The 144,179-nt window shown below is 37.0% G+C and overlaps 3 protein-coding genes across 8 annotated transcripts in view; all 3 read right to left on the reverse strand.

Moving 5' to 3' along the window:
• Positions 1-52,760: 52,760 nt before the first annotated feature.
• Positions 52,761-62,110, reverse strand: LOC129268908 (gamma-butyrobetaine dioxygenase-like). The gene is made up of 7 exons (XM_054906374.2): positions 60,825-62,110; positions 59,402-59,624; positions 58,268-58,418; positions 56,618-56,729; positions 55,910-56,112; positions 55,185-55,351; positions 52,761-53,979 (listed from the first exon to the last, which is right to left on the reverse strand). Exons 1-7 carry the CDS (start codon positions 61,083-61,085, stop codon positions 53,756-53,758), a joined length of 1,341 nt encoding a protein of 446 aa, XP_054762349.2. The 5' UTR covers positions 61,086-62,110; the 3' UTR covers positions 52,761-53,755.
• Positions 62,111-75,054: 12,944 nt separating this feature from the next.
• LOC129268442 (mediator of RNA polymerase II transcription subunit 25-like) lies at positions 75,055-112,319 on the reverse strand. 5 transcript variants are annotated; one of them, XM_064104470.1, is made up of 15 exons: positions 112,121-112,319; positions 108,763-108,948; positions 107,304-107,534; positions 105,896-105,992; positions 99,881-100,071; positions 99,239-99,307; positions 98,445-98,588; positions 96,504-96,641; positions 94,166-94,279; positions 93,008-93,175; positions 92,075-92,119; positions 88,723-88,965; positions 85,766-85,867; positions 80,990-81,289; positions 75,055-79,961 (listed from the first exon to the last, which is right to left on the reverse strand). In XM_064104470.1, the coding sequence occupies exons 1-15, from the start codon at positions 112,295-112,297 to the stop codon at positions 79,731-79,733; spliced, it is 2,436 nt and encodes an 811-aa protein (XP_063960540.1). In that variant the 5' UTR covers positions 112,298-112,319; the 3' UTR covers positions 75,055-79,730. The 5 variants fall into 5 exon arrangements, with proteins under 5 accessions (XP_063960540.1, XP_063960541.1, XP_063960539.1 ...); XM_064104471.1 differs by having other exon boundaries at positions 81,044-81,289; positions 107,304-107,537; XM_064104469.1 differs by having other exon boundaries at positions 107,304-107,537.
• Positions 112,320-136,079: 23,760 nt separating this feature from the next.
• The window catches only part of LOC129268906 (mediator of RNA polymerase II transcription subunit 25-like), a 16,356-nt gene continuing 8,256 nt past the window's right edge, over positions 136,080-144,179 (reverse strand). The window contains exons 6-8 of one of the 2 annotated variants that reach the window (XM_054906371.2): positions 143,805-143,958; positions 141,601-141,693; positions 136,080-138,662 (exon numbers count right to left, since the gene is read on the reverse strand). In XM_054906371.2, the coding sequence (XP_054762346.1) occupies positions 138,571-138,662; positions 141,601-141,693; positions 143,805-143,958 (339 nt within the window). In that variant the 3' untranslated portion in view covers positions 136,080-138,570. The remainder of the gene's footprint in view (positions 138,663-141,600; positions 141,694-143,804; positions 143,959-144,179) is intronic. The other variant, XM_054906373.2, reaches the window with a different exon arrangement.

The following is a 144,179-nucleotide window of genomic DNA, read 5'->3' on the forward strand; positions in this document are numbered from 1 at the left end:
CCACCCTAAAATTAAAAACGATAACTAAGCCCACAGCTACATGTAGTTTTCTATGTAGCCAAACAAAAGTTAGCATTGACCACTGTCTTAATCTTATTTTGGCGTATGATATGTTGTTACCTTGGCAACACGATTTCTGATACAAACAAAAATATTCTCGCACATTTTCAACTCAAGACTGATGCGTGTGCCAAATTTCATGAGCTATGGTTGAAAAGAGATGAAGGAATTAAAACTACAAGATTTTCACCTTATTTTCGTTAAATAATATGTTGTTACCATGGCAACACGATTTTTGATACAGGCAAAAATATGTCTTAGACATCTTCAACTCAAGACTGATGTGTATGCCAAATTTTTTGGAGAATAGACCAGTTGAAAACTGATAAAGTAATTCAATCACAAGATTTTCATTTATTTTTGGTATTTTATTTGTTACCATGGCAACACAATTTTTTATATAGGCATAAAATATGTTTTGCACATTTTCACATCAAGACTAATGTTTGTGCCACATTTCATGAAAATTGGTTAAAAACTAGAGAAATAGTTGGAACAGCGATATTTATACATAATTTTTGCCATAATATACCGTTACCATGGCAACACATTTTCCGACACATGCAAAAATGTGTCTTGCACATCTTTTCCTCAAATCCAATGTGTGAGCCAACTTTCATGAGAATTGGTATAAAACTAATGAAGTATTTTAAACGGCAAAATTTGGGCCATAATATATTGTTACCATGGCAACACAATTTCTGAAAAAGAAAAAAAAGAAAAAAATCTTCCACCTCCTTACCTTAAGACTAATGTGTGTTCCAAATTTCATGAAAATCGGTTTAAAAAATGAGGTAGGAGCTCGAAATGCAATATAGGTATAAATTCTAAAATTTTGTTGGCTGAAATTGCCTTGAAACTACAACAATTAAGACAGCTCACAACTGTCTTAAAGTTAGGGCTAAATTCTTAGCCATGTTGTATTTATGAAATACAGAATCTGCAGTTTTAAGAAAAGTTACTTAGCCATTCATCCTATATCTGTCTTAGTTGCGCAAAACCTCTTAGCCAAATTCTTAGCCAATTCTTTATGGAATACGCGTTTTGGCTAAGAATTTTATCTTAGACAGAAAATAAGACAAAATGCTTAGATTTTTGACTTAAGCATGCTTATCTCGTTTATGGAATACAGGCCCTGGTGCTCATGTAAATTATCAGATTCTATTTTAGTATCATTCAGATCTCATTTATTATACCACATCAGGACCCTGTCCAGAAACATAATTCCGTTAAGTTTGTCTTGAATTTGCTTCTAGATTTCGTTTCTGTTTTAAGTCAATTGGTATTTTATGTGTAAATGCATACACGCATGTACGTAATCATCATAACTATGGTATATTTATTGGACAATTATTGATACGTCTTCCAGTTTTAAGAGTATATGGAATATTTATTTATTTGCTTTGATATGTTCATGAACACAGTAATGTACAGCAAAGTCTTAGAAAATTGAGAAAAATTTAGCGATTAAGCATTAACAATTAAGCAGAAAATGCTTGTAACATATCGAGCTTTATTAAATTATATTTCAAGAAAGAAAATTACAATTCGTTTGGTTTGGTTTGTGTAGCTTGATACAGCATTTCCCCACTCATTTAGGTCTATGTACCCCCAATCTTTGTCCAAAATGTTTTAAGGAGATTTTAGAGGGAAAAAAAATCGGACAAGTGGGTGAAATAGCAACAATATAGGACAAACGACAAAATAATTGATGAACTTTTAAAAGTTGTAAGTTTGGTAATTATTACACCCATGAAAACCTAAAATGGGGCGCATTGGTGATGTCAAGGTGATGCAAGGTAAATAATGTAAAATGCGTAAATGGCTAGATTTAGTTTTTCTGTTCAATTTTTTTTTACTTTCAAATCATACTTTCTTTAATGAAGACATTAAATAATATGATACCCGGTTAATATATAGATTACCGCCCAAGGGGAATATGAACTTAAGAGAATCTATGAATGTTATGATTCATCCAGTAAACTTGAAATATAAATCAGTTATGAATCTTTTACTGGAATTTTGTGAAAATTGTAAAGAAAAATTGTAAATGGTAAAAACTCACAATTCTCTGTGGTTGCTACCAACCACTGTTGGCTTCATTAGGCGAATGAAACATCAGCACGTCTTTCCAAGTGAAACTGCGTCCGGATCAGTAGACCGTAACGCCACTTGGTTCCCCCGGGGCAGGAAGTTAGTCACGTGAGAGACTGTCTTGAACTTTCCGTAAGAGAAAACCACGAATTATTTGCATTTTAATACTTGTGATACTTCATTGACCTCTCTTTTGTGAATCATGCTTTGTCCTATACGTTTTTTGAATCGGTATTTTACATTTTTGTTTTTATATATTTTATTTTTTATTTTGAGCTCGTGAATGTTATAATCGCGTACATGTACATTTCAACCATTAGCTGCGATATGTATAATGTTGGCCTATTGGAAAGTTGTCTCTACCACTTTTTATAATTTACTTACCATGTTGCCAATTTAAGTCTTAGGAAAGTTAATTAAAAAACAGCCATATAACTTTCTTATTGCTTGCCCGATTTCTTTCAAATTTTCAACGTTTTGTTTTACTTATTTTTCTCCTCTTTGACAAAGACAACATTTTATGAGCAAGGTTGGGTCCCCCTTTTACTTCGTGATGAGAAATTGACTAACTCCTTCCCAGCCTATCGTAATCATATAATATGGACATAGTAACTGGCACTATGCACAATTATAACCTGGACCAGTGGTGTTAAAGGCGGGGGACGAGGGTGGGGCAGGCGCAGTCTGCCTCCCCCCTTGCGAATTTCCCCGGGGGAAAAATAAGCGGCAAAATGAAAGAGAGAAAAGGGGAGAAAGAAACAATAGAAAATAATAAAAGATAAAGGTGAAGGAAAAAGAAAGGGTGCAAAGTGAGAGAAATATGGGAAGACAGATCAGAATAAAAGGGGAAACGGAACGAAAGAGGAATGGGAAGGGAAGAAGAGCATGTGAAAACATTCTGAACTACTAAGTAATGATGGATGGGGATTAATAAGGATGGCAGAATTGGAACATGAATGAATGAAAGAAATTGAAATGAAATTGGTAAAAAGAAACATGAAATGGAGATAGAATGGAATGAGAGAAAAGGGCTAAGAGAGAGGTTAAATCGCAAAATTGAGAAAAGAGCAAATGAAACATGTACTTAAGTACATCATTGGGCTACCGATGATCAAAAAGAGGAAAGAGCACGAAGAAAAAAGATGCCGAATTAATCTGTAAGAGGAACAAACGAAGTTAAAAAGGGGGAAATGACAGAAAACTGGAAACGGAGAAAGAAATCAATGAAGAGAGGGCAAGAGCGTAACATTCATTCCCTGTTTGCCGTAACACGATTCTTTTTCAATCAGTACTAACGGACCCGACACGAGAGGGCAATATTTGACAGTCATAACTTGTTCATGAATAAGTCTATGGTAATGACGATACAAAAGGTTCTATCCGATTGATGTAGCTCAATCAGTAAATCTATCCTGCAACCAAGTTCATGGATGCAGGTTCAATAGTCTCGCCTATAAAACTTTTCAGTTCATATTAAGTAAAAGGACAAGTCCACTCCAACAAAAAGTTGACTTGAATAAAAAGAGAAAAATCCAACAAGCAAAACACTGAAAATTTCATCGAAATCGGATGTAAAATGAAAAAGTTATGACATTTTAAAGTTTCGCTTGATTTTCACAAAACAGTAATATGCACATCCTGGTCGGTATGCAAATGAGGAGACCGATGATGTCATCCACTCACTATTTCTTTTGTATTTTATTATATGAAATATGAAATTTTCTAAATTTCTCCTCATTGACAAGTGAAACAATGATTTATTCCTCCCTGAACATGTAGAATTAGCATTGTTTAATACTACAGTGCGTATAAAAAAAACGGGACAGATTTGAAAAGTCTATAAAATTTTTGTTTCAAATTATGATGTCGATGTTTTGGTGTTAATAGGTGCTCTAAGGTCTTATCTTAGGAATGCAATTAAAAAAAAATATTTTTTGTTCATGCTTGAGTGAACACGGGACGTTTTTGTTGGGGATTCAAAAAGAGGCTTGCGCCAGAATTGCAGAATATGAGTAATATGATGATCAGACTTCTTGCTAATCAGGAGACTTCCTCTTGACCTTTTCATTATCTGTGCCACTAATTTTCGAATTATACTGTCAATTTTTTTTTACAAATTTATTTACTTGAATTATTTTGTTTTTTCATTTAAACTTCTCTTACCTTTTAATTTTCCTTCATAAGTAAGTGAGAAAAGAAGATTTGTTTGTTAACCCAAGCAAGAAGATTTGCATTATTAATTGGGAAAACTTGTGATTATTCAAATCCTTTTATTATATGAAACAAATTGAATGAAGGGATGCCCCGTCATTCCAAGCTTTCCTCAAATTCTTCCCTTTAAGTTTTAAGTTTAATCTTGTCAATATCAAATGAACATCCCTTTATTTTTTGTTTGATAGCAATTGTACTGCTTATTCTTTCCGATGACCATATTATATATTATTAGCTGAGATATTTAATTCATGTATATGTGAAGCGCATAGAGACTTCATGTATTATACGCTATAGAAAAGTAATTGTATTATTACAGAATTCAATGAAATAAACACAATGTTTTATAATAAAATTCAAAAGAACAAGTGGGGAAAAGACATTGATTTGCTCATTGAATATTCATGAAGACATACATGGAAATGTTTTACCAAATGCAAATCATGAAAGTAATATAACTTCGTTATTCCATGTCCGATTTTGATCAAATTTTCAGCGATGTGTTGGTCTGACTTTTCTTTATATGTTCGAATCATATTATTTTCAGCCTGGAGTACCCCTTTATAAGGAAATAAATTTCTCTGAATATACACACAATGTTCAATCCCAAATCGTTTCTCGGTCTATTACCCCCCCCCCCCTCTCCATGTCTATCTCTCTCTTTTTGTGTCCCTCTCTCTTTTCATCCCAATTCATCTCGTAAGTCCAGTTGAATGCATTTGAACACACTTCTTAAGCCGACTCTAAAGATCAAAATCAGGTCACATATTCTCATTTCTTATTAATGAACTTTTGATGCGATTGATATCATATCATTCTGCAATGTCCTCATGCATTTTTCAAAATTTTCTCATTTTATGAATACACTGACATTCCCAAGTCCCAGTATAAATGGAACAATCGAAATACGATATTATCCATTAACCAAAATAATTTATTGAAGAATTGACCTAGCTAGTGACTTCTCAAGGTATTTCACTGGGAAAAAAATTGAGTATATCAGATGTAACCTACAGTCATACACAGTCAGAAATATAGTTGGAAAGATATGTACCTTCCTCGTTTGATGATCGTCTAACTGCATGTACCCCATAATCTTCTTAAGAAATACAGATAATCATAAGAAAGACTCCTTCAAAGTCATCTTTCCTTGATCCTAGATTCAAGCTACAGTTGTGACGGAAAATAATTACTTGATGGCTATGCTGTTTGCGAGGATTGTTAGTGTTTCCCTGCAGAAAGGAAAGTTCCTTGGAGAACTGAAACTCGCACATGTTTAATACTCCTGTGCTGAAGAAGACGTCACTTGATCGGGAGGTAATGAGCAGTTACCGTATTACCATATTAAACCTACCTTTTCTTGCCAAAGCTGTTGAGAAAGTTGTCACGAGACCATGTAGTCTGCCTTCAAACATCTCCACAGTGTCTAGACAGCCCCCCCCCCCCCCCCTTAGGATATGCGATGACATATTGAGGCAGTTGACAAGAAAGCAGCCAAAACCGTCCTCTTAGATCTGTCAGCAGCAACTGACACGATAGACCATGACGTCCTTCTTCAGAGATTGCATGTAGAATTTAAAGTTCCCTTAGCATGGTCCCGCGTATCTCTACTGCAGACGGCAAATATGATGAATGGGACTTTGACAGAGGAGGCTATCTTGAAGTAGGCTACAGTGTTCCGAAAGGTTCCGTCCCCCAACCGTTACTCTTCACTAAGGAGCTTTCGATTGTCTGCGACTGCAACGTATTCCTAGTTCACCGGAAGTGGTGACACCGCTCGTTCAGTATCACGTTCGTACATTGATGAAAACAGTTTTGATTTAAGTCGACGTACCCGGCCGTACCAGGCCACAGCATATACCAGCGTGATAGCGAGCGGGCCCTGGGCCGATGCTCGGCCGGATAATCAGGCGTAGCATCACGCTACGAACCAGTTGGGCGACTGTGGGTGCAACATTTGCACTCTTACGCAAAAAACCGAAAAACACAGTTGTTTAGAAATAGAAAATCAATTACCTATCGGATATGTAGTGTCTGAAAACAGGACACACTAAATGTAATGGAAAAGCTGGTAACAAGCAGTAATTTGCAGTTTACCAGCCCTGCTGAATCAACGAAACTCGAATGTTGATGCGGCTTCATTCATTTTTGCTAAGCTTGGATGACGTCATCATGTACGAACTAGGGCTCGTTCGAGCACTACGACACCGAACGTCAAAACCCTCAAGTACGAGTCACAGATTTGGGCAGTGAACGAGAAGGCTCGTCAGAGATTACTTTGCGCATGCGCAGCGCTCCCAAAATTCCTTAATCTCGTACGACCACATGGCTCGTCACAGAAAACGAAAGGTCTCCACTCTTTACACTGCACCTCTTGGGAAACTGCTCGTCATTATGGATGATGATGCTGATGCTACTTGCCTGACAGAAATCCGGCAATGGTTGGTAATGAATTTTGTGAAGCTGATGATGACAAGACTATATTTTTGGCCATTTAATGACGCTGTTGTATATCGAATTGAACAGTAATTGATATATTATTCCGATCTCTCTTTTTCTCTCTACCTTTTCTGATTTTTTCTATCCCTCTCTCTCTCTCTCTCTATATATATATATATATACATGTATATACATTGTATCTCTCTCTCTCTTCCTATCTCTGTTTCTATCCTACTGCTCGATATCTTTGTTTGGATCTATTCATACCGCTTATTTTGACTAGTTCATTACATTGTTGTATACTATTGTATAAAAACAGTATCATAAGGTATTATTCCATCTCTCTTCCTCGATTCTCTCTCGTTTCTTTCTCTTGCTCTCTCTCTCTCTCTCACCTCTTATTCTCTTTATTTCTTTCCATCTCTCACTATCGCTCTCTCTCTCTAATCTATCTTACTGCTTACCACGTGTATGCATCTATCATTGTTTGAGCTTAAATAGATATTTAATGTTATTATCGTATAATACTGTAGGGCAATTCTATAAAATATGTACGTCCGATCCCCTATGTGTGGGATTTTCATGAAATTTCTGTCTCTGATTTCTTGTTCTTTTGACAGTCCGTGATGTTCTCAAAGGACCATGACTTGATCAGTTTAATATAAAGTGAAGTAAGACTTGAAAAAATTGGGGTCGGACGTACAAAAGGTTGATCATTTTATGGAATTGCCCTGTATCGAACAGTTAATGATAATGTATTATGATTGTAATTGATAATATACTGTATCATGTTATAATGTAAATTTAACCTGTCGGCCAACCTGATGGGTTGCCGGGCCTGGTTCTTATTATTTTTTTTATCTCTAATAAGTTTTATTCATTTTACTTATTTATTTTCATTTATTTATTTTTCCACATTCTGATAAAAATACAGGTACAATAGCATAAAGAAACACATTCAAAAATACATTCAAAAATACATTCAAACTTGATTACAAAAGGGTACATTTCAAATAGTGTAAATAACAGAAAGTGGTGGGATTAAACATAGGCCTCAAGACCTTTCAAAGGTCAATCCCTATAACACAAAAGATTTACCAAAACGAAACCGAGGGGGGGGGGAGGAACGGATAAGGCAAATTAATATGAGTTCAGAAGAAAATGTCTAAATGTTCGTTAAAAGTCGAAAGACTTGCAAGATTTCAGGCTACTGGGAAGGCTATTCCATATACTTGGTCCTGAATATTTAACGGTTGATCGAGAAAAATTATATTTGTAATTTGGTATATACAAGTTATCGTTCTGTCGCATATCATATACATATTTTTTCTTAATAAAAACAATTACCTAAATAGTTTGCCAAGGAGTTATGGACATATTTATACATAAATATACATGTAGAAAATTTGTGAATATCATAGATATTCAATAATTGTTTTCCTTTACACAAAGGATTTGAGTGAGTGTAGGGCTTTAGTCTGCTGGGCAAACCCTTCGCTCGAGTTAAGGGTCTGAATGTGCAGCCTACTCATGCCTTGTGTACTGAAGGCTCACAGCAAGTTTTGTATGTGCTAGTCTTTGCGTGGAGGCACACTTGTTGATCAAAGTTCCAATGAGGGTCTGTGCCTGCAGACTAGTAGGGCTTAGAGTTAGTAATTATCCGTATTGCACGCTTTTGAAGAACATAAATTCGATTTAAAAGATATTTTGCACAATTTCCCCATACAATGTTGCAATAAATATGATGAGGAAAGATCATAGAAAAATATAGTTTTAAAAGAATATGATTTGGTACAATTGCACTTACCCTACTGATTGCACCAATTGCCCTTGATATTTTACAACATATTTCATTTACGTGGTAATTCCAAATAAGATGATTATCTAAAGTTACTCCCAAAAATTTAGTGGTATTTACAACTGGAGTATTAGACCCATGATCAATTTTTATATAAATAGAATTAGTATCAATATGCTTATTCCTAGTGTGGAATATCACGCACGATGTTTTGTCAGTATTCAGTTTCAGCTTGTTAGCTAAAAACCACTGGCCTATCTTACACAATTCCCCTTTTAGTATTGCACAGACATTCTGTATATGATTTCCAGTTATAAAGAAATTACTATCATCACCGCATATAATACAGAATCTAATATATTACTAATAAAATGTAAGTCATTTATATTCATAATAAAAAGTAGAGGACCTAAAACAGATCCCTGAGGAACACCAATATCAATGTTTTGTATAGGGGATGAATCATTATTTAAATGTACATACTGTCTGCGACTGTAAAGATAATTTTTAAACCAATCTAAAGCAAGACCTCTGATACCATAATATTTCATTTTCTCTATAAGAATGTCATGATTTATACAATCAAAAGCTTTTGATAAGTCTAAGAAGATCCCAATGACAAATTGCTTATTTTCAAATGCATTCGCTATTTTGTCACAAAAATCAATTAATGCCATATAGGTAGAATAATTGGGTCTAAAACCAAACTGTTTTTTAGATATAATATTATTGTAAAAGCTACTAAAAGGTCAACAAAATGTTGTACTTGATGGGAATCGGACATTAAAAGATCAATGTTAAAATCACCTAAAGACATGATGTACTACGTCTTTTCTTCACCACATATGCAAAACAAGATTGTCCCACAAAATTTTCAAGTTGGCAGTGTGTCTGTCCCTCCTTCAGAGAATGCTTGTAATATGGGTGTCTTCGACCAGTGTATAGATGGACAACCATATTTCCAAGGTAAACCAAGCGACCTACTACCATGCAGCTACGATATAGCGGCTATATGAGATCGCTACTCACCCATTATGCAGCAGAAAACCTACATTGTAATTCAGTCCTTAAAGGACAAGTCCACCCCAACAAAAAGTTGATTTGAATAAAAAGAGAAAAATCAAACTAGCATAACACTGAAAACTTCATCAAAATCGGATGTAAAATAAGAAAGTTATGACATTTTAAAGTTTCGCTTAATTTCACAAAAATGTTATATGCACACCCCGGCTGGTATGCAAATGAAGAGACTATGACGTCATCCACTCACTATTTATTTTGTATTTCATTATATGAAATATTCTAATTTTCTCCTCACTGTCAAGTGATACAAAGATTAATTCCTCCCTGAACATGTGGAATTAGCATCGTTTAATACTATATGGTTCAGGCAAGTTGGTCCTTATTGTCGAATCTATAAAAAATGAAACATTGAATAATTCAAACAATAAAAAACAAAAGAAATAGTGAGTGATGGACATCATCGACTGACTCACCTAGTTATGCATATCATTGTTTTGTGAAAAAGAAGCGAAACTTTAAAATGTCATAACTTTCTTATTTTACATCCGATTTTAATGAAATTCTCGCACTATGCTAGTTTGATTTTTCTCTATTTATTCAAGTCAGCATTTTCCTGGGATGGACTTGACCTTTAATAACCTGTAGGATTGACTTCTGCAATAGTCTGCTGGCTGGTGTTCCTTCCAGTATACTAACATACTCCAGTGCGTGCAGAATGCCGCTGCTCGCCTGCTAATTGGTAGGAGGAAATAGTACCACATCACCCCTTTTATCACGGAGTTGCACTGGCTACCTATCAAGTACAGGATTGAATTCAAAATCAAAGTTTTGCTGACTTCAAGGCTGTCCATAGTTTAGCTCCAGGTTAAGTGATTTCCCTAATAGAACAACGCTGCCTACGTCTTGGCTTACGCTCATCTGGTACTGTCACTCTTCATGTACCCATCCCATCACACACCTAAAGGGATATGGAGACCGTGCTTTTCGTCTTTTGCTCCACGAAACTGGAACTCCCCCCCCCCCCCCCTTTTCACTCCGGGGAATTGACAACGTTGTACTCTTCAAACCGTCTCTCAAAACTTACTTATTTTAGCAGATGTGTAGTAATAAGCTTACTTGGATGAGCCTGCGCCTATGAATGTTTTAACTGAAATATGATGCAATATAAATGCTATGGACTATCATCATCAGCGTCAACGTACATTGTGAAACATTTAGTATGACCATATCCGTTGTATTTTTATTAAAAACGACATGTATATTACTAGTTCATGATCTAAACTATGAGATGTGGCGTACAGATGGGGGGGGGGGGGCGCTTGCTTTCCCCCATTTTCACGACCAAGAATAAAAACAGAGAAAAGGAATTTTCTACTTCTGAACGAGGGATTTATTCATAATTCATCACACACGTCATAATCAGTTGAATATCACAATACATTTAAAATTTTCTCCAGTTATCTCTTATCTGGCTTCTTCAATCTTTTCTTTGTAATTATTGTATTTTCCAATTTCTCTAACAAAAAGCAAAAGTATCATTTAAAACTTCTTCGGTCTAAACCATATCTATTTTTATTCAGCAACCATCCATAGATACATCAAAATGCGACTGTCATTGTTATATCCGTGTTCTAATCGACAAAGACTTTTATTCTACAAAAAGTATTCGTATGAAGTTTGACATTGAAAGTGTACATTACAATACTCTTAAGTAAATAACTAACTAAATCGTTCAAATCACATTCAACAAAAGCATGCACTTAATCGTCTTTAACATGGCAGTGTGAGCACATAATAATAATAGTAATAATAGTAACAATAATGATGATAATAACAATAATGATGATAATGATAATAATAATAATAGCTATTCTTTATACAGCGATTTTCCCATAACGGCTCAATGAGCTTTACAGCATATTAATGTTTATGATTCGGCACAATTACTGTGCTCCCAATTTTCCTCTTTCTTTGTGGAAAAAATCAAAATGATTAGAGCAGAAATTAACTCCCAAAATTCTATTCCTGATCCAAAGTTTGAGGATATAGAAGTTGAGGGAATTACTTTGTTTACTTCGTTTACTTTACACACACCATCAGAATTGCTCAAAGTGACTAGGTCATGTTCTAGTGCTACTTGCCGTTTTGATCCTATCCCAACTTGGCTCTTGAAAGATAACATTGATAATCTGCTTCCCTTACTTACAGATGTCGTCAATAGTTCACTAACTACTGGCGTTTTTCCTACAGGGGCTCACATTGCTATCATCAAACCATCCTTGAAAATGTCTACTTTAGATAAAAACAAGCTAAAAAAGCTATAGACCAATTTCAAATTTAAATTTTGTTGGTAAGCTCATTAAAAAGGTTGTTTGTAATCAAATAATCTAGCACATGGAATCCAACAGTTTACTTGATCCATTCCAGTCAGCATTCGGGCCCAAACACAGTGTAGAATCCGCTCTTGTTAAAGTAAAAAATTATATCATGTTTGCACTTCATTCTAACAAAGTTGTATTGATGGTCCTTTTGGACCTATCTGCTGCTTTTGATACTATAGATTATGATACTTTTTATCACGCTTGTCCAGTAGAATTGGAGTTAGATCCGCTGCTTTGACCTGGTTTAAGTCATATCTAAGTGGTTGGTCCTCTCAAGTTGAAATATCGGGTGAATTATCCAAACCCCAAATTTCTAACTTTGGACTACAAGGCCCGGTTATTGGTCCTGTAGGTTATTCAGTATATACACTTCCGGTGGGTGACATAGCAAGACATCATGCTATTAGTTATCATCTCTACGCAGATGATACTCAGTTATACATATATTTTGACCCTAAAACTGCAGGAGACCTCGAAAATGCCCTTGATAAATTACAGAGATGCATACTTCACATCAAACAGTGGATGACTGTAAAAAAATGTAAGCTGAACGACACAAAAACTGAATTTTTCATAGCTACCTCCCCACACAATTTGAAGAAATTGCCTGATATTCAACTTGAAATTGGTGATCTTCGTATTAATTCTTCAGAAAAAATTAAGAACCTAGGAGTATATTTTGATAAACATATGACTATGAATGATCATATTTCCACTGTTTGTTGTACTGTCACATATCATTTGAGGAACATAACTACAATTCGTAGGTTTATTGATCAAGCAACTGCTAACCATGCCATACGCTCCCTTATCCTTTCTCGTCTTGATTTCTGTAATGGTCTCTTCTTTCTTCAATACCAGTGGCTCACATCAATCGTCTCCAGCACCTCCAGAACTGGGCTGCCCGTCTTATTTTTTAAGTCCGCCGTGACACACCTCCTGGACCCCAGCCTGTTAAATACTTTACACTGGCTCCCTATTAGACAACGGATTGTTTTTAAGTTACTTCTCTTTGTATACAAACCACTCTATAACCTAGCCCCAAAATACTTGTCTGATTGTTTTGAAATTTATATCCCAGGTAGAAGAACTAGATCCTCTGAAGACCCACTTAAATTAACATATCCAACTAAAAGAAAACAGACCGGAGATAGAACATTCACCGTTGCATCCTCAATGGAATGGAGCAAACTCTCTCTCACAATAAGACAATCCCCAACAATTGAGTCCTTCAAATTGTGAGCGCTTTGGGCCATGTGGGAAAAGCGCGTTATAAATGTTGAGTATTATTAGCATTATTATATTAATACCCCGATCATTGGATTCATTTCAAAATCCCGCACGAGAAGTGCACAATTTCCACTCCATGTCTTATCCCTGCATTCCTTGTATTCATTGCAGCCCCATGATGGCGCTGGCAAATTCAAACATACAATAACTTTCGCATCATACCGGGTACCCAAATAGCACCTGGGTTGAGAGTGGCAAAGTGTGGATTAACGCCTTGCCAAAGTAACCTAGACCACTTCGGGATTCAAACACACGACCCTCTGTTTACAAGGCGAGAGCCAGAACAGCTCCACCACTGCTCTTCTACTTGTCGTCATCGTGAAAGTATTTTGAAAAGATTAAATAAAATGTGATAAAATTTGATTTTTGTAATAAGAATGTCGACATTTTTGCTCGCTCGCAACGGTTTATAAATTGGAACAAATTACAAGGACAGTCAGTGGTCTAGTATGTAAATTAAATCCAATAAGGATGGATTTCAAAAATGGAGTCTAAAATGGCTGCTGTAAGTTATAGATGGCTATGCTTTATTTAAATGAACATGGGAGATATGGATTTAGTGTCTACACTGATTTCAAGTGTCAAATAATACTTTTGGACGGGTTACAAGGACAGTTAGTTGTTCAGTAAGTCAAAATTCCAAGATGGCTTCCAAAAATGGAGCCTTGAACATGTTGAATGACTGCTGTTTATTACAAATGGATGTATGTAGATTATCTAAATTCCACCTGGGAGATATGGTTTTAGTGTGTACAATGTGGTTTCGAGGGTCAAATAATACTTTTGGATTAGTTTGAATTGTATGCAGTTGTCTATTTTTCCTAACACTCCAAACTGGCTTCCAAAATGGCATCTAAAATGACTTCCATGTCATAAAAGTGGTCATATTTCCATCTGTGAGAATCAACTTTGTTGTCTACACTATGGTTTGAAAGGTCAAATAATACATTTGAACAAGTTCCCTATGGTTCTATGAGTAGGTAACAGCTGCCATTTTTGATGCATTTTTTTTGTTTTACAAAAACATAATAACATTGTGATGCTCATTTACATGATGCAAAATCTTACTTAAAAATCAACCACATGCTATTCCTTAAACCTCTGATATATACATAAAATGCACTTTTTTATCTAAAAAAATTAGGCTATTTACCAATATTTTTCAACCTTAGTAATGAGCATGGATTCCAACTAAGTAAAACATATTTAAAGCGCTATTTTCAATTATTATTTGTTATTTCGTCATCATGCATTCTTTTGTTTAATGATGTATTTTTCTTTATTTATATTCAGTTAGTGGGTGTGGCCAAAATTATCGTAAAATAACCTTATATGGCCTTGAATTTTACATGTGTGACCGAAAGATCTTACAATTGTTTTCAGATTTTAATTACATGTTACATGAAATTAGCTTTGGTTTGATGCTAAACGTTCAGCATGTATACACATAGTTTGCATTTTTCGACGTACTTTTCAGCTTGAAAAGTAAACATGGCTTAAGCTTTAACTAAAAAAAGCTCAGTCAGACTGCAGATCCCTATGCTAAGCAAGACTTATCCTAATCCTCTAGTGGCTGAAGTCACCTCCGTGCAAAGTCTCGGGAATTGTTAGACTTTCTTTCTCAAATAATTTTATTTCTTTATATTCAAGTAAAATTGAATACTATTGCACCATAGGAAAGAATAAATGTTACTCCTCTATTATTCATTTATTCAAATTTAACATTTTGATACATAAGTGAACTAAAAAGAAGTCGCAAAACGGAATTTTCCCCTGGGTTTTCTCTTGCAAATTGTGCAAAGCTGTTTTTTAGCCCAAACACTATACAGTGCGTCCCAGAAAAAAAGAAACCGAGATTAAGCGATAATTTATCATAACTTAATCACAAATACAATAGACAACCCAGGTAACAATACAGCGTTGGACCAACGTTGGATCAACGTTGGGAAATTTTTTCCCAACGTTGCCTCAACGTTGGCAGGCAAACGTTGCATCATCGATAGAAGTGCACGCGCATACATCGTCAGACCAACAACATTTCCAACGTCAGTTCAACGTTGTCCAGCAACAATGTTCCAACGTTGTCTGGCAACGTTGATCCAATGTTGGCTAAATAGTCAAATACAACATTGCTACAATGTTGGTAAGCAACGTTGCATCATCGATAGAAGTGCACGTCCATACATCGTCAGACCAACAACATTTCCAACGTCAGTTCAACGTTGTCCACCATCAATGCTCCAACGTTGGTATAATGTCGGCTGAGTCATCAATAACAGCGTTGCTGCAACGTTGATGGGCAACGTTGAAGCAGCGATGGACGTACACGTGCATACATCGTCAGTCCAACTATGTTTACAACGTTGGTTCAACGCTGTCCAGCAACAATGCTCCAACATTGCTCCAACGTTATTCCAACGTATGGCAGTAATTAACAAAACATTAATTGGTTTCAAGGTGAAGTCCACCATTACAACTCTACACTCTAATCTTTAACATCATGTCTTATCCTATCCTAAAATCCTACATCCTAATCCTATTCCTATCATCCTACACCTATTCACTGAATCCTGTCATTGACTCCTATATATAGAGCAACTTTGCTATACTTGGCAGAATACAGTTGATATCATTTTCCACACTTAACCTTGAAAATTTCACTTAGCATAATATGTTTTGATTATAAATGATATGGTAATGGAGCCACATACTTTTCTGAAACTTTTCATGGTGGAAATATTGAATAAACATAAATACTTTAATTATTATAGCAATATTACCTAAAATTTTTGTCATTTACTGATGTAATGAATATTCATGAGTGCATAATCATTATGTCCAGATGAGGCAGGTATGGCAGCGTTGGTCCAATGTTGGTCCAACGTTGGGTGACATTGATCCAACGTTGGTCCAATGTTGGCGTAAACGTTGATTCAATGTTTGTCTAATATCGGTTAAATGTTATTGTAACGTTGATTCTTTGTTGGTCTAATTTTAAACAAATCCAACGATGCGCCATCTCCATCAAACAGTTTTCAACACTGTGCCATCATCATCTGTAACCTGTTCATGATTCTGTCAAAAAACATTACAACTATTATTACAGCTATTCATTTCTTTTCATTCTTTCTTTTACAAGTCTCTTCACATAATAAAGAGGAATCAAGAGAATTACGTGTGATATTTATTGAGGCCTTTGTAGCATTCAAACTTTTTTGACGTCCTCTTTTTCTCAAACAAGACTAATACCAAAAAAACATATGCATATGTAATAAGAATTAAGATGTATTACATTTTCTTGCGAGTTGCAATCTATGTTTCTGTCTACAACTGTTTAATGACTCGGTATGCAATGCCAATTGCAACGTCAGTAATCATCACAAAAAACTCACATGTGTAATTGCAGTCTCTCAGGAGGTCGCGTAACTTGGCCTCACTCAGAGTAACGTAGCTACTGCCTACTGTAACTAAAGAGCGCCTCTTTTTGATTAAGATAGAAGTCAACTGATATCTCAATATGCATGGCCATGGCCTAGTCTCGCTCATGCCATAACTCTTAAATGATATTTCAGCGTCAAGTGTAAGCATGCCTCACGTAGCAACTACAGGTTTAACTGCAGTTGGAAAACACTCGGTCCAGGCAGGACCGACCAGGTCAATTCAAGGCAGCGTACAATAAATAAGGCAGGAATGCCAGGTAGCAAGTCATTGGGTTATTTCACAAGTACGGTGTTGAGAACGCGAAATTGCTGAACTGAGCTCCAACACCAAGCGTAATATTATTTTTCATTGAAATGTATTAAAACTCTAATGATTTGCTCTCATCTTAAATGTAAAAGAAAATTTTATGGAGATGGTTCGTCGTGTTCGCCCCCTGTTCGTGAGCTACAGTTCATCAACACCAACACTGAACTTTAAATCACGATTCTCCCAATCGATCCCTGGGGGTCGGTGTCGCTGAATGGGGAAATTGCACGTAGATCATCAACACCTTGCAGCCGCTGTGCAGTGTTGGGTTCAGCAGATGACAATCAACACCAGCCTTCAACACAAACTGCCGGAAATACACAATATTTTCCTAGGTCAATCTCAACACCAGCCTGATTCAAGTACGGTGTTGTCACAACACCAACACCAGATTTCAACACTGTACTTGAAATTATTGAAATCACCCAATGACTGTTGTCTTGCCCTTGGTATCGCATACTCGTTTCCACTCACACGTATTGCGAGGTTAGTATTCGTCACTCACACAAGTATGAGGTATGTTATAATATATATACTGCATGAGCAGTGGCTGTTAAGTACTTACACGAAAATCCTAGCGTCGGACAGTATGCGCACAGAAGATGACTCCGGGATCTTTCGGAGGGGATCAACGGTTGCAGTTACCGATTATCTGCAAGTGCAAAGAAAATTCCACTGTAGATTGTAGGTCCTAAATATGCAGCTTATAAGTACTGTTCCAGATCACTAGATATTCAGGAATTTAATTGTCTATATCCAACCAGATTCTGCCAGATTCTTCAAGTTCAAAATTGAAGGAAGCAGACTACACAGAAGGAGTCCGACGTCGCGACTAATTCTGCGCTGCGCATCAGAATAGTATGGTATTTTTAAATAGGCACATTTTGATGCTTGTATTTCCTTCTTCAATTTCTTCTAGTTATGTGACGGTAGGCCTATATATATCTCGTACTTAGTGTGAGAGGCCTAGCCAGCTGCAAAGGACGAGGGCGTTTCTGGAAATTCTGGTCTTGAACTACATTTATTTTCTTGTTTTTCTCCTTTATTTTCTATATTAAAGGACAAGTCCACCCCAACAAAAAATTGATTTGAATAAGCAGAGAAAAATCAAACTAGCATAACACTGAAAATTTCATCAAAATCGGATGTGAAATAAGAAAGTTATGGCATTTTAAAGTTTCGCTTATTTTTCACAAAACAGTGATATGCACAACTCAGTGACATGCAAATGAGTCAGTCGATGATGTCTATCAACACTCACTATTTCTTTTGTTTTTTTATTATTTGAATTATAAAATATTTAATTTTTTACAGACTTGCATATAGGGACCGACTTGACTGAACCATAAAGTATTAAACAATGCTAATTCCTGACATGTTCAGGGAGGAATTAATCACTGTTTCACTTGACAATGAGGAGAAAATTAGAATATTTCATATCTCATATAATAAAATACAAAAGAAATAGTGAGTGGATGACATCATCAGTCTCCTCATTTGCATACCGACCAGGATATGCATATAACTGTTTTGTGAAATTAAGCGAAACTTTAAAATGTCATAACTTCATTATTTTACATCCGATTTTGATGAAATTTTCAGTTTTATGCCTGTTGGATTATTCTCTTTTTATTCAAATCAATTTTTGTTGGGGTGGACTTGTCCTTTAATCGACACATTTGCATCCCCCGGTGCATGCAGCCTCTCTATTCTACCCCATCTTTATTTTTGTTTTCCCCTTAGTTTTAGATCCTCTTTCCCTTCCCATTATTTTCCTTCTCTCTCGATTTCTTTTCCCCTTATTGCTAGGGGATACCAAGGGTGACAAGGATAGACAAGCAAACTTACTTGATCGACCCCCCCCCCCCCCTTGGCCCCATTGGAAATTATGCGAGTAGTCGTCTGTATATCAATTCTCCAATGAACCAGTTTCTCACGTTCTCAACACTGTGTATAATATGCCGGGATATTATGTTGACTGTCAAACAAATATCCAACAAACTATAGTTTCCAACATTGTGTCAATGTTAACTGTCAACAATTCTCCAATAAACTATTCCAATTACGCTGTCCACGTTGTGCCATTGTCCGTTGTTCAACAACTCTCCATCAAACTAGTTTCCAACTTTGTCAACGTTGTGCCATTGTCGACTGTCTAACAAATCTCTAAGAAAATAGTTTCCAACGTTGTTCCGTTGTCGGTTGTTCAGCAACTCTCCATCGCACTAGTTTCCGACGTAGTCAACGCTGTGCCTTTGTTGGCTGATGTTCAACAACTATCCAATCAAACACGTTTCCAACGTTGTGACGTTGTTGGCTGTCCAACAAATCTCCAACACACTAGTTTCCAATGTTGTGCCATTGTCTGTTGTTCAACAACTTTCCAACGTTGCCAACGTTGTGTCATCGTCGACTATCCTACTGATCTCCAACCTACCAGTTTCCAACGTTGTGCCAGTGTCAGTTGTTCAACAACTTTCCATCTAACTAGTTTCCAGCTTTATCAACGTTGTGTCATGGTCTACTATCTAACTAATCTCCAATCTACCAGTTTCCAACGTTGTGCCATCGTCGACTTTCCAACAAATCTCCATCGAACTAGTTTCTAGCTTTGACAATGTTGTGCCATAGTTGGTTGTTCAACAACTTTCCATCGAATTAGTTTCCAACGTTGCCAACCTTGTGTCATCGTCGACTATCCAACTAATCTCCAACCTACTAGTTTCCAACGTTTTGCCATTGTCGACCGTCCAACAAATCTCCAACAAACTAGTTTCCAACTTTGTCAACGTTGTATCATTGTCGGTTGATCAACAACTTTCCATTGAACTGGTTTCCAACGTTGCCAACGTTGTGTAATTGTTGGCTGTTCAGCAACTATCCAATTAAACATGTTTCCATCGTTGTGCCATTGTCGACTGTCCAACAACTCTCCAACTAACAAGTTTCCAACGTTGCCAACGTCGTGTCATTGTTGATTGTTCAACAACTTTCCAGCGAACTAGTTTCCAACTTTGCCAACGTTGTGCCTTTGCTGGCTGTTCAACAACTATCCAATCAAACGGGTCTCCAACGTTGTGACATTGTCGACTGTCCAACAACTCTCCAACTTACTAGTTTCCAACGTTGTGCCATTGTCGACCGTCCAACAAATCTCCAACAAACTAGTTTCCAACTTTGTCAACGTTGTGCCATTGTCGGTTGTTCAACAACATTCCAGCGAACTAGTTTCCAACGTTGCCAACGCTGTGCCTTTGCTGGTTGTTCAACAACTATCCAATCAAACGTTTTTCCAACGTTGTGACATTGTCGACCGTCCAACAACTCTCCAACTAACAAGTTTCCAACGTTGCCAACGTCGTGTCATTGTTGATTGTCCATCATCTTTCCATCAAACTAGTTTCCAACGTCGATTCAACGTTAATCCATCAAGTTTTTCCAACGTCCAACGACTTTCAAGTTTCCAACGTGGAGCCAACGTTGGCTTGTTACCTGGGAAATGACCTACCATTGTAAAGCTTAGAATCTCTTCTTTCATCTGAAATTACTTAAAATATTTCTCATTCACACATGAGTGAGCAAAAACAATTTGAACAAAGGATACAAAAAACTCATTTGGCGGGGGATATCTGAATTTCAAAAAGAAAATCACATGCCTAAAAAGTTCAATATCTGTTCTTTTATTTGATACCTCAATTACAGAAAATGGTCGAGAAATAACAAAGTTCTGGTTATTTGAAATAAGGCTTGAATTTCAATAATTTCATAAAATGAAGAAGTTCTGCAGACAAGCGTTCAAAACACGTTTATTTAATGAAATTATGGAAATACTAGCATTGTTTCGAGGGAACATAACTTTTTTTTACTTCTTGACCATTTTTTGTGATTAAGGTATCAAATAAAAGAGCAGATATTGAACTTTTTAGGCATGTGATTTTCTTTTTCAAATTCAGATATCCCCCGCCAAATAAGTTTTTGGTATCGTTTGTTCAAATTGTTTTGCTCACTCATGCGTGAATGAGGAATAATCTGAGTGATATCAGATGAAAGAGGAGATTCTAAGCTTCACATTGGTAGGTCATTTGTCTATTGTATTTGTGATTAAGTTATGATAAATCATCGCTTAATCTCGGTTCCGTTTTTTTCTGGGACGCACTGTATATTAATTAAAGCTAATTCTCTGTTCTTTCTCACAATGTCACTTTTGATATATATTATGGCACCATGGAAATGGGTCAAGATCCAGCTTTTACTATCAAGATGAAAGACGAGATTTCTGGTATCCAGAGTTCTGATTGTCTAGATAATGCTCCAAAATAACATGCGTGAAGAGATTACCACATATAATGAGTTGTGACCTTGGAGAGCCCCAGCATAAGATCGTTGAAATTTGGTTGTTGTGTGGTCTCTATGACCAATCAGAGCGCATTATTATTCTTTTCAAGCTGCGAAAATCTTGGCCTATGAAAGGGTGGACCTCTACACATTTACAACATATCTTTTTATACAACCTACATGTATATCATAGTAAAGCTTAGATCTTCAGCTTTATCATGATTTAAAAATTATTTGGGCTAAAACAGAAATAAATCTCCTGAAGGCTACAAGAACAAACTTGTCGAAACATCGAGTTTGGGTGGTCCTTTTCATGACCAACAATTGCCCAAGATAGATGTGATTCTACTGTAGCACATTTTACCTCAAAGTTTCACCCATGCAAAAAGTTCTTTAAAAAAATCAGACACATGGCATGAAATAATTATTCTTCTTCTTTATAAAGATACCATAAACATAAAATGTATGGTGGGCCATAAGGGCCAAAAATCAAAGACTGTGAAAATAAACAAACGAGTATAAAATTAAACAAAAGAGTCAGAAATAAACATCGTATAACCCAGAAATAAAGACTTTCACAAAATTAAATAAAACGTCCGAAATAAAGACAACTACATAATTTAATATAATTGCAGAATAATAGACATCCACAGAATTATTAATAAAAATGCAGAAATAAATTAGTCAACTTCAGAATTATAAGGATATCTACAGAATTATAGACAACTACAGAATTGAAAATAAAACTGCAGAAATAAAGACAACTAGATAATTAAAGTTAACTGAAGAAATAAAGACAACCCTAAAAACGTATAAACACAGAATTATATAACTACACCTGTTAAAAACCCCTATTTCCCCTTATTTTTGAAAATCGAATATCGAATATTAGTCCAACTTCAAACGCGTTTGAATATCGAACGTGAATATCAAACCAACTTCACAGTTTGAATATCGAATATCGAACATCCAACCAACTTCCTGCCGGTGTACGCCCCCTCTTGTCCTATCGTTGTCAGTTTGTTTCTGTATTTGATGTCGTTTCTGAGTTTTATCTCGTTTCTGTGTTTGATCTCGTTTCTGTGTTTGACGATAATTATAAGAGCGATCTCTTTTTTTACGGTAGACTTTATTCGAGTCGTTATTTCATTTCTGTGGTTATATAATTTTGTGTTTATACGTTTTTAGGGTTGTCTTTATTTCTTCAGTTAACTTTAATTCTGAAGTTGACAATTTATTTCTGCATTTTTATTAATAATTATGTGGATGTCTATGTAGTTGTCTTTATTTCGGACTCTTTATTTAATTTTGTGAAAGTCTTTATTTCTGGGTTATTTGATGTTAATTTCTGACTCTTTTGTTTAATTTTATACTTGTTTGTTTATTTTCACGATCATTGATTTTTGGCCCTTATGGCCCAACATAAAAATGTGATCAATATTTGGAGCAGTGATGGTCGAATGAAAAAATGTATTTTAGTCCGCACAAAGCTCATTAAATATGCAAACCTTTCTAGTCATGAATATCACATGGATAAAAGAAGCTTCATTTTGAGGACATGTCGACTGAATGAGTTTAGGAGTGCCAAAGTGGCATCAACCTGCACTGTAAAAAATGAAGTGCTAATTCAGCACTTACAGTGAGATCTGAGATCGAGCAGGCAGAAAATGTCATTATTTTGGTGTACAACGTCACGTGACTAGCATATGATACTTTCAGTGCCTAGACCCTTTCACGTTAAACAATTAATACAGTCCAAACAGGATCCAAATTATGCATTTAATGTTAATAGTAACAATGTTCTTGTCGTATAAATCTTTGCTTACTGATATTTATGATATAGCTATAGTTTGAGGAGGCCAATGTTTATGATTTCGAATCATTATCGCCTCGACTATCATTTCCAGCAGAAAAAATTCATTGTACCCTACTTTACGCTTATGCTGAAATGTTGATGAGTTCTACTGGACTACTGCGTTCGTTGATCCAAATAGTGGTTTAGCCTATGATTATTTGGCATACGTGTGCTGCGAGGTAAGGGCAATTGACGTCATGCATCTTTCCGTTTGTCATCTCTAAAAATGCACACACCTCAGTAGGAAAGTTGCTTGGTTCACCGGCATCCCAATCTGTAAGATAATAATAATAATCTACGACTGCTCAAAGCGCTTCACAATTATCATTACCCGGTCACTGGATTCATAGCATTTCAAGCAACCTGTTAGGCGCACACTTGCTAAACAAACCACAGACGGTTGTTTCCCACCGGTACCCAATTGGAACCAGGGTGAGAGTGGCAAAGTGTGGATTTACGCCTTGCCAATGGACGCTAGGCCATAGTAGGATTCGAACACACGACCCTCTGATTAGAAGGCGAGAGTCAGAACCACTTCACCACGGCGCTTCCATAAGACCATACAAGATTACTTTGTGTTTGTTTGCTACGACGTTTACCCCTTCACTGACCGTGTATAAGAAAATAATCCTCAATTTTTAATTTCATGCATGTTCCCACCCTTTACCCCTCCCCCCCCCCCCCTTCTTCCGATCGCTCTGCGACCTTTGTTACACATGTTAAAGGGATGGTCCGGGCTGAAAGTATTCATTGCTTAAAGGACAAGTCCACCCCAATAAAAACTTGATTTGAATAAAAATAGAAAAATTCAACTAGCATAACACTGAAAATTTCATCAAAATCGGATGTAAAATAAGAAAGTTATGACATTTTAAAGTTTTGCTTCATTTCACAAAACAGTTATATGCACATCTTGGTCGGTATGCAAATGAGGGAACTGATGACATCACTCACTCACTATTTATTTTGTATTTTATTATATGAAATGTGAAATATTTTGATTTTCTCGTCATTGTCATGTGAAATGAAGTTTCATTCCTCCCTGAACACGTGGAATTCCATTATTTTAACATTTTGTGCTTCAGGCAAGGAGGTCCAAATCATCAAATCCGTAAAAATTGAAATATTGTATAATTCAAACAATAAAAAACAAAAGAAATAGTGAGTGAGTGACATCATTGACTCTCTCATTTGGATGTAACTGGCTCGTTCATATAACTATTTTGTTAATAATAAGCGAAACTTTGAAATATCATAACTTTCTTATTTTACATCCGATTTTGATGAAATTTTCAGCATTGTGCTTGTCTGATTTTCCTCTATTTATTAAAATCAACATTTTTCTGAGGTAGACTTGACCTTTAATAGATAGAGTAGAATTTACTTAGCAAAATGCCGAAAATTTCATCAAAATCGGATAACAAATGATAAAGTTATTGAAGTTTAAAGTTTAGCAATATTTTGTGAAAACAGTCGTCATGAATATTCATTTTTTTTCATTATTTCATACTTGTGTGAATAATATGTCTCCCTTATAATGAAATAAGTTGCAGCAATAAATATCTAATGGACTAAATCAGCTGTCAATCCAATTTTTTTAGTTCTTGGAGGAAACAATTTGAATAAACCTAATTTCATATTATAAAATACAAAAGAACAAGTGGAGATGTGACATCATCAGTCCACCTAATGAATATTCATGATGACTGTTTTCACAAAATATTGCTAAACTTTAAAATTCACTAACTTTGTTATTTGTTATGCGATTTTGATGAAATTTTCGGCATTTTGCTCAGTGAATTCTACTCTATTTATTAAGCTATCAATATTTTCAGCCCGGACCATCCCTTTAATAACACTGACAAGTACTTGGATGAATTTCCCTGACAGGCTAACTTTTTGCGGTTTATTTTTCTTCGATTCCTACGATAGAGTGTACAGCTTTAATCGAGCGTCTGTGATCATGAGCCTCTATAAAGTATAAAAACTATAACTTATATATATAAAATATAAACTATAGTTCCTGTAGTATAGAAACTCTGAACACACCAAAGGATCAATGAATAGAACCATAGATATCTAAACAATAAGAAAATATTTGTCTATAAAAGCTTAGATAACGAAAAATAGCAAAACTTACTTCGGTAGTTACTTGTAGTCAAATGTCTGTCCTTGTAACAGAAAAATGTTCCATCAATTTTACGACAGTTCAACCACATCCGAGAAGCCTCCACGTACGATTCCAGCAGGTTGTACTCGGTGCTGTTCTCCACGAAGACCAAAGAGGGCTCCACCTGGTGTCCATTGCCCAAGGTCACAAAACCCATGTTGTTACAGAAATCAACCGCATCTTGCATCACCACTGAAGCGGATGGATCAACGATCTTGAAGCATTTCCTGGTCGCATATATCCATTCTGAAGGACATACTGGTAATAAGTGAAAAATTACGTTAATTTTGTGGCGATTGAATGATTACAAGTGGCGGAAATTATGGGAGCTATCTTGGAAATTTTGGATTTTGAACCAAAATATGTGCGTCTTTGAAAGTAGACCTATTAAAAAAAAAATCAGAACTCTGCGTTTTGATAAATATTTTTAATGTATTGTTATCTGTTTATGTTCCATATCATTATGCAAAGTGCCGTGAAACAATGTCTTTGTAAGAGCGCTATATAAAAATACATCATTATATTATGAATATGGCTCCATCACTGACCTTTCATGTCTTAATGTATAACCTAAAGGTAAATAACTTACTTGGATTCTCGCAATGTATTCCGGCATATTCTCCAATGCATGAACAGGTATGCCCGTCGAAAGTTTCCGTACACGTTCCTCCGTTGTTACACGGGTTCGAGTAACAATCTTCAAGACAAGAAGATATCGATCGCCGAAAGAGAAGGATTTTTGAAAAAATGGATAACGTTAGAATAAAATCTGAACATTCTTTCCTTCTAAACAGCATTTAATAACGATCTTCATTAATTTGGCCATAGTGTAGGCTTATACATTAGTCAATAACAGTACATGATTTTATAAAATGCATAGGACATTCATTAGCCTGAACCTTTCAATGTGGTTCAATCCGTCTCTGTCGATTTGTGTATGATGTCGTCATTGTGAATGTGTACACATGAGTACATAAGCCCCATCCTCAATAGATGTAAAAATACGTATAAAAATACTATTGAACCTGAGACGTAAACCATGTACGGTCATCGTTTTCCATACTCTCAATATGTCAATAGGCAGCAAATAGATAGTAAATGGTGCGAAAGTACTTTGGAAATATAGTACCCTTGCGTTCCTCATTTGGCATCTCGGAGCATTTTCACGAAACGACTTGCCAGACTTTTTTGTCCTACAAGTCCTGTTTAATCCTACAGTAACGATAATATCAGTTCTTCTCAGCCAATCGAAATCAACGAAAGTTATCAGATCTGACAATTTGTCCGACAAATAATTATGTTGATGCAACACGCCTCTGGATGGTTAGCTCTTAATTGTCGCACACAAAAACGTCCCCATAGTAATGTCGCAAGTTAATTGCCAATTCGTCTACTGCCAACTCGTCCACTCACCAAATAGTCAACTTTCATTTAGTCTAATGCCATCCATCAACATTCCCAGGGCCCTCTTGTAAATCAGTTTACGTAACTGAAGGGGCTACCCTGGTAAAAGAAAACTGAAACAAATAAATAAATAATAAACATTTCCTCTAACATCCCTTTGGTCCAATAAACATTTGGTCCGATCATCACTTCGTCTAATCACCGTTTCGTCTCGTAACCAGTTGGTCTAATATCCATTTCATTTTCATTCATTTTGCACAATTAACACCTAGTCCATTTGGACCAAATGGTTTATGGACTAAATGGCTATTGCACTCAGGCACGGATCCAGGGGGTGGCACAGGGGGCACGTGCCCCCCCCCCCCTTTAAATTAACAATTTGTAATGTAAAAAAAGCCATGAAAACAGAAGTGTGTCCCCTTTTTTGAAAGTGAAGACTTTTTTTTTTTTGCTTGCCAAATCTTTCAGGTACGAAATATCGTTTATTTGTAGTCAAATTTGTTTCCTTCGAAAAATTTCCCCCCCCCCCCCTTTGGAAAATCCTGAATCCGCCCCTGATTGGAATAACTGGTTGACGAAATTGTGATTGAACGAAATGGCAATTAGACCGTGTGGATAGTGGACGAACTGATGGTGTAGACCAAATGATAGTAGACGAGTTGGCAATTGGACGAATTGGCATAAGACGAATTGGAAATAAAACCATGTCGCATATGGAAATGGGAGTTCCCGCTCTCAACCGTTTACTTTGTTCTTCTTTCCACAGCGATTTATCAAATTATTTTAATCAAATTTTTGGAAATAAGATTTAAAACAGCAGTAATTTGAGAAATATTTCAGATTCTCTAAAATAACCCCCCCCCCCCAATAAAAAACAAAGGGTTGTATACTTGATGCATCATTTTTGTTTATGTAAGCATTTTGGACCATTTTGGGGGAAAGAGCAGTACATAAATAATATGCCTAAGGAGCTGTTTCTTTTGCCGTAAACATTTTGGCATGATCCATGATTAGTATGTAGGCCTACACATGCGTACATTTGGGGTTTGAAATGTGCGTTGTGTTAAATGTTGGTGGGCGTTGGCTGTTGTAAGAGGGTTGTGTGGTTGCCATAGCGTACACTGCAAAAACTCTGGTGTTGATTTAACACCAGCCCGGAATCTATATATGTCCACACCAGAGAAGTGTTAAACAACACCAGTTTTGTTTTGGTCGAACACCAGATAGGAGTTTTTACAATACCAATTAGTATAAGAACAGCATCCGTTTGATTCCATACTGGTGTTGTTTCAATACATCTCTGGTGTGGACATATATAGATTCCGGGCTGGTGTTAAATCAACACCGGAGTTTTTGCACTGTATCTGCCACACACGGCATACAAGCAAGTACACAAATGAAGTTGAAACAGGTTAGGATAAATCGCAGATACAGACGGAGAAGGCGGAGGAAGGCAAAGAGGACAAAGAAAAATAATATATTGCAGTCACACCGTGGAAACCTAACCCAGACCTAGGCCTCGTTGCATAAAAGGTAATTTGCCATCCAATGGTAACTACCATGGTAACGCTGACCAACTGCCAATCAAAATCAAGGATTTCATGCAAGTCACCACTGGATGCTAAAGTTAAAGGGATCGTCCGGGATGGAAATATTTACATCTCAATAAATAGAATAGAATTCACAGAGCAAAATGCTGAAAAATTATCAAAATCGGATAACAAATAACAAAGTTATTTAATTTTAAAGAATTGCATTATTCCGGTGAAACAGTTCTAGGCATTTCTTTATGAATATTCATTAGATAGGCTGATGATGTCTTATCCCCACTTGTTCTTTTGTACTTTATTATGTGAAATTAGGTTTATTCAATCTTTTCTACCAAGCACTAAAACAACTGGATTGACAACTTAATAAGTTCATTAGTTATTTATTGCCGCACCTTATTTCATCATAATAGAGGAACATCATTTTCACATATATGAAATAATAAAACATTTTTTTATTTCATGTAATAACATAGGAAAAAATGAAAGTGGGGATGTGAAATCATCAGCCAACCTAATGAATATTCATGATGATGTGCATATAACTGTTCTCACAAAATATTGATAAACCTTAAAATTCAATAACTTCGTTATTTGTTATCCAATTCTGATAAAATTTTCAGCATTTTACTTTATTTATTTCGATAGGATTATTTTCAGCCCGGACCATTCCTTTAACATGATGGAAGCTTTTATGAAACGGGGCCCTAATCCATGATATTGATGTTTTTTTCGAATTTTATCACGGCAGCCGAGTTTCCTGTTTCGCTGGCTTGATCATTACAAAAACATACCTGGGTGTGCGCAGTAGAGTTTTATTTTGTCCCTTGCTTCTTTTGGCACCATGGCGTCATAATCAGGATGGTCACGTGTTAAATACTTTGGAACGAACTGCATCAATCTCCCTGTACGCGTGGACATCGTGTACGGGCACGCACTTTGAGGTATGGATTCGCACGTGCCTCCACCCAATACACCTATAACATCAATCATAGCGAGTGAAAGATTAAGGCAGAGCCAGATAACAAGAAGTTATTTCAGTGGAGGAATGGATTAGTGGAAGAAAAGATAAGAACATAACGAATGAAGAAAAAGATGTAAAGAGCAAGAACAAACTATTAAAAAAAAAAGAATATGAAGAAGATACGAGAAAGATACAAAAATACGAACAAGATGAAGAGTCGAGAAAATTCCTTGTATATTTCAAGTTTAAATGTCTTTTGAAATAGAAATGCGATAAATGAATATTCAAACCTGTCATTTCTTACTAGAGTTTTTGTCATTTCATTTGAATAAAAATACTCTAATTTAATGGTTTCTGAGAATATATTCTCAGATTGTCCTTTCTACCTGTATTCTAATATGTGTTAGTAGTAGCTTAGTTCAACCTTCCAGTTACAAATAAAAGACAATGAAATCCTTTGATCAAGTTTTCTATGAAAATGAAAGAATGGGATAAGGGAAAGTTCGAAATTAGAGTAAACAAGGAAAAAGTTATGAGCAAACTCAATATCACCAATGCTTAAGATTTTTCCATTGAAAATGCAACCAAGATTTATGTTATCACAGAGGTACAACTCTTCCATTTCAACACTGAAAATAAACCCTGGACCATCTATTTTTACTCATTCTTATTACATCACTTACTCTTTGACCGTGATACATTTTATGCAACCCTATAACATGTCATCCTATGAAAAAAGGACACCTGATGTGTGCATTGACTTGACAAAAGTGGTAATTCAAGTCAAATTTACAGAAAGGTAATTGCATAATCAGTGTGACATCACATGTGTTAGCCACATTGCCAATGGAAGGATTTCTACATTAGTAACTATTTTCATAGTAACTATTTTTATAGTTAGTCCTGACTCCTCAAGCAACCCAAAACACTTCTGGAGGTTTATTAACAGCCGACATTGTGACAATTCTGGAGTAGCTCCCTTGAAGTCCATGGGTGGAATTACATATTCTGACAGTGGCTTCAAAGCAAACATCCTTAACGATCAGTTTGCTTCTGCCTTCACTTGTAATGAAGACCAAGACAACATCAAGGACAAGGGAATTTGTTATCCATCAGTGAGCAAGATCGAGGTCACACGTTTTGGAGTATACAAGCTTCTCTCTGAACTGGATGTTCACAAGGCAACGGGTCCTGACCTTATACCTACTAGGCTTTTAAAGGCATTGGCCTTGGAACTTACAATAATCTTTACGTTGCTTTACCAAACCTCGCTTGGCCAAAGCAAGGAATCTTCCTTGATGACTGGTGAGTAGCTAATGTAACGCCCATCTTCAAGAAAGGTGAAAAGAACAGACCAGGCAACTATAGACACAATTCTCTAACATCTGTTTCATGTAAGGTACTTGATCACATCTTGCTCAGGCTGGGAAGTCAACGACCATGTGCCCAGCTTCACCATCCAGGTCATAACTCCTACAAAACCTAGCATGAAAGACAAACCTAGGCCTAGAGTCCCCGCGGCTGCTCAATGGCAACAGAGTGGCAGGGGTGCTAAGAATCCACCGGAGGTTTTGTTGCCATCCCTACAGGTACCCGAGAATACGTCAGCATCAAGATCAACAGCAGCAACAATGAAATGAAATGCAACCCTTTTTGCCAAAGACGTCGACGCCGCTCAAATGCCTGAAACGGGACCCTTTTCGACGCTTTTTCTGGACGCGGGTGCGTAGCAGGTCATGTGGAGAGTGACCCCCCCCCCCCCCTCGGGGTTAGCCTCTTCAAACAAGAGGTACAGAGCATCCTGCTTCGCTAAGACAGGAGCCTGTTTTTTTAGCTGCACTTAGTAAGTTTTACAATATTTGAAAATGGCACTGTACATACTCCACACCAGACCTGCCAAATATAGTACGACACATGCATTTGTTTCCTGTCACCTAGATTACTGTAACTCAATATTTTCCAAACTCCCTCACACATACCTTGTTCCACCTCAACGGGTTCAAAACTCTGCTGCTAGATTAGTCTTTCTCAGTAGGAAATCCGAGCACATAACTCCAATTCTGCGTTTTCTTCATTGGTTCCCCATACATCACCGTATCTCTTTCAAAGTTCTCCTCCTCACCTACAATATTCTCAATGGCCAAGCCCCAAAATATCTTACAGATATCATTTCCTTACGCTCTAGTACCTCCTCAAGACGTCTTCGTTCATCGTCTACGATGCAGTTGACTCCTGGACCTCGAACCTCTACAAAGTATGGTGACCGCGCTTCAATTTTTTGGAGGATATTTCGTCCGCGAAAAGATTTGACAAGCAAAAAAAAAAGGTCTTCAACCACAAATAAAGGATTTCTCACCATAAAAAAATTTGACAAGCCAAAAATCAGGTTCAAAAGAGGGGGGAGATTCCTTACCAGAAAAAAAAATGACAAGCAAAAAAAAAATAAGGTCATCAGGTTAAAAAGAGGTGGGACACATCTGTTTTTATTGCATTTTTACATTACAAATTATCAATTTGGCTTCTCAAAAGGGGGGCACGTCCCCTGTATCAGTTGTGACTCGTCAGGGGGGCAGGGATACGTTCCCTGCATGAGTTGCGACTTGTCAGGGGGCAGTCTGCCCCCCTGCCCCCCCCCCCCCCTTAGGTACGCTAGTGTTGCCAATGTATGCTGTTACAGGTTACACTATTTTTCATTTTCATGAATTATTTGAAACCAATAGATTATTACCTTTGGTTTGTTGGATGAAGACGAATACCACCAGTACTTTCAGCTTCATATTCTGTTTGAATAGAATATAAAATAGACGATTGGATATTTAAAAATGACTCAAACCAAACCAAAGTCAAATACACATGCTTGGGAGGTTAAAGCTAAATAGTTGCAGAAACTGATTAATTAGAATAGATGTTGTACTTATTCATTCATAATTATTTAATTGCAATCTGAATTGAATCACTGCTACTCGAAAATTTGTATTCTTGCTTCCAAAGTTTTGCACACATTTTGATACATTTGGCCATATCAGACATATCTGGGGTGTTATTTGCGAATTAGTACGTATGCTTATAATACAGTTTGTCATATAGCTTGCTTTCTTTATAAATGTTGCTAAGCAATTGGTCATGGTGGTGTTGGAGTTGGTATATGCTTCTATGTTGTGCTGAGATAAACTGGGCAGAGTTTAAAGTCAACGATTTACACAACAATACAAAACATAGATTTTTAAAAAAATATGCAAAACATAAAGATAAAAGGTGTTGTCCCGTCGGATGGTCGTTGAAGGACCAACACGGACCACCACGAACTTCCAAGGATGCATAAGGCGCCAACACCGATCTCTCCCCGGATCTCCGGGGTGGTCCGGGGTCTATACGTGACTGGGGCTTCCAGGACCCGACCTATACAAAATGTGAAGTGTTAATGGACCGTCACATTGGGCGGGTCGCGATAATTGATAGACCAACGAAATAGAATGTCACCGTTCTAGTCATGGCAACTATGATATCAAAATTGATGAAAGGATGCGCAACAGTGGATTGAGTTTAATTAGAAATCGGTAATTGCAATAACGAGATGATTTGTGTGTGTGCTACCATTATGGTCATTATGGGTATTTATCAAATGTTACTGCTATCTGCCATTGAATTTGTTCAAAATCTATATTCGTAAATGAAAACAATTTAGTGAATATATATTTTGCTTTCCTTTAGGTATTAAAGATAATGAAAATAATTCGAATTCAGTGTTTCATCGAAAATACACATAATGTAGAATTGGTAATTCATACAAAATAAAAATAAAATATTGCCGACAATATACCGTTGAAATAAAAGATATTTACTGACTTCACCAACCAAACCTTATTTCTCTATTTCGAGCCTGTTGCATAATAAAACTTTGTTATTTTTTCCAGAGTTTTTGATGACAAAAGTTTTATGCAACGGGCCCTGGTAAGGATTAATTACATGAAATGCGTCTGCGCCGTTAAGAAATTACGACCGCCAAGCTAAAGCCGGAGTAATAATATCCACGTCCTTCGAAAGCGCAAAGACATAATTATATAGTCATAATGTAATATTCGCTCTACATGAACTGCGTATTATCATAATTATTATTAATAATCGATGCAGTGGACAATTTAACAAATTAAAAAGAGCTGTGAGCATGACGTATTGCTAATATTTTATTAATGAATGTTGTAGAACGCATATACATACATACAGGACGGCAGAGCGAAGTTGAAAGTAGGGGCGGCACAGGGAAATAGGGCACTTTCCATTTCGAAAGGGACACTATCTTAAAACAAAGAAAAAAATATTTTCTACTCAACTCACATGACTTATAAAACTTAAGGCCCATAATATTATTCTTACAATTTCTTTTTCCTTCATAAGAAGTAACATATAAAAATTAGATTATGGTTATCTTAGAACATTAAAAGACTGAACATTTTGAACGAACTAGAAAAAAGGAGCACACTGTTAAAAAAACAGAAGATTTCACATAACAAACATATTTTACAGGAATAAATAACCAAATCATTATGTAAATAGCTATAATAGGAAAGATTTTCTGCAATTTTTCTACAATTTTACAGAACAGGTCTGTTTTTAAAAAGGGGGAAAAGGTTTTATTACAATAAATGTGTAAGGTTTCATACACCAGTTACAAATTTTCTGTAATTTTACACAAATTACACAGTTCAGTAAAATTATAGGTGCTCTCGAGACTCTGCTGCAGGAATTTCTTTTTGTTATTAGAATTATTCTAACAGTGCACTTATCAAAAGAAAATTAGGTCATTTAGAGGTTAAAAGGGGTGAATTTAATTATTAAAAGAAAAAGAAGTAGCAGAAGGACGCAAAACGCTAAAGAAAGAAACCGGGTGCTCAGAGAGTGTTTATTAAGGACAACTTACCTAAAATAAAAAAAAAACAGGCATATATGAGAAGGCAAACGGGCACATAAAATGGGTCCTTCTCAGGTGAAAGGGGCACAGAACACCTCCGTGAGCATGGTGAGGGGCACTTTTCGTGGGTAAAAGGAGCACTGTTACGAGAAAGGGCACAAAAAAGAAGGCAGAGGGAAACTTGCTCACGGCATAAAACGGGTCCTTCTTTATAGGTAAGGGCACAGAATGCGTTCGCGAGGGGGCATTGTTCTTTCGTAAAAAGGGCATTGATTCGAGAAAATGCTTTTACAAGAAGGCAAGGGGGCACTTACTAACATATAAAACGGGTCCTTCTCAAGTGAAAGAGGTACTGTAGCAGTACACGTTTGTGATTGTGCATTTTTTCTTGCGTAAAAGCCCCCCCCCCCCCCCCCATTGACAATGCAAACTTATTTTCCTTCATTTGTTAAGTATAATATTCCATTAATTTATGATGCTTCACTTTTTAAAATAATGATATTAATTTATTTTTTGTTACGGTACAACTATCAGTTTTACACTTATATGCAGTGATTTTGTCCTCAAATGTATCATACATGACACACTCACCTTGCTGATTTAATTCTAATTTTATAGAATTTTGCCTCTTTTCAACTCAACTCTATTTCGTTTCTTTTTTCACATTGTAATAACAGATAAAAAGACGATAACAATAATTATAATGTATCTTATTTTTATATTGTAAATACCTCTTACTTGAATCTAATTTGTTTCACATCTTCCACATGATCTTTCTTGCTTCCATTGCTTCAATGTTGGTTTCTTTTTGGATATACAGTGCGTCCCAGAAAAAACGAAACCGAGATTTAGCGATGATTTATCATAACTTAATCACAAATAAAATAGACAAATGACCTACCAATGTAAAGCTTAGAATCTCCTCTTTCATCTGATATTACCTAGATTATTTCCGCTTCACGCATGAGTGAGCAAAACAATTTGAAGAGGGGATACCAAAAAGTCATTTGGCGGGGGTATCTGAATTTCAAAAAGAAAATCACAAATCTTAAAAGTTCAATATCTGCTCTTTAATTTGATACCTCAATTACAGAAAATGGTCAAGAAATAACAAAGTTCTGGTTATTTGAAATAAGGCTTGAATTTCCATAATTTTATTAAATAAACTGTTTTCACCGGTTTCCCACAGAAGCTATCGCATGGTTAACAAAAGACTCAATGCATGGCTGATCGTCAATAAAACGGAGTGCCGAGTGAGTTTGAACGCTAGCCTGTAAAACTTCTTCATTTTATGAAATTTATTGAAATTCAAGCCTTATTTCAAATAACCAGAACTTTGTTATTTCTTGACCATTTTCTGTAATTGAGGTATTAAATTAAAGAGCAGATATTGAACTTTTGAAAAATGTGGTTTTCCTTTTGAAAGCCAGATACAACCCGCCAAATGACTTTTTGGTATCCCCTCTTCAAATTGTTTTTGCTCACTCATGCGTGAAGCAGAAATAATCTAAGTAATATCAAATGAAAGAGGAGATTCTAAGCTTTACATTGGTAGGTCATTTGTATATTTTATTTGTGATTAAGTTATGATAAATCATCGCTAAATCTCGGTTTCGTTTTTTCTGGGACGCACTGTACATATATCTAAACATGTCTAAATGCGTCTTTATAACATATAAATCCATGTATTTTTATCATGTCAATGTTTATAATGATGATTGTAAACTATGAACCGGTAATAGGAAAACCTTTGATAAGAAATAGTGTCTCTTTGGCTATTTCTGGCCATCGGTCGATGGGTCTTTCAATTTTCTTATATTTGTAATTTCTTGTATCCTTTCTGCTAGAAAACAAAATAAATATAAATAAAGAAATTAACAAATAAATGAATGTCAAGATGTGTAGGCCTATTGCAAAGAAAAAGAATACACGGTGGCTGGGGTGATTTAGCAATAGGAACCTTGAAATAATGTTAAAGGTAATCCAATTTTCCAGATCTAGGCAGTAAGTTGAGAAAAGTAGCCCCCGAAAATAAAAATGTAGTTTCTTGCCTTAATCTCACACCCATCCACCCACACACTCAAACGGTTCATTATAGCCACACACGCATATCTCGAATACTGCATCATTATAGGCACAAACATACACACACCTCATACACACACACTCATACCCATTCCCCAAATCACCTATTTAAACACCCACATTCAGATAACTCATCAGTGCGCATTCTTCATTGGAAAATTTGTATTGTATTATTGTTTTGTTTTGTCGTTTGTTTCCTGCCACACATATAAAAATAATGTTATTTTGAACGCAATATTAAAAAATCTCTCTGGATTTATTTTTCACTATTTATTGAGTGTGATGTGAGACCGGATATGCCGTGTTTGAAAAGATGATCTTAAGTGATAATACTTTCTTTAATCTAACCAATACGATGATTAAGAGTCTCAAATTTTAAAACTGTAATTTTCCATCATGAGTTACTTTAGGGCAATTCAATAAAATGATAAACTTTTTTGTACGTTCGACCCCCATTTTCCCAAGCCTTACTTCGCTTCATAAACTGACCAAAGTCATGGCCCTTTGAGAACATTACAGACTGTCAAAAGAACAAAAAATAAGAGACAGAATATTTCATGAAGGTCTCACCCATAAGGGGTCGGACGTTCATATTTTATGGAATTACCCTTCGGTTGGTTATAGCATAGGCGAATCAAGGGGGGCCCGAAGGCCCTTCGGCGGAGCAAAAAATAAAGAAAAAGGGGGAAAGAAAGGGGGAAAAGAAAAAAAAGGGGAAAGGGAGGAGGAAAAAATAGGAGAAATAAGAGGAGGAAGACGAGTCAATAAAATAAGGTGAGGGAAAGACTTGGAAAAAACAAAAGAAAAATATTTCATGACAATATATATCAAATTTTTGCTCGCATTGCCTCTTTCGTTGAGATACATATCTTGTTCAATAAACTGATATGGAGCTTAAAATATAAATTTTTGAAGTCAATATACAAAACATATTTCAGCTAGGACATCGGGCTTCCATTATTTTGTTGATTAACAAAATTCATTTTGAAAAAAATGTTCTGTATAATGTCCGTTTTATGGTCTGAATGTCAATATTGTCCCCTCGCACTGCGCGACTGCATTATTCGATTTGCCTTATTGGTTTCGTGTATTCCATAAAGTTTTCAAATTATTCCCTTTTCTTTTTAGGTCTGATTGTCAAAACGTATCAACTAGCGCTGCGCGCTCGCACTTTGATTGGTAAGTTATGTACTGTATACCTCTATATTAATTCTATAACAAACTACTTAATTACCCTTTTCATGACAGTTTATACAAATTTTCGGCTCGTGATTTGCGCTTGCATTAATTAAAAAGGTTTGAGGAAAGTCCATCAAAGAATAAAAAAGTTATTAGAAAATTGTAATCATTTTATTTGTGACGTCACATGCGAGCAGCATTCCTACATAACGAATGGTAAAAAATAAATGAAATGTCATTTTCTCAGAAAACTGAAAATGTTTTTTACTGTACCTTTTGTATATCATTTTTCACATCCGATTATGAAAAGAAAACACAAACGATTCAAAGGAACCATTAGAAAATGAAATTCATGCATTTTATATTATATTACAAAATATAGTGGCAGCTTCTCTTTTAGTATGACGTCACAAATCCAAAATTTAAATTCTAATAACTTTCTTAATATTTAACGGATTTTCCTCGAACCTTCACCATTATTTTCCATTATTTTTTATGTTATTTTCTTTAGAGTGAACTTCCTCTTTAACCAAACAATTGCTGCGAGCGCAAAGCACGGGCTGAATATTTTGATTCCGACCAGAAAACTGGACATTCCAAGCACTTTTTGTACGAATAATATATGTATATAACTGAGCGGTAGCGCGAGATAAAACTTTGTGTTTGCAGTGACTCATTAATATAATACATTTCTCACTAATCAGATATAGCAAGCGCAAAGCACAAGCTTAAAAGATATATATATTTGGACCTGAAAATTCGATTATTACCATAAAGAGGATGGATATATTAACCAAACAATTAATGCGAGCGCAAAGCGCGAGCTAAAAATTGTGATTTCCGATTAGAAAACTTGACATTCATGCGTGAATGACATGCGTATATCAAAAATCATACGAGCGCGAGCCGATACTTTTAAGTAAATGTTCTGAAAAAAGACATGTTAATTATCCGTTTGCATTGACTCATGATCACTAATCAAATAGAGCGAGCGCGAACTAAAAAATTGGGATATGTTAACTTAAAAACTAAAAAAAATTTACACGTTTTTACGTTAAAACGAACTCAATTTCTGCATCTGTCATTGAACAAGCTGTGTATCTCCAAGAAAACACAATGCGAGCATGAAGCGCGAGGTGAAAATTCTGGTATAGTACGGACTCGAAAGGGAAATTTGAAGCACTGTCCAATATGAAGGAAAACTGTGGAGATAATATTGATCTCCCTATATATATGTGTATATATAGATAATATTGATCTCCCTTTATATATATATATACATGTATATATATATATATATATAGTAAAGAAATGGATGGCGTAGCATAAATCAAGGTTCCCCAGAGCTATCTACCCTTTGGAATATTTAAATAAAAAGAGTTGCCAAAGCTGTTGTACATGTATAACTTTACACATTTAGATATATATATATATATATATATATATATATATGTATATATTATGCAAGCGCGAAGAGCGAGCTGACAACTTTAAATAAATAACTAATTAAAACTTAAAAGTTTCACATTTTTATATATAAAGAACAAACTCAATTGCGACATATGCAATTTAATAATCTGTATATCTTAATGTGATATTCTGAGGGAAATTTAAGCACTGTCCAACATGAAGGCAAAATGTGGAGAGGATAATGGATCACACAAGATATAAAGATGCAAGCACGAAGTGCCAGGTAAGTTTACAGTGACCTTTAAACAAGACATTTGAAGTAGTGTAGCCTTGAACAGGATGGGTATTTAAATAAAAAATATATTACTGTTTGATGGTAGCGCAGAGCGCAAGCTGATTTTTCCGATACTAAGGACTTTTGGCAATAAAAAATCATTGGATTCTCAATGAAACAATGCGAGCTGAAATTTTTCTTGTATCAAGACCTGACAGGACAATTGGACATTCCAAGAACGGTGTTTTTTGAATAAAGATAAAGATATATGTATCTCAATTAACAGTTATTACGAGTGCGAATGGCAAGCTGATTTTTTTTATCTAGACTTTAAAAAGTCAACACTCTTTAGCATTTCTTGTAATGGTGAAAACGACGGGTATCATGCTCAACCAATTTTGATATTCCGACTTGATAAAAACTGGACGTTGTGAAACGTTTTCAAAAGGCATAAAGAACAAACTGTGTCAATAGACAATACGAGCGCATAGCGCGAGCTGATAATTTACCTATATATATATATATATATATATATATATATATATATATACACTATAAAAAAATATTGGGTAAAATTTTAACCAGCACGAGGGTAATTGTGTGTCCAATCAATTTTGGGCAGTATGTTACCCAATGCGGGAAGCATATTGTCCAGTAAGGTTATAAATAATCAGCAATTACTTTAGAATGGGCAAAATTTTCATCATACTGGATAAATAAAAATGCCCAAAAAGAACTGCCCAATGTTGGTTGGACACATAATTACCCTCACGGAGCATTTTTACCCAATATTTTAGTTTACATGTATACTGACCATCGAGGGAAACTTTAAAGCGCTGTCCAACACATAACAATTTTGTAAAGATGATATTGATCTCATCAAATGAATGATGCGGACGCGAAGCCAGAGCCGATTTTTTTTTTTTTTTTTGCGATTTAGAACTACAACCGAGCCGTTTAATCACTGTCGGTATAAAGGGGGATTTACTTTTTTGCGATTTAGTCCTAAAATCTGGAAATTCTGCTCACTGTCGGTAGATGAAGCCGTTTGGACATGACTGAGTGACCCGACAGTTTATCATTTTTCTGACAGGTGTGGATTTTACTAAATAAATTATGCGAACGCGAAGCGCGAGCTGAAATTATTTGGCGATTTAGACCTACAACCGGGCCATTTTAATCATTGTCGGTACAAAGCGCGTGTTTACTTTTTGTGATTTAGTCCTAAAATTGGGAAATTCTGATCACTGTCGGTAGATCATGTAGATGAAGCCGTTGCAGCCCTGTGCGACCACCAGTCCCTGTCCCCCCCCCCCCCCCATTCCCCTTAGCGACGGCCCTGCCTGCCGAGTTCGTGCGGGAGTTACCATGAACAGAAACAGAATAACTTGTAATTTTATATAAATAATGAAAATTGTTATATTGTATAATAGTAATTATATACAAATAGAATGCGAATTTTAAGCAAATAATCGTTTTTATAACAAATGTTTGGTTTAACATAATTTTTGTACAAACGTCGTCTCATGCAAACATAAACCTGATGAAAACGGTTAAGAGAAACTGATCAAAAGAGTACAAAAGGAATACACACATTACTGTCGTTTGTAACAGGGTTTGCGCGCAATTACCTTTTTTCATGGTCTATCCCCCCCCCCCCCAACACACACACACACACACGCCCACACACACACACACGTTCCAAACAGTTTCGCGTTAACTGTGTAAAACCACCTATAACTCACCAACAATTGTATGAAACAGCCCTCTTGGTCGTTTGTCCTACGCGTCTTTCTATAACTCGTGCACCACCAGGAGCCACCCAATATTGTATGAAACACCCCAAAAAACCGAGAAGTTCTAAAAGACCGTCTCATTGAGCCTGTCGTGACTCGGATAATTGATGATCCAACGAAATAGAATGATGTCCTTGAAGTCATGGAAAGTATGATATTAAAGTGGATGTAAGAATGCGCACCGGTGCATAGAGTTTCATTAGAAATTGGTAATCGCAATAACGAGATGCCTTTTTCTAACATATGGGTATTTATCAAATGCATTTAGCAATTTCACTGTCGGTGATCAAATATCATTTACCAATTTCATTGCTGCATTCAGCCATGAAATTTTGTCATAACCTATCATTTAGTAAATGAAACAATTTGGTGCATAAATATTTTGTTTTCCTCTTAGTATCAATGAATCCAGTAATAATCTTAAACGACTTTTCTGTTCATTCTGTAGACCAGTTATTGAATATGGAATACCTGTCTGGCTTCGTCACCGAAAAAAAAAATCACCTATCATCATTTGAATCTTTGGAATCCAATGCGCTTCATATGATTTTGTTTTTCTTATGAACAGGCAAATGCACGTTCTTACTCTGAAAGATTACAAAAGCTTGATCTTTCTCCACATTGCAATCGGTTACTTATTTGCATCTTCAGTCTCTTCCGATTTATGATGTAACTGCCCACTTCTTGCCAAGTCCAAGAGCTTGCAAAATAAAGGGTCTCTTTTTTGTTCACGAATTCTCAAGAAGTAATGCCCTGAAGTTATCATGTTTTCACGCTTTCCCAAGACTATGGTATTCAACAGGGGCGGCGGAGCGAGGTTGAAGGGGGGGGGGGGGGCGCACGGGGAAAAAGGGCACTTTTTATTTCGAAAAGGACACTATCTTAAAACAAAGAATAACAATTTCTTATCTACCCCACTCACATGAATCATGAAGCTTAAGGCAAATAGAATTATTCTTACAATTTGTTTTCCTTCATAAGTAGTAACAAAAAAAAAAAAAAATATGGTTTTCTTAGAACACTAACGGACCGAACATTTTTAGCAAACTGAATGCTTCCATTGTTTCAATGTTGGTTTCTTTTTAGATATACATGTATATCTAAATGCGTTTTGATTAGATTTAAATTTATCTATTTTTATTAATCTTAATGTTTATAATGATGTTTGTAAACTATCGACCGGTGATAGCAGAACCTTTAAAGGCTATCCCTGGCCTTTTCTTGTATTTTTGATTTCCTGTATTCCTTCTGCCAGAAACAATATAGAATAGAATAAAGAATAAATAAATTAGTAAGTATGTAAATGAAAAAAAATGATATGTTGGCCCATTGCAAGGAAAAATTACACGGTGGCTGGGGGCGATTTAACGGCCGAAACGATCAATAGAGTGTTTAAAAAAAAGGGGGGCCCCTGCAAATCCCCATTCATTACAATTGGTAATCCAATGTTTCAGATCTTGGCAGTAAGTTGTGAAAATAAGCCCCAGAAAATATTAATATAATATTTACCTGGTGTATTGTAATGATCTTCCTGAAAATGTAGGACTGTTAATTTTGTTTCCCTTTATTTTTTTTCTTTTAAACCAGTACTGGTCTTCTTTATTCGAATAAAAATATACACACATATATATGTACACAAAACAAAAGTTTTACAAGTTATTCAGTATTAAATTCCATTTGCTCATATTCATATACAAATTTTCCTTTCGTTTACCTTTCTCATTATTATATCTTTTTCCCAGAACATATATGAACATAATTTTCAAATCATAAAACTTCATCTTTTTCATTGTAACTAATGTTATCTTGTAACATTTGTAAATAGAATATAATGCATAATTCAACATTAAATTAATTAATTTTCCTTTTTCTTTTCTTAGACCGTAAACAATATGCTGAGGCTTCAAACGAAAATTTTGAATTAGACATCTTCTTATGAGTGCTTCGACGTATTTCCAAAACTTATCAACCTCTGTACACAACCAAAACAAATGTAATAAATCACTCAACTTATTGCACTCACTACAAATATTTGTGTTTCTTAAATTCCATTTTTTTAAGTTACAGAGAGTAGGTAATAAATTAAACATAAAATTTGTTTCCCTTTAAAGTTCAGTTATTTACAGTTCCAACATTGGTATTTAGTTCAGCTTTGTTTACATTCTTGATGCTTCTGTTGTCATCCATTTCCATTTGACTTTCAACCTGCTTCTCTAGTGATTCCTTTCCTATTCAGATGTGTTCATTCATTATATTCCTACATCTGCTTCTTATGTTCAACATTTTTATCATGTAATCATCCGAACATCTTATTCATCCATCCACTATCTCTTATTGGTTATTTCTATGAATTAGACTCTTCCACTTTTTAGTTGGTGCCTCTATTCATTTAATTTTGATTGGTTGACTCTACTTGATTTGAATATATGTAAATTAGTATGTGATCCCAAGATTTAATGAGGCAAAGTAGCCCAGAAATTAAATCAGTGCGCTACCAAACTTCATCTAGTTCTTCTCCTGAGTTCTTCTTCATATATGTTTGTTTCGTATGATGTGTGATTGAGCTTCTGTTCCTTCTTCAGTTAATCATTATTTTATTCTCCTCTAAACTGTATTATTTTCAACCCCACACTCGATGAAGTCTGGTAGTACCAGCAAATAAATATTTTCCACACTGAACTTATTGTGATTGCTTTATTACGATTTTTCGTAAAATAAACACACTTTTGCTTGATTCGATCGTCACAGATTTTGTTGTTGATTCCGTCTACTGATTAAAACGTTCATATCTTCATTTTCATATTTAAATGAGGAATTTTAGCAAAAATTATACGCTATTGTAATCATTTCAAGGGAGGCTGAGCCAAAAATTTGGTAGGGCTTACCATGCACAAAGAAGCACACAATCGAGGTAATTCTGTACGTTTTATGTACACGTTTTTTTCTTTTTATAGAAAAATGGGTGTGTATGTGGAAGGGGAGGGGTAGAATCTCCCCCCACCTTTGAACCTTTGAAGAAGTACTCTCCCAAAAAGCGTACACGCTGTCCTGGAGAGGGTTGTGCTGTGTCAGGTGCTGCCAGTGCTTCAGGTGATGTGGTGATCCTGTGGTGGTATTCTTGGTGCACTATATACAGTGTGCTAGGTGCAGTGTGCGGGTGGTGCGTGTGTGTCCCTCTTACAGCATCTTAAGGGGAGGGGAAGGCAACATTTGCTGAATGATAGGCAATGTTGCTCCCCAGAAGCCAGCTATAGAGGTCGAAGTTACAGCAGCGTTTGGGAGAGTATTCCAAATACGGATGGTTCTTGGGAACATACTGTACATGTAGCAGTTCACTCTACAAAAAGGCTGGGTGTACTTGAGCTGATGTCCAGTGTGTTGTTAACGTTGTGGACGAGAACTGCTGCTTAACTTAATCTGATGTGGCATGTTGATGTAAACATAATTGTGATTGATTTTGTAGAACATCTCACATTGGCTAAGAAGGCGTCTGTGTTGGAAAGTATCCCAGTGAAGAGTTGACAACATCGATGTTACACTGGATTCTCTGCTATAGTCATGAAGGACAAACATAGCACCCTGACGCTGAATGTTCTCAATAATGTTTACATCTTTCTGTATGTGAGGATTCCATGCACATGAAGCATACTCAAGTTGAGGTCTGACAAGCTGCTTGTACGCAATGTCTCTCACTTTCAGGTCACATTTACCCAATGCTCGACGTATGATTCCAAGAGTACGAGCAGCTTTGGAGGATATCTTCTGTGCATGGGAGTTCCAACTCAGGTTGTCTGTGATGGTCACACCGAGGTATTTACAGGAGGTTGCCGTTGGAACAGGTTGGTCACTGATGGTAAAGTTGCAAGCCAAGGGTTGCCGTTTCAATGAGATACACATGCGGGCACACTTCTTGACATTGAAGGACATATCCCACAGTTTTGCCCAATCTGATAATGTTGAAAGATCTCGCTGGAGAATTGCGTGGTCAGCTCTTGTCTTGACCTTGCGATACAGCACACAGTCATCAGCAAAGAGTCTGATTGGTGATGAGATGCATTCACAGATGTCATTGATGTACAACAGGAATAACACAGGCCCGAGTACTGAGCCTTGCGGCACCCACCGCTTCTAGCGACCCTGGTTTATAATGATGGAATACAGGTGCACCTCTTTACCCATGCATTTATAGGCGCAATCGCTCTCGCACATACCCACACGCGCAGCTCACACTTTTAATTTTGCAAACCCACCCCAATCTCACACCCATCCACCCAGACGGCGCTTTATATAGTCACACACGGCCACACACACATATCTCGAATATTGCATCATGTAGGCACACACACCCTCCCACACACACACACCCACTCTCACACACATGCACATCCGTATTCTCACTCACGCACGCACCTCATATACTCATTCTCATTCCCTTGTTACACATCCACATTAACACTCGAATAACTCATGAGAGTAGTTATGGGAGAGACCTCATACCTAATTGACCTTTGACCTTTGACCTTTGACCGCATGACCTTTGACCCCAACTTCCGGTCACTGTTGACCCCGTGACCCCACCTTCCGGTCAATCATGACCTTTGACCTTTGGGTACGCGGTAAACAGGAAATTGGATAATGGAGCGCGGGAAGCGATTTTAATTGGATAATGGAGCGCGGGACGCGATTTTAATTGGATAATGACTCCGCGTGGGGACGCGATTTTAATTGGATAATGACTCCGCGTGGGGACGCCATCTTAATTGGATAATGGCCAGCCACAACGTCACCATGAATCGGTATTACGACACAGTTACGCAACCACGGCCGTGATGTCATATCCCAGGGAATTACCCTTTACCCGGTATTGCACCACCGTGGCGTCATCACCGCGTATGGGTGACCTTTGGTCGACCTCATAACACGATGCAGCGACGTTGCACGGGCATATGATACGATGCACAAAAAACATTTATACATGCAGTTTCCTATCGAAAAAAGGATCTTTCTCCGCCTTCCAGCGGATATGTCAATCGCCACGCATGACGTCACCGGCTACGTAAGCACCGTGATGTCATCCCAGGGAATTACCCTTTACCCGGTATTGCACCACCGTGGCGCAATCGTCACGTATAGGATACGATGCACGAAACAGACGTATGATTTCTACACAGTTTCCTATTGAAAAAATTATCTTTCTCCGCCTACCAGCAGGTATGTCAAGTGCCTCGCGGTTCACGAATCGATCGCCCCATGCACGACCAACGCCCGTCATTGAACTTGGGATATCCTATTCAAGGTGAAAGCCGGCTCTCTCTGTCTCTTATTACAACAATTATTGGTAATCCAACATGTGATTATAATCATGACATCTCAAGCTCTACTCATTCCAGACTTTCCCCCATCAAAACTCTCTGACTTTTCCATACCGTTTTGTACATACTTTTCATTTAACTCACATGACCTGCACGGCTCTCTGACCCGCAAAAGTATGTATATTGAAACCCGTAGACGACTCCTTTCAATCAACTTCATTCATCCGCAGTACAGATGGTGATAACATGAAACACTATACAGTCAAGGATGATTCTTTATTATTACTATCATTTATTCTATTCCATTTCAATGTAGATAGGTTCAATTAGTGTATAAACAGCAGATTTTGATACAAAGGTAAAAATAATGTAAGATATGTTCTCAAATTACGTTGTCACAACAAAATAATTAACTGTTCATTGTTAATATTAAAGTGAAGTTCTCGTTTTTTTCTTTTCCTTCGCTTAACTTATTGGATTGTAACACATGTCTATGGATGGCATTCAGAAAATATGAACACAATGAAGTTCAAACTGTCATTTATGCCCGCATTTATGTTGACGGCGTTTTCTTGGATTATTCGACAAGCTGATGTTTGTGCCTTTAGTTGTAGGTTCCATCTTCACCCTCCGTTTCTTCTCCACCATCATCATTATCGTCATCGTCACCTTGATACTGGAATAAACCATCGAATTGTGAACCATGCCTGGCTAACACTCTCTGTACGGCTTTCCGGAATTCCATGCCATTCTCTAATCTTTCCGTGAGATCGGACACGATTTCACGATTGATGTCAGCGTCTTCGAGGTACACGTTCTGCTGCAAGAACTGAGAGTACAGATCGAAAAAGATGCGTTTGACTGCCCACATTAGTTTCACGTGAGCCTTTGCTTTAGCGTCTTCTTCTTCCATTCCTTCTGAGATGTATTTCTGATATTTTTCGTCTCTCAAGTCCTTGGTGGCCGTCATGGCTTGCTCTAACCATCCTCGATAAGCGAGGTTGTCTTCAGTTTCTTCCATGTTTGCTGTCATTGACGATTCGTGTCCATCGCTTTCTGATACGCTCGTTTCGGAATCACCGTTGGATTCTTCAACTCTTTGCATTTGAGAGGATGGGTCGGATTCTTCATCTTCACTCGTTTCTTCTCCAGTATCATGCTCAATTTGTTCATGCCTCTGCATGTTATATTTCCTACTAAAAGTTTTATCGCATCGTGAACAAGCGTAACGGTTGGACATATCCAATATATTCATGCTGACTCGATGATTATTTGTTGGGAAATGAAGAAAATTAACGTTCAAACTTGTAATTATACGTAATCATGAAACGCGCGCGAAGGTACTTTGATTCTTACGGATTTTTACGCATTCTTACGGATTCTTACTCATTCTTACTCATTCTTACGGATGTTTACTCATTCTTACTCATTCTTACTCATTCTTACGGATTTTTTACGGATTCTTACGGATGTTTACGGATTCTTACGGATGTTTACGGATTCTTACGGATTCTTACTCATTCTTACGGATTCTTACTCATTCTTACGGATTCTTACGGATTCTTACTCATTCTTACGGATTCTTACGGATGTTTACGGATTCTTACGGATTCTTACGGATTCTTACGGATTCTTAGGGATGTTTACGGATCCTTACGGATCCACGTTGGAATGACCCATGCTGCATGGGTCATTCTAGCGTGGATGAACATATTTTCCTTGAGATTATTTGGAATGACCCATGCTGCATGGGTCATTCTAGCGTGGATGAACATATTTTCCTTGAGATTATATGAAAGCATTGATTAATCCGTAAAAATCCGTAAGAATCCGTAAACATCCGTAAGAATGAGTAAGAATCCGTAAGAATCCGTAAGAATGAGTAAGAATCCGTAAGAATGAGTAAGAATCCGTAAGAATCCGTAAACATCCGTAAGAATCCGTAAACATCCGTAAGAATCCGTAAACATCCGTAAGAATCCGTAAAAAATCCGTAAGAATGAGTAAGAATGAGTAAGAATGAGTAAACATCCGTAAGAATGAGTAAGAATGAGTAAGAATCCGTAAGAATGCGTAAAAATCCGTAAGAATCAAAGTACCTTCGCGCGCGTTTCATGATTACGTATAATTACAAGTTTGAACGTTAATTTTCTTCATTTCCCAACAAATAATCATCGAGTCAGCATGAATATATTGGATATGTCCAACCGTTACGCTTGTTCACGATGCGATAAAACTTTTAGTAGGAAATATAACATGCAGAGGCATGAACAAATTGAGCATGATACTGGAGAAGAAACGAGTGAAGATGAAGAATCCGACCCATCCTCTCAAATGCAAAGAGTTGAAGAATCCAACGGTGATTCCGAAACGAGCGTATCAGAAAGCGATGGACACGAATCGTCAATGACAGCAAACATGGAAGAAACTGAAGACAACCTCGCTTATCGAGGATGGTTAGAGCAAGCCATGACGGCCACCAAGGACTTGAGAGACGAAAAATATCAGAAATACATCTCAGAAGGAATGGAAGAAGAAGACGCTAAAGCAAAGGCTCACGTGAAACTAATGTGGGCAGTCAAACGCATCTTTTTCGATCTGTACTCTCAGTTCTTGCAGCAGAACGTGTACCTCGAAGACGCTGACATCAATCGTGAAATCGTGTCCGATCTCACGGAAAGATTAGAGAATGGCATGGAATTCCGGAAAGCCGTACAGAGAGTGTTAGCCAGGCATGGTTCACAATTCGATGGTTTATTCCAGTATCAAGGTGACGATGACGATAATGATGATGGTGGAGAAGAAACGGAGGGTGAAGATGGAACCTACAACTAAAGGCACAAACATCAGCTTGTCGAATAATCCAAGAAAACGCCGTCAACATAAATGCGGGCATAAATGACAGTTTGAACTTCATTGTGTTCATATTTTCTGAATGCCATCCATAGACATGTGTTACAATCCAATAAGTTAAGCGAAGGAAAAGAAAAAAACGAGAACTTCACTTTAATATTAACAATGAACAGTTAATTATTTTGTTGTGACAACGTAATTTGAGAACATATCTTACATTATTTTTACCTTTGTATCAAAATCTGCTGTTTATACACTAATTGAACCTATCTACATTGAAATGGAATAGAATAAATGATAGTAATAATAAAGAATCATCCTTGACTGTATAGTGTTTCATGTTATCACCATCTGTACTGCGGATGAATGAAGTTGATTGAAAGGAGTCGTCTACGGGTTTCAATATACATACTTTTGCGGGTCAGAGAGCCGTGCAGGTCATGTGAGTTAAATGAAAAGTATGTACAAAACGGTATGGAAAAGTCAGAGAGTTTTGATGGGGGAAAGTCTGGAATGAGTAGAGCTTGAGATGTCATGATTATAATCACATGTTGGATTACCAATAATTGTTGTAATAAGAGACAGAGAGAGCCGGCTTTCACCTTGAATAGGATATCCCAAGTTCAATGACGGGCGTTGGTCGTGCATGGGGCGATCGATTCGTGAACCGCGAGGCACTTGACATACCTGCTGGTAGGCGGAGAAAGATAATTTTTTCAATAGGAAACTGTGTAGAAATCATACGTCTGTTTCGTGCATCGTATCCTATACGTGACGATTGCGCCACGGTGGTGCAATACCGGGTAAAGGGTAATTCCCTGGGATGACATCACGGTGCTTACGTAGCCGGTGACGTCATGCGTGGCGATTGACATATCCGCTGGAAGGCGGAGAAAGATCCTTTTTTCGATAGGAAACTGCATGTATAAATGTTTTTTGTGCATCGTATCATATGCCCGTGCAACGTCGCTGCATCGTGTTATGAGGTCGACCAAAGGTCACCCATACGCGGTGATGACGCCACGGTGGTGCAATACCGGGTAAAGGGTAATTCCCTGGGATATGACATCACGGCCGTGGTTGCGTAACTGTGTCGTAATACCGATTCATGGTGACGTTGTGGCTGGCCATTATCCAATTAAGATGGCGTCCCCACGCGGAGTCATTATCCAATTAAAATCGCGTCCCCACGCGGAGTCATTATCCAATTAAAATCGCGTCCCGCGCTCCATTATCCAATTAAAATCGCTTCCCGCGCTCCATTATCCAATTTCCTGTTTACCGCGTACCCAAAGGTCAAAGGTCATGATTGACCGGAAGGTGGGGTCACGGGGTCAACAGTGACCGGAAGTTGGGGTCAAAGGTCATGCGGTCAAAGGTCAAAGGTCAATTAGGTATGAGGTCTCTCCCATAACTACTCATGAGTGTGTATGCTTCATTGAAGAATTTGCATCGTCTTATTACCTATTCATCATTATAAAAATGCTCGAATTACCAATTTTCATGCCTTAATGTGAACACATTTCGCGTACTCATTAGGCTTATTAGATTAATAAAAAAAGATAACATTTTCATGAACTGTTTCTAATAACTGAATTATCCCTTTTTTCCTTTTAGGATGGAATATCGACAAGTTTCATCTCGCTAAGGGAATAGGAAGATAATCATCGTTTTCATATGATGACACAATGTCCTTAGACAGCTGTTCCTGTCCGGGGTCAAAATGATATAAAAAAAAATCAGCTCTCGCTTCGAGCTTACATCATTTATTAATAGCTAGTGAGATCCAAATCCATTTCACAATTTTCTTACAGTGGTTGACTCCTTTTCAGATCGGAACATAAAAAAAATTCTGCTCGCGCCCCGCAATCGTATCATTAATGTAGGAAGATACCGAATTACTCACCCTTTTCATGATTCAGAAAACATGAATAGATTGTCCCATTTTTAGGACTGAAATCTATTTTTCCCCGCTCGCATCAATTGTTTAGTTATATACTTACCCGTTCATGATTACAAAAAGTGCTAAGAATGCCATTTTTTAAGTCGGAATGTTTTCATGGGTAACTACAAACAGTCCTTAACAGGTCCCTTTAAGATCAGGCCAGAACATATATTAAAACTTTCTGCTCGCGCTCGCACTATTCATATAAGGCTTATGAAATCATTGCATATTTATGTTGTTTTCTATCAAGAATAATAAAGCTAAAAAGAGACTTTAGGACTACCCCTTAAAAGAAACAAAAATCAACTTTGAGTTGCAGATCGGGGAAAACATGGGTGCAAATTGATCGTCCCTCCCCCCTAACGGCGAAGGATGGATCCGCCCCTGGTTTTAGATCATGTACTTTCCGGTTTTGGTAACTATTCCCTGTTAGTCTGCATTGCTTGAACAAGTAATGTCTCCATATCCTGTACTGTCTTTTACAAATAGCGATCCGGTGTAGAAAATGCATACTCTCCTTGGAATTCCTTAATGTTATTTGGTCAATAAATCGATTCAAAAGAAAGTACGAATTCTAAATGAAAATGAGCAGTAAGTACGCTTATGGCTGTCAATAGGAATGAAAATGCCGTTGTGAACGACTTGTCTTCAATGGGAGTAATGAGAAAATTTCTAGCATTAGTCTTTATAATATAGTGCAAGTATAATGCACCAGGTAAAAGTGCAATGCAGTACATTTTCAATCTAGACTGAATATTTGCCCTCCGATGTAGATTATTCAAAACCACAAAAAAACTGTTGATATTGGTTTGGTTTAATGACATTCAAAGAATATACGGGTACGGTGGCTCATCTGGGAACCAATGTAAAACAGAATCCATTCTTAAAAAATTGAAATTTTCTCATTTTCTCTAGATTGATATTGTCCTTCGATTGTGGAGTGACGTATTCAACAAGCATGATGGGTTTTAAAAATCAAAACCACAGTAATGACTTGTGTTGATAGAAAGCAAACAATAATGGTTTGAATGTAGAACATGATCAGTTTGAGTACATTCAAAATCTGGAATATAGTTGACTAAAATTGTTCTTCTAACGTTGAATATTGGGGGCATAGAGTGCGGATTATTGAAAACTGCAGTACGATAAATATGGAAAGCGACATATTCAATTCTTTGCAGATGCAGTTATGATAGTTTATCTACAGTGTCTCCCACAAATAGAACATCCGTCATTATTACAATCATTGAATGTGTGTCAATCATATTATTTTTTTTACAATAAACATGATAAAGGGGAATCCAACCTTGGACATAGAATGTTGTGTGAGAGGAGAGATATGAGTAAACGAAATTGTTCTTCATCATCATTAGCAGCAGCAGCAGCAAAATAAGAATGAGACGAAGAAAGAGAAAGAAAAAAAAAAAAAAAAAAAAGACAGAAATAAAGAAAGAAAAAGAAAGAAGGAACGAACGAAAGAAAGATAGATAGAATAAGAAGAAAAGGAAGAAGACGGATGAGAAGGAGGAGGGGGGAATAAATGCTTTACACTGAGGGGCCCAAAACACACATGTGCATCATTTAAACCTAGAATGAATTGATGGAAACGACCTAATTGGTTTTAGAAAGAAATAATCAGCCTTTAGTCAAGAAAGATAATGCACACATGTTTCTTGAACTCTTTTCAACAAAAACCTACATTTATTCATCTCCATGCATAAACATGACAAAGTACACTAATTACAATTTCAAAGATTTATCAATATTGAGCTGTACTCAAATAATGAGGATCGTGCCCCACTCTCTCAAAAATTTGATAAATGGCCCCCCCCAAAAAAAAAAATAAAATAAAATAAAATAAAGTGTAGAAAGAGAGCATAAAGACAGATGCAATGTTTCTGGGCAAGTTCCTTAAACTGCGGGTGAACAGGGCATTAAGATCAGGCACCAGTCCCCGTAGATAGATATTTTTTAAGTGCTGTTTGATGTAATTTCCATTATTGGTATTATTAGGTATTCATTGTAAAGCGCTTTGATCATATTTTTGGTAAAGCGCTATATAAGTACCTGTTATGTTATCTAATGTTGTAGCATCGAAAATAAAAATACCAATAATACATCAAGCATTATCCGAGTTAGTAAATGTACTTCTAAAGGAACAAAGGTTAGCATTAACATTAAGATATCTATTCATATTGATGAGGGCCGTTTTCTGTTCTCCATGACCCCAACATGGGTCCATATAAGGTAATTACTACAGTCGACCTAATGAAGCTTGCATTTCGCGCTCAATTATCATGATTATTCAGTAAATCCGAGATTCTCTCGTCATCCTTGCCCAATACACTTTTTATTTCCCTAAACTCGTTCTACCACTCAATGTGTTGATGCATGTCGGTTTCAGCGAGCTTGCCAGAGCTACTAACTAGTTTAATGACTGTTGGTTGACTTAAAGACATCGTCTATAATTTTCATAAACTTTTTTTGTATTGTTCATTGGGCGGTATCTGCTCTCATAGTGTGATAAAATCGGTATATATTTCGATATGTATATTGAGTGGTGATGAATAAACAAATTCATATCACATTATAAGTAGAGATGCGATTATGCCGTGTACAGTTCAATAAATATTTTGAAACCACATTTCATATTTTGTTTATATAAAATAATCGGTTATCTTGGAAGGCCATTGTTCTGTTCGCCATTCGGCTTACGAATTGATTGTATACTTTTCTCTTTCTTTTTATTATCCAAATTCATTTTCACTTTTCGCATCCGGGTATCGAAGCTGTCCCAGTTGAAGTAACCTGTCTCCAGATGAACTGTAGAGGGCTTCGTGTTATGGTATTCCTCTCTGCCATGAAGCACCCTATGGTTGTGTATTAGGAACATGTCACCTATAGGGGAAAATGGAAGAGAAATTATCAGAATCATGTATGCATCCTTCCTTACTTTAAAATCATCATAACAACCAAAGAATTTAAGAATCATCCCATTCACCCGTAGCCCCAGAAAACGAAATACACAAACAATATATTATCAAACGGATCAATTACAAGGTCCAAGACTGAAACGACATTATTACTGGATGAATTTAAACCAAGAGTTAACCATTTTGAGTAACTTTGAAGATGGAAGGAGCATTGTCAGAATACATTGTTGGCTTTTGAATGAAACCGTGAAGCAATACTCTAGAACTACAAAGTTTGAATATAATTCTGCACCAATATTATTTGTTTTAATCGTTGTTGAAAAAAACATTTACGTGAAATCAATTTTTGGTGAATATAAATGCCCATGTTATGGGCGAAAGATAAAGATATTTCCTTTGTCGGCTGTAGATGAGTTTTGAACAATGACATGCCGCCATGCCTCAGCTGGATCAATGTACTGTATCTAAGCAATAGCTTGGATCCAGCATTTTTCGGCATCACCAATTTTTCCAAAGGGCAGATAGTTCTGGGGAACCTTGATTTAAGCTACGCCTACCACTGTTCTCTTTTTTCATTTCTTTCACAACATATTAAGATACAAGAGTTGCCAAAGCTGTTGTACATGTATGATTCCTCACATTTGTATAATTTCTCCCATTCATGTATTCTAAGCAATAGCATTGATTCAGCAGAGGCATGGCGTCTTTTCATTTTTTAAAACTCACCTACACCCGACAAAGGAAATTCAATTGGTGGTGGTGTCGAAAATCTGTTTATCTGACGGTCGCCAGAGCCACTAACTCGTCTCTGTGGCCTAGTGGTTAAGGCACCGGCGTTCAAAGCCGGGGGCCCGGGTTCGATTCCCGGCAGAGACATGTTTTCGGCATCACCAATTTTTTTCCAAAGGCTTGATAGCTCTGGGTAACCTTGATTTAAGTTGCGCCTACCATTGTTCTCTCCATTCATTATATAATATACTGTATATATTTACGCACGATAATTTCCGAGAAAAACATTTAAAAAACCCCAAAAAATAGCACAAAGTAGCAACTGACCATATTCTCTGTGTTCTTGGGATGATAGAATCTTTGTCTATGATCGAGAAAGGTATATTCGTGTTTTCATAATGGATGTTTATCATGACTAAAGGTTACATATTGGTGAATTACCTGGCTTGAGATTGTGAGTGTATACATGATCCTTGCGGTATAAAGTATCATACAGCGCCCTCAACGCCCGGTACGCATCCCCTACTTGTTCGACCGGAAGTCTCATGACAGACGTCCTCCAGAAATCACAGAGTGTCAGCTTTGTAACCTCACCTTCATCGTTGAGTCTAAAGATATTGGGAAAAGGGGGTGATTTAGGTTGTGAATTTTATGGACTAATTTGCTCCCAGTAGATGCATGTATTTTCAATAGCTAATACTAGGCCTATATCTGTTAGGTTTATCTGAACGAGGATCGATGCCCAAGAAAGAAAAAAAGAAGGAGGTGGGAGTGTCATTATGCATTGCGCGAGAATCAGTAGATAAGTAGATAAATAAAAGTTAGATGTTGTTTGAAGGTTTGCATGGTGGCATGTACAATCGGTGATGTGGTTTTACGGTACACCATGTGGAGTGTTATAGAAACAGTGGAAAGAAGAAGAAAAGGAATTGGATAGGCGAGAAAGTGGAGATTTGAGAGTAGAGTATTCAAATAAAAGTTAGAGAATTAGATAGATAGATTGATAGATTAATAGAATGAAAAATATCCAAAACTGGATTCAGATGGATAGACAAAGTATTTACTAGTATTCTAAAGAAAAGTATCATGAGTTTGTAACAAATAACGGAATGGAAGGCCGCTGAAGACTAACCACACACAGGATTTGTAAAAGGTGGGTCACTTACTTGATAGGTGCACTGACGCTGTGGTGGTAATGCTTGTCACTGACAACCCAGCCTTTAACACGTCCCTCCCAGCAGGGTTTAGTGAGAAGGTGAAACGCCTTGGGATCTGATTTCCTGATATCTTCAGCCGCCTTGTAACCATCTACAAAGAAATAGCCACCACCCTCTCCATCGATCTGAGTAACACATTGCACAGCTACAACCTGTATAGAGGTAGAAAAGAAAATAGAAATGGTAACTGATAAAGCGCATACCGTGGCAAGTCGTATAGTAAAAACACCCTTCGCGAAACAATTTCCCCGCGCAGAAACACCATTACACAATTGGGCGTCTTTTGCGCACGTGTGGTGTTGCGTTCGTTCTAGCACCGACGAAATAAAAACGATTTTTCGATATCGAGAAATGAATCCCTACTATATCAAAAAAATCTTATCCTAGATTTAAAAGCGATTTGGAAAAAAAATGTTTTATGATGATACAAAATGGGAATCCTTGATATCTAAAATTGAATGAATGATGCCCATAAAGACTTGCCATATAAACGTTGGCATACGATTTTCCAGATTTAATAATCCAATTATACGTCACCACGAATTGATTTGTGTGAAATATGGCTCGTTTTAAAAGGAAATTAATCCGGATATCTCTTGCGAACCAGTAGAGCATAATCCCCTTTTTTAATAAGCGTCACCTATATATATTACTTACCCCTTGTGGATCATCAATAAAGGAAAAATCTGAGTGCAGCGGTCGGAATTCCAATCCATATGAAGGATGGCCGAAAGCCCATTCGCTCTTACCGTAGATTTGTGATGTCGTCCTAGTCAAAGTGGTGGAAGAAATAGAATCGAAATAAAGAGGGATCGTATAAGTCAGGACCCTTTTTCTCTTTACAATAGACTTGATGCATAACATTTTTCGATACTTGTGTAATAAGCGAGATATGACAGAATCATGGTCAAACATATAAATAAAAAAAAATCATAACAAAATGGTTAATTTACAACGTTAACTCGGGTCGAAATAACTAAATAGGATGTCCGGGTCGTCTCGCTGGAAAAAAAGTATGTAGGCCTACCTATGTAGAAATGAATTAATGGAAACTCACGGTATATGACAAAAACTTACACTGCTTTAACTCTGTATGAATGTGATGAGTTATCTTTTTAGCCAGTTTAGTTTGCATAACCATGTCAAATTGTGAAATGCCTGCAATTAAAAACCTTAATACTGGGAAAATTAAAATTATGAGGTTGCACAACATGGGCGTGGGGGAATATTTCTAAATAATCGCGGTGATATCCCCTTACTATTCCTTTTTTCTCAGTTTTGGAAACGCATTGTAGTGATGGGGTGGGAGGGAACAAAGCCGCCCATACATTTTAATTTCTATTCTTTTTCTCCGTTGGTGTTGATGACGGGGGGGGGGGGGGTGGCGGCGCGCGCAAGCCGTTTAAATACACGCCAATGCATCTTGTACGCAACAGTAACAAGCACATCCTCGCCTTTACGCAAATAAGGAACCTAATGATGTCAGACACCGAATCACTATTTATATTTTTATTTTATTATAATAATAATATAGGGTATTTATATTGCGCACATATCCACCTTGTTAGGTGCTCAAGGCGCTCCTATATTACCCGGCTAAGCTAGGCGTTCATTTATTATTCATTTATTGTCTTTTATTGCAGTATGTAACATCAAACATTTCAATTTTACAAGCTTTGATGATAAACAAGCTCTCCATCGATACACAATAGACTGAATGATAATGACTCAACACGTTCTGTTACTGCTCAAACCAATGTCCTTGAAGGGAAAAATATAGACATGGCTATTACATTAAACAACTGATCACTTTAAAAACATATTGAAAAGATATAGTGAGCGTGTTTTAATATCCTCTTTCTTATTTGCATACCAACAAGGATGTCCAAAATTGCTCTTTTTGAATACACAAATGAATGAATAAGTGAAATATTGTAAGTGTTTCCTTTCTTTAAATCTCATATGTTAGAATATATATATTTGTTTTAATTTTCATTTGTTTTTCTGTATAGCTTATTTTTATTGGATCATGGGAGTAATCCCTATGACTACAATTACCTCTGTACAACACCGTCAAGAGTAGAACGGGATGGGTGGAAGTGGTGGTGGGTAAAAAGGACCCATGCCCCTTCCGTAAGTTGTACCAAACATTTAACCTTAGATGAAAAGTGTCTTCTCTCTTTGTAACCACGCTCCATACTGGAAGGAATGTGGGAGATCCTGGCAACTTATGAACATTTTCCCTTTTTTTATTTTTCTTGTTAAAACAAATACATTTTTTTTCAAAGAGCGTATGTGTATCCTTACTTGGTGTATGACGTCCCACAGATGTAGCCAATTCGTTCGCTCAGATCCATCACGTGACCTTTATCAGTGGGTGTGTCTTGTATGAAAACCAGACCTACACTCTTCAGATGCATTTGCATGTCGTACAATACCTGATCTGAGTTAATAATATCTGATTGATTTAATATGGGAGGGGGGAGAACAAAAGGTATATTTAGTTGTAAGCGACCATTATCATTTACACAAAAAAATCACATAATATGGTCTAACACATACACATTATAAACGAGTATTGTTGAGCAACGAATATAGTATAATTGTTCATTTATCCATCCATTCATTCGGCCAGAAATCATTCATTCAATACTCAAGACATTTGTACGAAATTTTAAATTGTTGATTTAAGTTTAAAAGACGGCATTATCATGCAAAAAGTTAAACTATTAAATTTGAAACATGTAATGTTAAAACTATAACATAGATGTAGAAGACGTTATCAAGGATCTCACATCAGGACTTGTTCAATCCTGTTAATACACACTGTAAAAACTGTGGTGTTAAAACTGACACCAGTTGGTGTTAATAGAGGACCACACCCTGAGGTGTTAAAATAACACCCTAAAGATTGAACATAACACCAAAGAGTGTAAATGTAACAACCATAGGTGTTGTAATAACACCTATAGGTGTAAAACTAACACCACCAATTTAACACCTGTGTAAAATAACTGGTGTGGTCCTCTATGTACACCGGTTAACACCACAGTTTTTGCTGTGCAGGAAATTCTACCTTTATCGACCTGCCATACGTCGAATATTCGCCTCAGTCGAAGAAATTTTTGGACCAAATTATTTTTGTTAAACTCAAGACATAACTCTTCTATTAAGTCGAATTTCTCCTAATCCCAATAGATTTACGTAGTTCCAAACGATCCCTCTTAGGCATGCTGTTAAACGCACAGAAGTGATGTCATGACAAATTTCCGTTGCTATTCATTAACATTTTTATTATATTTAATTTAATTATATTTTATTTTAGTTTCAATGTTCACATTCAAAGGTGTAATTTCTTCACCACAATATATACGATCGTCTATTAACACCGAATTATGTCATTTTACGATATTCAACAGATTTTACATTACATCCAATTACCTTCGAATTTAAAGGGGCGCATGAGGTTTGTCTTCAATGTACTTGCATCCCAGTACTCAGATTCGATACCCCTAATAGGATCCGCATCCGTTTGATCGAAGCGGTTACATAACAGCCAGTTGGAAGGATATGAGCTCTGGTGGTCATCAGACCACGTGATGTCAATTGTCTGGTCGTCATCGTTCACAGTGGCCTTCTTGACGCCGATGTCGAGATCTTGCTCCTAGAATAGGATTTGCCAAACAGATGATTTGATTCAATTAGACATTTTTACCAACATATTAAGTTTTGCTGCAAATTAAGCCTCTGCCATTTAGTAATTGTGTTGCTAAAAAATCCCAAGCTTACTGAAATATTTATCGACGTAGCAACAACCTTTTTTTGCAATCTGGATTACAATAATCGTAGTTCTATTCATTACTAAGATCATCGCAGCGTATTGGGTGCAAAAATGAGACGCACAATAAAACAATTATTTTTGTAAGATACTTTAAAAATCTGTATATCTGTTGTTCATGATATTTCGTTTTTCTTTTCCAAAGATGTAATATTTCCGAAGGGAACAAACATGCATAAATTTGAATCAATAGTAAAGAGGCCTATTATAGCTAGAGATCTCTAGATTCCCACTAACTCCCATACTTTTCACAAAATAAGTATCAATCATTACCATGATTACGTATAAAAATTTCATGCATATGGGCTTACCCCTTTTTTACCATCTCACTCGATTAAGCTTTAAATGGTATCTACTGACTGAGCAAATAGTTTGGCAATCTGAAATTAATTCGAAAGGTTCGGCATATAATCAATAATTTAATAGCTTTATGAGAAGAGTGTTTAAGCAAAATGATATGGTGGCAAACACTTAAAAGTCCCGTTTTTACAGCTATCTTACTAAACTCATATATCCATGCAGGTGTGGATCCAACATATCCTTTTCGGAGGGTATAATAGTCCCTTTTCCCTCCATATTAAGTCAACCGTGCAATAACGAAAAATGCATACGTTCACACTATTTCCAGTTTGCATTAACCAGTTATCTTGTGATAACATAATTATCTTACCATATACCAAACTGTACAAATGGAAACGAAAAATATCTAAGGGAATTATGCACCTCAAATCCGAATAAAATATGGTGTAGGTATTTGATAGAGAGAGGCAAAATATTTGACCAAGGGTGAACTCGATTCATGGAAATATACAATGCATCTGTACTGATCATATTTTTTTCTGGGTTAATGCAAAAAGTAATCCCGCATTACTCTAAACAATGCGACCCTACAAAGTTAACTAAATTTCGGGGTAAAGCAAAAATACATTTTTATCTCGTATAAGGGTAAGTGCACCACTACATCTCTGATTGGTCGAATCGTATTTTTATGTGAAATTATTTAGTAAAAAAGACAATCGAACCTACCATAAAATCTGTAAGTCGAGTTTGGTGAAATGCGTGAAAGCAGAGTTTACAACGACAATGGTCTCGGAGCCAAATGCAGGGGTATATCTGGCTTTCTCCTGAAGCCCATTCTACTTCAACAACTTTGTCAGCCCCTTTGCATGTCGCTGTAACACCTCTGATGGGATTCGAACTCCGGACCTCCTCAATACTCTGCCAGTTCTTATGCAAGACAGCCTCATCTTCGAATGACATCGGGTCAAATTTTACTGGATTCTCCATCTTCTTGGCCTAGGTTTATTGCAGATCCTGGAACTACACTATAAAGACGTGAAGTGGAAACAAACGAGATAGGCAAGAATTGTCCCTTTTTTGTTTCAGCCTCCGACGCAAGGCCTACACTGAGCTGTCAGGTTATGTGACATATGTATCTTACAGTGCTGACTTTATAAGCTTGGTGTGTTTGCAAAGCTAAAGGACACTGAAGAAATACGTAGCTCGGACAGTACACAACGATGATTACAATCAACACCGAATCGGACACCTATGTAAACTTTGCAGAACAGAGACCAGCCGAAGCTGGTCTGCAAAACGTGTCTGCGAACGTGTTGTCATTAAATCTCATTCCGTTATAAAATTGAATATAGTGCAGTGTCCCACAGTAGACGGCCTACATTGCAATAAAAAAAAAAAAGATTGTTATGCAATGATCAAGACATGTGTGTTGTACATCTTTTGTTCTCTCGTGTCGAAGATATTTCGCTTATTCCTGCTATTACTTTTTGCTAGGCCTATTGTTCAGAGACCAGGAAGCCGTTTCAGGCTATATGCCGACAAAATGTCTGGCATTTTGGGAAAGCTTTGGGGAAGCAATGAAAATGCACCTAAACCTAGTTTTCGTCACGGACTCTGATCAATTTTATGGCTGATATCGCTTATATATCCTTATACCTTGAATAAAATATTCAGCATATTTGAATAATTAAAATCACTATATCCAGGTTTGGCGGTAAACTAAGTAAACACAGTCAACATTCCAATGAAATATGACAGAAACTCTGTATGCTGTATAGCATGCAAAACCTTGATTTTACCGAGGTATCTATCTATTCTCATTTATGTTCAGTGGGCGGGTCGGGGGTCAACACTGAAAATCATTAACTGTACAGATGACAAGTGCCGTCAGGAAATGTCCAGATGGTGTTTAAAGGCGACCGCACACCTTACGATTGGTCTGCGACCCGATTTCAGAATTAACTGTAGTAGAATTTGATGCTAATATTGAGACTTGGAATATCTTACTGTGTAATGTTTTAAATCATCGTACGAATACCTATTTTCAAATATGTGACTATGCTATCATCCTTCTTAGAATAAAAGCAAATTTAATATCTAGTCGTAATGACGTCATATAGCAGTCGTACGATTGGGTCTTTCAAATGGTTGTATTAGTATTATTTCAATTAATTTTAACCTTAAATAAAATGATATGTTCCATTCACATTTTCAGAAAATGAGCAAAACGCGATTTGTTACCAAATCGGATCGCGAACAGTTGTAAGGTGTGTGGTGGCCTTCATTAAGGGTGCTGTTGGGTACGCATGTCAGGATAAAGTAGATGTTTGAGACTTAGGATATGGGTGATGTAATGAAGGTGTGTGTGTGTGTGTGTGTGTGTGTGTGCGTATTAGATGTAAGGATCAATGGCTGTCGTATTAATGTTAGCGGGGTGGGTGTGTCTCGTTGTGCACTTGGCTGAAAATGTCCCATAGGTGGCAGTGGTGGCCAGGAGGAATTCAGTAGACGGGGTGTATGGTACATATGTAATAATGAGGGTTGGGTGTGTACGTGGTTTGAGCATGTAGGTCTATATAGTTGAGGATGTGGGGGTGTGCAGTTTCAGCACATAGGTGTACATATTTTTTATGGTGTGGGTGTGTGCAGTTTGACCATGTACATAGATTTAAGGGTGTGGACGTGTGAAGTTTGAACATGTACATACATTTGAGGGTGTGGGTGCGTGCGGTTTGAGCATGGATATAGATTTGAGGGTGTGGATGTGTGCAGTTTGAGCATGTACATACATTTGAGGGTGTGGGTGTGTGCGGTTTGAGCATTGACAGAATTTTGAGGGTGTGGGTGTACGATTTGAGCATGTACAGAGATTTGCGGGTGTGTGGTTTGAGCATGTACAGAATTTTGAGGGTGTGTGCAGTTTGAGCATGTACAGAGATTTGAGGGTGTGGGTGTGTGCGATTTGAGCATTAATATATATTTGAGGGTGAGGGTGTGTGCGGTTTGAGCATGTACAGGGATTTGAGGGTGTGGTCGTACGATTTGAGCGTGGATATAGATTTAAGGGTGTGGATGTGTGCAGTTTGAGCATGTACATACATTTAAGGGTGTGGGTGTGTGCGGTTTGAGCATGTACAGAATTTTGAGGGTGTGTGGTTGGAGCATGTACAGAGGCTTGACGGTGTGTGCGGTTTGAGCATGTACAGAGATTTGAGGGTGTGGGTGTGCGCGATTTGAGCATGTATATAGATTTGAGGGTGTGGGTGTGTGCGGTTTGAGCATGAAAAGAGATTTGAGGGTGTGGATGTGTGCGGTTTGAGCATCTACAGAGATTTGAGGGTGTGGGTGTGCGCGGTTTGAGCAATATATATTTCTAAGTGTGTTTTAAGTGTGTGGGTGTGTGCCATTTGAGCATGTACAGAGGTTTGAGGGTGTGTGACATGTACAGAGGTTTGAGGGTGTGGGTGTGCGCGATTTGAGCATTCAAAACACAAAAAGTACAGAGTTTTGAGGGTGTGGGTGTACGATTTGAGCAAGTACATCGATTTAAGTGTGTGGGTGTGCGATTTGAGCGTGTGGGTGTGTGCCTTGAGCATGTACAGATATTTGAGGGTGTGCAGTTTGAGCATGTACAAAGATTTGAGGGTGTTTATGGTGAGGAGATGCATATATATTTACGTCAATAAGAGATGTGGGTGTGTTATTTGATGATATATGAGAGGATGTGTGGTTGACGTTCACATTTATGAGAGTTTGAGTGTGTTGTGTGAATTACGTGAGGATTGACGGCTTTTGGTGTGAAAATGTATAGAGATTTGAGGGTGTGGTGTGAGGATGTATAGAGATATGAGGGTGTGGGTGTGTGGTGTGAGGATGTAGAGGGTTATAAGAGTGCGGGTGTGTGGTATAGGGATGTAGAGGGATTTGAGGGTGCGGGTGTGTGGTATGGGGATGTATAGAGCTATGAGGGTCTGGGTGTGTAGATGTATAGAGCTATATGAGAGTGTGGGTGTGGGATGTATAGAGCTATGAGGGTCTGGGTGTGTGGATGTATAGAGCTATGAGAGGGTGGGTGTGTGGATGTATAGAGCTATGAGGGTCTGGGTGTGTGGATGTATAGAGCTATATGAGAGTGTGGGTTTGTGGATGTATAGAGCTATGAGGGTCTGGGTGTGTCGTGTGTGGATTTATAGACCTATGAGGGTCTGGGTGTGTGGATGTATAGAGCTATATGAGAGTGTGGGTGTGTGGTGTGGGATGTACAGAGTTATGAGGGAGTGGGTGTGTGGATGTATAGAGATATGAAGGTGTGATGTGCATGGTGTGTGGATGTATGCATATATATGGGTGTGAGTGTGGTGTGTAAGGATGTACAATATGTTGTGAGTGGGTGTGGGCTTAGTGGTAGAGCGACCACCTCATGAATGGGAGGTCGTGGGTTCGATCCCCGGCCGAGTTAGTCTCCAAAGAATTTTAAACTAAATCTTACTTTTGCCATCTTGGCAGGTGCTCACCATAATAAAGAAGGGCCTGTTCGGACACAGTTTATACAGGGTAATAAGGGCCCAATCCACTTTTTATCGAAACCATTTGAATATATATTTTGGACCTGGACTGAGCAAATAAGCCCAATTTAAAACTGTATTTGTTTATTAAAGTCAAAATATTTGCTTTCCTTGAGTGTTGTACTGGGTGTAAGGGGCGTATCCTAAAAGGGGAAACCGAACTGTCATTTTTTTCCTGAAAAAAAAAGAAGAAGATAAATTCTGTGAAAATAAAATCATATATCTTATAAAGTACACCATTTTAATAATGATTATGTAGTTAAGGCCACATACGAATGACCCGGATTGTTTTTAGAATGTAAAGTTTCAAAGTTTCCCTTTGTGTACTAGTGCATGCCAACATTACGTAGTCTCTAAACCGCCCCCTGTTTACTGAACCAAAGTTATTTGAACGCGATATCATAACTTGCTTTGAAACTCTTGATAAAAAGCAGGTGGGTTAATTTGCATTGATTACGAGCTTATGCAAACGATTTTGCCTTTTCAATGTGCAATGAAAGTTAGCTACCTGGTAAATTGCGCTTTGGTGCTTGAAGCAAATATGGTGTTCAATGGAAACGGTCCAAAAAACTTAAAGGAGGGGGGGGGGTCACCCTGACAAAAAGTTTCTTGCAAAAGTAGCAGAAAACCAATTGGGGGACATTGGATGGCCTTGAGTAGGATGCGTACTTGTACGAGCTGAAGAACAATATTGAAGACGAATCCAATATTGTTCTTCGGCGAGTATTTCCTTTAAAAAATAAGTCATCACGAACTATTAAAAAAATTGAATTTATTCATTTTATATTACATAACTTATGAGGCAGCTGCTCGTTTATGATGTCACAAATCAAAAACTTGAAATTCTAATACCTTTCTTAATATTTTCTGTATTTTCCTTAAACCTTCAATATTTCTTTATCCTTTTTCTGCTATATTTGCCACAAACTTTTCTTCAGGTCCGACTTCCCGTTTAATGGAAAATTTTCTGGGATACTAATGAGTAAAACTTTTGCCATGTTCGCATGATAGATGTTTGATAAATATCAGTTCCGTAATTGGCTCACAAACAATTATGAAATTAAATTTTTCCCTTTTTTATTGATACACCCTGTAAAGCTGAAAAACTGTTTTGATCATTTGACTATTGCAAATGGAGGTGGACACATTTTGCTGATTAAGGATTATGATGATATGGACCTTGGTCCCTAGGCCGATATAGTCTAGTAATAGGGTTCAAGAAGAAAAATAAATATTGATAAATCATCTTTATCTGTTTATACATATTAATAGGGCTTAGGAAAGTAGGGTGCCAAGAACGATGCTAAGAAGCACTTCGTGGAAAGAAGAAGAAATAGGGGAAGAGGAATGAGGAAGGAGGGAGAGAAGAAAAAGGAGAAGAAGAAGGAAAGGGAAAAAAGAAAAACAAGAAGGAAAAGATGAAAGGGAAAGAAAGAGAAAAAAGTGTAAAAAATAAAGAAAAGAGCAAAAAGTGTAACAGATTCCTCCCAGAAGCATATGCAATGTGAGGAACTTGTATTAGAAACATACATTTCAACAAAACAGTTATGCTCATATCAAGATGCCCAGCTGAAACTATGAATGAATGTAGAGGCTATATGCAGTAGTTCCTCGACAACATAGGCATAAGAGGGTACAACTGCAGTGCCCATGGCCGTACCTTTGATACAAGTTTCCTTTCTTTTTTACGTCAGTGTCACCAGTTTAATGGTAACAATTTATGATACTTGTTCTTATGTATCTGTAAGGTGCTTTCTAGGTAACCCAAGCTTGAGAAGTGAGACTTTTGGTCAATATGCGAATTATCAACAATTTTATTGAGAAGCATGAGAAGTGAGACTTTTGGTCAATATGCGACTTATCAACAATTTTATTTCTAATCTCAATTTGATTTCAAAATTTATATCGTTTCATAGAGTTTTAATTACCTATTACCAAAATGTTTGTAAGAAACAATGTTTTCTTCATCATGCTTCAGCTTACGATATCTATTTCATGAATATTCACATTCATTGTGACATAAATTTCATGTGCATTACCAATGCGCTTTCACCACCTAGCAACCAATGTTTTCATTTTGCAATTTGTGACACTTTCATTGAGAACGAGATAGGATATGGTAGGCATCCTACTTTACTGCCACAATAGTATGTAATTACAGGTATGAACTTCATTTCTATAATTATTCTTTTAATAAAACATAATTATTTGTTATTAAATATATATATATATATATATATATATATATATATATATATATATAGTAAGAAGAAATATCATTAATGTTTACTTGGTTTTTTTCAAGAGATATAAGCAACAAGATATTATTGTGATCAAACCTATAATACAATGATCATTTGTATATATAATGTGGTATATGGTAGAATGAGGATAAAAAAACACTATATGAAAAAAAAACTATTACACAAAAATTTGCAGGTCTGGTGTTGCATATGGGTAATACCTCGGTCACATATACAGCCGTTTTAATCATTTTTATACAAACCACCTATATGTATAGCTCGTACATAAAATGTTAAAACGGCTGTTTTCGACTCGCCGTACGGACGCCGTAGAGCAAATGTGACCAAGGTATAAGGAACAAAGGACTACGGGAATAATTCAGGACTTGAGAAAATCATACACAAATCATATTGCGTTTTCTTGAATTCAACTAAATAACTAGCATACTTCATAACTATATAGTGCTGTCTTTTTGTATAGTAGTTATAGTATTGACTGTTCTTCCTCTATAAACATTGTACAATACTGTACATTATCACCCGTATCAGACATCTGAGCTGGTCATTTACAAAACCGTATTTCCCTGTATTTTATTATTATCAGGAAGGGATAGGTATATTGTTTGTATTTTCCTCGGTCTCATTGCGCGTATTGACTTTGCATGCAGAAACGACGCAAAATATACCTTTGTATTTTCCCTGGTCTCACATCCGGGCCTTTGAGGATGCGAATGAAGTGATACGCTTCATAATGTTCCGCGCACCAACGATCTACGTCATAATAAAGACAACGCTGGATCTGGGCGCTTGCAAGTACGTCATAATGGTAAAGTGCAGAGCCTAGACACTGATATTATCATGACACAACAGAACTCTATTCTTAAAAGATATCACTGTTATCATGATTTTTGCTCTAGATATCTGATTTGGATGATAATAAAAATATTGACTGCCCTTCTTTCGGGGAACATCAAATATATTGCCCTCGTCTAAAGACTCGGGCCAATATGATTCTTTTGCTGGCAATATATTTGATGTTCCCCTCAAGACCAGTCAATATTATATAATTATACAAGTGAACATGGCATTATAGGGTTGCTCCAAAACACATTGGTATTCTGATGATTAAATCTAGGTTTAACCGTAAGTTTAACTACAATCGTCAACTACACTTCTGTGGAATGCTTGGTTTAATAATATTCATGTCATATTCGTGGCAATCAAAATGTACCAATTAACTAATTAGAATTCATTACATTCTTCGTATTCTCCTATTCTCCCCATTTCATGACTAAATTAAGTGCCAGACAACATTATGCAGTGGAATAAGAATTTTAACTTGATGAATGGGTCGACACCTGACATTCCATTAAAGTGTAAAACAGCGTATTATGTTCAAGATTTTCATTGTGTTCATGGCTCATCTCCCAGTACCTTATTTCACTTATCAAAAGTTATAACCCTTCAAGATCCTTACGTTCCTCCTTTTCCAATTCTCTTGTTACCCCCAAAATTTCCAAAACCTGGGGTGAAAGATCATTTGTTTACTCATCCTCTAAGCTACGGAATAGCCTCCCTCAAAACATCAAACAGTGCTTGACTTCTGAAACTTTCAAACATTACCTCAAAACATTTCTGTTCAATTCTTCTTAATTTCTTTTATAATTTCCTAAAAAGCGCCTTGAGCACTCTACAGAATGGATTTGGCGCGATATAAGTCTTAATTATTATTATTATTATTATTATTATTATAAGTTAAATAACGAAGGTTCAACTAAACCATGGCCATCAGAATAACACACATTATCATTAGGGTTGACTTCCCTGTTTAACATGACTCGCACATTTGCATTCATCCAATTAAATAACCAAAACAAATAACAGAGGTAAATATGTCAAATTTTTTATTAATGCATTTAATTTTTGCTTTTTTGAAGCACATGATGGTAAAAAAGTACCAGAAACAGAACATTATAATACAAGAATGATACCACGATCATGATTTGAAAATGAAATACATCCATCATTGATGCTGTAAGAGGGTTGAACATATGGCAATATCAACAGTATGCCAATGTCCATATGGTAATTCATTTCATCATTTGAGCCATTTGTCCACTATATAATCTACTCATAATCAGATTTGCTAACAAAATTACATTTTGCATTCAACATGAAAATTTAAATGATAAAAATCCTATTTGAAGTTCTGTAATATCTAGGAATAACATAAAAATTCCTCATTGCAAGCCTTATGATCGGACTTAAGTCTTAATCAGATTAAAATTGCTGCCAATCACGGCATCATTACAATTGCAATTTAAATTGCATTTATTCCTACAGGGGGGGGGCAAAATAGCGAATAGGCATGAGTGCGATGGTGCTAGATTTGGCAAAAGGTGAAAGAAAGTTGCTCTATTCAATAAGGTGTTTAATAGCCGAGTTGAATAGAGTTTTTCTTTCTTTCACCGAATGCGAAATGTCGCTCCCTCGCACAAATAAAAATATTCTCTACTTGTGTTGTACAATGTCTTGGAAGTTAGCATTTCAAATGAACATCGGTAAGGATGTATGACATTCAGCCTCTCATTTGCTCGCATCTAACAAGCTAAGTAGGCATTTACAAGCTGGAATATCGAATTTAGAATTCATACCCAATTCAGAATTTTTATAATCTGTTGAAGGCTTAGCCTGTATATCATGCGAGTTAGTGTGTTAAAACAAAATCATTCGGTCTCCAATGCACTCCATCTTTGGATCGCAATCAAATGGATTGTGTGGTGTGTCAGACTACACCTTACTTCCTTTCATCAAGAAATTAATTCTTGCAATCAAGAAATCAACTTCTTCCCATAATATTACCATTTATTGATAATGAGAAATAATTTTGTGTTGTTAACAAATGGCAATTCCTGAGATTGAGAAGAATTAATCTTAAAATGGCTTGCCATATGTACATTGGCATATGCTGGCTGAACCTGCTTTGACTAGCTCTTTAAAAAAAAAAGAATTCTCTGCCAAATTTCACAAAGACATCTAAAATAAAAGGCATTTCTCGTTGTTGGAAAAATTGAGTTTGATTTCTTTTGTTAAAATATAACAATGCAGTTTACATTAAAAAAATGGATGTAGAATCTTTTTGTCACCAAGACCTTCAGATACGGAACAAGCTTTGCTTGACAATGCATTCAAATTTTAATTAACCTATTGAGACATAAGAAGGTTCGCTAAAATTTAAACTTTACATAATATACATATTACAGAAAGAGAGAAAGAGAGAGATTTCCTTTCCAAATAAGCAGAGGAAGAAAGCTCGACAAAGTAATATTTGTGAAGAGATCTCTTTACATCATTGCACATCCTAAAATCAAAACAGACAATAATCATCATCTTTTCCTTCAAAGCTGTATAAAAGAAACTTATCATGATCATATACATATTTGTCCAAGATGAACATTCTATCCTAATCCTATAATTATTCTATTATGGCATAATTTTCTTCAGCAAGAAATTTGTTCACATTATGCTGCACTCAACCCAGGTGAGGTGAATGGGTACATGACAGGATTAATTACTTGAATGCACTGAGCGGTGAAAGGCAGCTCGGGCTAAAGACGGGTAATAATAATAATAAACAATGCGCCTCGGAATAGATCATTTCTAGATAGATGGCGCTATATAAAGGTGATGTGGCTTAGTGGATAAGTCTCCGGACTGTGAACCACAAGGTCCGGGCTTCAAATCCCACCACAGCACTAGCATCCTTTGGCAAGGCGTTTATCTACATTTGACACTCTCAACCCAGGTGAAGTAAATGGGTACACGGTAGGAAAAAAAATTCCTGGAATGCTCGATGCGCCTGATCAGGGTAGCCGTGCTAAAGCTGGGGTAATAGTATGCAGCGCTTAGAAACATTTGTATTAAGCGCTATATAAAATGTTGCATATCATTATTATAATAAATGTAAATTATTCTTATTATTATAACAAGGAATTCCTTGAATGCTCGATGCGCCCGATCAGGGTAGCCGTGCTAAAGCCGGGGTAATAGTATGCAGCGCTTAGAAACATTTGTATTAAGCGCTATATAAATGTTGCATATTATTATTATTATTATTATAACAGTGTTTGACAACAAAAAGCTTAGCAATTAATAATTATGATGGATTGGCATATATCACTGCTCAGGATAAAAATTATAATATCATTAATATAAATCTTACTATCAATCACTTGGTTTTGTATTAAAGGGATCAGGGGGGTGTTTCACAAAGATTTAAGTATGACTTAGATTTGCACATGATATGTAATGCGCAATCTGATTGATGGATACGCGATAGTGCGCATCCCGTTCGCGTGATCTGACCAATGTGGTGATGTCTTCTATACCATACGCAACTGGGAATTTAAGTGGGACTCTAAGTCACACTTAAATCTTTGTGAAACACCCCCCTAGGAGGATAATCAGCAAAGGTAAATATTGAATGCAGAATTTAATGAAATGAGCAAGAAAAAATTGAATTCATGCCACCTCACACTAATGAATGGACATTGTTTATCCTAGGATAGCTTAAAGGGATGGTCCAGGCTGGAAATATTTATATCTCAATAGATAGAGTAAAATTCACAAAGCAAAATGCTGAAAATTTCATCAAAATTGGATAACAAATACATGTAACACAGTATTGAATTTTAAAGATTTGCATTATTCCGGTGAAACAGTTCCAGGCATGTCTTCATGAATATTCATTATGTGGGCTGATGATGTCATATCCCCACTTGTTATTTTGTATTTTATGATATGAAATTAGGTTTATTCAAAAAAATTGTACCAATAACAAGAACAATTCAATCGACAACTGATGAGCATTAGTCATTTCTTGCTAAACTTATTTCATCATAATGGAGACACATCATTTAAACATTTATGAAAGAATTAAAACAATTATGATTTCATGTAATAACATGAGAAAAAGGAAAGTGGGGATGTGACGTCATCAGCCCACCTTATGAATATTCATGTCACTGTTTTCACAAAATATTGATAAACTTTAAAATTCACTAACTTCATTATTAGTTATCTGATTTTGATGAAATTTTCAGCATTTTGCTCTGTGAATTTTACTCTAATTAGATATAAATATTTTCAGCCCGGACCATCCCTTGAAGAGCTACTAGGAGGGATTACTCCTCAAGGCTCATCAAGGATTATTCCCCCCCAAAAAATGAACTTATCAGTCACCTTTACAAGTTATGCATGTCTTCAAGAATTACTGGTATACATAATGTTCTTGCACTGAATACAATTTTTTGAACAGCAATTTCAAACTACAAAGAAGGAATATCAACTTTAACCAATGGTACATGTAGGTAGGACTACGAAAAAAAGAAACGGTATTTCTACTAAAAAACATTACCTTAATATATTCTTTATTAGCATCATTGTCAAAGGCATTGCTCAAAACTTACCATAAAATTTCCTAAATAGTGAAAAATAAGGCTCAAATGCTCCATAAAATGTGTCTGGAAATGCATACAGCATTTTGGCCCATCCCCGTAGGCTATACTGTGTAAGCTGGTGGCTGAAAATATGCATTTTTAAGTCTTTATGCTGACCGAGACTGTTTGAGCCTCTGTGAGGAGCCATCATGGAAACATGTCACATTGATAATCAACTAGGCTACCAGAAAATGTGAAGATGTTGCTTCATTTAGCTACATTGTTCACTCAAAATATAGAATGAAAATTTGAGGCAAATTCACCTATACTATTTTTTACACATGTCTACAGCACAAATCTGATGCCATTGCCCACCCTACCAATGGAAATTACACAATACAGCATACAGAAGTCATATTCATATGTTAAACATGGCTTTAAGAACATCTGTGCGAGAGGACATATTTGAAATTGTCCCTTGTGTTTTCTTGGGATTAAGAAGTAACCTGAATACAATTTTGATGAATGCTTGTGAACAGCAATTTAAATCAACAAAGAAGGAATGTCCACTTTAGCTGCTGCAAATTGAAGTTAATATTTAGTCAAAAACTGTATATTGAGCTGTGATCCAGTTGAAATTGGCTGGGTGGATTCTCCCAACACTCCCAGTGATCATAAGATAATAATAATAATAATAATAGTAGTTCTTAATATGCATAACACCTACTGGGCTCCGTAACACAAAGGTTTGCGATGAATAGCAGATATGAAAGAACACTTCTGATTGGTTCCTAGTCAGTATTTTGCGCCGAATGCGCGTGTAACATTGATCTTGATTGGTCAGTTCATTTAGCGATTGATCGCTAATCTTTGTGTTACGGAGCCCAGGTCTCATCTTCCTTCACTTTGCACAGTTCAGTGCTACAACTACAACTAACTACAACTGGCAGGCCAAAGATATTCATTCGAGCCAACCCATAGCTCAATTTCTTAATTTGATATTGCTGATTGACAAAAATGAATATGATTGACAATCTAACACTGATTCAAGGGAGGGTACCTACTGAACTTCCTTTTTACCAAATTGGAAAGATATATCACTACTTTGGAACAATTTTTTACTGGTGGAAGAATTAGGGCCACATAAATGCCGATTTCTTCTTAAAATGAGTCGGTCGAGGTACCCTTTTCTGGTCAGATATGGAATGTCAGGCATATATCCTGTCCACTGGTTGTAAACATTCAACCCTCGAATTTCCTCATTATTTTTTATGAATTTTTTAAAGTGCCACTTTAACACACGAGAGTCTATGGGAAATGAATTAGGCCTGTGATACCTACAATTCTATTCCTCCATTTTGTTCTGATTTTTTTGGCTGTCACCTCCTGCTCAAACCACTCGCCTGGGACTAAAAAACTTTTTTTTTCTTTTCTCAAAGACCATGTGCATCTTTTACTTCCAAGGTTGGTTTCTACTCTTAGCAATACAGGGTTTGAAACTGTTAAAGTTCTGTCAAATCTGATTAAAATTACCTAATTGGCCTGCATGGATAACAGTTAAGTCACATGTATGACACTTATTGTTAACTGTCACAATGAAGCCCCTGGTTAAAAAAGTCTGCACCCATAAAGATAACCTTCTGAACTTCTTAGCCAGCAATTTTCTTACATGTATGTTATCACAGATCGGACGCTACTTTCAAAGTCCTGATTAACCAATATTCATCTGTCATAAACATATTCAAATTCTTTTCTTTATCTCAGTTTTCCCTTGGTTACTGAAGAGGGGCACAAGTTGTTTTAAGATTGCACAAGGAGTACTTATTTGAGGTCACACTGACCATTGAGCTTTTACTTCAAACAAGATCTGTTTACTTTGTCTAAACTGGGGGCCATTTTCATACAGCTGTTGACATGTTGCACATGGCTCAACGCATGACTCAAAGCTTCTCTATGCATTACTGGTGAAGATGCTATTTACATAAAGATGCTATTAAGTTATAAATAACTTAACCCTAATACTCCCGAGGTATTTTTATTCTTGCCACAACTGTCAGATCGAGAGGGGGCCATTATGAACCCCCCCCTCCTCAAGGTGTTGGATGGGGATCATGCAAACATGACCAAAATTTTAACAATTACAGAGAATGATGTAATCTATGCAATTGGATATTAATGTTGTAATTATGCTAATTTATTCATGAAATACTTGTGCTCTAATTGAATAAATGAAGCTTCAAGAATGCTATTTTTTTCTTTTAAATATTTTTTCACAGTACTAACAATTGTACAAAAAAAATTGCCAGTATCAAAATCGATATCTTAATATGTTTTCATTGTTTGTAGGATTTCTCATGTTTTGGGGTTCTTATTTATTTTCAATGTTTTTTGTTCAACTAAATTTTATTGCGACATTATTTTGGTCATAAATAACATTAAATTAAATGACAGTTAAAAATAAAAGCAAACATTTTTGCTGAAAACACATTTTCTTATTAAAGTTGTGCATTAGAAAAGATCACATTCTTTTGTAATCTTAAGTAACATAATGAAGGTGATGGGAAAGTTGTCGTGTGAGACATCACACATCTTATCCTGGCTGCCGTTCGCATAATCGCGCTCAAATGTGGCATGCACATTATTATATTTTATTATTCTGAATAAAATATATAAATTTATTCAGGACAAACATCCTTCGCATATCTCACACTCATTTTCACTTCGGATTTTCATATATTTTTTTTTTCTCAGATGTCATCAATGTCATCTTATTTATGGGTTTTCACAATGAAAAATTGTAAAAGCTTACAGGAAAGACGTGGCTGTGACTTCCGACAAGGTGCCTTAGCTTCATTTAAAGCATAACAATACTATTATTTGCTGACCTACAAGTATATATTTGCTGACCTATTTGCTCTCTTGGTCAACCTGAAGGCATTCTTGGAAACAGCCACATAATCTAATAAATTAAACCATCTCCTTGCATAATACTCAAAGCAAAGTCGGTCGCTTGTCAGGGAGATATGTATTGTTAAAAGCTTATGCCTAACAGGGTCATGTGGTCCAGTGGTTAGAGCATTGGACTCATAATGGCAAAGTTGTGAGTTTGCATCCCTAACTCTGCCATTGTCTCCACTTTGATCAAAAGGCCTGAGAGTAATATCTGTCATCTATAAGGTCAGCCACAATGACTGATTAACCTAGACATAAAATGTTTCCTAGGTAATTGGTTATATACCAGCTTGGCGTTTACTAGCAAAACGCTGTCCTGCCAAGTTCCTATGGGAGTTACGATAAACAGATACAGAAACAGAAGGGTCCAGTCTTACAAAGAGGTATGATTGATCTGATCAACCTCAATTCTATAGAAATCCATTGTTGTCATAATAATGTTCTACAAGAAATTTGAACAATGTCCTTTGTAAACAAAGAGAAGCACACTGACTTTTCGAGAAAACAATTAATACATGAATATACATCAGAGCTACAAAATATTGTGAACAAACATGCATTTTAGATGTTGACTTTGTTGGCTTTCCATAGTTGTGGTTAATTGGATCAATCGTAACTCTTTGCAAGAAGGGGCCAAGGGCCCCCATCTTACAAAGAGTTGCGATTGATCCAACCAATCGTAACTCTAAGGAAATCGATCAGTGTCATAAATTTTTCAAAGGGAAATTTGCAAAATGTCCTTTGTAAACAAAGAAGAACACACCAAATTGTCAAGAAGTCAATGAATTTATGGATATACATCATATCTAGAAAAAGTTTGAACAAACATGCATTGACTTTACTGGCTTTCCATAGTTGTGATTGATCGGATCAATTACAAGTCTTTGTAAGACAGGCCCCAGCTCTCTATTAGCTGGCTTATTTTCAATCTTAATCAACCTGAAGGCAGTGGCGGACCGTGACCTGGAGGAGACAAAGCATTGGAGGGGCACAGCATTGTTCACAAACAATAAAGTGCCCCTCCAATCATTGTCTCCTCCGGATCAAGGTCTCCCACTGCCTGAAGGTATTCTTGGAAACAGCAACATATCCTTGTAATGAATGACATGAAAATCATCTCCTTGCATAATACTCAAAGCAAGGTCAGTCTCTTGTCGGGGAAATACTTGTTAAAAGCTTGTCCTTTTGATTGTATACCTGATTTACATAGAATGGTCTTGTTGGAAAATAATTGATGGGTTGACCGCTTACCAAGGCAATGTTCTTTTCGAGATATTAAGCCTTCTTGCACGATGATTAGTGCAAAGGTTGGTTTCTTTTCCCATGATGACTACCTTGCATTGCATTATAATCTGTCAATGATTCAACCATCTCATCACATAATGATTCAATGATTAACCATAAAATTACTGGGGTAATTGAGATGTACATGTTGTATTGTGGACTGGGTGGGGGGTGCATGATTCAAATGTTTCTATAAAAAATTGCAGAAGCCAAAGTTTTTATATACCAAGGTATTTTACCTGACTGCTAAGAAAGCACGTATGCCTGTGAGCAAGCAACCAGGGGACCAACGGCTTAAGGTCCTCTCTGAGGGACCTGGTAATGAGGATAAATGCCTTACCAAAGGGCACAAGCGCACCATTTGGGAATCGAACCTGGGTCCCCGCTCTACCGACTGAGCTATCGCGCCTCCATTTTTTTGTCATATTTTTTTTTTCTTGTGCATTTCTGTGTTTTTCATCTATTTGTGTTTCATTGCTCTTTTCAATGAAGATTATTACCAACCTTTAAACAAATAGATCTACAGATGTAGTCCTAAATTAAATAAGCAGACCAATAAGAATGAAAAACAATCATTTTTTTATGAATTTCATCTTCAATTGACTTTGTACACAAAACATAATAATGAGCAAATTTCTGCATTACATTGTCTCATAAGAAGTCTTGTGGTGTCGCAATGTTATACCGACATGTTGCAAAAATGGTCTCAAAGAGTTCCACAAGACTTCAAAGATAATAGTCCTAAAGTTTGGCGGCGCTATCTTTAACCATTCCGGAATGATCACGCATAGCATCTAGGAGGGGGTGATCATGCCCCCCCCTCCCATTCTATTGGGGTTAAACAAAGGTTGACCTCTTCTGAAGGCAAGAAACATTACTTGTATAAGATTTTCCATCAACACATGTCTACCGCTTCCAAAGCCAAAACTGGTTTTCACATTTCCATACAATCCATTTCATTTATCTAAAATAAATATAACTATCTTCTTGCATAATGATTACAGACAGGGTTAAGGGTGGTTTATACAGCCAAGGCTAGCCCCATTAACGCTCTTAAGCTTTTCTTTAAACAAGACAAAGCATTGCATTTCATTGCGTTATTTATTCAGTCCCTACTGTGGTGAATGATCTTTTTTTATGAATGGATGAGCCCACCATTAGACTTATTCTCAAAGTCAAAACTCTAAAGTACATTACACAATATACTGATAAAATCTGTAAAATAAACATGAAACATGTCACAAACTGATTAAAGGGGTGTTGCACGAGACTTGCGATCAATTGCAGGTCTATTTTTGGTCCCCGAATCAGTCATAAGTCTTGCAATTAATTGCAAATTCGTGATTGACTGTTAACAGGCTCCTTGATAAAATGAGTGTAATCCTCTTTGCTACAGCTAAACTTGATTTAATTTACAACAGAATATTTCCAATTGATTGCAAATATTCGTTGCAACACCCCCTTGAGATTGTAAAAGGGGCTTCAGAGTTCAACTATTTGTCAAGGTGGTCTGATTTTTTTTCTGCTTACTAAGCGTTTTTTCCCATAGTTCAGATGGATATCATGAAAGCAAGTTGTCTCCTACAAGATTAATTTCAAGGTAAAAACAAACAATTTCATACCAACAAATAATGATATAAAGATACATGTATCAACTCATTATAAGAATGTTTGAAAAATTGTATTATTCTTGTAGAAAGTGAGTATTGTTCAGTGATAAGGATGGTATTCTTTTAAAAGAAGGGTCTCTTTCAAAGCATATTAGAGTAATTAAATAGATTTGCCAGAGCACTGCAACATCAGAAATACAATTAATTGTTCCATTAACCTCACCTGTAAGTCAATTCTTGCTGAAGGAAAGTAATGCTCTTGAGTAGGATCAATTTCCCTCTCATTTATGGCTCCAGCCACATTTATCTCAATCCTCCTCACATATTGGGTGTATTCAGATATGCTTGAAATCACCAGTCGTCCATTTTTGTCAATGGTCTGCCAATAGGTTCACAGTAAGGCTTAATGGGGTGGATTCACGATACAGAGCGCCACCTATTGGATGCAAAAAGTCCAAATCTATTGTGCATGCTCATGCTAAAGTGCAGAGCTGCCAAGTTGTATTTGGCATTTTCAGTATTCTTATCCCCCAAAATCAGTATTTTGACCAAAAATCAGTATTTTTACCGTGTGAGATAAATATTTTGTATTTTTCCCCCCCAAAAAAGTATTTCATAATAAAATGCTTGGCGCACTCGCCCATCGCGGCGCTCAAGCTGCATGCAAGCTAAAATGTGCACTGCTCTTGCAGATGAAAAAAAAAAACATTGAAACTTGTGTATATCTCACCCTGGTTTTTACAAAATGATTGAAAAAAACAACAAGTTACCTGAAATTACATTGATCTAATAACCATATTTGTGTACGTTTTATGAAATAGAGACATGTAGAGATGATTTTTCTCAATAAATTTCGATTTTGTAATACAAAAAACGTATTTTTTAAAGAAAAAACGTACTGCCGTATTTTGGTTGCAAAATCGTACTACTTGGCAGCTCTGAAAGTGCATGCATGCGATTATGCTGTTAAAATGATGATGTTACCAGGGTCCTGGAGGTGGGAGAGAAATTTGCTAATATTTCTTTACAAAATTTAAACCGTTCTCTCTGTAAATTCTTCCTCCGCTTTTGCCATATGGTTTTCATTTTTGAAGCATCACAGTCACATTACAGTACACTAGCACTGTGCACTGCCTGCGCGTGATGCTGACCCCAAAGTTAGCAATTGACCTGTCCGCTGCAATCGCCAGATGGTGCAACGTGATGTGAATCCACCGTATTGTACAATCAGTTGTATTTTTTCTGTTTCCATAATGTTTTTTAAAAGTATAATAATAATAATAATGTCATGTAATACATAAATTTTTGTCAGTAGTGCTATTCTATCCGTAAGCTATTTATACATGGGGAAGGTTTCATGATTTTTGTTTTTTTCATTCCAGTTATTATCATAGATTAATTGGTTCGATACAAGGATTTGAAGTGGTTTAGAACATCTATCAGCAAAAATCACAGGCAAAACCTTTCCATAAACACTCCCCTGTACATTTTTTGTCTTCTCTTTCCATCTCTCTCTCTGTCTCTCTCTCTTTCTATCTAATTACATATGCGACGAGTTACTCCCATCTCTCGTGCTTAAAAGATCGACTAAGCTCATATCTTCCGACATCATGCCCCCTCCACCCCCTTGCCCGGGTTGCCCCATGCCCCCTTGGGGCCGGACCATTCCCCCGCCTTGTTGCTGTTGCTGCATCATCATCTGTTGTTGCTGTTGCTGGGGTTGCCCGGATTGCTGCCACTGCATTGGTTGTTGTTGTTGGCCTTGAGGACCCTGTGATGGTAAAAAACAAACAAAATGAGTTTTCAGATTCATACATTCGTGTCACACTTTAGATTAAGTAAAAGTAGTACTCCAGGCTAAAAATAATATGATTCGAACAGATAAACATACACTGAAAGTTTGATCAAAATCTGACAAGAGATTATGACACTTTATGTTTTGACACTTTATGAAGATCAAATTCTGATTTAAGTTTCAGCATTTTGATCAATGAATTTTAATCTATTTACATATGATTTTCAGTCTGGAGTGCTCCAAAGTTATAACGGAAAGGTTGCTTTTGACATACCTAAAAGTTGGCCAATAGTAGGTGATTATCCACAACTTGATAAATTGAAATGTTACCATAACAACTAACTCTCTAAAAAGGCAACTTCTCTGGTCTCCAGAGATGGTGTTTATACAAACATGTAATTAAGAGAACTAAATTTGCGGAATTCTAAATAAATTAGAGAGAGCTTTCAGGTATTTGAAAAGTTATTCAGGAATAATATCAAAATAGTTAAAAGCTCCGGAGTGAAGCATCATGCTTTATATGTACAATGTGCTAAATTTGACATAACATAGCTGAAATGAGATGGATACTTTTCTTGAAAAGACCAAGCACTGGAACAGCTGCTGGAGCTGACACTGGGGTAATGTATATTGCTTCCTAGACTGACTAGACAACTAGATGAACTGAACTTTATCAATGCTATAAATTCTATCATTATGCGTAGTCCTATACATGCCTTTCTGTCTGCAGTACGTCATTCTTGGCATGTTAGAGATAATTTCTGATCACTTTGGTGATTCCATAATTTGACAGCATTCACTAATTCTGGAGGGCATTTATATAGTCATCATTTACCAATCATTTGAAAAGTTTCTTGAATGATTTAATCTCACAGGCGGAGCTTACTTTAACATTTCAATTTCAATTCAATTTCCTTATTCATTCAATTTCAAAAAGTTAAAATTTCATTGTATTAGTGTGGAGTGTATTATTTGTTTTATTTCCCTCTTCAGAATCCACTCACGATATTCCTGAGGAGGGGACTATTGCTAGCCAACTGCTGGCTCTGGACCGGTACCTGATGTCCACTGCCGGACACGCCCATCTGCGACGGCCCTCGGACTTGACCCATGAGGTGCATGCGTGGCTGTGGTTGCCCCTGTCCACCCTGCTGCATGGCTCCCCCTGGTCCCATCGGGCCTCCGCCACCCCCACCGCCGCCCCCTCGTCCTACGCCTTGACCGGGGCCGGGAACTCTTGACTGGAGGGCGTATTCACGTTGTTTGGCAGCTTGCAGCTCTTTGGTGAGTTTGTTGATCATTGCCTGTGTATGTGAAAGACAGATTGGGAGAGGTGGAGAGAAGGTTGGAGCAGAGAGAGAGAGAGAAAGGGGGATAGAAAGATAGACAGACAGAGGGAAAATTTGATATATAGACAGACAGATACATGTAGGTAGATAGATGGATGGATATATAGATACATGTAGATAGATAGATAGATATAGATAGATGGAAAGTGGGGGAGAGAAGATGGGGGTGTAGAGAGAGGGAGGACAAATTAGGGTAATGGAAAAATATATAGGAAAAGAAGAGGTAAGACAAAAGGAGAAGGATAAACAGACGAAGTACATGTAGAGGAAAACAAGAAGGAGGGGGAGGATATGAAAGAGAAGAAATATAAGGGAAAAGAAAAGAGAAAGAAACAGAGAGGGGATAAATAAAAACAGAAGAAGATATTTATACAGAGGGGGAAAGAGGAGAGGAAGATAGAGAGATAGATAGGTCGAGAGAGGGGGAGATGAATATTGAGGAAAGAAAACAGAGTCAGTATTGTCATCAATGTACACCAACAAAGGTCCCATTATAACACGTGCATAAAGCAAAAATAGTTTTAACATTGACATACATCATTTTCACAAACTTGTAGCAGCACAAGGAAAAGGTTAAGTAAAAAACAAAGAAAACCATTTACACAACTGTACAGCAATTTGAACATTTGAATTATGCAGAAAACCTGATGGAAAGAAATGAAGATGAGCTTAACATTATTTAAAAAAACACACACAAAACAAATTACAATGGATAACATGGATGAACAGGAGCCAGCAATAATATTATTTGCAAGCTACGTGGATTGATGAGCAAGATAAGTTTACAAACACAGACATGTTAAGCTAATAAGACATACATGTACATGAAACAGAAAAAAGGGGAAAATAAAATAAAATAAGAAAGCCACATTGCTATAAAACAAGAATTTCACACAATTGGGCAAGGATATTTGCAAGAAACACAGAGCCATAATACTCATCTTAACAACTTTTCTACATGTATTTGTCACAAACTGTGATAACAAATTTTTTCTTACATTGATAATTTCAAACAAACACATTTATGAGCCTTGGTCACAAAAATATGGAAATATAATATTGCCCAGCAAATTACATTTTAAAACTTCTTATTCCTACACGACAGTTTGAAGATAATATGAGACCAACCACCCCAAAACCACCAATAGGTCGCCGGGGAAGGTTCTCTGTCGATAGCCAAAATAGTAAATTGATCTTAAGAAAGTCAAAATAAAATAGCTTGTCTGAATGTGCATTCCTTCATCTTAATACTGCAAAAATTTCAAGTTGTAAAATTGAATAGAGAACAAGATACAAGTGTTTCTTTGACACAAGTTTTTTGTGGACTGCTTGGAAGTTTCACTGAAATGGCACAGAGAGGACATTTCATGTTGTTTCATCCTTATTTTCTGAAGCTCTCACTTTGTTTTCTCTGCATTCAATTAAATATTTGAGTGAGTTATTGCTGTTCAAGTTTCACATATTATATATCATTTTAAAAGCTTAGGATGTGCTTGTTCAAACTCAATAAAAATCTAAAAATTCATTTTGGGCGACTTATTATTGCATGTAGTTTTGGGGTAGCTGGTCACATATCACAAAGTAAGGCAAACAAAGAGCCATTTATTTTATGACATACTATAGTCATACAAAACCAAGAGAAAACCCAATATGTATTGAGATACATGACTGTGATAAGGTGAAATTTTTTTTCTTCAAATTCTGAACTAAAATTTGGATTCCTCAGTCATTCTCTGAAGCTAGTGAGAATGTTACAAACATTATGCAATTGTTTGCTTTTTCATTCATTCTCCTATTCAAGCCACACAAAGAAGTTTTGTAGCTTTTGATATTTAAAGCACACTGACAATGAAAGCATCCATTTATGTCCTGCAAAGTAAAAATAAAAAACATGGGTGAAACTGCCAACGTTGATTTTTGGGGCATCGGATAATATCCGACTACTACATACTATTGAAAGTTGAATGAAGCAGGTTGTATTTGGTACGAATACAAAACATGATGTTGGCAGAAAAGAAGCATGCTACAAGCATGTACATATACATCATTATGAAATGAGGGATTAAACAAACACTGTATAAGAAGAAAAATACAAATACTTTGATATATGGATAGTGCATTATCATTCCCAAATCAACCAAAATTATCACTGATGAATCAAACACATTACAATTGCATATGAATACTTAGAATTCAAATTGAAAGTTCTATTCATAACCTTAGATAATTAGATGGGAAAGAGAGATTTGTTTGTATGTTTGGAAAAATAAACAAAGAGGCAGGGATTTGAAAAGGAAACTTAGTCATTAGAATAAAATTTGCTGTGTACCATACATTCAACAAAGTTTTCATATCTTAATGTCCAAATCATTGCTAACAAAAAAATTATTGATTAATAATAATAATAGGCATTTATATAGCGCCATCTGTCTAGAAATATTCTATTCCGAGGCGCGTTGTTATTATTATTATTACCCCGGCTTTAGCTCGAGCTGCCTCTCAGCGCTCATGCATTCAAGGAATTTACCTGCTGGGTACCTATTCACCTCACCTGGGTCGAGTGCAGCACAATGTGGATAAATTTCTTGCTGAAGGAAATTACGCCATGGCTGGGATTCGAACCCACGACCCTCTGTTTCAAAGTCAGAAGCCTTATCCACTGGGCCACAACGCTCCACACATGATTCCATGATAAAAACTAGTTTGTGTATTTACATGTACCTTAGTGTTATTCTGCATAAATATTTGGCAAGGGTGGGGGATGGGAGATCTTTGTATATGACTTTATGAGAAATTTGAGTCATGAACTTGACAAAATATATGGAATTTTGCAAATTATAAGTAGATTTACAATGTACATGTACATTAAAATCATTGTAGTATAAAGAAAACTTTTCAACGCAACGAATGGATTTTTATGCAATTTACATGTAATTGAGATTAAAAAAATATGGACATAAAGTCAACATCTGAGAAAAATTGATGAATTAAAAACTATTTATTGAAAAAAAGATATAAAAAATTAAATTAATTAAATCAAACTTAGTATATCAATTTGGGCACTCCATACTAAATGGGTTTTATTACAAAAACACCCTTATGATAACCTAAATTCCTATGCCTCTATTAACTAAAAACAGGGTGCAAATTTTTTTAGATTTGTACAGCATTGCGTTGCATTTTGAAGCGAACAATTACAAACACTGTCCACAAATTGCTACAATCTCGTGACAAATTAAGCCATTTCTATGATATTGGCCAGAGAGGATATCACAGAAAATGGTTCCTGCCTCTGTTTCGGGTATAATCACGCATGACACGGTATGCCGCTTTGGAAATATGAAAACTGCTTTACAATTAAACCGATGCTTTTACAGTGGAATATCTTACATTCTATGAGAAGTTGATGCCGCCTGTCTTTTACTTAAACAAGAAGGGGGGGCGCTGTTCAAAACATTAATTCAACCTTATCAATGGGTTCTTATTGGTTCTTATTCACGAGGGGCAATATTCATACTGCACAAGAAGGCTCATGTTTTCATTATGTGACGGGCAAATTGGCATCCATTCTCTTAAAACAGGAGAGGTCGCTATTCGGCGGTAGTATTTATTAAAACCGGAGGAGCACTGTAGCATAATGAAAAATGGGGAGGGGCACTATTTATAATAAATACAGGAGGACTGGATTTTTTTTCGTGAAGGACAACAGGAGGGTCTCTATAATGAAAACAGGAGTGGCGCAATTCACTATGAAAAACAGGAGGGGAAGTACCTGTAATGACAACAGGAGGGGAGCAATACGAAGAACAAGTGGGTGTTTCATAAAGCTGTTCGTAAGATAAGAGCGGCTTTAAGGACTGGTGATCCTTTGTGTTTTAAAGTGATATTCACCATTAAATGTTAATTGGTGATTTACTTAGCGCGTAAAAAGGATTCACCAGTCATTCTTAAAGTAATTCTTACAAACAGCATTATGAAACGCCCCCCCCCCCTCCCCGGAAAGGAGCTGAAAATAGGAGGGACACTATTCATGAGTGCCAGTTGGAATGTTGAACGTTTGTAGCAGGCATTAACCACTAGAGTGACAACACTAGCTCCAGCGTATATAAATCTCTATTCACTATTTGTAATTAAGAATGATTTATGTCACTTAAAGCGTAACCGCTGGGAAATTATCAACACATTTAAGAAAGCTCAGGGACTCATTGCCATAGGTCCTATCTGAGGGCTTGTGGTAGTGAGAACCCATACCTAACCGGATTGCACTATAGCATCAATTGGTTTTGAAATGCAGATTGATGCCTAACAGCACTCTTTGCATGAGCTTTCAAGCTTCCTAAGCGTAAGGCACGTAATTTTGTTTTCCTATGGCGGCGCTTTACTATTGTGCGGACCGACTACCGTGTCAGGTGCGATCGAACCTTGACTTACGAGATTGGCTTCTCTTTCTCGTTCTATCAGGATCTTGGATTGTTTGGTTTTTCCCGTTTGTTGCGCCGGCGGTGCCGGTTGCTGCTGCGACTGCGGTGCTTGCTGTTGTGTTCAAATAGAGGAGACAATAAAGAGATAGGGAAAGAACAATACAAGCTGAAGAACAGCCATGGATTATCATAAAAATAAATGCATAGTCAATAAACACTAATAATGGATTAATGACAACCGCTTTTGCTTTTATCTGTGATCACTTTAGCCTTTATTTGACCTCCTAACATTTTTATTTTGTTCTCGCTTTCTCTATTAATTCATCAAACATGATTTGACTTAAGTAGAGTGCACATCTCCTATGGACTCGATTATCTCCAGAATAGATCTCAACGGGTTAAAGATGAAAGCAGATCCACATAACCTGTTGACTTTGATATACTTTCTTTTAACTTTGGTCCTTTTCCTCTTTAACTTTGATTCTCTTCCCTTCCTCTTTAACTTTGATTCTCTTCCCTTCCTCTGTAACTTTAACCCCACTTCCTGATTAATTTTGATCCCTCCCCTTTCAAATTTGACCAATTCCTCCTTTAACTTTGAACCCCCTTTCCTTTTATTTTTGACCCCTTTTCTCCCCATTAAATTTTACTCCCTCCTCCTTTACCTTTGACCCCTCCCCCCGTCTGCTGCTTCCCAGCTAAGCAAGTACACACATCAAAATACGCTTTACGCAAAATAGCTGGCATCCTATTTGATTCCTATCACTAGACGACAAAAGTTGGCGAGTCCTGGACTGGATCTTTGACTAGTCAAAATCTTCAGATGCCAAAGAACATATGATTTACAATACTCCAGCAAGGTTTAAATAGAGTTGTGACATAATTAAAGGCTATTGCAACTTTGAGGCTGGCCTGGGGCCCTAACTTTCAAAAAGTTGAGATGTACGTTCAACTCCGACTCGAAATGAGTTGATTTTGAGTTGGGTACGTCATAGATAATGCAACTTTCGTCAATCACAATTTGAGGATAATTTGAATCTATTGTACCTCTTTGTAAGATGGGGCCCATGGCCAAGACTACTTATACCAGTAAGCTCAGGGGACAGTTTTATCAATCGTCTAATGCCAATTCGTCCAATTGCCAACTCGTCTACTATCATTTGGTCTGCCATCAGCTCGACCACTGACCACATGGTCTACTTTCATTTAGTCTAATGCCATTCCGTTTAATAACCAGTTGGTCCAATAGTCATATAGTCCATATACCATTTGGTCTAATTGGACTTCGTGTTAAATTGTGCAAAATGCATGAAAATGAAATGGATATTAGACCAACTGGTTATGAGACAAAATGGTCATAGACGAAATGGTGATTAGACGAAATGTCGATAGGCGGAATATCATTAGACTAAATGAAAGTAGACCGTGTGGAGAGTGGACGAGTTGGCAGTAGACGAATTGGCAATTTACCCACAAGTCTACATTCAAATTACAAGTCAATTTCAGGTACCAAATTAATCACCAGCTACTCTCTGTGAGTTGTTAGCACATCAAACCAAACAAATCCAGTTACATAAACTAAAAAGAAAGACCATCCCCATACATCAAACCACTTCACGAAGATGAACATGAAAACTGCCTCAAAATTTATGAAGGTGTTACAATGTCATAAAATCTTGCCACCTCAAACTTGAGCAACCTACATTACTTCATAAAATACATACATGTACATATACAAACAGATACGGTAACAAGAGAACTAACGTATGTGTTGAAGTAATAATATGTGTTAAACAATGTAGATTGGTATGAAGCTATCAAAACACACACACATTACATTACATTACATTACATACGCAGGTGAGTTGAATATGAATCAATGAATATTCAATGAATAAAGCTATTACTATACAATATCTCTTTTCCAAAATTGTGAATGCTGTAGCACACCTCAAATAATATTTGATATCTCCGACTTTCCAATGACAACTCACTTGAGAGTTTTGTTTAGAATGCCTGACTGGCCCAAAATGAGATATCAATCAAAACAATGCTGGTTTATTCTGCTATGATCAATGGTATGTAGCAAGCATTAGGTATATGTGGGATATAATTTTGGCGAGCCTATCTAAACCAGAATGTGCTTGCTAAAAAAGGATTCTGAAAAATAAAGCACTGGTGGGTGTTTCATAAAGCTGTTCGTAAGTTAAGAGCGACTTTAAGAACGACTGGTGATCCTTTCTTATGGTAAATGATATTCACCATTAATGTTCATTGGTGATTATTTAGCGCGTAAGAAAGGTTCACCAGTCGTTCTCAAAGTCGCTCTTAACTAACGAACAGCTTTATGAAACGGTCCCCAGGTCTCCAGACTCTTGTTGCAAAAGAACCTTGACTGAACTGAAAATGACAAATGAAGAGCTTGTGATACGTAATATTCTATATTAACTCTTCCTCTACGTTACAGAGAGGGAGGGCAAAAGTTCATGGAAATGGTAACAATTTTAGCTGCCTTTCAGTGAAATCTTGTCTGCATATGGGCAATTTCACGTTTCCTGATCATCAACTGCTTACTTTATGCAGAAATTGTGGGATCAGAAGGACAAGGCTAACAAGTCCATAAGCAGAGACAAAGGATTACCCCCCCAAAAAAAAAAAAAAAAAAATATTGCTAACTTGTCTACACAACCCTATGGACAAACTTACTCTGATATAGGGACATGGAGTAATTCTGGGTGAACATTGCTTGTTTTTCCAAAATAGGGATAAGTCCCTATTAAATAGAACGACATAAAGAATAGGGAAAGCATAAAGGCCCTTGGCAGAATTCCTGCTAAAATTTGTGGCCACACTTGGCTCAGACTATTCCTGAGGTACATGTAGCTTAGATTCAAACATGACGTACTTGCTTGATCCTAGGACCTTACCCACTTAAGAGACAGTCCACTAACAACTAGGCCATCTTACCTGCTGCTGTGCGGCAGAAGCACTAGCTACTGTTGTTGCATTGCTAAAGCTTGAGGGAGTCGCGGCACCAGACACCGACTGGCTCCCTGACACCTGTGCCTGTTGTTGAGCTTGCTGTTGGGCAGCCTTCTGCCTGGCAGCTGCTGCAGCTGCCGCCGCTGCTGCCGCTGCTGATGCTGCAGCTGCGGCAGCAGATTGTGCCTGAGATTGTTGCTGCTGTTGCTGCTGTTGTTGCTGATTGCCCTGTAACATGAATGCAATCAGATCAATAAACACTATGGCCCATATTCTGAGCTCTGGTTTAAATTAAACCCTGGTTTGAATTTGTGATTTAACTATGGAGAGCCAATTGGGGCTTAAATCCCTAACAGTAGACATCCAATTTATGAACTCATATGAAACCCAAATTGTCTGGGAATGATAACTTAAGGATTTCGAAATATTTTTCTTCATTATAAAAGCAACAGGAAATAAAATAGTAATCATAGAAAATACACAATGTAAACAAAATTTTGGAATTTTTAGCTCCCCATAGTTTTAGAGCAGAGTTAGACCATGGTCTAAGCTAAACCTGACATTTAAAGACAAATTCAGGCAGAGTTCAACATCGCTATCAGGCCATATATTCCAATCTACCATATATGCATGTGATACAGAGTCCTGTTTTGTGAAGATTTGTTATAATAAAAAAGTGCAAAATCTCTATAACAAGTTCACTATCAGCCAATCAGCTCAAATGATTTCAGAAGCTTAAAACTGTTCTTGCAAATTTGATATAACAGGTTTCATGAAACTGCCCCCAGATGTGAGTTTAAAAAGTGGAACAACTTCTTAGATTTATTATTTTTTGTGTGTGTGGATAATTGTAAATTATAAATGTCAACTGCATTGGTATTATGGAAATGTGTCAGTAGCAGTGAAGAGTTGTGTGTATCTTTTCAATGAAATTGATGTATTACAAGAAAATATTGAACTCTGCTAGTACACTGTATGCAATAATATTGTTATTAAACTTCATTGCTTAGCAAGAATAAATGAATATGAGAAATGTTTAGATCCACAACTCTTTGATATAAAATTCTTCTTATGGTTTATTGTACATGACTGAACTTGGCAATTTATTAATTTAAAATCATCTACCACTGAGAAAACACACCAAAATTTCATTTACTGGTACTGTAACTACAGCTAGTAGTGCCACCATCACCAACACCACTTCTACAATGCTATTCTAGTTAAACTAAAACTACTATCACTACTACTACTACTACCACTACTACTACTACTACTAGTACTACTACTACTACTACTACTACTACTACTACTACTACTACTACTACTACTACTACTTCTACTACTACTACTACTACTACTACTACTACTACTACTACTACTACTACTACTACTACTACTTACTACTACTTACTACTACTACTACTACTACTACTACTACTACTACTACTACTACTACTACTACTACTACTACTACTACTACTACTACTACTACTACTACTACTACTACTTCTTCTACTACTTCTACTACTACTACTACTACTACTACTACTACTACTACTACTACTACTACAACTACCGCCACTACTACTAATACTTGCTTATATAGTGCATAGTACTAGTACATGTACCTCCTTATCAAAAGTATTTAAGTGGTCTACAATAAAAGCAGCATAGGCTGGCTTTAACCCAGCTACTGTTACATGCACAAGCATTTCAAGGAATACATTTTTGCCAGGTACCCATTTACCTCACCTATTAATACTGCTATTACTACTACTACTACTACTACTACTGCTGCTAATACTACTACTACTACTACTACTACTACTACTACTACTACTACTACTACTGCTACCACCACTACTACTACCACCACTACTACTACTACTACTACTACCACCACCACCACCACCACCACCACCACCACCACCACCACCACCACCACCACCACCACCACCACCACCACCACCACCACCACCACCACCACCACTACTACTACTACTACTACTACTACTACTACTACTACTGCTGCTGCTGCTGCTACCACCACTACTACTACTACTACTACCACTACTACTACCACTACCACTACTACTACTACCACTACTACCACTAATACCACTACTACCACTACTACTACTGCTCCTACCACTGCTCCTACCACTACTACTACTACTACTACTACTACTACCACTACTACTACTACTACTACTACTACTACTACTACTTCTACTACTACTACTACTACTACTACTACTACTACCACTACCACTACCACTACCACTTCTACTACTACTACTACTACTACTACTACTACTACTACTACTACTACCATTACTACTACAATAACTACTACTAATGGTACAAGTATCACTATTAGGACTACTTTGAAGGTTTGCAAGGTGGTCCAGATTACGTGGGAGAGGTGTACAAATTGCCATGTGTGGTTAGTCTTGAAAAGGATTGTAGGGTGGTGCAGTGATAGAGGTGATAATGGAAGGCAAGAAAGAGAATATTACGAGTATTTTACTATACTATTATATAATACTCCTTTGTCCTAATATTTCTATAATTTCTACCACTTCTATATTTTCATTCCTACTCTAGCCTCCACCATCACTACATGTATCTTGTTACGCCCCAATGCTATCGGTACTCCCGCTGACATACAGGGCGCAATTTGAAGTAAACAATATCTTCGCCTGCGTAGAGAGTGGCAAATAAAGAAAATTTCTTACAAAGAAACTTATAATCTACAGCACATCAGGGTCCTGTAACACAAAGGTTAGCCATTAACCGTACGCTTGATTTTCAAGATTGATTTTACATTGTACATGTAGCTTAAAGGTAAATGCTAGTTTTGGTAACGATATCAAAATGAGTTCGTACAGAATCCAATGAAATGACCACCAAAGTGTCTGTTTGTATAAATAAAACGTATGTGCCAAAGGATTCTGGAAGAAATTGTGTAATTGCTGAGAAATCAGCAAATAAGCATAGGATTCGGGTAGAGCGTCGGGCCCGACATTCAAAGCAATAATTATACACTGTCCCACGTGCGCTTATCTGTGTTGGGGATTTTCAGTCTGAACATTTTTCAGCGTAGATTTCAAGATTTCACGAAGTTCAGTTCATGTAACTGTACCAGATCTAGATCCTCGATGATATACTGACAATTAAGCCTTGTTTTACAGACTTTCTCATGAAATCAGTGTTTACTGCAACTACTGGAATTTCTCTTTAAGCTAGTGCAATCGATCATAGAAAAATGTTTGATGATTGCTAAGCTTTGTATTACGGGCCCCAGCTCTAAATATCACATGTTGTTGCAACTTACCGGTTGTTGTTGCTGTTGCTGCTGCTGCTGCATCGATGACGGTGTCTGACAGAATAGTAGAAACAAAATTAATATTTTCACACAACAAAATTGTCGGTACCTGATCAATATTCACAGGCGCTTTGGGCATGTCTTTCAGCTAGGATTCCCCCGAGAGTTTTCATTTCTTCTTATTTTCCCAATAATCATACACAAAATGATGTGGATAATTAATAAGGAAACAAGGTAGAAGCCAATGATCAGGATGCCTTATGAAAGATTTGACCCAATTGACCAAAAGGGCTGAGTATTTGGAAGGTACCTTGAAAAAGAGAACACCCCCCAACCAAAAATGAGGGATGAATAACAGCTAGTGTATAAACAGATCATTATACCATGATAAATGTGAATTAGCTCAGAATGGGTTAAAGTAAGCATGAGTGGTTCCCAATGCGCGAAACAATACCAGTTCACACTATAGGTGAGTTACAATTCAGTAAGGGTTGGATACAAACAAACACAAAATGAAATATGAACTTGATCATTCTTTCAAAACCATTAGGTTACAAGGGACAGTGAATGTATGGAGTGAGACATTGCCACAAAGATTTGATTGCTATCATTTGACATGGTTTGATGCATGACAAGCTTACACATTGTATGGCTATGAAATCTGAACATGGGTTCTTGGTACTTGTATTAATTTTCAAGAATTTGCTCTTGCCTGAAATGATGTTTGTGAAGCAAGAAACAGAAAGTACACAGAATATATGAGTTTGTATTGTATGGACATATGAGCTATTCATGATGTAAAACATAGGCTTCCAAAGCACATGGCTCATAAAAAGATACATGTATGTGAATAAATATTAACAAGATGGAAGCGGAGTAGAATGTCTGCTGAAAATGTTGAAGTATAATGTCTGATAACGAAATCAAGAATACAAATTTCACCTGTTCATGACTCTTCTTATGCCGAGTGACAAGAGCTCTGAACGTATTCACAAATGATGCCTGGTCAATTGGGATCAGTCCCACAAACTGCATTTTTTGTTGGGAGTAGAGCAGGATAAGCACACGTATGCTTGAGGGCCCCTCAGTAGGGAAGTGAACACAGCCGGCCTAGTGTTTGAGAAGAAATATACAAAAGGACAATGGGAAAGATTTAGACATGAGTGTATATGATCAAATATATTTGGTGACTTAAATATTCCAGAAAAATAAATAATCTATGCATTCCCTGTAGAAATTTCCCACATTGTGCTGCACTCAACCAGACCAGGGTGAGGTAAAAGAGTACCTAGTAGGAATTTATTCCTTGAATTACTTGCATGCTGGAAAAAGCTTGCTGGGCTGAATGAGAGTCATGAGATGCTAAATGGTTATATAATATTGACTGGCATTGAAGACCAAAATACTTGCCCAAAGTTGGCTCGTAATATGGGGTTCGCGAGAGAAATACATGTACATGAAAATTAATGCCAGTCAATATCATCATAACTACCTTTACTCTTTGTGCACTGGACCATGAACCCACCTGTACTGAATTATTTTCAGGGAGGGAAACAATGCATTGTTTGTTGAGTGTGAAATGCGAAGTTCGCATGGCACCGAGTGTGCATTGGTGCGAAGTACGCGTGGAAAGGGTTAAGCTAAATACGCTTTAATGGGTAGCTCAAGCTATATTTTGTAGCAATAAGTCTATGCCTGTAACCTACCCCATACTTCTATTTTCACCTTATAAATTAATGAAGAAATCCTAGCTAAGTAATTGTGACATAAATTGTTACTGCACATGCGCTGATCGTCCGTGGCGCACAGACAATCTCGCCCTTGAGTTGATCGACTGGGAATATGGATATCATGGACTGATAATTTGGCAAGGACGCAGAACAGTAAAAGGAGAAAAATTTACGTAGAAGGTGTATGAATATTATAGTCCATAGACACATAGCTGAACCCTGGTTGGGCCATTGTGATGTACTCTGTGTTGAGTTAATCAATTAGACGGACAAAATACATGTAAATATCTTTTCTCCCAAATGCCTCATTCAGATAATACTACGCAAACTAAATATTAGTATCATTATTAGTATGTGACTGATTACTTACAAATGGTTTCTGTGTTGATCTGATGAGTGCTTTGTAGGACTGTATATCAGTGTCTTTATCAGGAAAGGAGAATAATACCGTCTTGTTGTTTTTCACCAAGGCTCCAAGTTGTTGCTAAAATCAAAAGAAAGTATAAATGACAATTTGAATGTGTATTCTTTGTTCATGTACATGTACAGTATATGCTTGAAGGAATTGCTATTATTGGAAATTTCCTTTCACCAAAGTCAGGTTCTATGAATACACATGTACATGTATGTAGTTTATATTCCCAGAAGTGCTGGCATAGATATTACATCTGCAAACAAACTCCATATGTACAATACAATAATTAGGACTTTAGCAATCAAAGAGAGCCCATGACAGTAAAATCAATAAGACAGGCCTTACCCAAAATTTACAAGTAATAGGGCATGAAAGTTATTCTGAGTTGATTCAAACATATGCCATAAATCCACACTTTGCCTCTCTCTACCCAGGATTTCAATGGGTACCCAGTAGGATGCAAAAGCCTTAAAGTGATTGGTTAACATTGGTTTGACTTTTAAAAAATCTGAGCTAGAAGGTCACACTTGTCACCTGTGTCTGTGATATGTTACAAAAATGAAGCCCAGAAAAAATTGCGTTCGAAAATAATTATTTAGTGCTTCAAAAATTGAAGTATAAAGTGACCGAAAACACCATCTTAATTTCATCCCATACACTTATGTGTACTATTTAGGCGTCTATAAGACGCCTATTTACAAAATCGGGGTTCGCCTTGTAGTTTTAGCTTTTCATTCTCAATAATGGTTGTTTTCAGGGTTTATTAGTTCTAATACATGCACTTGTACACATGTTTAATCTTGGTTTGAGAATTTTTTAAATCGGCTGCTCACAAAGTTAAACAATACCTTTAATTTATAGCATGCCTAGCAATTGAGATTTGTTGGATTGTTCCACAGGGAGTGGAGAAAGTACATACGCTGTGTGCGGGCATACCAGGATCTGATGACTGGGGTAATAATATATCTGTAAAGCACTCAAGGACATGTAGTTCAGGGCCCTGTCTTACGAAGAGTTGCTACTGATTCGATCAACCACAACTATGGCAAGTCAGCAATGTCAATAATGCATGTTTGTTCAAAAGCAGACGTGCCAACCTCTGGGAATGAAAATTTGTATTCTGTGGACAAAAAAACTGTATTTTTCCCCAAAAAATGTATTTCATAAAAAAATGTGCAAAGGCTGCATGCAAGCTAAAATGCGCACTGCTCATGCAGATAAAACAAAAACATTGAAACGTGTATACATGTATCTCACCCTGATTTTAACATAATGATTAAAAAAAAAACAAGTTACCTGAAATTACATTGATCCAATAACCATATTTGTGTAAGTTTTATGAAATAGAGACATATAGAGATGATTTTTCTCAATAAATTACGATTTTGTAAAAAAAATAAAATAAAAAAAAATAAAAAATTTCAACAAAACCGTATATACTAAATACGCCAAAAACGTACTGGTTGGCAGCTCTGCAAAATTTGTCTTAGAAATGATGTATATTTTATACATTCATTGTTTTCTTGACAATTCAGTGTGTAATAATGACATTGATGGATTTCCATATTAGGTAAGGTTGATCGGATCAATCGCAATTCTTCATCAGACAGGGGGCCAGATATATCAAGCGTTATGTAAAATCGTACTATCGTTATTATATCATTACTTACCAAGAACTTGTGAGGGATGACCTGCATGATGAGTTCTATAATGCATGTTTGTTAAAAATATATCTGAGAAATGATGTATATTTTATACATTCATTGTTTTGACAATGCAGTGTGTTCTAAAAAAACAGAGGGTCGTGGGTTCGAATCCCAGCCATGGCGTAATTTCCTTCGGCAAGAAACTGATCCACAATGTGCTGCACTCAACCCAGGTGAGGTAAATGGGTACCGGTAGGAAGTAATTCCTTAAAAAGCTGTGTGCGCTATGAACGCCTAGCTTAGCCGGGTAATATAGGAGCGCCTTGAGCACCTAACAAGGTGGATATGTGCGCAATATAAATACCCTACAGGTATATTATTATTATTATTATTTCCATATTAGGTAAGGTTGATCGGATCAATCGCAACTCTTTGTAAGACGGGGGCCAGATATATCAAGCATTATTATATCATTACTAACCAAGAACTTTCTTGTGGTAAATGGTATATTCATTGGCGATTTGGTTAAGCGCGTAAGAAAGGTTCACCAGTCGTTCTTAAAGTCACTCTTAACTTACGAACAGCTTTATGAAATGGCCCCATCCCCCCACCCCCCCCCGTACTATTATTATTATATCATTACTTACCAAGAACTTGTGAGGGATGACTTGCATGATGAGTTGCTTCGGCCAGTTGTCTGTCTTCAAGTTGGCATCAGGCTGGGCTAAGATATGACAGTTAACTGCTCTTGTTTGCTTCTGCTCGTTGGGCACCGACCGTGATCTCTGCAATCAAGAGAACAAGGGCGACAATAAGGACGACGATATTAAGGACTGAATTATTGTTATAGTGGAACAAACATAGAGTGTTGTACATGTATATCTGTGCAGCACTTTGTAACTGAAAGGAAAAGTTGCTATATCAAATATTTGGATTGGATTGGATATCATTCATAAAAGATAAAGAAAGATTTATCCTGTGCTAGGAACATTTTTGAGCATTTTTGAGAAATGTATCAATCAGTTCAAATTGGGCACCGACCGTGATCTCTGCAATCAAGAGAACAAGGGCGACAATAAGGACGACGATATTAAGGACAACGGTATTTAGGATAATATGGATTATAAGGACAATGAATTGCAAGGATTAAGCTGAACATTCCGAGGTGTTGAATTATTGTTATAGTGGAACAAACATGGAGTGGTGTGTGTGTGCAGCACTTTGTAACCGAAAGGAAAAGTTGCTATATCAAATATTTGGATTGGATTGGATATTATTATTGGATTATAGCTCAGTCGGTAGAGCGGGGATTCGTATTCCGGTGACCCGGGGTTCGATTCCCACTTGTTGCGCTAGCAGTGCCCTTTGGTAAGGCATTAATCCTCAGTACCAGGTCCTTCGGAGAGGACCTTAAGCCGTCGGTCCTCTGGTTGCTTGCTTACAAGCATTCATGCTTTCTTAGCAATCAGGTAAAAAATCACCACCAATACCAACATTCATAAAAGATAAAGAAAGATTTATCCTGTGCTAGGAACATTTTTGAGCATTTTTGAGAAATGAATCAATCAGTTCAAATTGGGCACCGACCGTGATCTCTTCAATCAAGATAATAAGGATGATGTTATTCATAAAGGTAAACTTCTTTAGAAAGATGCAACAATCAGTTTACATTGAATTTTAATTTTGAAATTGTTGCTATTTAGGCCCGTATTCTGAAGTCGGGTTGAACTTAAACTCAGGTTTAAAGTTGTGGTTTAAGTATGGATAGCCAATTGTTAAAGAAATCAATAACAATAGAGATATTATATTTCAGCTCATTTGCCTCTCAAATCATTCATAATTGTCTAGGAAGTATAAATAGATGATTGTCTTCACCATCGATGAATCAGGAAAGAGCACAGTAAACATAAGAAACATACACTTTTGGCTTCCCATAATTTTAGCAAAGAGTTAGACCATGGTCTAAGTTAAACATGACTTCAGAATACGGGCCTTAGAGTTCATATTAGGCAGAGAAGACACAAGGTGAACCATAAGCCTCCTCTATATTATCTGTAACACTAAGCAAACCTTGAAAATTATATTCCATGATGCGGAATCTTGCTAGGCTAACAAGCGGTATCTTTTTAATTCACTTAATGTTGGCAATTTTTAAAGAGAATAATCCTAATTTCAAGCATGTTTTGGATAAATCATTTCAACAAAACATTGCTGTAAAGAAAATTCAGGTACTGACTCATCAACAACAACAAAACTTTGGAAAAACAATCTTTGACTTTTTCTCACAGAAAGTTTTGCACAACAGGAAGAAACATGTGCATACTCATCCTGTTACGATGATCTTTACGGGTTTTCATGGATATGAATAGTATATGAAGGCCTACATATATGTACATGGTTTTTACCGTAAACTTCCATGATCATCCTGTTACGTTTGCATGCACTGTTAGCGTGCCTTCATACACTACTTATATCCATAATTGAGAGCAGTAAAACTCTCCAAATGAGCAATGACATTAAAACTGTTTTATTACGGACTGTGTATTTCAGCGTGTACAAAACTTCTTAGATTGGTCAGACCAACTTACATCATGCCATTCTAGAGACCCTGTCCAGATGACTTGTTGTGTAGGTTGTTGCTGTTGAGGAGGTCCTCCCGCTACTGCTCCTTGTTGAGGCTTACCGGGCCCAACAGGTTGTGGTATTCTTGTGGCTACTCCTATAGCAGCTCCCTGATGAAAGAAGATGAAAATCACATCATAAGTTAAATGCATTGTTGAACATTTGACTTTGCTTTGACTTTTTTAATAAGAGCTGCAAGGTCCTATTGGTTACCGGTACTTGTGAATGCGATATATTGCAAAAATAACAAGGTCTTGAAAAATGCACCAGAAATTTATTTTTAAAGATTATTATTTTTGTTAATCAAGTGATAGGTAACACCATTCAAATTTTAATCCTTCTACAATTAGAGTCTCCAACTGAGAAATTAAATGATTTTGAAACACAGATCTATATCTTGAAAGTGTCTGGGCATATTTGATTTTTTTTCCATGGATGTTATCTTCTATCCATATGAACAATATCAATTACAACAGATATTAAACTTCAGGATTTTTTTTCAATAAGACCTTTTAATGTTTACAAAACGAATGTCTACAACCTGTTGATCACTGAATTCTGTAATTGCCATACGCTTTGCGAATAGATCATCTGGTTCCATAAGGCAGCAGGTTAAGATGTACAACAAATCAATTGGGTGAATTTAAGTTCTGTATTGAAGGATGGTGTTGCAGTCTAAGCACTCGAGTTGGTGTATGAATTGTATGATATGCTTCGCGCAGGGACCATACCACGTTCCACTACGCAATAGATTGCTTACCGGTTGTTGGGGCATCATGTTCTGTCCCTGCATTGGTCCAGTCGGCTGAGGAATAGGTAGATTGACTCCCTGTGATAAAGATGAGGAATTTGAGGTTATTAATACCATTATTCTGAGAAGGGATTATCATTATTCATCAACATTAATAGAAATATTTTGATCATCACAATCATCACTACCATCTAAATATTTAAACTTCACTATAAATACCAAAATCGTCATTATTGTTACTATCAAAATCATTATCCCCAACAGAACCATCATCATCACCACCATCAAAACATCTAGCATTATGATGATGATCATCACCACCACCTCCACCACAATCATCATCATCACCACAATCATCATACCATCATCACCATCATCACCACCACCATCATCATCACCACAATCAACATTACCATCATCATCACCACCATCATCATCATCACCACAATCATCATTACCACCATCATCATCATCACCACCACCATCATCATCACCACAATCAACATTACCATCATCATCATCATCACCACCATCATCATCACCACAATCATCATTACCATCATCATCACCACAATCATCATTACCATCATCACCATTATCATAACCACCATCATCACCATCATCATCATCATCACCACCACCACTACTGACCGGATTCTGCTGCTGCCCCATCACGTTCTGTCCTATGCCTGTGGGCTGTGGGATGGCGGGGTTCCCTCCCTGTGGTCCGAAGGTTGGCGGGGTGGCCATACCGCTACCCTGCTTCTGGGCTGGAGCTGGGGTGACCGGTCCTGATTGCTGGGGTGTATTCTGCTGCTGTGGGAACTGGTTCATATGTTGATCTGTCAATCATGAATAATTAGGCAGTTATTTACATCGATTCTATACCAAGTCCAGAAAGAGATGGCTAGTGACTTTGTCCAGAATTCAAATCTAACATCGTCCCAATTCATTCATACTTGACGGGAATTGCCAGTGCTTTTATTTATTATCAATAATAATATGGGATTTGTATAGCATGTATCCACCTTGCTTGGTGCTCATATATTACCCCAGCTAAGCTAGTCTACCGATTCCGGTGGGCACAGCTTTTTGAAGATTTTTTCCCGACCAGTACCCATTCACCTCACATGGGTTGAGTGCAGCACAATGTGAGTAAACTTCTTGCTGCAGGAAAACAAGCCATGGCTTAGAATTGAACCCATGCCCTTCAGATCAAAAGACGAGTCTTAACTACTAGACCGGGACGCCCCCACACAGATCCCTACAATCTGGCAATAAGGGCAGCATAAAACCAGAAAGAATTCAGGCAAGGTATCTTGTGTTTTGCATCTTGCTGCGATGGGACACCCACGTGGTCTGTCTGCTCTGGTACATGTTCAGTGCATGACAAACCTCATTCATTTACAGCCTTTTAGATGAACATGTAGTCAATGACTAACATTCTGTCTAGAAAATAATATTGTTTAACATACACTAGGAAAGGATATGGTATATAACTAATTCTGTTGGAAAACAATTTATCTACTGTCAGCAAATTCAATCCCCCCCCTTTAAATTCATCTGACAAAATCATCTTTTGATGAGAGTTAACCCACATCAGCCCAATTTCGCATTCTAGCTCTGCAGAGTCTGATTACCTTGCACCGATGTGCCCCTCAAAAACTTGAGCAAGTCTTTGAGTCCCATGGACGGACTCTTTCCCTCATCACAATTAGATCTCTGATTCTGGTCTCCTGGGACAGCAAGTTGACCATCTTGCACTCTGAATGTTTCCTTTTCATTGTCAATCTCACTCTGGGCTTTTTTGTCAACCACCACGTGGTCATGTCTCTTATTCTGGTCTTGCGTGTTCCCAACTCTTGCACGAGTACCATCTAGTCGACTCAATTTGTCATTTTCACCGACAGATGCATTTTGCAGCGTGACGTCGGTGCTGCGGACACTCTGAGCTTCCATTGTGTTGTCATATCTCTTGTTCTGATCTTGCATGATCCCAACATTTTGAGTATCATCTTGTCGAATCAATCCGTCATTTTCACTCAACGACTTATTTGGAAACATGACGACAGTACTCTGGAAATGTTGATCTTCCATCGCGTCGTCATTTTTCTGATCTTGGGGATTACCAACATTTTTTCCATTTAACCTGTCATTTTTGAAGGACTCATTTGGAAACTCTGTGCTCTGGACATTTTGAGCTTCCTTTACGGAGTAATATGTCCCATTCATGTCTTGAGGGTTACCAGCATGTTGTGTACCATCCTTTCCACTCGATCTTTCATTTTCACTGATGGAATCATTTGCAAAATCTGTGCTCCGTACATTCTGAGCCTGTTCAATGTAGTCATAATTCTGGTCTTGCATGTTTTTAACATGTTGAGTATCGACATGCTGACTCAATCTCACATTTCCACTGATTGACTCATTGGGAAACTGTGTGCTCTGGACATTTTGGGCCTGTGCCTCCATCATGTTGTCATACCTCGCATTCTGGTATTCCGTGTTACCAACATACTGAGCATCATTACATCCACTCCATCTACTATATTCCCTGCTTGACTCATTAGTAAAAGGCTGTGCCCTTCTGACATTTTGAGCTCCCATCATGTAGTCATATCCCTGGTTTTGCCCTCCTACATTCCCAAGCTGTTGGACATGACCTTCCCTCCTGAATGCTTCGCTTTCATTGGCAGGCTGATTCTGCCCCACTGAACCTGATGTCCATGAATGCTGCGCTTCCATCATGCAATCATATCTCTGGTTCTGTCCCAGGTTAGAAGAAGGTCTGCTATAATTTTGTGTGCAGTTTCTTGTATCTTTGCTGGCAAAATATTTATGCTCCATAAATTTTAATCTTAAATGCAAGAAGTCAACATTCAAACGACTATGTTGCTGATACAGATCGTCAATGCGCTTATGATCGTTATCTATCAAAGCAGTTAATTTAACCTCTACCATTCGCAGAAGGTCAAAAATCTTGTCATTCCATGCCTTCAGGAGTGATTCAGCCATAACCATTGCATCCTTAAGATCGCTTTCAAACGTTTCTAGAAAATGCAGAGCGGGGGTTTCAGGAGGAGCTCTTGGTTCACCTGAAGCGCCGCCTGGTGTGGTATCATCATCTTGGTTTCTGCAATGGTCAAGTGGTTCTTCATTTGTAGCCTTGCCTGAGGTATGACTGTCATCTATGCCTATGACTGGTAACATCTCACCGGGTGACTTCCTCTTCACTCTCCTTGGTTCTCTTGGTGCGCAACCTGAAAACAAATCACCTGGCATTCTGGGAGAGCCATTTTCAGGTATGGTATGGTCCAGCGATTCTTCACTTGTTGCATTGCCTGAGGTATCACTGACATCTCTATCCACCTTAGATAACAAGTCTCTTGGTAATTGAAACAAATCATCACCTGTCATTTTGCAAGAGTTATCTAGGTTATGGTCGAGTGATTCTTCATTAGGAGCCTTGCTTGAGGTATAACGGACATCTACTGGTGTCATATTACTCGATGGTTCTTCTTTCACCTTCACTTCAGTCTTGCTTTCAATGTTATTATTCTTCTTAGACACAAATCCTTGAAACAAGTCATTACCTACTATTCTGCAAGAACTGTCTTCATGTAGGCTATGGTCCAGTGATTCTCCATTAGGAGACTTGCATGAGGAATCACTTATATGCGTACCCATTACTGGTGACATGTCAGTAGGTGTTTGAAACAAATATTCAGCTGCCTTTCCATGAGAGCTACATGTATGTAGGTTTAGTTCCACTGATTCTTCAATATGTGCCTTGCTTGAGGTATCACTGTCATATGTATCCATTACTGGTGACATGTCACTAAGTGGTTCTTCTATCACCTTCACTCCATTATTGCTTGCAATGCTGTGTCTTTTCCTGGAGACGAATCCTAGAACCGAATCATCACCTCTCATTCGATGAGATATATCTCCATTATGGTCGAGTGATTCATCATTGGTAGCATTTCTTGAGGTATCACTGTCATATGTATCCATTACTGGTGACATGTCACTAAGTGGTCCATCTTTCACCTTCACTCCATTATTGCTTGCAATGCTGTGTCTGTTCCTTGAGACGAATCCTTGAAATATAAAGTCATCACCTGCCATTCGATGAGATCTATCAAGATTATGGTCATGATCGAGTGATTCTTCATTAGATGCCTTGCTTGAGGTATCACTGTCATATGTATCCATTACTGGTGACATGTCACTAAGTGGTTCATCTTTCACCTTCACTCCATTATTGCTTGCAATGCTGTGTCCTTTCCGTGACACAAATCCTTGAAATAAGTCATCACGTGCCATTTGATGGGATATATCCAGGTCATGGTTGAGTGATTCTTCATTGGTAGTATTGCTTGAGGTATCACTGTCATTGGCATCACTAAGGGGTTCTTCTTTCACCCTAACTCCATTTTTACTGGCAATGTTGCCACTTTTCCTAGAGATGAGCCAACTCATTTTACTCACAGAATAAAATTCCCCACTCACTTCTAGCTGATACTAAAGTCAATGACAAAATGCTGGTTGTTGTTTTATGAAAGATCCATTTCTTCAATCACTAGTGACAGGGTCAAACGCCATAACAATCATGTGTAATAGTCCAGCACCTCAAAGTTGTCCACTAAATTATCAAAACAGAATCACTCCTGATGATCAGCATTCAATTATTAAAAGCTTTCTGGAATTTGGAAAAGTCACTCGAGTGCGAGGCTGGCAGTCTGATCACTGGACTAACCGATGAATGCTTTAAGCGTTGACATCATTCAAAATGGCCACTATGACGCTTCTTTCATAAGAATAGTTTAATCATTAAGCCAGTTTCCTCTCTACATGCTATTCAAACACTTAAAGATTTTAAAGTAAAGCTCCGCAGGAAGTTCAGAGATAAAGTAGTCGCTAAACAAGAAAATCAGTTCTTATCTCCTCTCATTTACTATGCACATGCTTATGAGAAGGCTGCACAATTTCCCTACTTCACAGAGAATGTGGGGAATACCACAATGAGGGCTATTCCCCACATTTATGATAGAGGGAGACAGAGAGGTAAAGAGAGGTAAACACGCACACACATAAAGAAGAATGGGGAAGGAAGGATGGGAGAGAGAGGAAGAGAGAGAGAGAGAGGGGGGCAGAGGGGTAAAGATAGAGAGAGACACACACACATACATAAAAGGGATGGGGAAGTAGGGAGATGGGGAAAGAGTGACAATATAGAGGGGAAGAGAGAGAGCCAGAAAGGGGGAGGGAAGGAGGTAAAGAGGGGGGAGGGGAAGAGGCATCAGAACTGAGACAGACACAGACATAAAGGCCCGAATTCACAAAGGTGGTTTTGAAAACCCACGGTTGAATCCATGGTTTATGCAGATTTCCTGGTATAAATTACGCTTAATTGAGCGTGTATCGGGAGCGTGTATAAAACATGTCCAATGATGATGCGCGCTTTTGTCACAGTGCGCCAAATTGACGCCTGTTACCATGGTAAGATACGCTATTCTATTCATGAGTCCACTGTTTGAAGAGTGGAATCATTATTCAAAACAGTGGACTCATGAATAAAATAGCGTGGATAACCACGGCAACAGGCGTCGATTTGGCACACTGTTACAAAAGCGTGCATCAGCATTGGACATTTTTTTATTAATATACGCAGTAAATAAGCGTAATTTATACAGAAAATCTGCAAAATCCAAGGACTCAATCATGGGTTTTCAAAACCACCTTTGTGAATTCGGGCCGAAGAGGGGGAAGTAGGGAGAAGGGCAAAGAGTAACAATATAGAGAGGAAGAGAGAAAGAGGGAGAAAAAATACAAAAAGGAGGAGGGAAGGAGGGACAGAAGGCGGGAGGGAGACAGCAAGTAAAACCTCGCTTATCTGGGTCCCGTAATATAAAATTAAGTGATTAATTGTATGCTTGATTTTCACGATTGATTTTACATTGTAGTCAACGCAATCAAATGTAGACAAATGTTCTACGATCCTTACTAAGCTTTGTGTTACGGGCCCGAGTTCATGTTGGAAAGCAGCACTCTCCCATAAATCTGAAAAGGCCTGAACAGAGACAACAAGTGGGACAACTTTTTTTCTATATAAGATTGAATTTTCTCTGTATCATGAAATATGTATTTACTTGGTACTTTTGAGGATTTAGAATTCCAATATTGACTTTCTTTTGGTATGTGAGAATTTTTTTTTTTTAAGACAAACATGTTAATTTTTTTTAAATAGGTGGATTAAGGAATATAAGGGGAAGATGAGTAGAGGTATATTGCAGTAAGAGCAATTGCCTGTTTAATAAATATAACAAAAAAAATACATATGACGAAAAAAAATCAAAGGCGAGTCTGTAATTATGCATTTCATTGGAAGAAATTCAAGTAGCGTTTGATTTGCACTTTTTCTGTAATTGGCCCAGAATACAAGTGATTTTATAATAAACGTATGTGGATTAAAATGATTGCTGGAAAAGTAAGGGCTCTGTGGCACAAAGGATTACAATCAATTGGTAAATAACACCGGCCAATCAGAGGAATCGTTGCAGGCTCATTTTCTTCAAAAGACTGACTAGGAGCCAATCAGAAACAATCTTTTACATAATACAATCGGTTGCAATCCTTTGTTACATGACTTGGACTGAGACTAACTTTGCGTATGAGACCTCTGTTTCTCAGCTTCCTTGCTGATCTGTTGAACTGCCATTAGAGCGGCAGAGGGCGCTCTAACACCAGCAGCAGTCGTAGCCTGCAAGAAACACAATACAGAAATAAGCATTAAAATCATGGTTGGGTCAAAAAGAATTTATCTGTTAGAGCAGCATGGGCAAGTGTACCTTTATCATCTGTAAATACATTTATTTGTTTTATTTTTATTCATATAATAATTATAATAATAGCTGGATTTAGCGCTTTTTGCTTGAGGATACAAAGCGCTTGCTATTATTACCCTGGCTTTAGCTCGAGCTACCATCATCGGTGCTCAGTGCATGCAAGGAATTAATCCTACCAGTTACTTATTCACCTCACCTGGGTCGAGTGCAGCACAATTTGGATAAAGTTCTTGCTGAAGGAAAACACGCCATGGCTACGATTCGAACCCACGACCCTCTGTTTGAAAGGCGAGAGTCAGAACCACTAGACCACGACGTGACCACATGCACATACATGTATATGATTAGTATTTCTTTCTTCCTAAACTATACCTAAATTTTACATGTATGAGGGGGGGGTACTCAAAAAACGCTAGCTGCTGGATCTTTACAGTTTGTGGAAGAGAGTTCCACATTTCACATGAGCAAGGCCCGTTCCCCCCCCCCTCCATTATTTCTTTTAAACCGTAAATGGTTATAAATGTTGATTGGAAGTTGAGGATCGTAAGTAAGGTTTGTGTTCACTGCTATGGATAAAAGACTTATTGTAACTAGGTGAAGTTCCAGTGACATTATGAAAGACCAAAGGAAGGATTTTAAAGACTCTTTGTGTCGTAGTCTAGTGGTTCTGACTGTTGTCTTTCAATCTAAGGGGCGTGAGTTTGATTCTAAGCCATGGCGTATTTTCCTTCAGCAAGAAATTTACCCACTTTGTACCACACTCTCAAACTGGGTGAAGTGCATGGGCACTCAGTAGGAAGAAATTCCTTGGATGCTCAAGCTCCCAGTCGAGGTAGCCGTGCTATAACCGAGGTAATAATAATATCATGTAAAGCATGGCCCACCGGGAGAACAGTATTCGGAACTTAAGTGGCTACCCAGGGTAAAATATGACGGTATTATCATTGTATTATTATTATACATACGGTCCCTAATGGGGCAACTAATGAAGACTTATCAAGACAAGGGTGTAGTGACTGCGCTTGCTGGATAGAGTGATGATGCATGCCCCTGCATTTTGCAACTCTTGCAGTTTCCCAATTTGAGAATCAGGTAAGTTGTATGGGAGAGCAATACCAAAAGCAATTCATAAAAATAAGTGCATGTACCAGTTTCTCTGTTGCTGAGCAAGTGATACCTTTTCCTATGAAGACAAGTGGGTCTGAATGACATTTGAAGGAACTTACCGATGCCATGTTATGGAATAAGGGTTGTGAGCTGGTTATAGTGACGTTGGGTTGGTTCATTCCTGGACCTCCCATTGGAGACGGTACAGACGTGTTCCCCTGTGACATCATATGAGGAAGAGTAGTGCCCTTTGGACCTACGGGTTGCTGCTGCTGCTGTTGCTGCTGCTGCTGCTGCTGCTGTTGCTGCTGCTGCTGCTGCTGCTGCTGCTGCTGCTGTTGCTGCTGTTGCTGCTGTAAAAGAAAAGGAGATTATGATGATGAAAATGATAATGGCTTTAATAACCCTTTGAACCTTGAAATATTGAAAGCAGTCATGACCCACACCCTGATCTATTTGCATGCATCGACCACATAATAAAAATCCCCAGGAATCAAAGCACACAGGGACATCTACCCCCGCTTGGAGCCGAGCCGGCCCGGCCCGCTGAAGTTGTTCGGTTTCTTGTAAACCTAGTCTACAGAAAATATCTCATCTCTATAGTGTTTCTGTTATCCTCAAGATCACTGCTTAGACTGTAGTAAAATTCATCAATGCGCGTAGCTCCCCATAGTCAGCAGGTGACCCGCGCATATTATGTGCGACAGTTAACGCACGATCTCATTGATTAATAACAGGAAGTGCAAGACCTCTGAGCATAAATTAACCAAAGCAGTCATACATTTTTTTTTACAATTTTGTAGTTACACTTTAATTAGTAATTTTGAAACTCCCAGTGGTCTAATGCTTGCCTAATTGTGGCCCAGTTAAAGAAATAAAGTGCAACATGAACTGCACCCAATCAGAATTATGTACTGAAGATTTCTTCCAAGATTTGATATTTTGTGTTAAATTCTTTGCAAGTTGATGGATCAGCAGTGTGTAACTAATAACACCTGGTGGGTGTTTCATAAAGCTGCTCGTAAGATAAGAGCGACTTTAAGAACGACTGGTGATCCTTTCTTTTGGTAAATGGTATACACCATACATGCCATAGACGATGGTTTAGCGCGTAAGAAAGGATCACCAGTCGTTCTTAAAGTCGCTCGTACATGTAACTTACGAACAGCTTTATGAAACGGGCCCCAGGGGGTGTTTCACAAAGATCTATTTATGACTTAGAGTCGCACTTAAATGCAGACATGTATGCAACGCGCAATCCTATTGATCAATACACAGTAAGGCACGTCTTCTTGGCATGATCTGACCAATGCGGTCATGCATTTTATTCAGCACACAGCTAGGCATTTAAGTGCAACTCTATGTCATTCTTAAATCATTGATAAACAACCCCAGGGGTCTGAAGACTTACAACAATTGCAACTTTGCCATTATAGTACCCCATATGGAAACATTGATTGTGCTTGGCTGCTGAGCACCGTTACCATGGTTGTAATACCATAATGGCAAAGTTACAATATTCATAACTCTTTATAAAATGGGCCCCTGGTAAAAGCCAAAAGACAATTTTTTACATACCCTCTGTTGTTGTGACTGGAACATCCCCTTTGTTTGTGCAGGAGTAGGAGTCTGTTGCTGCTGCTGTTGTTGTTGTTGCTGCTGCTGCTGTTGCTGTTGTTTCAGATGTTGTTGCTGTTGCTTCAACTGGAAGATGCGTTGTAATTGCTCGGGAGTGAATTTCCTTGAAAGATCTGTACCTGGGAGCTATAGATGTCCAAATTACAAAAACCGACATACATGTATAAGGATAGCTTGTTGGGTGTATTTTCTAAATGTAACCCATCGCCTAATTAAACCAGGTGGTCACTGTCCCAGGAAGGCCTCAGGGAACGAAAGAATTCAGAAGTCAACCGGTAAATACAGTAGAGAGTGCATAATCATAGCTGTATTAGATTGTTTCTATCCAAAGGGTTAAACAAACTTTTAAGGAAACCAAAACCCAAGGAAGTAGTATTGAGAGGAGCAATTAAAAACAACTTTCACAAAAATTGGTTATAAAATTAAGTTTTGCAACACTTTTGATAGGGGTCTTCAAAATGGCTGATTTTGTGGACAACTCTCCATTTACTTATTCATTTTTTTATTTGTTTTATTAACCAGAGACTTCTGGGGGCCATCTTAAAAAGAGTAACGACTCATCCAATAAATCGTTTCTCTATGGAAATCCATCAGTGCCATAATTTTTTCAAAAGGAAATTTGCAAAATGTCCTTTGAAAACAAAGGAGAACACACCAAATTGTCAAGAAATTTATGAATATACATCATATCTAGAATTTTTTGAACAAACGTGCCTTTTAAATGTTGACTTTGCTGGCTTTCCATAGTTACAATTGATTGTAAGATGGGGCCCAGAGATCTGTAAATCCCATAGACATTCACATGGACCAACTGGTTCAAGGGGGCAATGGGCTCATTCATAATGACAAGTCTGTTTATAGTCAGTTCAAGGCCCTACTCAAAACCTACCTGTTTGATAGATGATTTTAATACACAGTTGTGGGTTGGTCAATTGGAGGTGAACACAAGTTTCGATTATTAGACTAGTTCTATTTAATTGGGTCATCTTTTTAAAATAGTTTTTATCCAAGTACTGTATAAACCATAAACAGAACTCAGTGCACTTAGAAACACCCATAGTAAGCACTTTATAAATGTTATTTATTATATTATTATTACTATTATTATTATTTTATTACTAGTAGTAGTATCATTATTATCATTATTGACTTCTAAAATCAGCGCAGGGACCAATTGCTTCCAGTTGGCAACCTCTTAACCAACTGACAGCTGAATTCTGTAATGCACATTGATTATTAATAGGGATTATCCAATTACAGCAGGCAAATGGCTATAAAGCAATAGAAGAAGATAGATTAGGCTTGCTGTACCATATTAGAGAAAATTACCTTTTATACACCTACAAAAACACTAAAACACATCATAATAAAGATCTTCACTGGAAGCGCATGATCATAACATCAAAATAAAACAAACAGCCAAACTTACAATTTCTCCAGATATTACACAGGATTTGAAAGACATAGCTGAATAATCCTAGTATGCAGATTATATCCAATGATTAAAATGACAACTGAGAACATGTACTTGATTTCAACTGTCTAGCCCAATTCTTAACCACAACTAAAACCAAAACTACAAAAAGACAAAATAATTTCCAAATAAATGCAAGCAGGTATGCAAGATATATTAATAGACATATCAGTAATAAAATCACTTGGGAATGAGTTATATCACACAAACAGGATGTCCAGAGTACTGAATACAATAATACACTCAGGAAGAAATGTACATGGGGGAATTCCCTATTCAATGAAATGATATAGAGGTGAGCAAAAGTTACTTTTGGAAGTCTTACACTGTACTAACAAGCATTGCACAATTTGGAGAGTATTTCATGAAGTCCAGGGTCCCGTAACACGAAGGTTAGTGATTGATCGTAAGCTTGATTTTCATGATTGATTGTATATTGTAGTCAATGGAATCAATCGCAGAAAAATGTTCTTCGATCATTGCTATGTTTTTTTGTTACGGGCCCCTGGCCTTGTTATAGTGATTTCCACTACTAAATAGGTTCTCAACCAATTAGATGACAGTATCTTGGAAACCTACATGTAATACAGCCATCAGTGAGAATTACTGACAAATTGGATTATGAAATACCCCCCCCCCCCCTGCGATGGTACAAAAACTTGCAATGAGATAAAAGTGCGACTCAATAACAATACCTGGTGGGTGTTTCATAAAGCTGTTCGTAAAGTTACGAACCACTTTACGCATGACTGGAACATGTTCTTAGGTCATAACTCAATTACATATGGATATCACATAGCACAAGAAAAGGATCACCTGTCGTGCGTAAAGTCATTCGTATCTTACGAACAGATTTATGAAACACCACCCAGTGCACTTGCAAGACCACTACCGGGCTTACGAACAGATTTATGAAACACCACCCAGTGCACTTGCAAGACCACTACCGGGTAAATACTTTTCAAGTACCAGGAGGCTGTTTCATAGAGCTGTTTGTAAGTTAAGAGCGACTTTAAGAACGACTGGTGATTCTTTCTTACGCGCAAAACCATCGCTAATGAATATACCATTTGCCATAAGAAAGGATCACCAGTCATTCTTAAAGTCGCTCTTAACTTACGAACGGCTTTATGAAACACCCACCAGTACATGTACACAGGATGTACTACACCCACTTTGGAAAATTTACGACTAAAAGGAAACATATACATGTACACAAATTCCTTGTGTGGAAACATAAATGAAGACATTCCAACTGCACAAAATTGCAAATGTGCAAAAGTATAAACAACAAGTAGAGGAAGCGAATAAAGCCCCACGTTTGATAGATTTTATAAAGCAAATCCCATGTGGTTCTTCTCTGATCTAAGCATCAAAGTCTGTGTTCTATAGTGAGGTATGATAAAGCAATTTATGTAAATACATGTACAAATGTAGTCAAAATCCTAGAAAAAAAATTCCTTTCTAAGTCTATGCAGATAGACTTGGCAATACATACATAACATTTATAACAGATTTGATTCGCCAATTTTCCACATATGCTCAGTTATGTTATGAATTGGATTTCGCTTTGTTTTTTATGAATTTCAATTAATTTTTCAGACCGAGTTGTTTGTCCAGAAATATTACAAATTCCATGTTGGCCTGAATTCTGTAATTTTTGTTTTCTGTGTTGTAGAAAACATGGGACTCCACCATTTGCTATTTCTACAAGATGGAGAGTAAATTAACCCACTGAATACTGAATTCGGTGATTCCCGTAGGCTTTGTACAGGGATCTTCCGGTTCCAGTGGACAACGGGCTAAGAGACCGATTCATCTTACCTGGCCAGTGCCTTTAGCCGGTGGCTGTGCGGGGGTTACTGGGGTCTGCTGTGGCTGTGGTGTGGGTGTCTGTGACTGTTGCTGCGGTGGTTGCTGCTGTGGTTGTGGTGTTGCCTGTTGCTGGGCAGGTGGTGGGGAGAACAGTGGTTGCTGGCTGGGGCTGGGGACCGCACCCATTTGTCCTCCGGGGGTGCTAGATATTCCTGTAAAACACACAATGCAACGTACATCACATCATTGATTTCCTTCTGTTCATGAACATTGCATGAAGTATGAATGTCACTATACATTGTATTCCAGCTGGCAGAACAGAAATATTGAGTTAAAGTTAAATGCTTTCTCACACATCTGTTTCTCACTTAATCTGGTATTTTCCCCATTTACACTGTTGTTTTGCATTTTAATATGCTCAATTTCAAAATTCTGAGAGCAAGCCATTCTATATAAACTTGGACTTTCATTGTCAGTGTAGAACTCTCTTGCTCTATAGCAAACTTCTCAAAAATTTTCTGCAGCATAATTGACAAAAAAGTTGCTGACCATTTCGCTATATCTATCAAATCAACTTTGACCAATATATCACACATCAAGTTTAAAAAGACCACATATCAATGAAGATATCCATCTATCCCTTGGACAATACTAATCATTAATATTTTGGTGATTTATGATAATGAAGTGAGCCAATGAGTTCTACACCAGGCTAAAGTGAACTATACTGCTTCAGAAAAAATGGCTACATCCAATCCAGTCTGGCTGAAACGTGATAGTTTTTCGTCACTTTCACAGTGATTATTTAATTCCCATAAACCTTCTCTAAAACCTCTGTCATTTAAAACATAATTTTATGTAAATAGTAATTGACCTTTTGATCATATAATAATGGACTTTAATAGCTATCCATTGTTTTGTAACAAATAAATACATGTTTAGGTTGTTGGCCTGTGTGGTGTGAAGTACATATCAAGGATGTCAGAAAAGTTTTACCATCAGACCAAAAGATCATGAAAATGCTTTGAAACTCATTGCGGCATGAAACTCGGCAGAGCCCATTAGACACAGGGCTTTGTCTGAAGTCTAAATTTTTAGGGCTAAGGAACATTTATTATTCTTAACACAAATCGCAGAACAATCAGACTTTGACCCTGGCTGTCTCTTTAAAGTTTAAAAGATTTTTTGTTAGCATTTCACTGATATCATATACGTAGTTAAATGCATATGCATAATGCATACATAAATTATGTGTAGTCTTGAAGACAACCCTATTCCAGTGAGACCAAGTTTTGTACAGCACAAAGCATTTTGTTTGAGGAAAGTGGTCTGAATTTACAGTCTAAAGGGCAGTTACATACTACAGAACCTTCATTCAAATAAGTTGTATTTGGGCTAGACTTGTCTGAAGACCTGCTTGCTTATTAAAGTTTCAATCAAGGTCTGAGATTTTAGACTATTAAAGGGACTTGAGGACCCACGTGTTCAATATGCCGCGAAAGCTCAAGTGTACATGTACAGGGCTATAAACGACCCATAAGCTGTGTATCAGAGGAGCATACAGTTCAAGTACAGGAACACTAAGGTAAGCCAGTTACTAATCATCATGTATATATTTTTCTTTTTTTTATATAAAAATACCTAATAATTGAAAAAAATTTACTTAGGTTTCATTCCTAATTAATCAATCAGACCATTATATATGTTTATTATACAAATTTAAACAAAATAAGAGGTAGGAAATCAACTGGGTCTTGTTGATAAAGTAGTGGCCTTAATTTGTTATTCCCTTCCAATAACATTTGAAAGTAGGGGTTATGTCATTTTATTCAAATGAAAATCAAACCCATGAGACAATAAGAATGATTTAAAAACTTATTCTTTCAGCACATACACCTGACAACCTCTGTGAATCTGGGAGAATTATATTGAAGAGACATGGAACTCCTCATCACAATAGTCTGATGATCTTAAGCCAAGACTGTGAAAGGTCCACCACTGAATTTCTGTTCAGCAGACAATCTATGAATGGAAACATCTTGTGTTGAATGGATAACTTTCTCCCATCGAATGGATTGCATACATTTGTTCAATAGAGCATGACTTACTGTGTGAATGGAGAATATTGCTCATATAAACTCAAACATAACATTTCGTCACTGAAGGGAGATCATTCTCTCACTGAACATTGAAGATCTAGTTGAATGGATAACATTCTATCTTTAAACTGAAATCATCTTCTTCTGAAGGGAAAACTATCTCCCAATCAGCGGGTAGCATAATTTTGTTTATCTGAATTTTCTTGTCTCTGAATGGAGAATATCTCATTGAATGGAGATTTTATCAACAAATGAAGATCTTTTTGGTGAATTTATAATATCTTTCCACTGAACATAAAACCCTGCTTTCATTAATGGACAGCATCTATAAACTGACTGTACTCTTTATAAAAGGAGGACATCTTCTTGAATGGATAATCTTTTCTCTATGAATGAAATATTGTTGTTGAATATGTCAGTCATTCCTTCAATGAAATACATTTCTATCTTCATGCAAAACATCTTCCTTTTTAATGGATAACATTCTCTGTTTATAAAAAGTCATCCTTGGAGACATAACACCTTCATCTGTGGATGGAAAGTGCCACCATTTTATGACAACGTACATAATCTCTATCAAATAGAACACCGTCTCATTGAACGGAAAACATTCTTCTGGCAGAGAACACCTGTTCATCGGGTAAAGAACAACCTATTTGGACCAAGACCACTCGTTCTTTGGAAGGACAACACAAGCATATTGGAAACAGCATCTTTGACCAGGAATAGCTGCATCCATAGAGCTCTTTGGGCAGATGAAAAACAAAATCTTTAGTAAAACATCATCTCTTCAGAGATAAAATGATCGTTTTCTGATAGATAACATTATATTTTTGAGTAAAAAAAAAAGACATTTGTACATTCGCAGGCATTTGATTTTTGCAAATCAGTTGGGTTTTTTGTTTTCTTATTGTATGGTACTTCCGTAATTGTTCATTGTTCTTACTATATTAAAACATATTTAAGAATGTCTCCAAGATATCAAGTTAGATTGCCACACGAGCAAAGGAAATCTCTTCTTTTTGCTACAATACTGCTGAAGTTAATCCCAACTTTAGGTTTCCAAACAGTAAATGTACTAGAAGGTGAGGTTGCACAACTTTATTTTCCCTATCCATGTCACAGCGGAGACATTACATTAAGACATGGCTACAAAATACCATTCTATGGCTCTCCACATCGTGAAACCCAACCCATGCCTGAACACTTGAATCTAACCCTTCATAATGAAACTGTAAGTAGCAGATGCTTTCTGCATCTAACTTTTAGTCCCATCAAAAGAGATGATGAAGGGGCTTATATCTTGACAGCTTACATGAACGGCCATATTATAGAAGATACCAAAATCAGTTTAAGGGTTGACTATCTCCCTGGTAAGGCTTCCTGTTCTTCAAGTGAAGTGCACATTGAAGGGGAGTGGGTCAAGATGCATTGTAATGCTCCGGCAGGAAGTCTTCCTGGGCAAATTCTATGCTATCAAAATGGTATTAAGTTACCAAATCCAGAAAGAGAAGAGAATGATAGAGACTTAAGGGAAACCATATTGGCCAGAATGTCAGAGCCGGTATTCTGTTGTTCATCTAGCTTAGATAACAGTAGAGGTTGGTGTGAGTGTAATGATTCTAGTTATGATCCAAGCCAAGGGCTTCTCCCAACAAACCTGTCACACCCATGCTCTTCGTTTTCCAAAGACACACCTACTTCAACCAGACAAACCCCATTTATTTCTACACAGAACATAGCCTTGAAAGAATCATCACGTTCTTCCAAACCTCAACCAATATCTCATGCAAATATAATTGAAGTTAGGACAAATTTGACTATTTTGTGGACACTGTGTACATTGATTATCAACAACATGTTCATGAAGAGACTTTAAATACATTTTTTTTTTAAATAGCAAATTTCCAAGTTTTTGTCAAGAAAAGAAGAAAGAATTTAGGTCACAATATAGATGATTTATTAGCGATCCTCTTGAACATTTTTGAAAAACCGTCACTATAAGCACAAAAAAAGTGTGGCCTGAAGTTAAGTAAACTCCCAACATGGACAGATTTAAGAATAATGATAATTCATATTTAATTAGCTTGATCTAAAACCTTGTAATTTTAATTTAATTATATATTTTAACATGACAGTCAAGAGCCACTTTTCATAATTTTATGTTGGCAAAATCAGGCCTAAAGAACAATCAAAAAAAGAAAAAAAAAGTTATAACTGGTTAAACACTGATTGAGCTACCTGTACATTACATATTTATCATATTATAAATAACTAACTAAATACCACTAAGTTTCTGAATAAACTGCAGCAGGAGAAACAGCCCATACATGTGCTGAAAATATAATTTACCGTTACTTCCCCCCCCCAAAAAAAAAAAATAGTTTATGAATTTTAGAATTTAGAAATAACAAGTTTGTAAAGTCTTCCTAAATGGTAGCGATTTATACATATTTGCAAAAAAAGCATGGATGCTTGTAAGTTGTAAGCAAGCAACTAGAGGACCAATGGCTACAGGTTCTCTCAGAGGGACCTATGAGGATTTAAATGGCTTACAAAGGGCACTAGCCCACCAAGTGGGGATCAAACCCAGGTCAACCGAATACGAATGAAGGATTAAATCTTTATAAGAAAACTCAATTCATACTTCTGATGTGTTACATATACTTCAGGGTTTTTTTAGTTTGTAATATTGTTATGTAGTATGTATGTAACTTCATGTTATCCTTTCAGTCATTCACCTTCACTTGTTTACAAACTCCCCCAATGTCATCTAAGAATTCCTAAACCCCCAGTATCATTTAACTCCTAAACCTTGACCATAAAAATACCAACCCTCAGTGACGTCAGCTAACTTCAAGGAACAAAAGTTCTAAGTAGTATGACTCACACTTCCAGCCCCAGTCACTTGCACAGAGCATCACCACACCCCTTATACCAGAGAAAGTTTGATAGACAGTTACCTATAGACCAATCAGATCAAGTTTAGATCACTCCCACCTTAAATTGTTACACCCCCAAAACTAATGATATACATATTAAGACTTCTTGATCATTAGAGGATATAGAATACAGAAGAATACTAGACCAACACTCATCCACATAGACTTGGATGTCCATCGAATATTAATTTAACTTCACAATCTCAATCTGATACTTCTAAATTATTTTATATTCATCGTCTCCTATTATATCTGATTTTTTCAAGTACTTCGAACTGTAGCTGAATATTGATAATTAAATACTTTGTGATTTGAACTGTATAACTTTCTCAAAAGTTTCTTCATTACGCTTCCCTTCTTATAATTACCGATCCCAACACGACAATATGTTAAGTTTAGAATACAGTCCTTTTAGCTGTTGAATAACATCAATGTGCTTAAATATCAATTGGCCAAAGCTGAGGGGGTAATGTATTTTTGTCCTTAAAATTAATACTTTACTGGTGTAAGAAAATTGAACTTTACACTATAGATCAATAAATAAGGTCTTAAAGCAAGAACTGTGTGTATTTGCATATCTACAAATTTATGTGTTATAGTACAGATTCAAAGTTCATGATGTCTGTAATATTTGTTTTCATCTAACGACCAATGAAATCTGATATAAATCAAGTGCATTACCGTTTATTTTCAAATGTGTAACAACTCCACAAAACATACACTGTATCCAGGCTAACATGTACCTCAGAGAATGCTTAGGACATCCCTTGGTATCAACTTAAATGTCGATGGCTTATACAAATCTAACACATGCCTGTACAAAAAGGTAAGGTCTGTAACTTTTTTAAGCAACAATTCTTTGTGTTAAAATATTTTTGAATTACATGTAGATGCCTTTCATGTTTAACTATCATTAAAAAAAATTACTATCAAAAGAGTGACTTGACAAACTCTCTAAACATGGGGGGGGCAATGCTTACATTTTGAAGAAATATTGAAAAAATTTTATTCATCTTCTGCTAGTTCAGAAAATTCTAATAGCTTTTTTGGGACACAAAATTGCCTGGGATATCTGAATTGTTACTCATTTTATTGACAGAGCTTTAATAAAAACATCATCTAATTTCCAACTGAGCAACAGCCTTCAGACTAAATTATCAAGAATAGAATTAGCTGTGAATTGTGAAATTCAAACCTAGTGAACCCCTGGCTTCAAGTACAGATTTATGACTTGACACATATGAAAAAAAAAACACTGAGCATTACAAAGACAGACTGGAGGAAGAGGTAGTCCTTACGAACAGGTACATGTATACAGATTAAATCCGGGAATTTGAGGAGATAATTTTATCATAATTTTATAAAACTATCTGACGATACATGTTCTTTTTGTTCCTCTTGAGCAATACAATTAAGGATGTACTTTCCTTTCCCTCTCCTTTTTCTAGATTATTCTCAATACAAATGGCAAATGCCAGGAAGATAGTTACATTTTTCCTCGTACTAGTCAACATATTTACTCCAAGCGAGATGGCAAAAGTTCATGTAAATGAAGGAGAAAGCATAGAACTTAATTTTCCCTATCCATGCAGCTCTTCAGAGATCACACTGCAGCATGGAAATGGTTCTCCATTCTACAGCTGTCAAAGTTCAGACGCCCATTCCCAGTCTGGGAATAGGAAGATTATCATCCAAAAGGAAAGTGAAAATTGCATCCTCAATTTGGAAATAGATCCAGTTCAACGGAATGATGAGGGTACCTTCATTCTTGCCGTTTATGAGACTGGGAAAAAGACCCCAGATCTTCACAGAATTGGTCTACGCGTTGCTTATCCTCCAGGGAAAGCCTCCTGTATAGTAAGCAATGACTATGATGATTGGGAATGGGTCTCATTGCGATGTTCAGCTCCGGAAGGGACTAAGCCAGGTCAGATCTTGTGTTACCAAGAAGGTCTAAGACAACCTCATTTGACTAACCCACAATATAAGGCGGTGCTGCACCATCCCGAGTTTGCTCAATCTCGAGATTTTAGCCCGATCAGCCCTCTTCGCGATTAATCTCGAGATTCATGAAACCCCGTCTGCACCATCCCACGAGGAGCTATATCTGCTCGAGCGAGGCAACAAGCCCGATATTCCGGGCATGCGCACTTTCGGATCTTGGAGTTTCAACGGCCCGCGCTTTTGAATAACTTCCCGCGATATGCAAGCAATGAACTCCTTTCATTAGTACTTTCGCCGAATTCATCCGGTGTTATGCAACAATCCTTTCAGCTCAGCGAGTGAAGAAGTGATGTATTCTTCGTGAAATATGATGGCGGAGTAGGAGGCAACGACAGAGAGAGAGAGAGAGAGGGAGAAGGAGGAAAGAAATGCTATTTGCTCACATTTTGCGAAGGAATAAGACAACACTGCTGTCAGTGTTGTTATTGAATATGACCATCGTCGATGCGATGAGCGCCTCCCCCTTCGGTCTGGTCTCTCCCGGGGTCTCTCCCAAAATCCATTCACTGGTGGGGACACCGTCGTTGCTTATGAACGCTATTCGCATGTATAAAGTTGACTTTCGCACGTGTTTATGTTTTGACCAAGGCGGAAGTGGAACGCGAATTGCATTATGGACTGACGTCATGAATAAATTACCCCGAGTCCAATCTCGAGTGCGTCTGCACCGACGAATTAGCGGGATAATTCGTAAAATAGCGCGCTATTTTGCAAATAAACCCGAGTTGACTTGGGATTGCAATCTCGAGATTAATCCTACGAACTAGCGCGATAATTGCGTCTGCACCGCCAACTATCTCGAGATTTTTCAGATCGGGATAATTTGCCGGATCAGAAATAGCGCGCTAATTTGAAACTTCGGGATGGTGCAGACGGCCCTATAGTAGACAATCTTTCAGTCAGGTCATGTTGGTGAGGTCAGTTGGTTTGGTCTACTGTTGTTCTTCCCTAGCGCAATTCACAAAGGATAAGTGTTCGTGTAAAGATTTTGCTTGGGACCCGGTGGAAAAGAGATCCCTAAGAAATGCACCTGACCCGTGCCCTACCACTACAGCTACTGACAGAACTATAAAATGGTCAACAGAAACCACTTCCCTGGATGACAGGGACAATACTATTTTACCGGCTCAAAGTAAAGGCTTTGTAATAACAGAAACTAGTAAATTAAACAGTAATATATTTGATCTATCAGTTAGCTTAATAATGGGTTCCATAACCATTGGAATTCTTATCCTGAATACAATATTCACAATTAAAATTATCTTTAAACTAAAAACACACAAAATAATATCGTATAATAATAATAATAATAATAATAATAATGCAGTTCTTGTATAGCGCATATCACAATATGTCATAACGTCCCTATGCACTTCCAAATGACTTGGACATTATTATTACCCTGGCTTTAGCCCCGCAGCCTATTACAGTGCGGTGGCATTTCAAGGAATAAATTCCTGTCAGGTACCCATTCACCTCACCTGGGTTGAGTGCAGCACAATGTGGATGAATTTCTTGCTGAAGGAAATTACGCCATGGCTGGGATTCAAACCCACGACTCTCTGTTTCAAAGTGAGAAGACTAATCCACTGGGCCAGAATGCTCCACGTGTAATGATTTGAATACATTTCTAGGAAAAATATAGGAATATTCCCACAAAGATGCCTTTTTAAATTTGTCATCTGATAAATTGTCTTATAAAAAGAGATGCCTTCATTTAATTGTCTTCAAAGGGAGCCATGTTTGGAGTGGAGATTTCATGTGGGAATCACAGGCCCATAGGAACTTGGTTTGAGCCCGGGGGGGGGGGGGGGGCCCACATACATTGACGAGTGATACCATGCGCGACCAAAAAAACACGTAAAAAGGATGTCTTTTTCAAGATAGGGCACGTTATGTACGTAACGTAATAAGGGTGTCAAAAACACTAAAATAATGAAAAAAGGGTATCTATTTTGCTGGGAAAGCTACGTATTTAGGGCCACAATTTGCTGGGATGATAAAACAAAATTAGAATGTACATGTATAGAGTGGTGCATGTGTAAAGGTAAAACGGACGACCGACGGACCGGTGACAACAATAGAATATCGCCGTGTACATGTTTAGGGGTTCATTTCAGGGAATTCTTGCCAAGAGTATCGTTATGTTTCCAATACTTGTTAGGGTAGGTCTTCACAGGCCAATACGTGTTAAGGGATGCATTTTCAGAATATGGAAAATATGTGTATAGGGTGCTTTTTGAGACCTCATGGTCGCGCATGGTATCCACTCATCAATGGAAGTGGTCGCTTGTAAAAATTGTGCAGATTATTTTCGGAGTTTGTGAAGGCAATTTTTATTGAATTATCCGCATTACTCTTAGGCGGCTAATTGGAGGATGGGTTTATGAAAGGGGTATAAATTTGCTCTCCTCTTCCCTGGCCACCAACTGATGCACTGGGCAAACTGCTATCAAATATTGCATGTACCTGTATAATTTTTATGTCATTTTATGTAATGTTTGGTATTGCTTTTTAATCTTGAATATGTTTGAAGTGCCAAATAAATGAATAAATAAATAAATGTAAATAAACAAGTATAAAATTGATATTTCATCCCAAATACATGTAAGACTTGAATAATAGATTTATGGCACTTTAAGGCTTCGCTCTCCCTATCTCTATGCAAATGAGGTAGGCCCATTTTGTCAAACACTCACTACAGTATATATAAACTTCTATTATTTCTTGTTGGATTTGATAACAAAGACATACATGTAATGATAAAGATGACAATTATGATACATGTTCCATGAAGATTCATACCAAATTCAAGAAATAAGAAAAAAAATCCCTCCCTCATTTGTATACAACCCATATCCCTTCATTTACAAGTGCAAATACATGCAAACAGAACTTGAAAATGTCAATATCTTTTGTATTCTACATCCACTTTCAATTAAAATTGTCAGTATTATACTTTTTTCTCTATATATGATCAACTCTTTATTGGAATCAAATTGAACTATGATTTTGACATGTTATACATTTAAAACAAATGTTTGGAAGCTGATCACTGATCAGTATCACAATTTATTTTAAAAAATGAAGAGTCCCATAAATGATGGCACAAAAAGGAGAGAAGGGAGAGAGCAAACATGAGGGGAAATGACGACCAATAAATATGAGTAGTGTAGTTTGGCGTCTTTGACACACACATGCCAGATCAGACTTTTTGTATGCTAGGTAAAACTTGATACTGTGCCAGATATCCCTGGACTTTGACCTCTTTCAATCAATCCCATTGGACAAAAAAAGCGGGGGTCATGAGATCCAACAGCGCTTCTTTTGAAAATGAAGAACAGGTCGATCCAGTGCATGTTGGGAGGACTTTGCAAGCTATTTCATTAAAACTACATGTATGAAATATTGTGCCAACTGAATGGTAAGCAATTTATTTCTTCTCAAAGTTTTGGACATCAGTCCATTGTAGGCTTAAGTGACTTAGTCTAATATTAAAGATAAATGCCAGTTGTGGTAACAATCTCAAAATGACTTTTTACAGAATCTAATATAATGAACACCCAAGTGTCAGTTTGTATGAATAAAATATATGTGCCAAAGGAATCTGGAAGGAATTGTGTAATTGCTGAGAAATAAGCAAAATAAGCTCGGATTTGGTCGCTTCCGTCACGTCTTTATTCCAGCAATAATAATACACTGTCCCACGTGTTGCCTATCTGTGTTGGCGATCTTCAGTGTGATCGTTTTTCAGCTTAGATTTTACGATTTCACAAAGTTCAGTTTATGTAACTGTACCAGAACTAGATCCAAAATGATATAGTAATACTTAACCTTACAGACTTTCTCACGAAATGAGTGTTTTACTGCAACTACTTTCATTTAGCTTTAAAGGAAACCAAAACCCAAGAAGAGAAGCAATCTTATTGGAAAGAGTAAAATGAGAGGAACAATTAAAAAAAAGTTTCATCAAAATCGGTTATGAAATAAGCAAGTTATGGACGATTAAAAAGTCTTGTTGTACTTACTATGTGAATCCTCAAATTGGCAAACGTGCTTCAAAATGGCTGATTTTGTGGACAACTCTCCATTTGTTTTCTACACATATTTTCAGATTTTCCGCCTTATTTTACATTCACATTATCTCCTCCTGACCTTGACATATATGGTGTTGATTATATTTTCCCATGACATATGTTGTGCTCAGAAGGAGGCAAGATGCAATTTGAAAGATGAGGAAAATCTGAAAATTTGTGTACAAAACAAAAGGAGAGTTGTCCACAAAATCAGCCATTTTGAAGCACGTTTGCCAATTTGAGGATGCCCATAGAAAGTACAACAAGAGTTTTCAAACTCCCATAACTTGCTTATTTCATAACCGATTTTGATGAAACTTTTTTTTAATTGTTCTCTCATTTTACTCTTTCCAATAAGATTACTTCTCTTCTTGGGTTTTGGTTTCCTTTAAAGAAAATTGAATAGTTTAATTTCAGGATTTTGTAATGTCATGGGGTAAGTTGAGCCACAAAAAAACTATGTACAAAAGGTATGGGACAAGAACCACCATGACAATTTTTTATTTCAAGTCTTTTTCACTTGCTAATTCTCTATGAATACTAACATCCTCTAAAAGTAAAACAACTGTTTTGTAAAATTTGTCCTTTCTGTCTGCATATCAATGGCTTTTCATTTTTGGCTGGCTCAACCTACCCCATTCAAAACTTTGACAAGAATGAAGATCCATCATCCATACCTGGACTAACAATATTGTTCTCATGCCTTTATTATATTTAAAGATGCATGTGGGTAAAGAGCGCTTATCTATTTCACACTTTTTTTTACTCATTTTACTGAAATTTGTATTTTTCCCTCTGAAAAATTATTTTTGTTTCAACATTGAAAACAATGTGGTGGGGTTAGGGGTTATGCTTTGGGTCATCAATATCTGGCACCACCACAATGTCCAACTCACTCATTATCGGACGGGGGGGGGGGTGGCTCAACTTCCCCCGCCTTCCCCTACTAATTTCACCAAAAAAATTTCAGGGACCAGATATGACTGTATTGCATAACAATCCCTTTAGTCATAATCCTTTTCCTTCATCTTCCCCTCTCTCTCTACAGTAAACTGCATGACTTGTGGATGAGGAAAAGGTGGAAAGTAGGCCTACTGTGAGTGGAAAGTACTGAACTCAGACATTGCTTGCTGGAACAAGGAGTTCACTTTTGGATTCAGATGTCAAAAGGTTGATTTACAGTGGGAAGACACCATCATTTTGTGTATGCATGAATCCACTTACAATACATAACTCAAATAAAAACAAGATACAATAACATTCTACAAAGTTGAAAATTTCGGAGTAAAAAGCATTCCAAAGATCTGTAGAGACAAAATTTCAAACAGCATCCGTAAATCTTGGATTTTCAAAATACTTCTTTATCCAACCTCATTAGTATCAAATATCATGTTTCATGAGTACTTCAACATCTTTGATAACAGAATGGCAAATTTCGTCTTTATAATAGTGCTTACACTAGCTTCTTGTGCTGCTAAAATCATGCATGTACTGGAGGGAGATGAGGTAGAACTTCAGTTTTCATATCCATGTAACAGTACAAGAATTACATTGCAATATGGATATAAAGCTCCTTGCTTCAGTTCAGCAAACCCATGGTGTAAGTCAATGCCACCAAATCAAGAACTTGAAATTGAGAACAAAACTGACGATTGTTGCATCAAATTAACAATCAGTCCTGTTTCAAAAGATGACGCAGGAACTTACATTCTGACTGCGTACAAGAATGGCATCAGGCTACCAGAATACCCAAGAATTGGACTGAGGGTTGCGCATCCCCCAAGAAAGGCTTCCTGCGAAATAAATGATGATAATTCGGATAACAATGTGGAGTGGTTATCACTGCACTGTAGAGCTCCACAAGGGACTCTGCCAGGTCAGATTGTATGCTATCAAAATGGAATGAGATTACCTAATATGAACAGACCTAGAGAGAGTGGGAGCCATGTAAGACAGGAGCTCTTGGCTAGACTTGATGGTTTTGTACGATGCTGTTCCTCAACAATAGATCACATCAAGGAAAGGCGTAATTGCACAGACTGGGGATGGGATCCAAAGAGTGACAGGATCTCTGAGGACATCCCACATCTCACACCTGAAGCAAGGTCTACAGACCAAACAAACCATCTCACATCGGTACATACTGTTAATGTAAACAATACAACAACTACTCCTGTTATTGTCCAATCACTTCCAAATCGCGAAACAGAACCAGTAGAATATGCTGAAAGTGAAACAAGCAATCTTCACTGGGTAGTGTCCTTTACACTATTAATGTCCGTCTCTGTTATCATAATTATAATTTTAAGCATTAAATACCACTTCAAGGTAAAGGAGACGGAGCGCTTAAAAAGCAGCTTACCAACGAAAAATGCCTCACAACCAGGGAACACATGCTTACAGTCACCAAATGAATATCCAGATGAATGCAATGTGTAGCGTTGAAAATTCAGACCTGGGCACCATTGTATACATTTTAATGATAGCATTATTTTGCCAACCAATGAGAACTTCCCTAAAATCCTTGATTTCGATTGGATTTATCATTGTTACCATGGTAGTTACCATAGGATGGCAAAGTTACCAGTAATGGTAAATTTTAGGCAATGGGGCTCTGGAACCATACCCTTTTCGTAAAGGTCTGGTCCCACTGGCTGACGGACACAAAACGTATTCATAACAGATACAGCGGACAAGCAAAATTTTGGGGTGGCTCCATCCATTTTCATCTGCTCCAGACAATGGACAAAATGGGCAAACAACGAAATCACTACAGACGGATGTCCAATGGATATAGAGCGTATGAAACATGTATGCAAAGAGTACACAACGGATAAATAACATTTTCCAATGGATGGCAAGATTCTTTTCCGTTTTACATTCTCTCTGCATCCGTAAACTGTGCAGTGGGACCAGGCTTAAGCAAAAGAGTCAAACAGTCAGACTACGTTATAAATGTAGTCATAGATCAGTAAAATGTATGTTTGCTATTTAACATCCAGATGAGATGGGCATTCAAAAGACGCCCAGACACCCCTCTGGTTAAACTCCTGCCTATGTTTTTATATTATGTGCTGATATTCCTCATAACCCTGGTAATGGTTATCTGTATAGAGCTGACAATAGGGCAATCGTATCATTACAATAGCAACCCTATATTATTTATCCCCCAATTCTTTAATACACACACAAGTTGAGAAAAAAAGACCTTGTTTATTTGGTTACCAAGGCAGTATAATAAAAATTAGTTTTTATTTTCAAAATTTTGCTCCCAATAATCTTTGAACCTTAATACTATAAAAATGTATAGACTGGTGTACTTTTTTCATTACCAAAATTATGTACTATAGGCTGTAATGAATAACGGCTGTCAATCTTGTAAATATTTACCAATATGAAGTCAACTGTGTAAAAAAATGTAACATCTGAAAAACATGTTGTGTGTGAAAGGCCATAGAGAAGCCATTGTTCAAGATAATATCTACTGATTATTCAGTCCTTCATATCTTGCTAAATTTCTTTTGTATGTGATTAGAATGTGCTTGTCGGGGGGGGGGGGGGGGCACTCAGTATATAATGCATAGTGGGTATGTGCCATGGAGGGGTCCCCCTTTTTACACTCAAATTTCCATTCCAAGGCATAGCATTTTTGTCTTATTGAGAAATAAAACAAAGAAAGCCGCTCCAAAGCATAGCATTTTCTTCTTTTCAAGAAAAAATAAGAAATCTGCTCCAAAGCTTTGCATATTTTTCGTTACGCTGTTCCGGTCGCATTGATCTGCTACAATGAGCTGCAATTTTGGTGAAAAGCGGCCGCAGAGCGCTGTCCAACCATCGCCTCTGCGGGAGCGCACCCGGCGGAGGCCGCGCTAGCTGCATCATGCACACATGCCCGTTCCATAGGGATGCATATATACGCACTCACACGCTGGCGATCCGTTCCAAGGACCCCCGTTTTCACAAATATTTGTAGTTCCGAAGCCTATTCCGAGGACCTTCCTTTTTACAATAAGCCCGCTCCAAGGCCCCATTTTTTTGTCTCGCCCGCGGCACACCCCTACCACCTTTTTGGTCGAGTGCCCCCCCCCCCTGTGCTTGTAACATATTTTAAATTGTCTTTCTTATTTCATGCTTTAATACAGATTTTAAAACAAGCCATGTATACATGTATGAAGTGTCTTACCTTGCCTTTTTTATTAAAAAATACAGTAGATATTTGTGTGATGTTCAATTTTTTAAACATAATTAATGTGCTGATGTACAGTTGAGGCCAGAAGTTTACATAGTGCACTCATGATATTCAAAGAAAATTTGACGCTTTCCAAACATGAAATTTCCTGTATCATATTAAATATTTGTGCTATCATGATGAATTTGATATCAAACAAATGAGTATGTCATGCCCCTTCATCACGTTGCTCTGTCACTAGGAGCTAAAAATATATTTTACTGTCATTTTTTCCCCTAAAATCTTCATATCTTAAACAAATTAAGAATAAACATTTGACAAAACAATTCATATTTGTGCTAGTTACTTTTCTACACAAACAATTCAGATTACACTTTTTTGTTCAGTGGTGACAGATCATGATTTACTGAATTCCAAGGGTGTACATGGAAGTAAACTTTTGGCCTCAACTGTATATGATTTCCTGAGGAATTTGGAATGGGTTTATTATAAATTGGCAATGGTAATATATTTTTCTGTCAAGGGACTTGCTCAGGAATTTTTGTAAGTGATAATAATAACTTATTTTCTCCTGAAATAATTTGGCGAAAAATTTGGGTTTCTGAGTGATGATGTTAACTGTTAATATCTTTTGTACATGTATTTAAATAATCTGCTGAGGAATTTTACTAGTAAGTTGCAATGGTAACAATTATTTCCTCTTTAAAGGTACAGTGGAAAAGGTAAGGCAATTATTGTGAGTTTTTAATTCTTTTAATAACATTTTATAGGAAGAAAACTAGGGCACCTTCAAGATAAGCCAAATGTAAAAATAGGTAAAAAGAAAAAAAAAAGAGCAATTTTTTTGTATGCATACTTTATGAATTGATGTGTGAAGTAAGTGCCTTGGCTGAATAAATGTTTTAAGAAAAAGAGAAAACAATATGATTACTTGAACTCTATGCATGATTGTCCCTGTCAGGGTTGTAAAATTATAAGATACAGGCAACGTGAAAAAGAGTGAAGAAGAGGGAAAAACAGGGAAATTGAAAAAAAAAGATAGGTGAGGAACATAGTATAAAAGTAAGATTTTTGAGATCTGATGTGAAGTACAAGGTATTAGGGAAAAGGGGTAAAAAGAGAGATAAATACAGTAGGAAAGAAAATTGAGAGACAGAAGATAATGGGAGAGAGGGTGAGGGAGGCAGAGAGAGCGAGAGTGAGATAGAGAAAGGGGCAATAATTATGTGGATAGAAAGAGAGAGGATAGAAAGGAAAAGGGATAGGAGAGAATAAGATGGTGAAGGAGTAGAAGCAAGAGAGAATGAGAAAGAGGACAATTGCATGTGGACAGAAAGACAGAGGGAGATAAAAAAGCGAGAGAAAAGAATGGGATGGTGAAGGAGTGGGGGGGGGGCAGCTGAGAGAAAATGAGAAGAGGACAATTACGTGTGGTTAGAAAGAGAGAGGGAGATAGAAAACAAAAAGGAAGAGATGAGAATCATATGGGAAAAAGGAGTGGAAGGAAGTGTGAAAAAATGAGAAAGGGGGCAATTACATGTGGATAGAAAAGAGAGGGAAATAGAAAAAAAAGTGAGAAGAGAAAAAAAAAGTGAAAATCATCCAATGAGAGAGCGAGCTGCTATGATGTCATATTCAATATTCATGAGCTCATCTTGAATGGCGACCCATGGATTCTTGGCGAGGAGTGACAACGAAATATCAAAGAGCATTGATGTGCCTCTAAAATGCAGAATATTAATAATAACAATAATAATAGCTGGATTTATAAAGCGCTTTTTGCCAGAGGATACAAAGTGCTGCTATTATTACAGCGGCTTTAGCTCGAACTACCATCACCATCAGTGCATGCAAAGAATTAATCCTACCAGGTACCCATTCACCTCACCTGGGTCGAGTGCAGCACAGTGTGGATAAATTTCTTGCTGAACCCACGACCCTCTGCTTGTAAGGCGAGAGTCAGAACCACTAGACCACAACGCGCCCACAATATTGACCGATTTAGGGATTTGCAAGTCGATGAAATTAAATCTGCACTGAAAGAACGAGATGTTTTTGTAAATCTACCCACAGGATATCATGGAAAAAAATGTAATCTTTCATGCGATTATCAATATCCATGGTAAAGTGAGGGAACGCTGGAGTCGAGTTGTTCAGTTGTTGGTTCCCCTTGACTCAAGTCTGACCAGGCCGATCTCCCAGGATGTTTTGGGGCGGTGATGGGTCTGTTACAGATAGTAGTAGTAGTAGTAGTAGTACCACTACTTGTAGCATTATGCTGGTTATATCCCCTTTTAATAGTGTTCTGCAATTAAATGAATCCCCTGCAGAATAGTGGACTACTAGTATTCCAAACCCCGGACGAAACAGCTTTAACATTTTATTGGTTTACTAGGTAACCGGTAATATCCATGAATCATGTATATTCATTAGGAAGACGTTTCTCATGAATATATAATTCAGCTCAGATGTCAAGAGGCTAAGCTGTGAAACCAGCTAGCAAGCTATCTCAAGCTTCCTCTTAGCATGGACTTTTGACACCGTTCTCACTACCTTCCTCAAACTAGTTTTACTGGAAACTAGTTTAACATACATGAGAACCGGTTCAGAAAACCACCTCGTGATGTAGTTTTGAAGATCGCTTTGAGTCGTCAAACTGGTTTTAGCATGAGGACACAACCGTTCTTCAGGAAGCGATCTTCACACATTCAAACACTACTCCAAACACTGTATGTGGAATGCCTACGTCGCGTTTTAAAATTTTGCGCAAAACATGTCACCCCACTGAGTGTTCCCATAGCAACAAGACCGCTTTACGTAAAGTGGTTTTGAAAACCACTTTCGGGTGATCAAATGGGAATGCTAACAAAGCGATCTTCCAAACTGGTTTTCTGAACCAGTTTCCAGTAAACCAGTTTTAGAAAGTATAATGAGAATGGCATCCTAGAAAAGGGCGCTTCTCATTTGGCTCTGTGAACCTCACACAAAACTGTCAAAATTCACATAAAATATAGTGTAATCTTCTAATGTCTATGTTTCCTAAAAATTTGTGTAACCCTGTTGGTGTAACTCTTTTGCAAGCAGTAAAAGGAAATATCACTTCTGTTATAATTAAAAAAGATTGAGTTTCAATGATATTGTCTGTATCAACACAAAGTCCCTTGTATAACAGTATAACAGTCCCACGTATGCATTTGTGTGTATTGATAAACTTTGGGGTTTTTTTGTAAACTATATCTTTTTGAGCAAAAACGTAACTGATAATTCCTTTAATTTTTCTTTGTTTTTTCTTTGGATTTCTTTAATTTTTCTTTCCTGTTTCACCCCCCCCCCACTTCTACATTCTTGATTATTTTTTTCTTGTTTCTTTCCTACATTCTGTTTTATTTTCTTCCTTCTATTTCTTCTTTCTTTTTCTTCCTTTTCTCTTCCCCCTACTTTCTTCTCTTTATTACCCGTTTTCTTTCTTGCATTCCTTCTTCTTCTAAATTCTTTCTTTAATTTTTCTTTTTTATTTTCCTTCCTTTCCGTCTTTTTTAAAATCTCTTCTTTCTTTCCTTTCTTTTTTCATGTCTTTTCTCCCAAACTTTCCTTCATTCTACTACATGTAACTCATTCCCTCCTTTCTAATCCCTTCTTCTTTCCTCCTTTCATTTATTCTTTTCTTTTTTTCTATCCTTTCTCTTTTCCCTGTCCTTTCTTTTCTTTCTCATTTCTTTATTTCTTTCCCTCCTCCTTTTTTTTACATTCTTTCCATTTTTTCTTCATTTCTTTCATTTCATTTTTATATTTCTTTACTTTTTCAATCCTGTTCCCCCCCCCTCCTTTTCTACATTTTCAATTGTTTATTTTTAATTTTCCTTTATTCTTCCTTTATTTTCTTACTTATTTTTTTATCTTTATTTTTACCTTTCTCTTCCCCCTATTTTCTTCTGTTTATCCTTTTTTTTTCTTTCCTGCTTTCCTTCATTCTTCTATCCATTTTTTATTTGTTCTTCTCTTCTTCCATTCTTTAATTCTCGTTTTCTTTTCTCTCTTAACTTTCTTTCCTTTTTCTTGTCTTTCTCTTATACTTTGTCCTTCCTTCATTCTTTCTTTTTTCTTTTCCTTTTCTTTCCTAGTTTCATTCATTTTTTAAATTCCCTTTTCATTCCTCCTTCCTTTCATGTATTCCTCTTTTCTTTCTTTTATCATTTATTTCTTTTTTTTCACATTCCTTCAATTTTTCTTTTTCCTTCTTTCCTTCTTTCTTCCACCCCCCCCCCCCCCCTGGGCATGTCACCCCACTTCCTTACTGGGTTTTTTTTTATAGAAAACTCAAATTTTCAATCTACAAAAATACACTAGTTATGAGTCATCGAATGAACATTCGAGAAGCAATGCCAAAAGGGAAACTCCCAATATAAAGCAGGAATTTCATACAGTCCTTTGTCCGGTACATGCACATACTAGAAGATCGGTAGTTCATGAAGCAGAATCATAGTCTTGATATTGAGGGTAAATGGTGAGTATTACAATTTTTCTGTTCACTGCAAATCTTACCTTCTAATTGTAATTTGGGCGTATGAAGATCATAGTTTCCAGAGTCTAGATGGTACAAACATGCAGGATTTACATACATGTGCTAAAGATTTTGTTTAGTGTATCATGGGGAAATTCTATGCGAGAGTGGGCCTACATGCACTTAAATGTACATACATGTATCTTCAACTTTTTGGGGGGAGGGATGTGGAAAATTAATTCTTTCTTTTAATAAAATCTACACAAAATTCATATTTGTTAAACTGGATGACAAATGTACAAGGAAAGTCTGAAAATGAGTGCAAGCAGAATGAAATAACAAGTCAAGCGCCTCTGACAGTCTCGCCTGCATTATGCGATTCAAAATAGCAGCAGTGCTTACTTTGAAAAGGTTTTATTATAAAATGGTAATACAAAAAAAATACCATTCATATTTATATATTAGTGGTGGGCTATAGAATGTTGATGTGTTAGAGCACAGAGAGAATGCAGCTTGTGCCCCTGAGAATTTTGACACTTTTTTCGAAGAAATCAGAACAAAAATTGAGGGGGTGCCGCCCCAAAAAACATTTTGGGGCAAAAAAGGTCATTGACCCCAACCCATTTTTGTCAAAATTGTATATCTCGGATTCTGCATAAGGTATTTCAATGATTATTGTTTCAATTTCTATGATATTTTGGAAAAGGAATTTATTTTTAACAATAAAAAGATGTATAAATGCTGTCTTGGAAGGGGGCCACTTTGACAAATTTTGTCACTACGAGACCGTAGGAAATTTTCTTACCTCACTGCTCGATGACCTTTTACTTTCAAGCCTATCTTCTGATACCAAATTTGCAACTCCAGGGTGAGCAGTTCCGAAATTAAGCAACATGTTTTAGAGTGTGTCTGACCCAAAATTGCTCAAAAACGTGATTTCGTGTACAAAGTCAATGCAAATTGAGTATTGTAACTGTACCAGACCTTGATCTACAATGATATGGTGACAGTTAACCTTGATGTAATAGACTTTGTAATACATTTTCTTCTATTTGCTGCAACTTAGCTCAACCATAATAAAATGATTGAATAAATTTAATTCCATTGTGTTTATGTTTCAGGATTCTTTTTGAACTGATGAAATAATTCTAGTGTTGACTCTAAGCTTCTATATATACATGCTGCATCTTGGGCCATCTTGTGCACAAACTATATTTCCAGCTTGACAACAATAAGGAACAACAAGGTGTCATAAAAAATCATCAAGGCACCACTCCTCCCGATATCTCTGGCCATAAAAATGACCACTTTTATCATATTTGGAATGCTGATAGGAATGAGTGTCTGTAATGCTACAATAATGTATGCACGAGAGGGAGAAATGGTGCTGCTAGAATTTGTATACCCATGCAACAGCACAAGAATAACATTACAATATGGGAATAGGGCTCCATGCTACAGCTCTGCAGAACCAAAATACATGTCAATGCCACCAAACCAGAGACTAGCATTCGAGAATGATAGCCAAGTCTGTTCCGTTCAATGGACCATTGATCCAGTTTCAAGAGATGACGCAGGTACCTACATACTGACTGCTTACAAGAATGGCATCATGCTACCCGACTATCCAAGAATCGGTTTACGTGTTGAATATCCTCCTGGGAGAGCTACATGTCAATTGAGTGATTATCATCACGATGAAGAATGGATATCTCTGCGATGTACAGCTGCACTAGGGACTCTGCCGGGACATATTGTATGTTATCAGAGTGGCCTAAGACTACCAACATACACTCATCTACAACAAACTGATAGAACTCTCACACAGACTATACTTGCAAGATCTGCCAATATAAATGTATTTTGCTGCTCTAATTTGCTTGAGGAAAGCAAAGACAAGTGTGAATGCAAGGACTTTGGTTGGGATCCAATTAACAGGACTAGCGCAACTGAAACTAATCCTTGCCCTACTTATGAGCCATTAATAACTTCAACACTCACATCTACAATGAATAGTGAAATTAAAATAAATTCCTTTAAAACTACCATGCCAACTACCATGCCTCAGAAAGCTAAATGTGAGTTCAAGGGCAATTTTGCCACTTTGAGATATTCAGTAAGCTGCTTAGTTATTATCATTGCTAGCTTTGTGGTTGTCATCCTCATATTAAGTACAGGGCACTTCTTCAAGACTTGGAAAATGGAGAAGACCTTGAAAAACTTTGTGACTTCCACCGAACTGATATACCACAGAGCATGAAAACATTGGGTGATTTCAAGTACGGTGTTCGGAGTTGGTGTTGGTGTTGAGAGCGTGAAAAGGCTGCTGAACCGAGCTCCAACACCGAGCTGAGTTCAGAGGAGCGATACCGATCGCGTTATCGATAACCTATGACGTCACGCCTCTGTGTTGCGCTGCTGATCATCTCAACTGTACGCAAGAAATTCTCGACGATGAAAGTGAAATCGGGAATAAACTGCAATAAAATCTTATCGTACAGAATGCAAAGGTTAAAATCACTGCAATAATCAGAAAGCATAAATATTATCTTTCAATTAAATGTGTAAAACTCTAATGATTTTCGCTCATCTTATCTGTAAGATAATTTTACGGAGATGTTTCATCGTGTTCGCTGCCTGTTCGTGAGCTACAGTTCATCAACACCAACACCAACACCGAACTTGAAATCACGATTTTCCCAATCCCTGGGGGTTGGTGTTGGTGAATGGGGAAATTGCACGTAGATCGTCAACACCAGCCGCAGTGCTGGGTTCAGCAGACGACATTCAACACCAGCCTTCAACACGAACTGCCGTCATATTTTCCAAGGTCAATCCCAACACCAGCCTGATTTCAAGTACGGTGTTGTGGCTGGTGTTGGTGTTGTCACAACACCAACACCAGATTTCAACACCGTACTTGAAATCACCCATTGGTCACAGAAACAGAAGATGAAATGGAAGTGTAATGGCAATCTGTACTCCAGTAGGCCTACCTGCAATTTGTCAAACAAACTCTAACATACACCATTCAACGTACAACCCAATATAAATGCAAATTGAACAATTTTGCTACAGGGCTTAACTCTAATGCATATTTGAGCACTGTTTTTAGTACTTACAAGTATATACGTAGGGCTTACTTTTATTTATATTTGTGACCAGGCATGTCAAAACCCACAAAAACTTACACTGTGATTTTTGGTTGGATGGTATCAAGAGTGCTTTTGGTCAAAATGGTCAAATTTTATTTTTTTCACATACTTTTGTTAAAGGTAAATTCCAGTTGTGGGGACCATCTCAAAATGACTTTTTACAGAATTTAATATAATGATCACAAAGTATCTGTTTGTATGAATAAAAAATATGTGCCGAAGGATTCTGGAAGAAATTGTGTAATAGCTGAGAAATAAGCAAAATAAGCGCGGATTCTGTCACTTCCGTCAGGTCTTTATTTCAGCAATAATAATACACTGTCCCACGTGTGCCTATTTGTGTTGGCGATCTTCAGTGTGATCGTTTTTTAGCTTAGATATTATGATTTCACAAAGTTCAGTTTATGTAACTGTACCAGATCTACATGTAGATCCACGATGATATAGTAATACTTAACCTTGGTTTTACAGACTTTCTCACGAAATCAGTATTTTACTGCAACTACTGTCATTTAGCTTTAAGCCATTACTCCATTTTACAACTTTTAAAAATCATAAAGCTCTTTATAGTGTTTCTCTGATCTTGTGCAAATTTCCATCTATCTGGTCCTCTGAATCCCGGGGGGGGGGGCACTCGACCAAAAAAGTGGTAGGGGTGTGCCGCGGGCGAGACAAAAAACGGGGGCCTTGGAGCGGGCTTATTGTAAAAAGGAGGGTCCTCGGAACGGGCTTCGGGACTACAAATGTTTGTGAAAACGGGGGTCCTTGGAACGGATCTCCATGCAGCGTGTGAGTGCGTATGCATCCCTATGGAACAGGCATGCGTGCATGATGCAACTAGCGCGGCCTCCGCCGGGTGCGCTCGCGCAGAGGCGATGGTCGGACAGCGCTCTGCGGCCGCTTTTCACCAAAATTGCAGCTCGTTGTAGCAGATCAATGCGACCAGAACGGCGTAACGAAAAATATGCGAAGCTTTGGAGCGGATTTCTTTCTTCTTTTTTTCTCGATATGAAGAAAATGCTATGCTTTGGAGCGGCTTTCTTTATTCTTTTTCTCAATAAGACAAAAATGCTATGCCTATGGTTAGCTGTTCTGAAATTCTGCAACATTTTGTAAGTGCTCAAAAATATCATTTTATGTAAAAGTCAATGCAAATTGAGTTTTCCACTAAAAATAATAAATGTAAGATTATTTTTACTTTTGCTGGTTTAAATAGATTCATCAAAGCGAATTATCGTGAAACAGTTCCCAACAAAGTTAATCACCAAAAATAATAATTTGAAAAAACAAAGAAATAAATAAGAAATTCACAAAACTACACAGGAAATTAGTTGTTTTACGATTGTTTTGGTAGGTATTTCTTAGAAATTTCAGAATTAGTGTTTTCACCAGAATTAGCTTTCTAATAGCTATTTAAGTGATTTAAAAGGCAAAAACATACAGAATTCGCATAATTAATTACCAGTAGTCAAAAAAATCTTTTTTTTTAATTTTGAATTTTTTTCCATAAAAAAGTCCTAGAATTGCAGTGCTGTAAAAATGTTTGATCTGATTAGAGTCTCCTTTTCATATATAAGACCTGGGGAGCGTTTCATTAAAGGACTTGTCATTTTATCTGAAAAGTCCTGTTTTATCTGACAGTTACCATAGCAATAATGCCTCTCAGCCAATCAAAACCAAGGAAAGATGCCAGCACCTACAACTTGTCGGACAAATATATTCAAGAAATGCTCCCCAGGAGGCTCAAATAGAGTCAATCAAAAAGCAGGCCCTGCTTGCAATATTAGGAGTAAGATATGATTCGTACCGACAGGCTCTCAAAGCATGTAAGCTGTCCTTTTTGAGAACAGAGGAGAATTGCTTTGCCTAAACTTTGCAAAATCCCTTTTTTTAATTTTCCCTAAGACAATTGAGACACAGTAGGCTAAGTGAAAAAGTGTATAAAAAGAGTGTTTTACGCTATCTGGTAAGCTTTTGAACCAAAAATGATCAACTTTAATTTCAATAACAAACTTATCGTAACACTTTGTGTTCATGAATACTATTCACTTTAAGTATAACAGAACCATAATATATGCATCTATATATGTACTTCTTGCCAGACTTCAATTTATTTTGTATCTAATGCCAAACCATAAACCATGTGATTTTATCTTTTTGTTTATCATTTCAATACTCGGAATCTTTATTGCAATATATACGCTGTTCTGCCTTTTAATAGTAATGCACATGTATTATGCTCTTTTAATACCTACCTCTCTGTTATCCTTGAACATACAAATGTATTTGTAGTTTAGAACTTCCCCTTTCTTTCCATTTCTCTACCCTCTTTATTTTTCTCACAACTTTCTCCATACTTTATATGTTCTTTTTCCTTTCCTCCTTCTTTTTTCTTTCTCCTCTCCTCCTCCTCCTCCTCCTCCCCCTCCCCCTCTTACTTACTTACACTACTTACACTAACTTCCCTTTGTGTCTGCCTACTCCTTTTCTTTCATCCCCTTCACTAACCTGATTGGTCTTCTCTACTCACTAATGCCCCTTTTGTCTCCTTGTTTCAAGTGTTGCTGTAGCTTGTCTGTGGTCTATATTATGGTTGTTCTACTTTATATGTTTGTCATTTTGCCTCCGACGAAGATTCTGCTAGGATCGAAAGCTTAGGCCCCTTTTGACTTTCTAATTTACTCCATTGGCTCTCTTTTATTAGATAGGCAGTTTTCAGCAGCTTCTTTTTGCCAAATGTTTCAGATGGCGAATTTGCAGTGATATCAATGATTCATGTAAAATGTGTGACGCATGTACTTTCCAATCTTCTAAATATTACCAATGTCATAAACTACACTTTTTAGTATTGTATATCCATGTGCAATTCAGTATAATTTGTGACTGTGATGCAAGAACTAATAAATATTATACAACTCACACAAAGATTCTTGTTATTTGATTGGTTGAAAGCCATTCAATATTTGATCCATTTTGTGCTGCATTTATTTTCCATTGCACAGAGACTGCTATTTTTTTCCATTGCACGGTTGAGCTCTCTCCCTCAGTGTGTTCCACTGAACATGTACGTGTACGTACATTTTATACGTGTGTGTGTGTTTGTGCGCATTAACAAGGCTGACTCTGCGCCCGGATTCATGAATCAAAGTGCGTCACAAAAGAACAAAAACAACTGCATTCATGCAAGGGGAAGAGAAGATAATCATGTTTTCAGAGAAAATGAATTGTCGGAAAAAGACAAATACATTTTGATTCCATCTCCTTTGGTTATTTTTTCTTCTATTTTGTCAAATAACACAATCTAGAAGAGTCGTTGTATAAACCATATGATGCATGTCTTCATTCGTCCATCCACTCTTGATGAGGCTGTGTCCACCCCATTGGACTAACGGCTTAGTGCAATGGACTGAACAGTGCCTCAACTCAAGTGAGGATAGATCGCATAATGAACTCATGTGCATGCATTATTTGTATACCATAACATTCCATGATATTAATATAGAGTGCAGTACTTACCTTGTGCACCTCCTTGGCTTGCAATGGATTGCGTAGTTGGTACCTTGAATTTGGTGTTCGGACTTTGACCTGATTCAAAGAAAAAAAGAAGAATCCAATTTCTGTCTGACATTGGATAAACTTACTTTGGCAATGCAAAACATGCAACATCGCGAGACGAACAATCTTTTGGAAAGCCAAGTAATACCTCAATCACATTTGCTCTACGGCGGCTGAATGGTGAGTCGTAAACAGCCGTTTTATTCATTTTTATTCAAACCACCCATCTGTAGCTGGTACAAAAATGTTAAAACGGCTGTTTTCGACTCGCCGTACGGCCGCAATATAGCAAAAGTGACTGATATAAGATGCTCAAAATTCTTTTTATTTTTAGAAAAGTTGCAGGCATTTCCAATTTCTAAATCTAAATAAGCCAAAACATGATTTCGGAGAATTATTTTTCTTGTCAAGATCAAGTATTTCACCTTTGGAGGAACAATTCAAAAATGATTACGCCAACTCAAAACCCAAAATAAGTTAGCAAATATGAATTTGTGGAGTTTTCAATTCATTTGAGAAAAAAAATAATAAACAATACCTAATGGTTTTGATTCACCATAAATAATGAATGATTAAAGAACTTTGTAGAGCCCCCTCCCTCATAACTGAACTGTTTTGCTTATTCAAGGCACCATGCACTTTAAGATTGCAACAAATTGCAATGCCAGAAATAACATTACATTGTGATGATCTAAATGATTAACGTGAGAGAAAAACAAATAAATGAAATGATTATTGACTTGAATAATGGAACACTTGGACTGGATAGCTGAATATTTCTAAACAAGAATGAATGATAGTGAGCGAGTCAACGAATGATAGTGAGTGAATGAATGAATGATAGTGAGTGAATGAATGAATGATAGTGAGTGAATGAATGAATGATAGTGAGTGAATGAATGAATGATAGTGAGTGAATGAACGAATGATAGTGAGTGAATGAATGAATGATAGTGAGTGAATGAATGAATGATAGTGAGTGAATAAATGAATGATAGTGAGTGAATGAATGAATGATAGTGAGTGAATAAATGAATGATAGTGAGTGAATGAATGAATGATAGTGAGTGAATAAATGAATGATAGTGAGTGAATGAACGAATGATAGTGAGTGAATGAATGAATGATAGTGAGTGAATGAACGAATGATAGTGAGTGAATGAACGAATGATAGTGAGTGAATGAACGAATGATAGTGAGTGAATGAACGAATGATAGTGAGTGAATGAATGAATGATAGTGAGTGAATGAATGAATGATAGTGAGTGAATGAACGAATGATAGTGAGTGAATGAATGAATGATAGTGAGTGAATGAATGAATGATAGTGAGTGAATAAATGAATGATAGTGAGTGAATGAATGAATGATAGTGAGTGAATGAATGAATGATAGTGAGTGAATGAATGAATGATAGTGAGTGAATGAATGAATGATAGTGAGTGAATGAATGAATGATAGTGAGTGAATAAATGAATGATAGTGAGTGAATAAATGAATGATAGTGAGTGAATGAATGAATGATAGTGAGTGAATGAATGAATGATAGTGAGTGAATGAATGAATGATAGTGAGTGAATGAATGAATGATAGTGAGTGAATGAATGAATGATAGTGAGTGAATGAATGAATGATAGTGAGTGAATGAATGAATGATAGTGAGTGAATAAATGAATGATAGTGAGTGAATGAATGAATGATAGCGAGTGAATGAATGACCAAGCGGACAAATGAAAGGAGGAAAAATCTAGACAATTTCCATGAAAACATGATTTAAGATGAAGGAAATGGATGAATTCAATTTTGATAGAAATTTGATGAATTAAGATGAATTGAAGACTAAATAGATAAATGATAAGAGTTTAAATAAAAAATGGTAACATACACAAACAAGTGGTATAGCAGTAATGCCCCAGTCACACTAAGATAAAATAACTGATTACAAACCGACCAATGATGTGTCATTTAAATAGCATCATTGTGACCTGCCACCCCAAAACCAACAATGAATTGCCCAAAATTAAGTCTGAGATTTAAAAAGCACATCCAATGCTTTAAAATTATATATAGCTTGTCAAAATAGATCAAATATAATCCCCTCAGGTACTAATTGAATGTAAAAGAGATATTCAAAGAATACAAAGAAAAGAAGGTTCACTCAAGCATGAGATATGCACACCATGCAATCTTGGTGAAAGTTCTAAGCAATTTGGAAAAAAAAACAATGTCAAAGAATCCCTGTCAGTATGAAGAAGAAGAAATTACTCTTTCAATCATCGCTGATTTTCTTGATTATTAACAGCAATCCCCTCCCTGGCAACTTATTTTAGGTTTTAAGGTGGCTTGTCGCAAATGTTTTGATCCATCTGGGGTCCGTAACACAAAGCTTAGCATTCATCATAGAAGAATATCTTTACGATTGATTGCATTGACTACAGTGTACAATCAATCGTGAAAATCAAGCGTACGATCAATCGCTAACCTTTGTGTTATGGCACCCAGAAGCCTGCAACACAAAGGTCAGCAATCAACGTTGAAGAATATCTTTACGATTGATTGCATTGACTACAGTGTACAATGAATTGTGAAAATCAAGCATAAAATGAACTACTAATCTTTGTGTTATGGGGCTCAGGGGCCCGTAACACAAAGCTTAGCAATCATCGTAGAAGAATATCTTTATGATTGATTGCATATACCACTGTAGACAATCGATTGTAAAAATCAATGGTACGTGTACGATTAATCGCTAAATTTTGTGTTAAGGGACCCAGAAGCCAGTAACACAAAGCTTAGCAATCAACGTCGAAGAATATCTTTACGATTGATTGTATTGACTACTGTGTACAATCAATCATGAAAATCAAGCGTACAATCAATCGCTAGCCTCTGTGTAATGGACCCCGGAGTCAATATGGATGATGTGACAGTGACATAAAGATGACTATTAAAAAAGACAGGTTGCATACCAGGACTATTCTTCATACCGCTAGAGGGCAGCGTTCGTCTTGGCGATGCATTCCCAGTCACTTGTTTACTCTCTTTGCTGTCAGGCACACGCTCTGATAGGGAGGTTAATAATAGAAAGAGAGCGAGGAACGTATAGTGGTTAGTCTTTCAAACAGAACCCATGAATAGACATAAAAGACAACTGCCCAAGAGAGCATTATTGAGAAAGGGTTAGCACTTCCTGAAGAAAAAAAAGGAGATAAGGCAAATGTAAATTCATTTTTTGTGTGTGTGCAAGAATTTTTTTTTTTTTTTTAATCAATGTGGAAATTTGCAGAGAAGCAAGCAACATGTACACCATCATTTTATCATGGGGATTTTTGCACTTTACTCCTTCTTGCTGTAAAACTCATATCATCAAGTCATGTTAAAGTTTTTTGTTTTTTTTATGTTGCTTGCTACTTTTCATGTGGGAATTATAAGACAAGGTGAGGTGAAAGAATATTCTTCAATTTCTTCAAGTGAAAATAACTGAAGGTAACTGCTATTTTAAATTCATAACAAACCACATGAGTGGGCTTTTACTAAAGAGAATAAAGCACATGCAAAAAAGATAACACAACAAACATTGTGTGTATCCAAATGTAGAAATAAGTGCAATCCATAAAATAATCAACATTTTGGAACGTCCAACCCCATCTTTTCTTCATTTTCACTGCACTACAGTAATCGCAATACAACTCAAGAAAGTCATAATATAATGCACAAAGCAGAAATGAAATAATTTGAAGAACAACCCGCATAAAGTGGTTGGATGTTCATAATATATGGAATTGCCCAATAACGGCCAAAAAAATTGTTTGGTTGCCCTCCATTATAAAATAATGTTTTATGACGATACACTCGGTAAATTTTGTAGACTTTTGTGCTGATGCAACATTAAGTCTGTCATCACCATGAAAGTCTATATGTGGGACTGCAATATAACACAATATTTAAAAGTCAAGAAAGAGAATATTCCTTATTTTTTCAGAAGTCTCCAACTAAATCCAAAAAAAATTAAGGAAATATGGTAAATAGATGGCCATTTCATAAATATCAAGATGTAAAACGTGAAATTTCAGAAACTTCTTTGAGATTTTTTTTTTTTTGTGAAAAAAAAATGTGTTGCCGATAACAAATTAGGACAACCAAACAATTTTGTTGTCAGAAGGCAGTGCTTGTGAGTGGGCAAGGGGCGGGGCAGTTCAGAGACCAAAGAACCAATAAGGAAAGAGATGCTGTTTGCTATTAGATGAAAAAGAATAAGCAAGCACGTTACACACCAAAATGACCCCCAAGGAGAATAATAAAGGTATTTAACAGCAATATTTTGGCTAATAGATATTTTGATAAGCAAAAATTTGTTAGAGCACATTAAATACAAAATGCATAACAGTTTGAGATTTATTTTACTACACATACCAATGTATCTTAAAAATAACATCATTCACTCCAAAATAATTATAATTGTTCAAATTAGAAACCAGAAAGAGAAATCGCAGAATAATTAATTTTGCCCATGTATGGAAACCATAAAAAATAAAAGCACTGTCCATGCACAACAGTGCACATCCCAATAACTTTGCACCAATCTGAAATCTAGTGAGGCAAGTGATTCAAATTTCAAATTCCACTTGGTTTTTTTTTTAATCGTTTAGCCCACTTTCAACTCATTTAGTTCCATTCAAACTTACTGTTTCTTGAATTTTAATCAAACAATATCATCATATTGCATATAATTTGTACATCAGGGTGTAACTTCAAACCCGTTTTCATCTGTTTATGTGATTTTTTTTTCAAACTTTTTTTTTAACAATGGATTCTCCTTTTCAGATAAAACACAGACACTTAATACAGTGTTCACTAACTCTACAAGTTACAGTGTTACCAAATATATTGGACTGCAACTGACAGAATATCTTTGTTAAAACCCATATAGAAAAGGTTGTATTTTTAAATTATAGCAATGGTGGCAATTTCATATTGTCTGAAAACAGTCTCCTGATACCCATGAAGAACTCTTTTGAGGCAAAAGAAGGAGGCTAGCCATGATTTTAACTGTAAAATCCAGCTTATTCTGAGCTGTCATCAAAATATTTTAATTAGTTTTATCAGCTAACCAGCAATATATGGAACTACATGTACCATTTGCAGAACTGTTTTTGTTTAATTGTTTTAATACCTTGGAGTTCAAAACCTTTGAGCAGGATGAGGTGTCTTTCGTCCTTGGCATAATCCTTGTTTGGTAAAACCTGTAGCTCTGCACAGGATTTGTCATAGAGCCGCTGCAGGACACCCAGCTTCCTTGGTGACATGACAGAGAGGTTGACATTCCGCTGTTCACACACAAAAACAACATTGATAGGAATGTTAATGCACAATGTAGGCTGTCAAGGGGGTGGCTAGGGTGTTACCCAGGAAGTGGAAAATGTGCATACAATGTGTCTTGCATAGCTGAATATAACTAGGTTACCGGGATGGTGACATGACAGTTGCTCCTGTGACAATTGCTCCAGGCTTTATTTCGTCTAAGAAGTCAATAATAATAGACATTTAT

The sequence above is a fragment of the Lytechinus pictus genome, chromosome 9 (genome assembly GCF_037042905.1).
Source record: "Lytechinus pictus isolate F3 Inbred chromosome 9, Lp3.0, whole genome shotgun sequence".
Lineage (NCBI taxonomy): Eukaryota > Metazoa > Echinodermata > Echinoidea > Temnopleuroida > Toxopneustidae > Lytechinus > Lytechinus pictus.

Excerpts from the sequence above, each read along its gene's own strand:
- LOC129268908 (XM_054906374.2), bottom strand. The coding sequence starts at position 61,085 with ATGGAGAATCCAGTAAAATTTGACCCGATGTCATTCGAAGATGAGGCT. Across the intron at positions 58,419-59,401 it reads GCGCCCCTTTAAATTCGAAG|ATATTATTAACTCAGATCAG; the intron begins GTAATTGGATGT and ends TAAATCAATCAG. Across the intron at positions 56,730-58,267 it reads TGTGGGACGTCATACACCAA|GACGACATCACAAATCTACG; the intron begins GTAAGGATACAC and ends CACTTTGACTAG.
- LOC129268442 (XM_064104469.1), bottom strand. The coding sequence starts at position 112,297 with ATGGGTGCGGTCCCCAGCCCCAGCCAGCAACCACTGTTCTCCCCACCA. Across the intron at positions 105,993-107,303 it reads TATTCCATAACATGGCATCG|GCTACGACTGCTGCTGGTGT; the intron begins GTAAGTTCCTTC and ends TGTTTCTTGCAG. Across the intron at positions 88,966-92,074 it reads AGCAACAGCAACAACAACCG|GGCAATCAGCAACAACAGCA; the intron begins GTAAGTTGCAAC and ends TTCATGTTACAG.